This window comes from Panthera uncia, assembly GCF_023721935.1.
Source record: "Panthera uncia isolate 11264 chromosome A3 unlocalized genomic scaffold, Puncia_PCG_1.0 HiC_scaffold_11, whole genome shotgun sequence".
Lineage (NCBI taxonomy): Eukaryota > Metazoa > Chordata > Mammalia > Carnivora > Felidae > Panthera > Panthera uncia.
The window spans coordinates 48,771,211-48,915,389 of NW_026057578.1; the positions used below are offsets into that span (position 1 = coordinate 48,771,211).

General features: G+C 44.0%; 2 protein-coding genes across 4 annotated transcripts; both read right to left on the minus strand.

The window, feature by feature from the left end:
- Nucleotides 1–10,377: 10,377 nt before the first annotated feature.
- On the minus strand, nucleotides 10,378–75,039 carry ACSS1 (acyl-CoA synthetase short chain family member 1). 3 transcript variants are annotated; one of them, XM_049650113.1, is made up of 14 exons: nucleotides 74,650–75,039; nucleotides 64,284–64,380; nucleotides 45,693–45,892; nucleotides 38,532–38,707; nucleotides 37,984–38,136; nucleotides 33,334–33,481; nucleotides 31,922–32,059; nucleotides 27,848–27,940; nucleotides 26,579–26,691; nucleotides 26,068–26,194; nucleotides 25,193–25,320; nucleotides 25,014–25,077; nucleotides 22,541–22,659; nucleotides 10,378–15,504 (listed from the first exon to the last, which is right to left on the minus strand). In XM_049650113.1, the coding sequence occupies exons 1-14, from the start codon at nucleotides 74,939–74,941 to the stop codon at nucleotides 15,325–15,327; spliced, it is 2,028 nt and encodes a 675-aa protein (XP_049506070.1). In that variant the 5' UTR covers nucleotides 74,942–75,039; the 3' UTR covers nucleotides 10,378–15,324. The 3 variants fall into 3 exon arrangements, with proteins under 3 accessions (XP_049506070.1, XP_049506071.1, XP_049506072.1); XM_049650114.1 differs by lacking the exon at nucleotides 22,541–22,659; XM_049650115.1 differs by lacking the exons at nucleotides 26,579–26,691; nucleotides 31,922–32,059; nucleotides 33,334–33,481.
- Nucleotides 75,040–91,882: 16,843 nt separating this feature from the next.
- Nucleotides 91,883–98,035, minus strand: VSX1 (visual system homeobox 1). The gene is made up of 5 exons (XM_049650119.1): nucleotides 97,612–98,035; nucleotides 95,738–95,816; nucleotides 95,173–95,296; nucleotides 93,938–94,118; nucleotides 91,883–92,506 (listed from the first exon to the last, which is right to left on the minus strand). Exons 1-5 carry the CDS (start codon nucleotides 98,033–98,035, stop codon nucleotides 92,220–92,222), a joined length of 1,095 nt encoding a protein of 364 aa, XP_049506076.1. The 3' UTR covers nucleotides 91,883–92,219.
- Between the last annotated feature and the right edge of the window lie 46,144 nt (nucleotides 98,036–144,179).

Below are 144,179 nucleotides of genomic sequence, written 5' to 3' on the forward strand. Positions count from 1 at the left end.
GGCGCTGCTTGTGAAGTGACAAAGACCCTGGCTCATATAAGCGGGTTAAAAAAATAACAAGTTCGTATTTTGGGAGGGACACGAGTGCAAGTAACGCCCGCCTGAAATTTATATTACCTTTTACAAACACCCACTTGAGGGGAAAATTTGGGACAAATATGCCGCCCTTTGGATTAGGGACATTGAGTATTAAATCTTTTTGTTAACAGAACATTTGATAAAGTTTGTGAAAGAGTTACCCTTAGAAGTAAAAGTGGGGCTGACATAGTCATAAGTAGAATATATGCAACTAGAGACCTTATCCCAGGTCTATACTTAATAGAACCACTGGGTAGAATAGTCCATTGACGGAACGTGCAGGTGTTTTCACTTAATACACTGCAAAAATCACGTTAACTAATACATATTGTTTTGTCCATGCTGTAAGTATATGTATCTGAGGTAGCATACACTAAGTTGTGGATAATGATAGACAGAATGGGAAACCCATTAAGCTGTGTACACCTTGCATTTCTTTGATGAAGAGGGGGAAAGTAATTAAATGATTGGTCAGAGGATTTGCAGAACAGGCCAAGAAAGTGACATTACTGTTTTAAGAGTCCCTCAATATAGCAAGAGTAGAAGCAGAGTGACTTTAGAATGACAAAAGAAGAGGAATTTTGAAAATTATTGTTTTGTAAGTTTAGGCTTTTTCACGTGTGCATTACTCATAATGGGCATTGCTAAGCACAGCTATGCCTGTTTTTATTTTAGTCCCTTTAACATGATTTAATGTGAATAAAATCAGAATTTGTCTAAATAAAAAAGAAGTTAAAGTGGGGTATAAATAGAAGCTATCATTAATTGCAACAAATAAGGTTTAAGAAAGCAGGAAGCAATCTTCAGTTTGTTCGTTAGCAGTATTTTAGTCAACTAGGTATATTTCTAGGTGCTGGGAGGTGACGATGAGCAAACCATAGACAAGTCCCCTCACTGAAGGTAAACTAATGAGAGATGACTTTAATCAGGTCATCATAAAGATAAATGTAAAATGTGAAATGTAATAATTGAACTAGAAAAGAATAATATGATCTTGTGAGAGCATTTGACACATGAAGGAGCTGAGAAAGGATTGGATTTGGGGGAAAAACAGGATTTCCAATCAGAGGAAACCAAGTCCTGTTACTGTGCATCATCTCTAGAAAAGGCATGTTCAGGATGAAGTATTAAAGAATTAATTTCCAGGGTGCCTGGGTGGCTCAGTTAAGCATCTCACTTGATTTCAGCTCAGGCCATGATCTTGTGGGTTTGAGCCCCCTGTTGGGCTGTGTGCTGACACCAGGGAGCCTGCTTGGGATTCTCTCTCCCTCTCTCTCTCTGCCTCTCCTCCCCTCATGTGCTCTTGCTCTCTCTTACTCTCTCAAAATAAACTTAAAAAAAAAAAAAAAGGAATCTCCTTATTGCACTTGAAGGTTTCCCTGATCAAACATGCAATTATCTTTCTTAGGCACTAGAATCCCACATGGCTGTTTAATAAGAAACCAAGAGCCAGCATAAGGGAAATGAGTATATATAAATCCAGTTCAGGGATTCCAGGACTGCCAGGGATATAGTTAAGGCCTGGGAAGTATTTTATTTCATTCCCTCTCCAATACAACTGGCATAGCTGTTGTATCAAGGATAATTTAAACAGCACTGCATGACCTGGCCCCTTCCTGCCTGTCTGGACTATCCCTCTGGTTCTGAATCCTGTCTTTCAGATACTCAGCATTGCTTGCTATTTCTAATTCTCTGCTGAAAACCCTTCTCCTAATTTCTCAAGCAGAACATCTTTATGTCTAAGACACTTTGAACATGCCCAATTATAGTACTTAGCTCATTGCATTAGATTTATTTGTATTTCATGCCCAGCGGTAAGGACCACCAACAAAAAACAGCCAGGAACAGAATTGTAAAAAAAAAAAAGTAATAATAATAATAAGTTAAGTTTATTGAACTTGCTACAGCAAAGGAATTCACCAGAGGACCTGTGAGGCTTCTTAAAAGGGGAGAGTTATGGAAGCATCCATGTGAGGGTTAGGGCTGGTATTAGTAACAGATAGTCTTGGCAGAGATGGGTCAAAATTTATAAACTAGGAGAGTCATTGGAGGAGTCAGTGGTCTTATCTGGAACACATGAGTCCATGTGGAGTCCATGTGGAGTTATTGGGAGGTCAGCTTGTCTTGGAGCAAATGGTCTGAATGAGCTAAATTAGTTAAATGGTCTGAATTTAATGCTTGTTTTTGAGTGGGCAGCACAGTTTAGTACCGTTTTTCTGTTTGCAAGTCATGGTGAGGTCCACATTGCTGTTTGTGGCTTCAGTTCTCCCCCCAGGCTCCAGCCTAGCTGCCACCCAGTTATCAGCAGGGAGATGGGACCCCTATAATTGGTTAGACCAAGTTTCTCAACTTCAGCACCACTGACATTTTGGGCCAGATAATTCTTTGTTGGGGGTGGCAGGGAGAAGCTCTCCTGTGCATTGCAGGATGTTTTGCAGCATGCCTGGCCTCCACCCACCAGATGCCAATAGCATCCCACCTAGTGATGCTAATCAGTAATGTCTCCAGACATTTCCAAGTGTCCCCTGGGAGACAAAATAGCCCCTGGTTGAGAACCACTGGGTTAGACCAACCAGAAGCCACCCTCTTTGCACCCTGAGACTGGGGATGAGGCCCACTTCCATTGTAACTTTGGCCCACATGGAGGGCAATTGATTTCAATAAATCAGGGTTCTGCCAGCATGGAAGGAGAGGCAGTGATGCTGGGCAAGCAGCCAATTGTATGCCTCACAGCTTAAACTAGAAATACTCCCTATTTCCAGTCCAGTGCTTTTTCCGAATCCCATACTGTTTCCATTTCTTTCACAGATATCTGCTGAGAGCCTTCCAGGTGCTCAGCCAAGTGCTGTGACAAAACGAAGGTGAAATAAGGTGAGCCAACATGCAGACATGTTATAATCTCAGAGGGGAGATAAGCCTAATAACCAATATAAAACAGTGTCATGGAAGAACTGCATGATGCCTTGGGGGCCACAAGGAACAAGTGCCATCAGGTAGCAATGCCCAGAGAAGGTTTCATGGAGGAGGCGATGTGTGAACCAGGCCTTGGATAAGTAACATTATAATGGGTAGGTTGAGGGGATGGAAGAGGACAAGAAACAGGCCAAAAGTATGGAGTGCCCATGGATTGGTCAATAAGGGGATGACAATCAGGGCAGACTTCAAGGTTATGAGTAATCAAGGAAGACAAACCATCTCAAAGGGGTAAAGAAGAGCAGCAATAGACAGAGCCCTTCTCCCTGCCCTGAATCCAGGGGAGAGAAAGAATGGCCTGCCCTAAACAGGGCTTCAAGCTAACTTGTATTGTGATAGGAAGCTCTGGTGTCAGCTCGGGCAGGAAAGTGTAAAGTGTAAAGTTAGAGAATGTAGAATAACTTGTTCACTGTAGAAAAAGCATCTTAGAGATCATGCAGGTGCCAGGCACAGACATCCACAAAAGCCCACGTAAGATGAGGGAGGGATCTATTGGAAGGATATGGGGATATCTCACAGAATACCATCACAGAAAGTACAGCCAAACCTCACAGGGAATGGAACAAGGGCCTGGAAAAACAGGAACAATGTTCCTCTCATCTTCCCTGGGGCCTCGCCACATTTTGTCTCTTGGTCCCTGCATGTTTCTGGGGCAAGCCCTGTTATTTGACTGCCTCCCTTCTTTTTCCTGCCCTCTACTACAGCTGGATACATTGTTACTTTTCCAGCTCTTAAAGCTAAGGTGGTCCTAGGCTAGATTCTGAACTTGAGATAAAGAAATCTAGGGTTTCTTTTGACCTCTAGGAAAAGTTTTTGCTTTTCTGATAAAAGGGAGAGATAGGCCTTGCCCTTTCTTCTGCTCTGAACCCCAGAGTTGTGCTTAGAGTGACAGTAGTGTCTTGTGACCATGGGAAAACACCTTGAGGTCTAAACGACAGTCTGAGAACAGAAAACCTAGGCTGCTCGCCTCTGCCAGCAACCACCTACACCTGGGCTTTCAGATTACATGAGGAAAACAACCCCTCATGCATGTGAGCAGTTTGTGCTTGCACCTGAATGCGTTCCATCTGACACACATTCTCTGCAAGGACATGTCCATGGCAGAAAACTATTGCCTCAAGCCCAGTTCTCCATGACTTCCCATTTCAGGAATCCCACCAACTAACTACAGTCTCTTTGTCCCAAGTCCAGATTCCTGAATTGAGACTCTAATGTTCCCAACTTTGGTGAGGTGCCCAAGCCTGGTGCTGTGTTAGAGGACAAAATCCCACGTTCCACTGAACGTTCAGGAGGAACGAGAGAGGGAACTAGGCGGCAGGACTGTACGTGAGCAGGACAGGACAGCACATTGAGTGATGTCTGCTCCAATGAGAAGCAGGTAGGGGAAGAGGTAAGGATTATAAATAACTTGACTGGAGAAAACTCCCTTAATTACACTAATCTAATCTAATTACACTAATTAATCTAATCTTCCTCATTAGAGGAAGATTCTTCACTGGGTTATTTGTTTTTCGGGTGTGGAGTTTGATGAGCTCTTTATAGATTTTGGATACTAGCCCTTTGTCCGATGTGTCATTTGCAAATATCTTTTCCCATTCCGTTGGTTGCCTTTTAGTTTTGTTGGTTGTTTCCTTTGCTGTGCAGAAGCTTTTTATCTTCATAAGGTCCCAGTAATTCACTTTTGCTTTTAATTCCCTTGCCTTTGGGGATGTGTCGAGTAAGAGATTGCTACGGCTGAGGTCAGAGAGGTCTTTTCCTGCTTTCTCCTCTAAGGTTTTGATGGTTTCCTGTCTCACATTCAGGTCCTTTATCCATTTTGAGTTTATTTTTGTGAATGGTGTGAGAAAGTGGTCTAGTTTCAACCTTCTGCATGTTGCTGTCCAGCTCTCCCAGCACCATTTGTTAAAGAGACTGTCTTTTTTCCATTGGATGTTCTTTCCTGCTTTGTCAAAGATGAGTTGGCCATACGTTTGTGGGTCTAGTTCTGGGGTTTCTATTCTATTCCATTGGTCTATGTGTCTGTTTTTATGCCAATACCATGCTGTCTTGATGATGACAGCTTTGTAGTAGAGGCTAAAGTCTGGGATTGTGATGCCTCCTGCTTTGGTCTTCTTCTTCAAAATGACTTTGGCTATTCGGGGCCTTTTGTGGTTCCATATGAATTTTAGGATTGCTTGTTCTAGTTTCGAGAAGAATGCTGGTGCAATTTTGATTGGGATTGCATTGAATGTGTAGATAGCTTTGGGTAGTATTGACATTTTGACAATATTTATTCTTCCAATCCATGAGCATGGAATGTCTTTCCATTTCTTTATATCTTCTTCAATTACCTGCATAAGCTTTCTATAGTTTTCAGCATACAGATCTTTTACATCTTTGGTTAGATTTATTCCTAGGTATTTTATGCTTCTTGGTGCAATTGTGAATGGGATCAGTTTCTTCATTTGTCTTTCTGTTGCTTCATTGTTAGTGTATAAGAATGCAACTGATTTCTGCACATTGATTTTGTATCCTGCAACTTTGCTGAATTCATGTATCAGTTCTAGCAGACTTTTGGTGGAGTCTATCGGATTTTCCATGTATAATATCATGTCATCTGCAAAAAGCGAAAGCTTGACTTCATCTTTGCCAATTTTGATGCCTTTGATTTCCTTTTGTTGTCTGATTGCTGATGCTAGAACTTCCAGCACTATATTAAACAACAGCGGTGACAGTGGGCTCATTAGAGGAAGATTCTTAAGGTCGACCCAGACTTGATAGGAAATGGTGCTCAGTAGGAAAGACATTCACCAGTGTCTGCATGGACATGGACATTCATTGTTATTATTTCTGTTGACAAGTAGCTCATCTGTCCCATTGTTCTTTGGGAATCTTAACACTGACATTTCCTTTTTGGCACAGGTCACTTGTTAATCACGTTTCATTACACCCAGAAATCATTTCTTGAAAGCAACTAATTATTTCCCTTAGGCAATTTTTACTCTGCCTTTTTGAGCAAACATATGCATACTTGTAAGTGTATGGCTCCTGGGTGACTCAGTCGGTTAAGCATCCAACTCTTGGTTTCATCTCAAGTCATGATCTTAAGACCTGTGTCAAGCTCCACATGAGCCTGCTTGGGGACTCTGTCTGAGCCCCTCCCGACTCATGCTTGCTCTTTCTCAAAATAAATAAACTTTAAAAATATTCAAATAAAAGAGTTAAATGTTTCCTTGACTCTCAAGAATAAAGAGATCTATGATTGGCGGAGATGACGTCCTTCTTTGGGAAAGAAATCAGCCCAAAATATGTCTGTGCATCCAGAAGGCTGCTTGGCAGAAGTTTGGGTCTGCAAGAGCAAGGAGACTAGACAGAGTTACCCAGTTGGTGGCTCTTACTAAGAAAATCCCACCCTGCAGGCGCCTGGGTGGCTCAGTCAGTTAAGCGTTCAACTTGGGCGCAGGTCATGATCTTGCGGTTCGTGGGTTCAAGCCCTGTGTTGGGTTCTGTTCTGACTACTAACAGCTCAGAGCCTGGAGCCTGCCTTGGATTCTGTGTCTCCCTCTCTCTCTGCCCCTCTCCCACTCGCACTCTGTCTCTTTCTCTCTCTCAAAAATAAATAAACGTTAGAAAATCCCACCCTATTTGCAAGAGAAGTTGGCAGGCCAACTATTCCAACAGGTTTTCTAAACTCCTTGGTACTTAGCAGTTTGTTAATGTTCTAGGACAGGCAGCCATAGCTTTCTTCCCTTTTCTCTTTCTCAGTTTATTTAGAGTCGGATTTTTGCCTCTGGCTTGTCACCTCTTTGGCCATGGTTGGTACCCTATCGTGCAGATGTCAGGGGCACTAATCAGCTCCTGTGCTATTTGGAATAAAGGCTGGTGCAGGCAGGAATTCAGCTTCACGTTTAGCAAAGGCCATAGTGATGGAACCCTCAAAGTGGTACTCTTGGAGGGTCACAGTTTGCCTCTGGCATGACTGGCTGGGAACAAGTTTGGTGGTGTCCCCTACTTTCCCCATATCCTTATGATAAGGAGAAGAGGAATCCCAGCAACCAAGCAAAAGAGTGTTGAAATAGAGACTTCTTTTTTTTTTTCTTCCCACTCTTTTCCCTCCAGAGAGCAGGGTGAGAACAAAATGATTCCCATCTCCAATACTTGTAAACCAAGACAGCCGGCAGGAGGGGTTTTTTTTGTCCCATAGGCAGCCACACGGTTTGGTCAAAACAGGCTGTGTTCTTCACAGGCCTGTGCCATTCTTTCACAGTGGCACCTTCCCCTCATTCCACCAGAAAATTCCAGAGTGTGTGTCTTCACTCTGCAAGACAAAGAGCCATTCTTGACACATACCAGCTACCAGCTAGGCAAGTGTCATGTCTATTCATTCAACAGATACTAAGCACTTGCCATGTCATGTGTTAGGCAGTACTCTAGGCACTGGTAATTTACAGGTGGATCCTGCCCTCAGGGAGCTTACCTTCAAGAGAGGAAGGAGACTGTAGATGCACGTACACTGCACAGTGGGTAAGAGGGCAGGGAGTGGGGGTTACTGTTTGTGTGGGGGTGGTAGATGGAAGCAGTTGACACTAAACTGTGAATAAAGTCCACTAACTGAATGTGAGTGGGAGGATCGGGGTCTTGGTGTTTGGGTATTATTTGCATTGTTTATCAGGGTGTGGCTGCAAACATAGGCTGTGAACACGTTTGCTTTCATTCCCGTAAGTGTCACCAAGCTCCTAAAGTCCTTGCAGGGAAGTGAGCCCTGAACACAGGGCATTTACAAATTCACTGAGAAAAAGGATTCCTGAACTTACCCACTGATTTTAAGTAGTTACACTTTCTCAAGGGCATTTTCTTGTTCTACTCTTTGCCCAGGGTCCACACACCAGAGACAACACCAAGCAGATGACTGCTTCTTCTTCCCCTTTCTGCCCCATAGTACTGCTCTCTCAGCTTGCTTCCCCTTAAATCACCTGTGCCAGGAGGACCATCCTAGTAGTCAGATGCCATAATCAGAGTGTGTGGCCTTCACAGTGTCAACAGCTGGACTCAAAGGCATAAAATGAAGGTAAAAATAAAGCTGATTCTAGGCAGCAGTGGCTCAGTGCCTCAGTGGGTCCCCAGTGAATTATTTTGCCCCAGAGTGCTGAGCTTCAAGACAGTGGTTCTCAACTTTGGCTGCACATTAGAACCATCTGGGAAGCTTTAAAATATGGTGATGCCTGCATTGGTTGAGCATCCCACTCAACCAATTGATTTTGGCTCAGGTCATGATCCCAGGGTCGTGGGATCGAGGCCTGCATTGGGCTCCACACTGAACATGGAGCCTGCTTAGGATTCTCTCTCTCTCTCTCTCTCTCTCTCTCTCTCTCTCTCTCTCTCTCTCTCTCTCTCTCTCCCTCCCCCTCTCTCTCCCCCTCTCTCCCTCTCTCTCCCCTCTCTCCCCCTCTCTCCCCCTCTCTCCCTCTGCCCCTCTCCCACACTTGCACTCGCTCTCTAAAATAAAAAGTTAAAAAAACTCCAATACTTGTGCCCCACCCCAGAAGTTATGATTCAATTGGTCTAGGGTGTGGCTTGGGCATGGGGAGTTTTGAAAGCTCTCTAGGTACTTTTAAAAGTCAAGTTGAGCATCACTGCTTAGAGAGGAAATAAGAAATAGAGAAATATGTATAGTATTCCATTTTAGGGAGGTAGAGGGGACAGGGGTCTGAGTCCAGTGTCCCTATGATTAAGAGACAAAAAGAATCACCCCTTTTACCAATCTGCATTCAGATCCTGAAGAACTGCCTGCCTGCAGGAACATCTGAGAGGCAGCTCTGGGCTGAAAGAGGCTGCAGGGATTTGGCAAAACCCTGACAAAACACCCCTCCTCTTGTCTGGGACCCTGAGGGGCTGTGATTTATTGGTGGGAACACAGACTGTGGTCAGGAATGGGAGGACAGAGGCTCTGACATGCTGGCAGTGTTTCCTATCGTGACCTCAGTGGAAGTTACCTGGGTTTTGTTTCATGTCAGTTTGTTAAGCTGTACATGTTTTATACACCCTTCTATATATGTTATGTTTCATCCAAAAAAATTATTTAAAAAATAAAGCTATTGCCTAGGGGTGCCTGGGTGGCTCACTTGGTTAAGCATCTGACTCTTGATTTCGGCTCAGGTCATGATCTCATGGTTCATGAGATTGAGCCCCCGCACTGGGCTGACTATGCAGAGCCTGCTGGGGATTCTCTCCCTGCCCCATCCCCCAACTGTCTCCCTCTCTCTCAACAAGTAAACAAACAAACATGTTTTTTTAAAAAAGCTATTGCCTAGTTTGAAAGCTCTCTTTCTGCAGGTCACTTTCTTAAATGGAAACAGAAATACATTAAGTGTTGGGATTATTCAGTGGTCTCTGAAAGCTGGTCACTAGGGCATAGTTGACTATGCAGAATTATTAAAAGTCCAGATTCCCCAACCCCTGCCTCCTGAGATTCAGGCTTAACAATTCTGAGACAGGAATCTGTGTTGTCATCAAGCAGGCATCCAGGTGAGCCTGGTACCAGTCCCTGGAAACTTTCCCCGGGGACCACCGCATGCTCTACAGCCAGCAGCCCATCATGAACACAGACCCAAGTGGGGACCTGACTTTGAAAGCCCTCTGGACCCAAGAATCCACAACTTGGAGTAGCAATCAGCATGCAGCTGGCTTAGATCCACTTTTGAGAGAAAAGTGAATTTATTTTTATCAGTGTCTTAATTACTTGAACTCAAAAAAGCAAAAATGTCCATCCAACCCAACAGTTTAGAAAAATGTTAACACAAGAAGTTGCTTCCAAAACATATAATGGAAGAGAATTTCATCAAATGTCTTTCTTGTGCCTGGAGTATGAAAGTTATACAAAATATTTTCACATGACCAAATCATAAAAGCTACTTCTGAATCTAAGTCCCATACAGAGACAAATCTTAAAGGTTATATTAAGTAGTAACTGCAACCCTCTAGGGAAATGTTTTAGGAAAAAGGGAATGACTAGAAAAGTCATGGTCTGAAAATTATTGTATGGCATTTTATCACTGGCTACTACCTATCTCTACAGCTGTTGACTGATTGATAACACACCATATGAGTAATTTCCAGCTTTTTAAGCTTTGGGGTGAAGATAGCCTTTTGCCAGGTCTTATTTATTTATATTACATTGGTCCTTCTATTTGTGTACATTTCTCACCTACACTACATAAGATTCACCACATAAGATTCTCTGCACACTCTGTATTCGTGGACCATATTCACAAAAAAACCCAAATTTGTAGGTTGGCAGTTATCTGACTCTGTTCAGGCTGCTATAACAAAACACCATAGACTGGAGGGTTATAAACAACAGAAATTTATTTCTCACAGCTCTGGAGGCTGAAGTGAAAGATCGAGGTGCAAACAGATTTGGTGTCTGGCAAGAACTTTCCTCCTGGTTCAGAGGTCACCATCTTGTCATCGCTGTGTCCCCACATGATGGAAGGAGCAAAGGAGCTCTCTGTGTCCTCTTTTAGAAGTGCACTGATTCCATTCATGAAGGCTCTGCTCTTATAACCTCTTATAACCACCTACCAAAGGCCCCACCACCTCCTGTGATACCATCACCTTGGAGATGAGGATTTCAACATATGAATTTGAAGAGACACAAACATTCACACCATTGCGATAGCCAAACACATCTTTTGATTGATTACATGGTGTAAAGATATACATGGATTCCATTTAAGTCTTGTTTCTAATGTAGACAACTTGTAATCACCTTACATATCCATTCATAATGGTTAAATAAATGCTCAAATTCAGTGGTTTGCTACATGCACCCATTACAAAGAAGAAGATGGGTCACCGTCTACTGATGGGGAGATAGTCATGTGACACTGGAAGGGAGAAAAGAAGTACAGAGTAATATGGAAAGGCCTCACTAACTTATGTGAAACGTTTGGATGAAATGTATGTTGGAAACCAGAATCTGTCACATTTTAGGGACATTATGCAAGACTTCCTCCTCATGTGAAAACAGATTGAGTAATTGAGACTCACACTCTCCATGGGGATAATGATGAGCAAAACATTTACAACACTTGCATACCAACACCAGAGAGCCTGAGTGTGGTAAGGAATTACTGGGCCAGGGAAAACAGAGGCTCAGGGAGGTGAGGCCACTGCTGGGAGCCACTTTTTCCCAACAGCATCTGCAAGTTCTGGAGAAAGTTGGGAGGCCATGCCACGTTTCAGACAGCTGGTTCTCAGTTGGTTCAAAGACACACCAGTAAGAGTCCTACTGAGTCATGTGAGATGGAGCAGTGGTTCACAGCGCTGGCTGGCCCGACGTGAGTCTGCTTGCGTTGGTTTCCCTCCTTCCCTGTTTCACAACCTCATTCCTCACACATGTCCCTGGAATCACATTCCTAAGCAAATCACCTGCACGCAGGCCCTCATCTCAGTTTCTGCTTCAGGACCATGGAGATGAAGGCAGTAAGAGAACTAGAAAATAGAATGTGAGAGGTCCCAACATATGGGAAGTTAACGATCTTCAAAAACGGAGACCAAATAGGCAAAAACTACATATGAACAGATAATGATTGAAATATTTCTGGAACTGATTAAGATGGACAACAAGCCATTAAGATGGACCAAGAAGCCCTACAGAGCCCAAGCAGGACAAATAAAACAAGTCAACCAAAAAGTAATACTGCAAAAACTAAAGACTTGGTATTCACAGGTGGAGAAATTGTGTATTTACTTGGTTTAATCCTGTTATGCAGCAAAATTCCCAAACAGTGATGAAGGGAAACCTTACATAACTCCAGTTAAAGATCACTAAAACTCAAATTGGCATTACCACCCCTCCAAAAGCACTGTCTACTGGAAAGCTTCCTCTCGGTCTGGATTTAGGCTTCTCCCCGCTATCAAAGATAGAGCTACTCAGAGGTCAACAGTAAGGTGCCTTAAAAAAGTAATAAAATAATAAAACTAAAATGCCGTTGATATTCTTCAAAGCTCTCGCAAGAAGGGACCACACCACCTTTGGTTTGAACTTGGGGGTCAAGGGTGGAGTTAGACCAGCTCCATCCACACCCCAGCTCTGCCCCGAAGTGAAATGAGAGGAGGAGATGGGGTGACCTGCTTAGGGCCTCCTTGCACACAGTGCCCAACAGTATAAGCATTGCTGCTGTGCTCCTGACATTGGGTATCCTGAGGGCGGCTGGCGCAGTGGGTGCAAGTCAGCTCTGCAAGGATTGATGGCTCAGGTTCATTCCATGGCCAGATCTCTCTCAAGTCAGGCCAGGGAGACTGGGTGAGAATTCACATTCCCCTTGCTTTTCTATGAACTCACTGCTGTGGGTGAACCTGGAATGAGCATGAGCCTGAATCAGCTCAGGACTGATCTTTAGATAACTGCTGTCATGAACATTAGCTGTGATTTTTCTGTTTCTAGACTTAATAGGGACATTTTCCCTTTGGGAATTAATTATGTTGGAAAGCTGAATTTTCCCTTGAAGCACAACTTTTCATTTTGTTTTAGCTACTCTAAATGAGAATTATTCTTCAAAGGTACCGCATACTGCTTTTTTTCTGAATCTGAATAGAATTTCCCTTTGGGTTTATTGTTATTACCAATTTCATGCTGGCCTGGAGACACACGTAATGCCAAGATTAGCTGTCTCTGGATCCCAGTCCAACCCTGTCTCTGTTTCCACACCTACAGATGTCTCCTCTCTGCTTTCACTGTAGCTGCCTTCTCTACTCTCTGCTTCTTAGTGGTTCTGACTCGGTTTTTGCTAGGACATCTCAGTTCTGATAGAAAATCCAAAGCAAAAAGTGACATCTGGGGTCAGGGCAGATGTGGTACAGCTTGACCAGCCTCTGCACATCTATCTCCCGGGCTCCATTTTTCCTGTGCCCTTCTGTTCTCAGACAGGCCCTGCCTCAGGGCAGCCAAAATCCTACTGTAGCTCATCTCTGCATCCTGTCTGTGGCCATAGATTATTCCTGCAAAAGAGGGATCCTGCCGTGACTTCCCACTGCAACCTGGGGTGCAAAAATGTGTCTTTCCCCCGTGCATTCAGTGCCTGGCTGAGGCCCCTGGGAATACTCCCAGCCTCCCTGCCCCCCAACCTCCAGAGCACAAGAACAAGCACTGTTCCTAGGAACAGCCATTCCCAGTTCCTGCTTTGGTCCAGCTTTCTTAGGAGACAGTTGGGTCAGGGCCTTTCACCTCCCACCCCCCATGTCCCCAGTTCATAGAAACCTCATCCACCCACATCTAAAGAAAGGACAAACCTGAGTAATGGGACGTCTCTCTCAGGCAAGCCTGTGCTTTTCACAGAGGCAGTCTTTGACAATGAGATTCTTTTTGCTTCCCTGTCCTTATCTGTGCTCCAAATCAGTGCCCACCACCAGAACCTTGTGTGAAGATGGAAATGTTCTTGTCCATGCTGTCCAATCCAGTAGCTATTTACCACGTGGCTACTGAGCATGTGAACTGTGGCTACTGCCACTGAGGAACTGAATATTTTATTTTATTCTGCTCTATTCTGTATATATTTTTTACTTATGCCTAAATAGCTATGTATAACTAGTGTATTGGATAGCACAGCAATCTAGACACAGATAGGTTTACCAAATAAGAGTGGAAGATAGGTAAGCTCTTAGTGTGTATTTCCTCCCTGTAAAGGATTTCCTCCCCAATGGATTTTTTTTTAAGTGTTCTCTTTTGAATGACTAGGCCCTTTCAGTTTTGTCCTTGGGATTATATTCAGCAATAACAATAGCATTATTTGATCAAAAACATCACAACAGAAGGAAGAGAATGAACAAAATAAACTTTATGAACTATCCTGGTCACTGTCCAAGTTTATACCCAAGCCATTTCATAAATAGCACCATAACTACAGTCTGCCAAGTCTACCACACATGTGACAGGTCCAAGTACATGGTTCTCTGTTGCTAAGCACCGCTTGTTACTTAGCAACAGAGAACAGACCATCACTCTATTTCTGTGGGCCACAGCCAATGGCCACCCTGTTGGTGTCACAGGCATACTTGCCTAATCAGAGAGAAGCCAGCACAACTATGACCCACAGTAGGTGTTCAGTACCCCAGACACCCCTTGAACACCTACACAGCTGCAAGGCACATATAATGTGGGGTAAAGATAAGGACAACCTTTCCCTGTTCCCAAGGACCCAGCTCAGCAGGCTGCCTTCACCTGTGTTCCACGCCACTGGCCCTCTTGTGCTTGGCTAATAAACACTTTGCAAACCTAAAGGTTTATGTCATCTTGCTAATGTTCAGATGGCTTAAGGCATTCTTAAGAAAAAGAGAGAGACCTGATTCAGAGTTCTAAGTCTCATCCTTGGACCTCTGTGGTTCTTCCCACACCAACCACAGAATGAAGGATAGGCAGTTTTCAAGGATTCAGTCCTGGCCAAACAAGTCACCTGAGTTTTCATGGGCTTCCCCGAACATCCGTACATATTTGGAGCATGCTGACCTTATACCAAGAGGCATTTGAGGTGGAAAGGGGAATCTTTCCACATCACAGCTTGGAGAAACAGAATATATGAGTGGGTCTAGAACTAAAATTGGAGCACGTTCATACCATCACTTTTAGAAGTTAGGTTTCATTATACATAAGCCAGGGTAAATAGAAATATACAACAAAACAAGGATGCTACAAGCTTGAAAGTTCTCAAGATAGCTATATTTAGACAGAGGTACAAACATTTCAAATTCAGATTCCCAGCATGCCAACATTAAAAAGGCATCCTCTGACCCTCTCCACATTTCCCCATGAGCAAAGGCACAAAAGGATATTTTCATAACTCTAAATGTTACGAAGAATGTGTATAAGTAAATCTGCACACTACATGTGTATATCTGCTCATTCTTCCAAAATATAAAAGTATAAAAATAAAATTTCTGCCTTTTGTATCTAGTACATCTGGGGGAAAAAATATGATTGCTTCTGGTTCTCTGAGCAGGCACACCTCACCTTCCTGTGCTGTCTGGAGGTGACAGAGAAATGGAGATGACAATGACTTTTCATCCCAGGAAACCAAATTCAGGACAAGGGAAACAAATGCTAAGCATATCTAATAGTATCTCTTCATGGGTCCTCAGCAGAAAGAAGGCAGGCTTAGCACAGACTTCACATTTGGGCAGTGTGGATTACACTCTAGGAGAGGAATGCTTCTGGGACAGTAGGAAATGAGCCAATCTGAGAGCTACATTCTGGAAGGACAGTTAGGGGCATGGGCACTGGGTCTCAGCCAAAGCCCATCACTGAGCAGCAGTTTGTTTGTCTTTGTACTTCTGGTAGACCTTCAGGATTTCCATGATGACATGGGGGTCCTCCAAGGTGGTGGTATCTCCCAGATCCTGAGCTCTTCCTGTAATTATCTTCCTCAGGAGCCTCCGCATGACTTTTCCAGACCGAGTTTTTGGAAGACGCTTCACAACCTGGCAAGGAAAGGGTGTGGAATTCAAGTTCAGGTGGTGCGCATACTCCCAGCAGTGTCCAGCTGCACTGGGGTAACAGCAAGGGATGACACCCTTGCTGGGGGCTCAGGAATGAATGACTGAGATGCCAGGCCTGCCCCAAAGATATGGAGACCTGTGGTCTCTGGTTATATCTTCACACCATCTGGACCTAAAGCTGAAATCAACCTGAAGGGCAGAATCAACCACACATCAGGGGTTTGCTGAAGCCTTCCTCCAGGTCAGGTCTGTCCATACCTGGGTCTGCCTCACTGCTGATACCTCTGTCTCCTGTTCACTACATTAATGAGGGCTCCCAGATAGCAACAGAACCAAGTATATGCCATGGCACCTCGTCTCCACCCACTGGCCTGGCCCAAAGTGGCTTTTTGCTGACATAAGTGGTAAGAGCTACTTCAGACAAAAATGTTGTCTTGCTTAGTATTTGAAAATTCAGCATTTTCAAACAGCCATGGCCCCTTTAATGTCAACAGCAACATGCTAAGAGCTATGTTTGGGGCTTATTTAACAGTGACCTATCTTTTGAAAGGGGAGTTCAGGTCTCCCTAAAACTCTGGTCACCAAACAACTTGACTTCATATGACACCAGGGGAAGCTAGGGCCATTCCCATCTCAGAGGACCTCCTCTGAACCAAGGAAGACTGTGGGGGGAAATGTTAACAAAGGAAGGAGTGGAAACCTAATAAGGCTGGAGAATGGGCCCCCTTCTTCCCCAGACCTGACTCTAACACAGACCCTCTCAGACAGGGTCTGGCAGTGTCTCCTGCACTGACACCAGGAGATATGTTCAGAATCTAACTGGGGCTGGGGAACACTGGTACTTTCCCCATGTTTCTCTATTTAAAATCTCTTATGAATAAGGCAGAGACTTAGACAAAATGCAACAATGGAGGAATTTATCCAAAATGCAAGAATAAGGTAAGTCCATGGCCAGAGATCTAAGTGGAACATATATAAGTAACATGCCTTATAAGATATAAGTAACATGCCTGATGGAGAATGTAAAGCAACAATCCTAAGGATACTCACTGGGCTTGAGAAAGAATAGAAAACATCAGTGAGACCCTGACCACAGAGATAACAGACTTAAAAAGGAATCAACCAGAGATGAAGAACTCAATACTCAAGATTGGAAACAGGCTTAATGCAATGAACAGCAGACTGGAAGAGGCAGAGGAATGAATTGGTGACTTAGAAGACAAAATAATGGAAAATAATGAAGCTGAACAAAGGTGAGAAAGAATTATGAAACATAGCAATAGACTTAGGGAACTAAGTGTGACTCCATCAAATATAATAACATTAACATTTGTATTATAGGAGTCCCAGAAGAAGAGGAGAAAGAAAAGGGGGCAGACATTTTTTTTTGAAGAAATGGAAGCTGAAAACTTTCCTAATCTAGGGAAGGAAACAGACATCGAGATCAAGGAGGCACAGAGAACTCCCATCAAAATCAACAAAAGCAGGCCAACACCAAGACCTATTATAATTAAATTTGCAAAATATAGTGAGAAATTATAGTGCAAATTATAGTGAGAAAAATCCTAAAAGCAGCAAGAAAGAAAGTCCTCAACTTTTTTTTTTTAATTTTTTTTAACGTTTATTTATTTTTTGAGACAGAGAGAGAGCATGAATGGGGGAGGGGCAGAGAGAGAGGGAGACACAGAATCAGAAGCAGGCTCCAGGCTCTGAGCCATCAGCCCAGAGCCCGATGCGGGGCTCGAACTCACGGACCGCGAGATCGTGACCTGAGCTGAAGTCGGACGCTTAACCGACTGAGCCACCCAGGCACCCCAGAAAGTCCTCAACTTGTAAGGGAAGACCCATAAAGCTAGCTACAGATCTGTCCTCAGAAACTTGGCAGACCATGATATATTCAACATGCTTAATGGGAAAAATCTGTAGCCAACAACACTCCATCCAGCAAGGCTACCATTCAGAGCATAAAGAGAGATAAAGAGTTTCTCAGACAGACAAAAACTAAAGAAGTCTGTGACCACTAAACCAGCCCTGCAAGAAATATTAAAAGGGGACTCTGAGTGGAAAAGAAGGACCAAAAGTGACAAAGACAAGAAAGGATCAGAGAAAATCTCCAGATACAATGACAAAACAAGTAATAAAATGGCAATAAGTACATATCTATCAAAAATTACTTTGAGGGGCGCCTGGGTGGCTCAGTCAGTTGAGCGTCCAACTTCAGCTCAGTTTCATGATCTCACAGTCTGTGAGTTCAAGCCCCGCGTTGGGCTCTGTGCTGATAGTGACAGCTCAGAGCCTGGAGCCTGCTTAGGATTCTGTGTCTCCCTCTCTCTCTGACCCTCCCCCATTCATGCTCTGTCTCTCTCTGTCTCAAAAATAAATAAACATTTTTAAAAAATTAAAAAAATAAAAAAATTACTTTGAATTTAAATAGACTAAACACTCCAATCAAAAGACATAGAGTGACAGAATGGATTAAAAAAAAAAAAAAGACCCATCTATATGCTGCTTACAAGAGACCCATTTTAGATATAAAGCCACCCTGCATATTAAAAGTGAGGGGATGGAGAAATATTTACCATGCAAATGGATGTCAAAAGAAAGCCAGAGTAGCAATTCATATTTTGGACAAAACAGATTTTAAAACAAAGACTATAACAAGAGACAAGGATACTATATAATCATAAAGGGGATAATCCAACAAGAAGATATAATAATTGTAAGTATTTATTCTCCCAATATTGGGAGCACCCCAATATATAAGACAATAACAAAAATAAAGGAACTAATTAATAATAATACAATAATAATAGGGGACTTTAACACCCCACTTACATCAATGGACAGATCACCTAAACAGAAAATCAACAAGGAAACAATAGCTTTGAATGACACACTGGACCAGATGGACTTAACAGATATATTTAGAACATTTCATCCTAAAGCAGCAGAATACACATTTCTTTTTGAGTGCACATTGGACATTCTCCAGAATAGATCACATAATAAGTCATAAAACAGGTCTCAGCAAGTACAAATACACTAAGATCATACCATGCATGTTTTCTGATCACAACACTATGAAACTAGAGGTCAACCACAAGAAAAAAAATTGGAAAGACAACAAATACATGGAGATTAAACAACATGCTACTTAAAGAATGAATTGGTCAACCAGGAAATCAAAGAAGAAATAAAAAAATATATGGAAGCAAATGAAGATGAAAACACGTTGGTCTAAAACTTTTGTGATGCAGCAAAAGTGGTTCTAAGAGGGAAGTATGTAGCAATACAGGTCTACCTCAAGAAGCGAGAAAAATCTTAAATAAACAACCTAACCTTACACTCAAAGGACCTAGAAAAAGAACAATAAATGAAGCCTAAAGCCAGCATAAGAAGGGAAATAAGATTAGAGAAAAGATAAATGGTATAGAAACTAAAACAAAATAAGTAATAAAACAGGTTCATGAAACCAGGAGCTGACTCTTTGAAAGAATTAACAAAATTGATAAACCCCTGGCCAGACTTATCAAAAAGAAAAGAGAAAGGACCCAAATAAATAAAATCACAAATGAGAGAGGAAAGATAACAACCAACACCACAGAAATACAAACAGTACTATAAGAGAACATGAAAAATTATATGTCAAAAATCTGGATAATCTGGAAAAAAATGCACAAATTCTTAGAAACATAAAAACTACCAAAACTGAAACAGGAAGAAATAGAAAACTTGAACAGACCAATAACCATCAAAGAAAATAAATCAGTAATCAAAAACTCCCAACAAACAAAAAGTCCAGTGCCAGATGACTTCACAGATGAATTCTACTAAACATTTAAGGAAGACTTAATACCTATTCTTCTCAAACCATTCCAAAAAATAAAAAAGGAAAGAAAATTTCCAAATTCATTCTATGAGGCCAGCATTATCCTCTTACCAAAACCAGATAAAGATTCCACTAAAAAAGAGAACTACAGGCCAATATCCCTAATGAACATGGATGCAAAAATTCTCAATAAAATCCTAGTAAATTGAATCCAACAATACATTAAAAGAAATACTCACCATGATCAAGTGGGATATATTCCTGGGCTGCAAGGGTGGTTCAATACTTACAAATCAATCAATGTGATACACCATATTAATAAAAGAAAAGATAAAAACCATATGATCATTTCAATAGATCCAGAAAAAACATCTGACAAAATACAGCATCTATTCGTGATAAAAAACCATCAACAAAGTAGGTTGAGAGGGAACATACATCAACATAATAAAGGTCATATATGAAAAGCTAACATCATCCTCAAAGAGGAAAAACTCTCAGTTTTTCCTCTATGGTCAAGAACATGTCCACTCTCACTGCAGTTAATTAACATAGTACTGGAAATCCTAGCCACAGCAAGTAGACACCAAAAAGAAATAAAAGGCATCTAAATCAGCAAGGAAAAAAGTAAAATGTTCACTATTTACAGACAACATGATACTCTATATAGAAAACCTGAAATACTCCACCAAAACATTGCTAGAACTGATACACAAATTCAGTAAAGTCATGGGACACAAAATCAACATACAGAAATCTGTTGCATTTCTTTTTTTTTAAGTCTTTATGTATTTATTTTGAGAGAGAGAGAGAGAAAGAGCACCAGGGAGGGGCAGAAAGGAGGGAGAGAGAATTCCAAGCAGTCTCTGCACTGTCAGCGTGAAGCCGAACATGGGGCTCAAACCCATGAACTGTGAGATCATGATCTGAACTGAAATCAAGAGCTGGATGCTTAAACAACTGAGCCACCCAGGTGCCCCTGTTAAATTTCTTTAAACCAATAATGAAGCAGCAGAAAGGGAAACTAAGGAATCAATCCCATTTACAATTGCACCCAAAACCATAAGATACAGAGGAATAATCCTGACCAAAAAGGTGAAAAACCTGTACTCTGAAAACTAAAACACTGATGAAAGAAACTGAAGATGACATCAAGAAATAGAAAGACATTCCATGCTCATGAGTTGGAAGAACAAATACTGTTGAAATGTCTATACTACCCAAAGCAATCTGCACATTTAATGCATTCCCTATCAAAATACCAACAGCATTTTTTCACAAGAACTAGAACAAACAATCCTAAAATTTGTATGGAACCACAAAAGGCCCTGAAGAGCCAAAGCAACCTTGAAAAAGCAAAGCTAGAGGCATCACAGTTCCAGACTTAAGGAACATTACAAGGCTGTAGTAATCAAAACAGTATGGTACTAACACAAAAATAGACACACAGATCAATGGGACAGAACAGAAAACCCAGAATGAACCCACAACTACATAGTCAATTAACCATCAACAAAGCAGGAAAAAATATCCAATGGGAAAAAGACAGTCTCTTCAACAAATGGTGTTAGGAAAACTGGACAGTTACTTGCAAAGGAATGAAACTAGGCCATTTTCTTACACCAAACACAAAAATAAATTCAAAATGTATTAAAGGCCTAAATGTGAGACCTGAAATCATCAAAATCCTAGAGAACACAAACAGTAACCTCTTTGGCATCAGCCATAGCAACTTCTTTCTAGATCTGTCTCCTGAGGCAAGGGAAACAAAAACAAGAATAAACTATTGGGACTTCATCAAAATAAAAAGTTTCTGCACAGCAAGGAAACAATCAACAAAACTAAAAGGCAACCTATGGAATGGGAGAAGATATTTGCAGATGACATATCTGATAAAGAGTTAATATCAAATATGTATAAAGAAGTTTTACAACTCAACACCCAAAAAAAAAATCTAATTAAAAATGGGGAGAAGACATCAATAGACATTTTTGCAAAAAAGACATCCAGATGGCCAACAAACCCATGAAAACATCCTCAACATCACTCATCATCAGGCAAGTACAAATCAAAACTTCAATGAGACATCACCTCACACCTGTCAGAATGGCTAAAATCAACAACACACGAAACAGTATGTCATGGTGATGATGTGGAGAAAGGAGAGCCCTCTTGCACTGTTGGTGGGAATATAAATTGGTGCAGCCACTGCGAAAAACAGTATGGAGGTTCTTCAAAAAGTTAATAATAGAGCTACCCTATGATCCAGCAATTGTACTACTAGGTATTTACCCAAGGAATCCAAAAATACTAATTCAAGGGGATGCATGCACCCTGATATTTATAGCATTATCTACAATAGCCAAATTATGGAAACAGCCCAAGTATCCATCAACTGATGAATAAAGAAGACGTTGTGTGTGTGTGTGTGGGTGTGTGTGTGGGTGTGTGTGTGTATGTACATATATATATATATATATATAGTATATATAGTAGAGTGTGTGTATATATATATATATGTATATATATATATATAATAGAGAATATTATCTAAGCAAAATTAAGTCAGTCAGAGAAAGACAAATACCATTATGATTTCACTCATGTGTAATTTAAGAAAAAAAAAAAAAACAGATAAGGGGAAAAAAGAGAGATGGGCAAACCAAGAAACAGACTCTTAACTACAGAGGGGAGGTGGGCAGGGGGATGGGTGAAATATGTGGTGGGGATTAAGGAGTGCACTCATTGTGATGAACACAGAGTAATATATGGAATGGTTGAATCACTATATTGTACATCTAAAACTAATTATCACTCTGTATGTTAATTAACTGGAATTTAAATTAAAACTTTAAAAAAAAATAACTAAAATCTCTAATTTTCTTCACCACTCAGACCTGCTCCTATAAATAGCTTCCAAAGGCCAAAGTAAGAGAATGCCTAATCCTGCCCAGCACTGTACCCTGAACAGGTGAATTGTGTAAAGGTTTGCTGCGAGGTATTCTGACCTTCCCCTCTCTATGAGGATACAGCAACTCACCATCCTCACCTACCTCCCTGGAAACCAAACAGCTAATGTCCACTTTGCTGCTGATGAAAGGGATCACTTGTTGTTGTTAATTGTGGGAAGCAGAGAAGGAGGCTTACAACCAGTAGCGCCATCACACCTGAAGGGCAGGTGCCACTCACCAGAATCTGATCAGGCACCGCATACTTGGCAATCTTGTTGGCCACTGCTGACCTGACCTCCTTCACCACCAAATCTGGGTCACCTGCATTGTCCTTCAACACAATAAAGGCAAATGCAGCTGGAAGGAAGCAAAGATTTGGGGTGTATTAGACCACAAACCATCTCCTGAGGCAGAGCATTGTATATAGTCACTATAAATCCTAAAGATCTTAAAATCATACACTGGTGACCTTGTAGCAGCTGCTTTGTTTCATTGTAGCCCTGAAAATGTGTTCCCATTTCATCCAAAGGAGAAGCAATTCTCACAGCTCCTTTGAACATCCCAGTGAAGCCAACATGTAGTTGAGAGCTCTCTGGGGCTCTGGTGTTGATTGGCTGGGGGTGTGACCTTGGAGGCATAACTTAACCCCCTCCCACTGTCCTTGCACCTGTGAAGTAGACCATAATGTGGGCTGACAGGAGAATACCATCCACTCCTGTGAGATGGTACATGGGAACACAGCACATGGCACTAATCTTGTGGGTACATGTATAGCACGGTGGGAACTAGCCACAGTAGCTATTAAAATGTAAATGAAGTTAAGGTTAAGATGTAGTTCCTTGGTCTCATGATCCACTTATAGCTATGGCTACTCTCCTGGACAGCACAGATGAAAAGCAAGCTCCATCTTGGCAGGAAGTTCTGTTGGCCAGTGCTGACTAACCAATATTTTAACATAAACACTAAGTTTTGTCTGTCAGTATCCTGCCAGGTTCCAGAAAGGATTAACAGTGGTTCCCACAGGTCTCTACATTTCTTGTGAATCCACCTGGGATAATCTTGCATATGTGGTACCGAGGGATCCAATTCTATTGTTTCTCTATGTGAGCAATCCCACAACCAGTGGGGACAGTCTCTTTCCCCATGGATCTGCAATGCCCTTCATACATGGAGTTCCTATATATGTGTAGCCTGTGTATACCTGCACCATTCCACCCATCTTAATTAATTCTCCCCATGGCACATGCCATGGCACAACCTACTTGTAGCTTCTTCATTGATTGTGTTTATTGCATATTGTCCATCTCTCCCCTCTACTCCCTGACCCTCCAGCATGAAAGCTCAATGAAGCAGGGACTTATGTCCCTTGCCAGGTCTGGGTCCTAATCAGACAAGACCCAGGGCCTCCCCTCAATTAGACCAAGTGCACAGGGAGTAGGGACAAACAGGTACCCAACAGCTTTTGCTATTGTGTATTACAAATAGATGGCTGCTCAAATTTGTTAGAAATCAGAAAAATGTATATCACCATACCCATGATACACACGTCTTCCCCAGTACTAAAGTCCTGGTGATCCCAAAGTTATTTGTGTGCATCTGCTGATGGGATAATGAGGTGGCCCAAGGCTTCTGAGTGTCACAGGCAAGGACATGTTCCTATCTCCATCCCCCTCCTATCCCTGCCCCCTCTCCAGTGCTTCCCAGTCTCCTGCTAAGGAAGGGCGGGGGGGGGGGGGGGGAGGCAACCTCATGAACACATGCTTCTCACGGCAACTGAAAATGCTTTTTTTAAAGGAACTTCAGTAAATGTTAAATTTTACAATGAGTTGATTTAGATAAGGTGTTTGCGTAAATAATGGAATAGTGGCACATAAACATGGCAGGAAGGCAGGTAACAATGGGACATGCTGCGACAGAGGCTGTCCCTGACAGCAATAGGGAGAGTGTCCAATCCCAGGCTGCTTGGCCAGGCAGTGGAGGATGGTTTGCCCAGCAGGGCAGTGTAGGGTCGAAAGTGTCCAGCTAATGCCAACCCAAGTGAGTGTGGCCACTGTGCACCAAGCACTATGATACTCAAGTGATCCTGCCACTTCCCACACCCAACTGCTTAGAATCTGGCAGACTTTGGAACAATGTGTGTCTTCAGTAAGACCACCCTGACCATCATTTAGCACTCCCCTGGCATGTCACTTGCATGGGAACCACTGATCAAATTCCTCCAGAACAAGTCCCAGAGCAGCAGAAGAGTCCATTCCAGGGCACACTCCTGTCTGCCAGCTCCTATGTGGCTGCAGAGCTGGCACCAGGCGCTGTAACCCAGCATGTGCAAGGAGATGCTCTGAGCATGATAGGACATTTCATGTGAACCATCGGCAACTGGGCCACCACAGGCACACAGACAGAGGATGAAACTCCCAAGCTCAGTAGAGGCCAAATAGACTCCCAAGCTCAGTAGAGGCCAAATAGGTCCTGGCTGCTTGTGGATGTGTGTCCTCAAAGGACGGCAGAGTTAGGACATTTCAGAAATCTGACCCTCACCTAACATGCATGCCATCAAGTCTATTCACCCAAAATCCACGTAAGACTGAAGGAAGCAACAGCTTGACCCATAAAAATCCCCTGCCACCCATCTTCCAGAATCTGCTCCTTTTACAAAGTGCCCACAATGGGCGTAAGACCAGGAATGAGGAGCTCCTTTTGTGGGCACTCACCTTCTCCTTTGATGTCATGGGGGTAGCCAATGACAGCAGTCTCTGCCACAGTGGGGTGGCTAGCCTGTGCAGAACACAACAAGACAAAACATGCAAGAGGTGAACTGCCTGAGTCAGCACGCAAGTAAATCTGAGGCCTCAAAGAGGCATCCTACCCAAGGAGGCTGGGCCATTCTCACCATCGAGTCCTCGATCTCAGCAGTCCCCAGCCTGTGGCCGCTGATGTTGATGACGTCATCCATCCGCCCTGTGATCTGGTAGTAGCCGCCCTCGGTCCGGTAAGCCCCATCTCCAGTGAAGTAGTAGCCTGCACCACAATGGGAGAATTCAGCACCAATACCTCTGAACCAGGACCCAGCAGGGCTCCCGTCCCTCCAGGAAGGATACAGTAGTACCCACACCCCAACTCTCTCTATGGAAGAAAGCCCTGAAGCCCCAGCTCTGCTGACCTCCTGCCTGTTTGTACTCCTGGCAACCCCTTGTGGAGACACTTCTCTAGATAGTGCCATCTGGCTATGTGCTAGAGAGAGGGCAGTGGCTCTGAGTCAGCAGAATTCTGACCATGTCATAACCGCAAACGTTGGGGAGCAGAAGATGTACAAGGAGCCCACCCAAGCATCCCCAAAAGTGAGTCTCTTTCACAAGCTTGAGACTGAAGATGATGGGTTCCCACAGGCACACTGTGTATATAATCTTCCAACCCAACAACACAAAGCAAAGCAGGAAAAAAACAAAAAGTAAACTGGAAGAAAACTCACAGCCATCATGACAGTTTTCCAAAGTTGTTTCTTCATCCTTCTCTCTTAGTAGCCTAAGGCATGCACACCACAGGCCAGGCACTTTGGGCTCTGCATGCAGCCCCACTTAACCCCCAAGAATTCTTACCAGTCCAGAGACCAGGGGGCTTAGGGAAGTGAAGTGGATGGGAGGAGGATTCCAACTCCAAAGTATCACTGCTCTACACTCAGTCATCATTTCCTTAAAAATGTTTTCTGAGCTTATGATTTCCAGTGTGTGCAAAAATGCATGACATGATCCACTTTAGCCAGCTCACCTGGGTAAGGCTTGAAGTAGGCCTCCATGAATCTCTGGTGGTCTCCATAGATGGTCCTGGCCATGCCCGGCCAGGCCTGGGACAGGCATAGAGCCCCAGAGACATCACCGCCCTCCACAACGTTTCCCTACAGACCCAGAGACACACATGTGAGAGAACTGGCAGATTCTGCTTCAGAAGCAAAAAACTAACATTCTTCTGAAAAATGATAGAGGGAAGTGCCAGAAAAATGCATGAAAACAGAAACATGAAAAATGACAAGGAGGCCCCAAGAGGAACTGCCTTTCTCCTCCGTAAGGAAGCAGCATGGAGAGGGCTTCCCAGAAAACCTAGGGCTCACCCCATGTGGCAGTTTCAACTGTGTCCTTGAATGCTTGCCCTCTACCACCTAAAAGAGTCTGGCACACGTGATGTGGGACAGCGAGCAGAGGAGGCCATGAAGGCAGACAGGAGTGTCAGGAGCTTGGCAGGGCACCCGTGAAGGAAGGAGATGCCTCTGCAAGGCCCTTACCTTCTCATCCATGAGAATTGGGACAATGCCATAAAAGGGTCTCATAGCCATGCCAGGGAGGATTTCTGCTCCTTCTTCCGAGGGGCGTGGGGCGATGCAGATGCCACCCGTTTCTGCAGGGAGAATGGGGAAGAAATGCAGGATGGGCCTAGCAGCTAGTGGAATGTTTATTGAGACACTGCCATGAAAGTGTCCATTGCAGACACACAAGTGCTCTCCCAGGGTGGGAGATGGGTGCTTGCCCCTGTCTGCTCAAGGAAATGACACAGTGATCCCAGTGACACAAAGACCTCTTTCTGAGGCAAGCCCAGACTTGGGTTCTGGTCCTCTCATCTGCAGAAACGAGATGGGAACCCAAGGAGGAGAGGTCAGTCCAGCTATGGCTCTCCACAGGGATAGGGGCTTCCTCCCTTCATCCATGGCTCTGTGGGAAGGGGTAGAACCCACCTACTTGCACAGGAAGATGGAGGAAAAGAACTGCTTCTGGGCCAGTGCCCCATCCCCCACACCAAACAATGAAAAGTGGTGCTCACAATTCTGTTCTCACATCTCTGGCACTTCCCTCTATCAGCCTGCATGGAAATGCCTCACAAGACTCAGCTGTAGGGAGTCTCTGTCCTGAGCCTTCCCAAATGGAGGAGAACAGAGCTATTTGCAATACCTCACATTCTGGCTTCTTGGAGAATGAGAACACAGTTCACTACATTTATTACATCAGTGGTGATCTCTTACTCCGAACAATACTCCAGAGCAGAGAGGACAAAGCAAAACAAAATGACACAGAAAAAAATGTGTTTCCCACTAAAATCTAAATTTAAACTCTGGTCCCTTACAGCAGGGTCCATCTGCATCAGATGTATTTGTGTTGGACACATGGACCCTACAGGGAAAATGAACATTTAGCTAAGCACCTACTACCTGTCAGCAGTAGGCAACGTGCAGCACTTCTATCATCTCTTTCCATCCTCACCGGGGCCTGTAGTGGAGTGCCCCCATTTCACCAATGAGGAACCTAAGGCCCAGAGAAGTCATTACACATCTTACAGCTGCAAAAGGGTAGCCACACACTGTCTCTCACTCCAGACATCAGATTTTTCAACCACCTCATATGCTGAGGGGCTGAAGCATTAGTGGTGTTGGATGGCATTCACAGAGCCTCACTCACACTTGACCCTCCAAGACTCAGGCTCAGCCACATGTTCTCATGTGCTGTCACATGCAGTGAGTGAGCCCTGCATCAGGTCCCCTTCTCCTCAGGGGCATTCTCACCTGTTTGCCACCAGGTGTCCACCAGCGTGCATCTGCAGTCCCCCACCACCTTGTGGAGCCACTCCCAGGCCTCACAGTTGATTGGTTCTCCCACTGAAACCACACACAAAAGGAAAAAAATGATATAATACACCTCAACAAAACTGAAAACAAAAAGGATAGGTTTTTATAGGGGAAACTGTTCTATAATTTTTCTGAAGGACATAAAAGAAAATTTGAAAAAGCAATGAGATTCAGCATATTTACGGCCATCAAAAAAATACAAATTACAACAAGATATTTTAGCCATCATGTAAAAAATTTTTAAGTTGGATAAAATGTGGGGGAACCAATAGCACATACACTATAGGAGTGTAATTTGGTATGGAACTGGGGAACAACTTGGGTGGTTCTCTTAATATTTAAAAGTGGAGGGGCACCTGGGTGGCTCAGTCAGTTAACTGACTGAGTTTGGCTTAGGTCATGGTCTTGTCATTCGTGAGTTCGAGCCCCACATCAGGCTTTCTGCTGTCAGCGCGGAGACTGCTTTGGATCCTCTGTCCCTCTCTGTCTCTGCCCCTCCCCCACTAGCATGAGTGAGTGCACTCTCGCACTCTCTCACTCTCTCAAAAATAAATAATAAACATATTTTAAAAAATTGAAAAAAAAAACATGCATACACCTGATACAACTACTTAGGAAACTGGTAGAATCCACTAAAGCTAAACACGTATATACACACACATGCTACACACACACACACACACACACACACACACACAAATGTGCTTGCATCCTATGACTCTATAGCCTGACTTCTACAGCAATGTCTAGCTGCTAATGACCTCAATGTTTGTGTACCCCCAATATTTCATATGTTGAAATCTTAACCCCTAAAGATGATAGTATTAGGAGGTAAGGCCTTTGGGAGGTAATGAAGCCCTCAGGAATTGGATTAGTGCCCTTGTAAAACAGACCACCCAGCTCCCCCCTCCCTTGGACCATGTGAGGACACAGGGAGAAGGCACCATCTATGAACCAGTAAGAGGGCCCTCACCAGAAGACAATCGTGCTGGCACCTTGATTGTGAACTTCCCAGACTCCACAACTGTGAGAAATAAATCCCTGTTGTTTATAGTCATTGGTGTTTTGTTATAGCAGCCCAAATGACTAAGCTACCACCCTAATGAGATGCCCATACAAGGCTGGCACTCAGAACTTGCCAGATTAAACATACCACTGCTAAAATAGTGAAATCCTCTCATGCTGGCTGTCTCTTGCTCAGGACCACTCACGTGCAGCAAGTAACCAAGGCCTGACCTGGCCAGGGCCTCCCATGCTGGTCACACAGGTGCTGGATGTTGTGTGTTTTGCCCCTGCACTCACCCACACCCACAGGGAGGCCAGAGGATACCATGCAGCACTGGCCCATACACTGAGGAACAGCAAGAGACAGAACATGCAAACACTGGGGCGTGACTACTGGACCACACCCACAGTAGCCCCCACAGGAGGGTAAAATCAAGTTCTCAAAACATAGAACAGAGCCATATGGAAAACTGCATGTTGCTGAGTTATAATAAACATAGGATAATAGCAGTTTGATCTTGTTCAGGGAAAGAAGACATTTCAGAACCGAGCTATGTCTTTCACAGTAATATAACTGTGAAGAAGGCATCAGAAGGTGCACAGGCAATTGGGTTGCCTGGAGCAGCGCCATGGAGGACATCAGCTTTCATTACCATGTTCCAATTTTTTTTTTCCCAGCAAGAGTATAACTATGTGTCACTTGTGAAGCTGAAAGTTAAAAAAAAAAATTAATGCAAATCTTGGGGTTAAAGTCCTAAGTAAACTAGATTCTGCTGACCAGTCAGATTAAATGAAGTCAATGCACCCAAAGCCTGAGCTGTGGGGGCTAATCCAGCCACACGGAAGCAGCCTGAACTGTGGAACCACAGTGGAGATCAGCACCGCACTGGCTCTGGTCAAGGCATGAAGCTTCCTGGTCCATGGTGCTACTCTCTTTTGCCGGTGTGAGAAGATGCCAAGTGCTGTTTACCTGCCTGCCAGCACTGCTTATTGATAACCAGGTCCCAGGGAAACCCCTGCAGGGCTCCACTGGTGGTGCTCATTACATGGCAGGAATGTGCCCACGAGACCAGCAAAATACACAGAGCCTGGCCAATCCTCTGTGTGCTCCCTGGTACAGAGTTGTTCTGGGCCTGATCCAAGAGAGGAAGTGGAGAGAGGACTACAGAAGCCTGTCTGGCCTAGAGGATCCCTGGCTGAGGCAGCTTTTGGATGGGACATGCACCCCCACTCTAATGCGGCTACTGAGCATCTCCTTCTGAAATGCTCAGAGCAAATGCCTTATCACTGGGGGTCCTAGTGAGTCTTCCTTAGCAGTTGAATCCCATGAGTGCATCTAGAAAATCAAACCTCCCTTCATCACTAACCTAACTCCTGGTCCCACTCAGGTGGCCTACAAATGGCACCTGGAGGATCTGAGTTTCTGTGGCCCTCTGCTTGCCCTCGGTCCCCAAGCACTGCCCAGCCCAAAGTGCAGGGGCACATCATAGCCCTTGTGGTATGGAGGGCAGGTCTTCTGCATCCACACAGCCCCCAGTCAAGACACACAGGACTCACACTCCATAGCCTAAACATGCCAAGAGAGGCATCTCAGACTCACCACCATCTAGAAAGGAGCCCAAAACACTTCTGCTGACCCCACCTGGAAAATTCAAAGTACTTGGTCATCCAGACACCAACTGACCCTAATCACAAGGGAGGCTCTGAATAGAAGGGAGGCAGGCACATGAAAACAGGTCTCCCAGGCAAGGATCCAGGCCATCCTGGGTGGGAAGCAGCATTGCTGGGTAGCAACTGCCCTGGAGATGCCAGCATCTGGGTGTTGAGCCCTCAGCACAAATCTGAGCCTTCTGTTTCTGGCCCTGCAACTCAGCTTCACAAAGAGCAGTCAACCCTCACTGACCTGCTGTGTTTCTCTGTGTGTGGGCATTGGGATGCTGAGGATACTGATGGGTGTGACTTTTGGGAGCTCACTGCCCAGGGAAACAGTCAGCATGAGAATAGATATCCAAGTACAAAATATGGATTTGTCTGAGAAAAGAGAGCCCGAGGTCCAGAGCAGCCAGGTAACTCCACAGGGAGAAGGTGCACAGAGACGGACCTTGAGAGAAGGTTGGAACCCACACAGATGGAGAGGAGCACTATGGCATTTCAGGCAAGGGGAGTAGTATGAACCAGGGCCCTGAGACCTATAACAGCGCTACACACCTGTGCCACTGATGAGTGACATGCACATGCTGTCCTGAGCTCCCTTCCCCGTGGACACATTTGGCAGCAAGACACCTCCCTTGTGGTACCTGCCCTACATGCCTCCTCTGTGAAAAACCAAGAAGATCCAAGTATTCACCCAAGGAGCACAGAGGACCTCCCTGCCCTTGTTTTGCCTATGGACAACATGTGTAGGGGCAGAAATGAAATGAATCAGGAACAAGGAGAGAGAACGGGCGTGGGTACCTTCCACCCCACTGGTATCATCTGAACTAACCCCACATCACCTTTCCCAGATGTTTCCATGTGACTTGGCAACATATATAAAAATTATAAATGGAGATAACCTTTGATCTCATAACTCCTTGCCTTGGAAATATCTACAGCAAGAACAGCACACAAGCACAGAATGATGTTTATTATAGTCCTTGGGACTATCCGGTACTAAGCAACAGAGGAACACCTTAGTGACCCAGTCAGCTCCTGCACTGCAGTCCCATGTGGCCACTGAAGGAGGGCTTGGGCCACCTTACCAGGTTGGTAATTTTTCATAATAAAGATGAAGCACAGAACTCAGGCACAGAAACATCTAGAATATTGTATTCCAGACTGTTTGTTATCATCTGGGGGCTCCAGGAAGCTTATGGGCAGGGGCATCTGCTTTCTATTCAGTATGGCACTGTTTGAATTCACCACAGCCATAGCCACGCAGCTTTCATAATTAAAACCATCCTGAAGCCTGCACTGGCTCTGCCACATGGCACACACACCTCTCCAGTAGCACAGAAGACCACTCACCTGACCCCAGAGTCCGCAAGGAGGAGCGGTCGTACTTCTTCACCCAGGAGTCGCCATATTTCAACAATAGCCGGACAGCCGTCGGGGCCCCATAGAACTGATTGATCTTTAACCTCTGCACTGTCTCCCAATATCGACCTACAAAAAGGCCCAAGTTCACCGTCAGTCTGAGCCCACTAGATAGCATCTATTCTAACTTAGTTAGAAATCAGACAACAGTTACTGTGTGCTGGATACATGCAAACCCCTGTGTTCACAGAAAGGAATCCAACACCCATCATTGGGATAGAAAGGGAGCCCTGTGGCAATCATCACCCAGCACACCCCACATCCAGGGCTGGTGCATTTGGAAACAGCCTTCCCCTGGCTCTGGATGGCTGCATCCATGTGGTATATCCCAAAAGATACAGCAAAGATTGGTTCAAAGGGATATCACTGTGAATTTTAAAAATAACCCATGTAGCACTAACAAAGAACTTATGTTCACACTTAGATGTCTCTGAGGTTGTGACAGGTGCTTCCCCTGGAATAGCAGTGGCCACAACTGAGTGAGCCCTGGGGAGCAGGGCAATTGTCCAGCACACACACACACACACACATACCTGGTCTCCCACAATCCCCCTCAACTCACCACCATGGCTCTACACATGGAGTGGGCTGAGCTTCGAGGGGTTGAAGTGATGGGCCTGAGATCACACCTCAGGTGTGGCCCTTAATCCCTCACTATGCCCCCTACATAATCTTCCTAGGGTGCATCTAGTCCATCAGGAGGCTGAAGAGGAGCAGGGGAGGTGACAAAGTTCTACACACATCATTATTAGCACTGTGGAATGCTTGGCAGAGCCACCACAATTCAACTGAATTATAACAAATACTTGGGGTTTTGTGCTGCCTGAAAGAGAGATGCCAAGGTGAGCAAGATGTGGGTCCTCAAAGCAATCTCAATTCATGTAGGTGGCTCCAGGACACACACAATGCTCTCTGGCAGATGTCCCTGAAGGCACAGGCAGCAGAGCTGGAGAAAATCCCCCGTCTGTGGTAACAGGAGGCTGGCAGCTGGCCTGGGTGTTAAGGGCTGGATCTGGTCAGGTGGCCAGAGAGGGGAGAGGGACAGTGCTAAGGGGATGGCCCAAGGCACCCAGTTTGCTAGCGGGACAAGAACTCTGGAGTGGGTTGTCCTGAGACAGCTTCCAGTGACAAATCACACTCCCATCTACTGCTTATCTGATCTTACTGCAGACATGGCCCCTGGCCCCAGCCCACCTGGCAGAGCAAAAGGCCTGGCAGCTATGCCACGTGACCACAAGGACCACAGCCGGGACAGAGTGAGGGAATCTACTCCACCCTCCTGTGAACTTCTCCTCCTTCCTCAAGCTTCCTCCTGGGGACCCTATTTGGTCCCCAGTCCTCACCAGCATCAGGGTAAACTGGGGTGCTCTCAAAAAGGACAGTGGTCGCTCCATTGCACAGGGGTCCATACACCACATAGCTGTGTCCTGTGATCCAGCCAATGTCGGCCACACAGCCAAAAACGTCGCCTGGCCGGTAGTCAAACACAAGCTGCAGAAACAGGAAAAGAGGCTGTCAGGAGCCTGTCACCCCATGCTCCCATAAGTCACTAACAGTGTTCTATAAATGCAAGACACAGCTGCTCCCAGGCCACCAAGAGCAGGAAGAATAAGTGCACCGCCAGAGCTCCATGAAGCTACAGCAGTAACAAGACAGAGTTACTGCCACACACAACATGCGGATTCTCACAGATGACAGTGAAAGAAGCCAGACCCCAGGTGTACACTGTATGAGCCCCAACCCAGCAAAGCTGATTTGTATACTGGAGGTCATGCTAGTACTAGCCCTGCTGGGGGGCTGCTTGCCAGTGGCATGTCAGCGCCTCTGGGAGCTGGAGACGCCCCAAGTCCTGAGGCAGGTGGTGGCCAAGTGTGTATCCACAGGTCGAAGCTCATCTAGCCATATGTCCAAAATAAGGGCACCTTTCTGCATTAAGTTATACTCTAATTTTTTAAATCTCAAAAACTGCCAAAAAAAACAAAACAAAACAAAACAAAAAGCCAAAAAGACCAAGAAATGCCTCAAGCATCATCAGTTTCTGAGAGCCTGAGCAGGGAGACATGCGCCTCCTGCATTCTTGCCACAGGGTCCAACCTGAGCCTGACCTACCTCTGGATACAAATGCCCCTTTGCAGGAAACACGGAGATCAGAGGGACAAACCTCTGGGTGTTACAACAAAGTTGAAGGAAACGGAAGAGATGGAAGAGAACCAACAGGTTAAAAAGGCTTAAAAGATATATTAAAAAAAAAAAAAAACAGTAAGCCACAGTATCAGGGGATGCATGTTGGGTGACTAAGCTAGAAGAAGGGAAACACGGGGCAGTGACACTATCAAAGTCAGAATATGGGGGAGGGGCTGTGGTTGGACAGGCCAGGAAGGGCTTCTGTGAGGCTGACAGGACATTTCTCCACTCCTTTTTTTTAAATTAATTTATTTAAATTCAAGTTAGTTAACATACAGTGTAGTATTCGTTTCAGGAGGAGAAGCCAGTGATTCTTCACTTATATACAACATCCAGTACCCCAGTGACATTGCACTTCTTTACTGAAGTGGGTTGCCTTATAATAATTCAGTAAGCCACACATAGGATTTGAGTGGTTTTCTGGATTCTATTCTGTATTCTGATCTATTTTGCAATAAAAAGATTTCTTTTAAATCTTCGGGCGAGTGGGTCAGAGTAGCTAAAATGAACAAATCAGGAGACTATAGATGCTGGAGAGGATGTGGAGAAACGGGAACCGTCTTGCACTGTTGATGGGAATGCAAACTGGTGCAGCCGCTCTGGAAAACAGTGTGGAGGTTCCTCAAAAAATTAAAAATAGATCTACCCTATGATGCAGCAATAGCACTGCTAGGAATTTACCCAAGGATACAGGAGTGCTGATGCATAAGGGCAGTTGTACCCCAATGTTTATAGCAGCACTTTCAACAATAGCCAAATTATGGAAAGGGCCTAAATGTCCATCAAGTGATGAATGGATAAAGAAATTGTGGTTTATATACACAATGGAATACTACGTGGCAATGAGAAAGAATGAAATCTGGCCTTTTGTAGCAACATGGATAGAACTGGAGAGTGTTATGCTAAGTGAAATAAGTGATACAGAGAAAGACAGATACCATATGTTTTCACTCTTATGTGGATCTTGAGGAACTTAACAGAAGACCATGGGAGAGGGGAAGAAAAAAAAAAAAAAAGAAGAGGTTAGAGAGGGAGGGAGCCAAAACATAAGAGACTCTTAAAAACTGAGAACAAACTGAGGGTTGATGGGGGGTGGGAGGGAGGGAAGGGTGGGTGATGGGTATTGAGGAGAGCACCTGTTGGGATGAGCACTGGGTGTTGTATGGAAACCAATTTGACAATAAATTTCATATTAAAAAATAAAAATCAATCAATCAATCAATCTTTGGGCGAGTGGACCAGTTTCTTGCTGCCACAGATCAATGTGGAGAATCCCCAGGAGTCTCCAGACAGTATAGTGGTCTGGAGATGGGCAGGGCCCTGTGCAGCTGTGTCCCAAGGCAGGGGGCTGGGGGGATTATTTCAAGGAAGACTGTGGTTTCACAGCACTAGAGCATCAGGACGCCCACACCCAAAGCCCCACAGCATTTGGGACTGAAAGAATGTTTAATACAACTTGGACCAAATTGCCAAGTCTTTCATGGGGCTGAAGATTTCTCTCCCTGCAGTTCTGGGAAGGGTAGCAAGTGCCTGGGGCCAGCCATGCTCCAAAGGGCCTGACCCTACTGTATACCTCCAAAATCTCTTCACACCCTTCAGAGCCAACTGTCCTTATCCCCTAGAGAACCACATGTGTGCATACTTTCATCTATAGAAGGCTCAAAGTTTCTATTCCCAATTCTTAAAAAAAAATTCTTATTGAAGAGAAATTCAAAAGATGGTCCCATGCCTATACTCCGACTGCTTTTGCTCATGTAGACTGGGTCCTCCAACAATTTTGGTAATTATTATTACTAAAAACTAATCTCTCTCCACGTTTACAGCTTCCCTAATGTTAACTTCACTGTAAACTGGTGGAAAGAATTTGATCTACTCTGTGACTTTCTTGGTATTTGGTTTCATTAGCTATATTTTCCAAAGTATTTTTACTTACATGATGTGTCAATCCTTCAACCTTCCTCCCACCACTGAGAGCTGAAGAGGGGTGGGGTTTTCCAGTTGAGAACACTGAGGTCAAGAAAGGTTCTGTGGCATGCTCAAGGTCACCCAGCAGGCAGAAGACAACTGTTCTAATATGGATTTGAGTTCAGGTACTTGTCTGCTCAACATCTGTCTTTCTGTTTTTCAACATTGTTAGTCCTGGGTGTGAGTAGCCGCCAGTGGGACTGGTGCAGCACCACTCAGAGACTGTGTGATGCGCAGTGTGCATGCTTGCTACCTGCCTCCCAGCACCTGCTCCTCCCCATTCATTTCAGGAGATTCACCTCCCACATGACCAAGCCTGACCAATGAGCACATTCCACCCCCACCCCTAGCCACAGTGACTGAGGCAAATGGGGCCCTGACTGCAACCAGGCCAGTGATTTTGCTGGCACTATGAGGCTCTCTCCAGTCCCTGGGAAGGAATGTGGTCAGCACAGAGGAAGGGGGCCAAGGAAGGAGAGATGCCACCACGCGGGACCAAAATCGGAGCCCTTCTTGGATGGGCCTGGGCTTGCTGGTCACCTGGCTACTCAGTTCCCTTTGCAGCTGGCACCAGCAGTGCAGTTTTGCCTTTTGCAACAGAGAGGTCCATAAACACTATCTTGAAACCAAATCCTACCTGGGAAAAGTCAACTACTCCCCAAGTAACCAGGGATGCCACATTAAAACACAACTCCCACAACCCACCAATATTCAAATCAGTACCGATTTTTTTTCTTAAATGTTTATTTATTTATTTTGAGAGGTAGTGAGTGCAAGCAGGGGAGGGGCAGAGAGAGAGGGAGAGAGAAAATCCCAAGCCGGCTCCATACTCAGCATAGAGCCAGATACAGGGCTCAACCCCACAAACCATGAGATTATGATCTGAGCTGAAATCAAGAGTCAACACTTAACCAACTGAGCCACCCAGGTGCCCCCAAATCAGAACTGATTTTTTAAATGCACTTATTGGAATAAAAAAAATGACATACCATCTGCTTTATAGGCCCTAAAGGATGGCCCACTATAATATAATTGCCATATACTAAATTTAAGTTTCCTTACAAAAGTAAATCTTTTTCTAATTTTACTTTTAAAATGTGGCCCCAGGGGTGCCTGGATGGCTCAGTCGGTTAAGTGTGCAACTCTTGATTTTGGCTCAGGTCATGATCTCACGGTTTGTGAGATGGAACCCCATTAGGCTCTGCGCTGTCAGCATGGATTCTCTCTCTCCCTCTCTCTCTGCCCCTCCTCCCCCCAGTCTCAAAATAAATAATTTTTTTTAATAAAAAAAAAATGTTTTCCTTTCTTTTAACATCACAAGGAAAAAAAGACCTTTTAAGTAGAAGAGAACATTTTAACATGTAATAGTAACATATTCATCTCTATAACAACTCAGTTGTAAAACATGAGTTTTGACATTTTTTTTAGGGAGGGAGGGGCCCAGGATGGCCTCAGCACCTGGGCCCCTGAGCATCAGAACACAGCTGTGCCAGTGAACATGTCAGACCTGGGGAGGGCTCAACTCTTACAGAGCAGGCAGACAGCACAGACACAGGTGCAAAGGGGGCTAAAGACCTGCAATGAGTCTCAAATTTTCGATCCAGACTCTCCCAACAAGGACAGAACTCAGCCCCCATGCCTACCACTCGCTATGCCAGTGCTACAACTCACAACGGCCCTACTCCTGAGCACACAAGAAGAAACATTAGCACCTCATGCATTCAGGCACTATGTTACAGCAGGAGTTCTAGGTCTAAATTCAGCCTCTCCTGGCCCCCTGCTCAGAGCCCTGCCCAGGAGGTGGGACACCCCGCACTCTCAACCTTCCCCACCAAGGCCCGTACCCTGTGCGTCACAGCGGCATACAGCAGGTAGCCCGCCTGCGTGTGGACGAGTCCCTTGGGTGTTCCGGTGCTCCCCGAGGTGTAGAGCAGGAAGAGCATGTCCTCACTGCTCATGCTCTCTGGAGCACAAACAGTGTCCTCCTTGGCCATTTCCTAGAAGGGGGAAGACACAAACAGCCCCATCCAAGGCAGTTACCCTCTGCCCCACATTCACCCATCCTAAGAACACCTCTTGCCCAGCTGCTGCAGGCCTCAGCAGACCAGATTCAGTTCACGTGCTCTACTCTGCCCTAGTTCAACTCCAGATGCAGAGAACACAAAATAAAAGGATGAATCTGATCATTTCTATTCCATTAAGTGTTTCAGTATGTTTGTGGTATTTGAGCTCCATCTTCCCAACCAGGATGTAAGTCCATCAGATACCATCAGGGAACCCTGAATATTGCTGGGGGACCCAGGTTGAGAACCACGATCCGACAAGACTCAGACCCAGTTAACCCAATAGGAGTTAACCTCTCCTTAAACTGTACAATGTGAGACAAACCCACCTGCTCGAGTGGGATGTCCAGACGCCCCATGTGGACCTTGTTGTCCGTCCTGTGAGCCACCAGGACATGTTGGATGGTCGGGCAGTGCTTCACAGCTTCATCTACTATCTTCTTCAGCTCCACCACGCGTCCTCCCCGGAGTCCTTGGTTGAAGGTGATGACCACCTTGCACTTAGCTAATGGAGACAAACAGATATTTCTGGTCAGTTTCCTTCCCACTATGACTCTCACAGCCCAGACTGACAGCCACACAGTCCAGGCCTAAGAGTGTGATACACAAAGTCCATTCTTGAGTAAAAGAGTCAGCAAAATGTGGGGGGAGGGGGTCTGCCTGCTTTGTGATCTTTGTGCTCAATGCAGAAATGCCAGGCCTTTTCCCAGCTCTGAAGGGGAGACTTCCACCATTCCCTCCCACCTGCCCTGGGAGCTTTCCCAGGTGAGAGGCCATCACACTGCCCTCAGCCACAGCCACTATAGTGGCAAAGCAACATTAAGATGCAGAGACCAAGAAAGCTGGGCAGCCAGAGACCAAGCCCCAACATGTCCTGTGTGGCCCCAGCCCTGTCCAGGGTCAAGAGGCTTCACTGCCCAGAAAATAGAGGCCACACACCAGTGGGTGCCAGGAGCTGCCAGTCCCTACCCTTGCCTTTAACTGAAGGAGCTCCAAGATTCACACCTGCTCTTCAACAACCTGGTTAGGCTTGGCCAGGCCCAGGGCAATGCAGGGAAGACCCAAGCTTCCACAGCTGACCTAGGGTGGGCCCTGAGCAAGGTATCAGGTACAGACAAAAACTGGGCATCAGAACCACAGGCAAAGGAATGATCCCCCAACCACCAACATCGTGCCTCAACCTGGGATGACCCAGAGGGATCAAGGCTGCAGTGGGCTATTATATAGCTGGTCCCTAAGGAAGATCCCAGAACAAATACTCAGCTGTAGTACTAACTGCCAGGGTCCCACACACATCCCCAGACCTTTTATCACTGCACCAAGGGCTTCTTCCAAAGCCAAAGGAAGAAGCACTAGGGGATTACACAAACCCAGGAGCCCTCCACCAATGACTCAAGAGCTGGAATATACATACCCCAGGTCCCTCACATGTGGTGTCACATCCTGACACATGTGGTTCCATTGCCTCCCAGGGCTCCCTGAGGGACTGAGCTCCGGGCACCCACTATGGATGCTTGTCTGGTGGATTCCTCTTCCAGCTCCACTCCCCACTGCCCTACAGTGCTTCCCAGGACCACCTCCCAAATGAACTGGCTACCCTGAGCTCTTATCTCAGCATCTGCTTCTGCAGGAGCCTTGACTGAGGCACCAATCTCCTTCAGCTTTTCAGTGTGAAAAGTGCCTTCTAGCAACATACTCATTCTTTCCTCCTCCCAAGGGCGCTAGAGATGACATGACCTTGAGGACCACCTAAGAATTCTCTCAGTCCTTCTCTGGGTCACCCAGGGTCAGATAGATACAGAGTGCTTGCAGTGCCCAGGGCAGTGTCATCCAGCTCTGCACACCAGAGGCCCCCAGCTACACACTCTTTGCTCCTCAGGCCTTGGCCATCGGTCACCCTGGGACAACTAAATCAGTTGGGCAGAGTCTGTCAGAGACCACCCTGGCCTACATCCTGGAAGCTGGAATTGGTCCAGGTAAACACCTAGTGGGGCAGGAAGAGAGAAGATCCAGCAGGTAGAAAGAGACTATCCTCAAGGGGATGATAGACAAAGAAAGCTCAGGATCGCCCAGGAGAAAGTAGTGGCCCCAGCCCATCTCAGGTGTTAGAATCACATTATGTGGGTTATGGCCCCTCCGCAGCCTCCCATGGCACCTGCCTTGTTCCTGGCACTCACTTGTCCAAGGCTTCCTGCCCAAGCAGTTCTCCAGGGCAGGAACTTGCATGCACATGCCCAGTCCCTAGGAGGTGCTTGGAGAGCACAGCTCACTCTGTGGTTTCCCCCCACCGAGGCTGTGTGATGGGCACAGACCAGATCAGCGTGACACTTTATCTAGGAAGCTTCAATTTTACCTCCTTGGTTTTTGAGCAGGTATTGGCATCTATCTTCATTTCTTATTGCTCCCATAGCCAATTACCACAAACTTAGTGGTTTGGAAAACTCATAATTTAGTTCACAGTTCTCTAGTCTAGGTGAGCTTGATAGGGTTCTTTTCTTGGAATCTCATGCCCAAAATCAAGGTGTCAGCAGGCAGAGTTCTTATCTGGAGGCTCTGGAGGAAAGTCTACTTCCAGGTTATTCCAGGTGTTGGCAGAACTCAGCTCCATGTAATTGGAGGACTGAGGTCCCCATTTCCCCATTTTCCTTGCTGTCATCCAGGGATTGTTTTCAGATTTTAGAGCAACCTACATCCCCCGGCTTGTGACTCTCTTTATTTTCAAAGCCAGCAAAGGCAGGTCAAGTCCTTCTTATGCTCTGAACTCCCCTTCTGCTACATGTCCTCTGCCTCCAACAAGAGAAAGTTCTCTGCTTTCCAGGACTTATGTAATTAGATTGGGCCCACCTGGATAATCTCCACATTTTAGGGCCCATCCCATCTTCTAAGCCCTTTTGCTATGTAAGGTAACATATTTCAAAGTTTGGGGGGATTAGAGTGTGGACATCTGTGGTGGCCATTATTTGCCCCTACCTACAACCTCTCAGAATCATCCTCCTGTTGTCCTCTACCCTCCCCACCATACTGTCCTCTCTCTCTATTCCTCACACAGCCTAAAGCAACAGAGAACATAAAGGGAAAAGGAGTGGTCAGAGCCTGGATGCCAGGCCAGGAGAAAGAAACTTTAGACTAGAACACACTGACTGAGGTTGCCATGCCTAACTCATAATGAGACCCTGGTGGCCATGTCACACTCCCACCCTGCCCCTCACACTGATGGATTAAAGGTAGTGGCAAATTCCTTCACCTGGTCTCATAGTACTTCTCAAGTAGAAGTAGAGTCCTGGTCTCCTTCCCTTGAATTTGGAATGTCCAGACCGGTTGAACCAATGGAATATAGCAAAAATGATGCCAAGTGTATTCTGGACCTTGCCTTTAGGGCAACTGGCAGTTTCCACTTCCTTCCTCTTGGAACCATGAGCCATCATATAACATGTCTGACTGCCTGAGGTTGTCTAGGTTAGTCATACAAACAGGCCACATGAAAGAGATGCATGGCAGGCTCCAATCATGTAAACCAACCAGTTTATATACCAGATTACATGGAGCAAAAAAAAAAAAAAAAAAAAAGACATTCTCACTAAGCCCATTGCATTCCTGCCCCCACAGAATCATGAAATATAATAATAAAATTTACTGTTTTAAGCACTAAGATTTGGAGTAGTTTGTTACACAACAATAAATGACCAAAAACAAACAAACAAAAAAAAAAAGCCCTCATTGACACAAACAACTGTCCCAGTAGAGTCTTGTCCCTGGAAATGGACACCTGAACAGACGTACATGGAGGCTGTAGGTGTTGGGTAAGAGCCTCTTAATGGTAAAGTTCCAGAAAGAAGTTACAGGAGTTTCCCCTGCTGAGGGCTTCAGATATGACCTGGCCCCTACCCTTCCATGGCCTGTTGTTTAGGATTTCTGAGGTTCTTGGATCTGCTCCAGCACCCAGCTACTGAATCTCCAGGGCCCACTGCTTTTGCTTGTTTTAAAGAATCTTAGGGCACTTGGGTGGCTCAGTCAGTTAAGCATCTGACTTCAGCTCAGGTCCTGATCTCACAGTTCATGAGTTGAAGTCCCACATTGGGTGAGCTTGAACCCTGCTTCAGGTGAGCACAAGCCCTGCTTCAGGTGAGCCCTGCTTCTCTCTTTCTCCTTCTCTGTCTGTCTCTCTCTCTGCCCCTCACTCACTTGTGCCCTCTCTCTGTCTTTCAAAAAAATAAAAAAACAGGAGTGCCTGGGTTGCTCAGTTGGTTAAGCATCCAACTTTTGGTTTCACCACAGGTCATGATCTCATGGTTCATGAGTTTGAGCCCCACATTAGACTCCACACTGATGGTGTGGAGCTTGCTTGGGATTCCATCTCCCTCTTTCTCTGTCCCTCCCCTGCTCATGCTCTCTCTCAAAATAAATAAAAACTTAAATAAATAAATAAATAAATAAATAAATAAATAAAACATCTAAAAAAAAAAAGAATCTTAACAGAAACACTTGACAACCATGACCATGTCAACAAGAGAGAAAAAGAGCAGCCTAGTATAATGCTAAAAGCATGAACTCTGGTGGCCCAATGCCTGGGTTCAAATCCTAGTTCTGTCATTAACTAGCAATGTAACCTTGAGCAAGTCAATTAACCTCTCTGTGCCTCAGTCTCCTCACCTTCAAAAACAGTAGCCTCCCAACAAAGAAAAGCCCAGGACCAGATGGTATTATTGGTGAATTCTACCAAACATTTAAAGACAAATTAACATCAGTCTTCCTCAAACTCTTCCCAAAAACTGCAGAGGAGGAAACACTTTCTAACTAATTCTATGTGGCCAGCATTACCCTGATACCAAAGTCAGATAAACACATCACAAGAAAAAAAAAAAAAAAAAAAAAAAAAACTACAAGCCAATACCCCTTATGAACACTGATGCAGCAATCCTCAACAAAATGACAACAAATTATATCCAGCAGCATATTAGCAGGATTACACATCATGACCAAGGGGGAATTTATTCCTGGAATGCAAGGGTGGTTTGACACATGAAAATCAAGGATGATATACAGATCATTGGAATAGAATAGAGAACTCAGAAATAAGCCCTCACATATAGGACAAATTAGTTTTGACAAAGTGCCAAGGCCATCCAATGAGGGGGAAAAAAACAGTCTCTTCAGTAAATGGTGCTGGTACCACTGGATACCCAGAGGCAAAAGAATGAAATTGGATCTCACACCATACCCCCAAAAAATGAGCTCAAATTGGATCAAAGACCTAAATATAAAAGCTAAGACCATAAAACTTTTAGAAGAAAACATAGGAACAAATCTTCATGACATTGGAGCTGGTAATGGATTCTTGAATAATACACCAAAACAACACACAACAGAAGAAAAAATAGGTGATCCAGACTTCATCATGATTAAAAACTTTTGTGCATCAAAAGACACTATGGAGAGAATGAAAACATAACCCACAGAATGGGAGAAAATCATTGCAAATTATAAATCTGATAAAGGTCTGGCATCCAGAATACATACAGAGAACTCTTACAACTCAACAACAAAAAGCAAATAGCCAATTAAAAAATGGACAAAGGGCTTAAGTAGACATTTCTCCAAAGAAGACATACTAACGGACAAGATGCTCAGTGATATTAGTCATTAGGAATGTAAACCAAACAAGATGCATGAAAAGATGCTCAGTGATATTAGTCATTAGGAATGTAAACCAAACCCACAGTGAAAAACCACTTCATACCCACTAGGATGACTATAATTTTTTTTAAGTAGGCTTCACACCCAGGACAGAGCCCAATGTGGGGCTTGAGCTCATGACCCTGAAATCAAGACCTGAGCTAAGATCAAGAGTCAGATGCTTGACAAACTGAGCCACCCAGGTGCCTCTATAATTTTTTTTTAAAGTAAAATAACAAGTGTTGATGAAGATTCAGAGAAATTAGAACTTTCATACATTGTTAGTGGGAAGGTACAACAGAGCAGCAACTTTGGAAAACAGTTTTGCAGTTCCTCAATAAGTTAAATATAGATTTACCATATGCGCCAGCAATTCTACTCCTAGGTATATACACAAAAAATTGAAAACAGATGTTCTCATGAATGTTCACAGCAACTCTATTCACAATAACCAAGAAGTGTTAACAAGTCAAATGTCCATCAACAGATGAATAAATCAACAAAACATGGTACATCCATACAGTCAAATTTTATTTATGGAAAAAAGAAATGAAGCAATAATACATGCTACAACATGGATGAACCTTGAAAACATTGTGAGTAGTGAAAGAAGTCATAAACAAAAGGCCACATGTTATATGAGTTCATTTATATGAAATACCCAGAATAGGCAAATCATTGGCACAGAAAGCAGATTAGTGGTTGCCAGAAGCTGGGTGGAGGGGCAAATGGGGAATTCCTGATTAATGGGTATGAGGTGTCCATTGAGGGTGATGAAAAAGTTCTGGAATAGACCGTGATGGTGTTTGCACAACATTATGAATGTGCTCAATGCCACTGAATTGTATACTCTAGGATGGCAATAACAGTAATAAAAAATGAAGAAAAGGAGAAATAGAGTATTATCTCATACCATATTTACAAATACAAAGTTAGTCAAATTTAAGGAGATGACCTTTGCAAAGTATTTAGAACAGTGCCTGGCACATAGTCGGTGCTACAGAGTTTAAAGAGAGAAAGAGAAATGAATGACAGCACCAACCCTTGAAAGTGGAGGGAGAGACACAGAATGAAAGTAGAAAGGCTTCCCAGCCCTTCCTAAAGGTAGTCAGCAGGGTTCTGAGAATTCTGCCCTTTAGCTCTGTTCACTACCCAAAGGCAAGTCTTCAGTGAGACACAAAGAACTCTCAGTGACCCCCATAATTTGGCAATCTTCTTAGGGAACCAGCTCAGGGGACTCTCTAGGATCTTACTAGAACAGCGGTCAGACTTTGCAGACATGGGGTCACCATCCATACATTCAGCTCTCCCACCAGAAAAAGAAGGGAGACATTATTGTTCTGCACACTGTTCAAAAGACTCTGACCTACCTGTAGACAGAAAGCCTTAAAGATGCAACATAAGCCCCTACCTGACTCCAGGCCTCCAGAAGTGGTCCACCCACCCTCTCTCATGATGAAAGTCTTCTAGTTGTTGACCTGTGAGACCTTCCCCATACATCTCCAGCCTTATCTCACCCTACATGTTTTTTCCCTCCTCCACCACAGCCACGCCAACCTCCTTCAAGCCCTCACAAGCTGTGCTCCTCCAACCAGTCAGCTGGTACCTAGCTGTTCCCTCCACCTGGAATCTTCTTTCCCTTCTTCACCTCATTGCCCTCAGATCTCAGCTCGCAGAACTGAGAACTAAATGCACATTCAGCCATGTCCCTGTCCCTGGTGGTATCTGTCATTTGTGTGACTTTTATTAATATCTGTCTAAGTCCCTGATGGCCAGGCCCCAAGGAACAAAGACCAGGGTCCTTCCCATATGCTCACCATCATTGATCCTCCCAGCCAGGGACTCTGCACTGAAGCCAGCAAAGACAACCGTGTGGACAGCTCCAACCCTGGCACAGGCCAGCATTGCAGCCACAGCCAGTGGTGAAACAGGCATGTAGATTGCCACACGGTCCCCTCGACGGATTCCATGTCTCTTCAGCGTGTTGGCCAAGCGGCACGTGGTCTCCAGCAGTTCCCTGCAGCACAAGGGAGAGAAGGGCATCAGAGATAGGAAAGGGCCAAAACACAGAGTAATTTGGGGTGGAATAATTCTGTAAACAGCAAGTACTGTACACCCAGCAGGCATTCAAGTGCTTATTGCATGGCAAGATCTTTTCCAGAAAATAATGTTTTCAATTTTGTAGGCTGTTACAGAGATTCACACCCATATTACTGTGGTAAAATGGCTGTCCTTGTGTCCATTTACAGTAGGGCTTCTCAACACAGGGTCCAAAGCCTAAAATCATCATATCCCTGAGACTTCTGGAAATGTTCATCCTCAAAAGAGATCTTCTAAGGCCTTTAGTGGGGAAAGTAAGGCCCCAGTTTTCTGAATCAATGCAGGCCATCAAGTAAGGCTCTAGCCAGGAGGGCCCAGGCTCATGCAAAAGACTCCTGTTCTGCGTAGCCACAGCAAATAGGGAGGGAAAGCAGGTCGCAGGACAACCAACCATCCTGTAGTCCCAAGGAATGGTTGTGGGGTAGTGACAGCACCGCCTTTTCCTCTGGGCCAGGCACTGAATGGGCTTGGCGTGATGGAAATAGGCAGAGCATATGCAGAGGCAGCCTGACACCCACCACCTGGCACCTCTCCTATCCATGAGACCCTTCCCTCCACTCCCAGGCTAATCTTGAGGTTCTGCCCGCCAGTCAGAGCACAGCATCTCCCCGGAGAAATGGATTGGTTTAGGGATTGACATGTGACCCAATCCAGCCCAATCAGAGTCAATGAGAGTCAACTCTGGAAACAGGGAGCACACGCAGGCACCGCCCACTTGACTGTGGGGCAGGAAGTGGAGAAAAGGCAACCCTGAGAACTAGGCACTCCCTTCCATCTTGTTCCACCAGCTGACCCAGCTGACCCTGGACTTAGCAAATAGCCAGTCATTTTGCCATTTTTGTGTACACAATTTGATTTTGTTATTTAATCACGGAACTAACACGGAAAGACAGAATGAGGGCAACCACCTGAACCACACACCAGCCTCTGCATCACTTCAGCAGGCCCTAGTGCGGCAGCACCGACTTCCGCAGGCTCTGGAAGCCAGAGGCCAGACCCTCCAAGCTTCACAAAGCTCCTTAAAAGTTTGTGTGTCTAGTTCCCCTCTGTTCGTCAAGGAGAGGGCTCCAGAGAAAGGCCAAGTTCAACAAGAGGCCGCCTAGAAACACCAAAGGAATGAAAATGAACACTCCCCATTTCAGGCAGAGACTTCATGGGGGCCTTTGTTTCTTCCCAAAGCCATCCTACAAGGAGACCTAATGAGAACAAGATCACAAGCCCAGCCTGCACTTTGCCCCCCAACCAGTGGTTCCTGCCCAGGCTGGCACCAGCCTGCCTCTTCTGCAGGATTTCATCTTTTCTCCTTAAAGCTTTCAGGACAAAGGCTCCATTCACTCGTGCCTCACCCACCCCTTGCCTAAGTTTATGATGAAGGAAAGAGCAGTTCCTGACAGTCCCCAACACCAAACTCCCCAGAATCCAGAGCTCAGAAGCACTCCTACTACTCCAGGGAAGGAGGATGACAGCCTGTGACAGTACTGAGGAGGTAGCTATGGTCAGTGATGCAGGAATAATTCAAGTCCAGTGCAGGCACCATTTTCATAGCTAAGGATTTAAGCTTCTGAGCAGCGCTCAGGGAGATGGAGGCTTGAATGTGTGTTAGGCATATGGTGATGAAATTCGGTCCTTATCCTGCAGACCAAAGGGAGCAGTCAGAAGTCAAGGAACAAGTATGAACTGTCTAGACAGAGTGGCCTGGGTTAGCTTTCTATAGTAGCTGTATTAACATGGCAGTTTACCTTTCTCAGCTGCCATGTGATCATGTGAGAAACAACAGGTGACATGCACCTTGTGTAACTGTCACAAGTGTTAATGACAAGCGTCATCCACCCAGGACCCTGCCAAACATTCAGTAAGCATTACCTTTCCCATCAGATGTCTGTGTTTAAAATATTTTCTAAAACCACTAAAATCAACTTACTACTTTGGTTAAATCCTAAGATGTTAAAAATTCCATTCCAAACACCACAGGGTTAGAGAGAAAGTATCCTCCAGGACCACAGCTCTGACTAGAGAAATGCAGACACATGCATGACAGTGTGAAGGGCATTTATCACCTCAACTTCATGCTACAGTCGCTGAGAGCAGCAGGGAGAACTTTCTGGAAAAGTCTGTGGTAAGGAGGAGCAAGGCAGCAAAGAGGAAAGGAATGGTGGATTTTCCCTACAGGGGCAAGAGTCACCTGGCTGTTGTAGGGCAGTTGAGCTATGGCCCTGGAAGATGGTCTGAAGACCAAGCTGAGGCAACCTACATGTTCCCTGGAGGATCAAGGGGTATCAACATGTGCTGGACCCAGAGCTGCATCCAGTGGGTCCCATACTCTTGCTTCTGCATCAGAAGGAGCAGTTTCTAATAAAGAATTTGATCTGGGTAAATCTCCAAGCACACTCCCCTTCCTATGCACTCTGCCAAAGCCACAAACCTCAAAATCAAAGGGCTCCTTGAAGGTCAGATGGTGCAGCCTCCCTGGGGTCCAGAAATCTCGTTGCCATACTTTTGTCCACAGTGGCCCAGCCTCTGTTTCAGCATCATACTGCTGGAGGTCACCATCTCACCAGGCTGCTTCTTGCTTTGTCATTTTAGTAGAGAAAGAGTCTTCCTAAAATTGGACTAAGTTTTGTAGCCATTCAAATTCCAACCATCAGTCTTGGCTCAGCCCTTTAAAGCTACCCAGAATAAATCTAATTTGTCATTCAATAACACCCCTTCAAATTCTTCAATACCCCCACCCCAAGAAGCCTTTCTTCTCCCAGTTCTTTTATTCAGCCATCCATGACCCCACTTACTCTCTGTAGATATACCTCCAGGTTACCAAATGGACCCCTACATTCCCATGGTGTCTGTTCAGTGAAGAATATGGGTACCCAGACCCTTAACCTCAACAACTCTACATTTAATAATATAAATTAAGAGCACATTAATTTCCTCCACACTTGTACCATTGGAAAATATGATCAGCAAACCTGGGTCTTCAAATCATTGAAAAATCAATGTCATTTGAGTGATCATTCTACGTACTCAAAACCTGTTCAAAAGCATGTTCTTGGACATTTGTGACTTCTCAAAGACTCCCACAAACTAAAATGCTACTATTTCTGTACCAAAAAGATAAAGCAGCCACTCAGAGGCTGGTGCTTTGGGATGTCACTGCAGGAAATACTGGCTTCCTTGTGCCTACAGGGTCTTTCCAAGGGAGGGCAACATACAGCTTTCTGAGAAATGATCTCACTGAAGTGAGTTAGTTATATTTTCAAGTGCAAAGGGAAAAAGTAACATTTGTTTGTCAGGTACTGAGCAAGATATCTAAGTTTATCTGCAATGTAGACTCCTCAAGGCCAAACCTTCAATGTGGACATATGGAAATAATGTGCACAAATACATACATTTGGCATGGTTTTCATGGTGCTTACTACCAGCAAAACGCTGACTGACCTTGGGAAATGGGAGGAGACATTCTATAGCCAACTGTTAAACATCAGCAGAGAGTAATGTTTATATAATGCTAAAGACATAATCTGGCCTCAAGTATTTGTAAACAACATGACACTTGTCAGCAGGGATAAAGGCTCCCTGGCCCAACTCAGTCCAAAACAGGACACAGCTGGAAACAGAGTTCAGAAGAAACCAAGGAAGAAATACACTGATATTTATTTATTTATCTATATTCTAATTAAAGCTGTTTTTTCATGGCTACTATTTGAAAGTATCTTTCCCTCCTAGCCATTTCCCAATCCAGGGAAGTAAGAAAAGCTGTGTGTGTGTGTGTGTGTGTGTGTGTGTGTGTGTGTGTGTCTTGTATTTAAGAAATAAACAAATTAGGAATGCATGATTTGCTCACTTCCTATAATTACTCTGGCTCTTAGTGTTCATGAACTAGATACTTACCCCCTTCATTGTCCATCTGCCCCACTAAGTACAAGCTCTACTTGGGTAAGGATTTAGGGGATATTGCCTTCTTCCCCGTGCCTAGAGCTGAGCCTAGTTCATAGAAGGCGCTCAATAAATATTTGTTGAATCAGTAAGAACAGCAGATAAGTGAGAAATGATGAGAACTCTGGCATATGTAGGACAACTTGGGCCTGTGGTCTTATCATGAGCACCTGTCCACTCTGCAGACGCCTTCTGTCTCTCTGTGCTAGAAAAGGTGAGGCTGGCCATCACATCAGTGTCACACTGGCAGGATGTCCTATCCCTTTGACAGCAAATGGGAAGGACTACTCCCACTGATAAACTACCCACAGCTACTTTTCTCTTCATTTTCTTATGCCAATAAGGGAAATAAACCCAGGCAATTAATGTCAATATTGTGAATGTAAGGCTTGTGACAGACACAAAGTACTTCATAGTCCCTGCTCCCCAGCAAGCCTGGTACTGACAGAGGAGGGGCCAACTCCAGGGTCTAGATGCAGAACTTGAAAGGACATTCATCTTGCTTCTCTGCAGTTCGATATTCTCTTCAGCAAGCCATTTCAGGAAGATGGGATAGTAAGAGAAGAAAGGGAATGAGAAGAAAGCATGAGGATCCCTTCCTCATACAGGGTTTGCCTGGAGGGCCAGATGGGGCATGGAGATGGCTCATGAATCTCAGAACCAGCTCTAGGAACAAACTCCTTCCTGTGCGCAGACCCCTACTGTAGCCACTAAATCTGATTTACTGGTGATAAAATTTGCTCACTCTGCCACTCACTACCACTGGGAGAATAGACACCCAGGAAATGGGCTAAATACGTTCATAAACCAAGATTGATATTTCTTATACATAATCATTTGTTTTCATGACCATGACCTTTAGCAAAGAAAAACTGCAGTGGAATATAAAATAGTAGCCACACTTAAAGATGAAAAATTTGCCAAGGAAGGCCCCAGACACAGGGTTTTCAAGAAATAATAGCTGAATTGCCACTGGTAACACTAGGTCAACCAGTGAACCTGGGGTCACTACAGCTGCATGTTTTCTACCTTTCTACAGAAACAAGTGTTTGGCAAACAAGTGTATTTTTCTCGAGGCTATGCTGTAGTTTATGGAAAGTACTGGATTTGGGGAGCTAATATCTCAGGACAGTGTCTCATCAGAAGTCAAACTACATCTGATCAGAAACGGGTTCCCATCCCAGCTCCCTATACACTTGGGGCCTTGACTGTCTCATCTAGACAACAGCCTAATAACAGGACTCATTACCAAGGTATCTGTGAGGACTGCTGTGGTCTGATGTGTGTGTCCCCAGATTCATACATGGAAATCCTAACCCCAAAGATGACAGTTTACGAGCTGGGGCATGGGGTCATGAGGTGATTGGATCATGAGGATGCCCTCAGGAGTGGGGTCAATGCTCTCACAGAAGAGATTCCACAGAGCTCCCTTGCCCTTTCCCACAGGAACAATGTGAGAGGACAATGGCTATTACCCAGGAAGAGGGCCCTCTGCAGAATGCAACCATGCTGGTGCCTTGATCTTGGACTTCCAGGCTCCACACTGTGAGAAATAAGTTTCTGTTGTTTATAAGACACCCAAGATGTGGTGTTTTGTTACAGCAGCCCCAAAAGATGAAGAGAAGGACCAAATATGAAGTCCCATGCACATTTAAAGGGATTCTATAAACAGTAGCTATAATTATGGCAGAAAAAGAAACTCAGTGTAAATCAGTGATTCCTTAATAGAAGTGGGTACGCCCCCATGCTTCTTCTCAGGAGAAAGAATAAAAATCCCAGTTTGGTTTTGTGTCAGTCATGGTGTCATTAGCTCAGGATGAAAGAGACTCAAGGATATTTGAATGCCTTGTGTTGAAGCCCTCATCTGCATAGCCCACCTGTTCTGTACCCTCACAGCAGGTGGCAACAGGAAGGCTTCACCTTGAGGGGGTCAGTGGATTTGAGAAGCATGTGTCATGCACAGTTGGAACTGCCTATGTCCTGCAGGTCACAGGCACTCAGCCCTTGGCCTTGGTTCTGAGAGGTTGGAGGTGCCATGCTCTGAGCACCCCACCTGTCTGTCACCTACTGTGTCTCCACCATCTCCACTAGCTGCCCCACCTTCTCCAGCAACACCTGTCGCCTATTGTGAATACAAGGAACCTCCTCTCCAGGCCAACCATGACTACCTTCTAGTTCCCTCCCCAACCCCCACATGTTGGCATCCAGAATACCTCCCTCCTGCCTATCGATCCCCCCATTCACATTTTCTTCCCATGGAACAACGGTAACAGCTATTCAGTGAATGTCCAGTGCCTAGGACTGCTCTGACTGCACACACCCATTTACCCCTCACAACAGCTCATGGGTATGAGCTGCCATCACCACCACCCCCCTTCCATCTCTTGGATAAAGAAGCTGAAGCAAACAGAACTTAACTGACTTCCTGAAGGGGTCAGGGCTGGATTTGAACCTGGAGTGGTTCCGAGGGTCCTGCTCTTAAGCAGTTTCCCCCCACCCCACCATAGGCTTCAGCATCAGGACAGCTTGTTTTCCATGGCAAAGCTTCCCAAATTTCATAATTTCTGCTATCTGCCAACTCTATTGTTATTTATGTAACATTTGGGGGAGGGTAGTTTATTTTTTAACATAAATTATTTTTAAGAATAAGCTAAAAACTCTAAACTTGAGGCTGACCTTGTTCAAAAGGAAAATTAATAAGAGCAGTGTTCAAAGCCAGCTTACTGTAGTTACATGGAGGCTTTCTTGTAATTAGGATGGAGGAGAACAAGAGAGAGGATGGGGATGGGGGTGGGGTGTACTTTTCCTTCATGAGTCTGTGTTTGGCTTTGCATTCAGGACCACCTGGCCAAGGGTATTCCTTGCTAGGCATATCTAGGTTGAAGCGTTCACCCTAAGTCTTTCTCTCCTGCTCTGACACAACCCGACATGCAGTCGGCCTCTAGACAAACCCCTGTGGAATGGAGGTAACAGTCACACTTGAAAAAAATCTCTGTCCTAATTAACGCCTGATTTCCCCTCAGACCTCAATGCTTGGCCTCCAGACAAGTCTTGTCTCCGGAAAAGAGTTCTTTCCTTTCCAGACCCAAAGCCTAGTTCACAAAACTGAGAGAGCCAGATGCCAGGCTAGGCTAGCGGCCCTGGTCAAGAGTGCGCTGGTGGACTCCAGTCCTGGCCACCAGCCCAGAAAACAGCTGGTGCCCTGGCAGGACATTCACCCACTGGCCGGCCAGGCGTGTTTACTCCCAGGGAAAGTCACAGAAGTATGTCCTTTCCCTGGTGGAATCTGAACAGAATGAAGTTTTAACTTTCTAAAAACATTCCCTTTTCCCTGGTTTAAAAAGAACAAAAGCCACAGGATGTTTTTCAGGTCCCACTCCAGGTTCACATGTCCCACATGTGGTGTGGCAGCTCTTTCCACATTGCTGCCTGGACAGCAATGGCAACAGGACACAGGGCAGCAGAGCTCACGCCAACACTTCCAGACCAGACAGGACCCAGGGGTTCCTCTATTTCCAGGCATTCCTGTGAGTCCGCAGAACATTCCAAGTTAGCATGCAGAGTAAAGTACGCAAGAAGACACAGCCGCACCGGTGGCAATCTGGAGGCTACAAGAATTTGGTACGACTGCCTCAGGTCCAGGGTGCCTTCCTGGCCTCTTGGTAGCAGCTTGGAGAAACTGCTAAAAAGAACAGGGGGTCTGGGACACCAACTTCAGCTCAGGTCATGATCTCATGCTCTGTCTCTCTGTCTTTGTCTCTCTCAAAAAATAAATGAACATTAAAAAAAAAAAAGAATAAGGGGTCCATGAAACACACTATTGTGCTGCCAAATGTTTAATAACAAATTATCTCGGTGGGGTGGGGGGAAGCCCTGATTTATAATAGCATTTGCCAATTATTGTGGTGTGAATATTCCCCCCATGAAAGATTTCCAGCTACCAACACGATTTACTGACCAACTGAGCAAGGGGCCAGGAGGGGGAGCCCCTGTGACACCATAACTCACCTCATGAGCCCCCAACACCCCAAAAGCTGCCTGTGACCCCCATGGAGGCTGTCCGTAAAGGTTACTTCAACTGTTTCTTTCATAAAAACAGTAGTTGTTGTTTGCTTATTTAACTCATTAATAATCATGCATTTAATAATAAACAAATAATTGCTAATAGAAATTTAAATATTCATTTGGAAGGAAAGGGAGGAGCAAAATGCACACTCTTTCTTCCACTCAAGCCAGCTCCTTTTTCAGGCCATAGTCTCTCTGACCCTGAGTTTAAGGCACTGCATTCTGTGTAAGTTCAGAAATTGGGCTTTCTGAGGCTTTCCCCCTACTGTGCACATATACTCCACAGCAACCCTGTCACCAGGGCCCCTGCAGATGGCTGCTCAGCTCAGCCCTGTTCAAAGGTACCTGCCCCAGGATGCTGGCTGCACACCCCTTCTGAGGGGCACCCTTTTGGAGAACCACAAAAGTGCCCCCATTTGCACCAGCTGGTAACATGCCAAAGACCTCCTCAAGTAGAACACTAGACTGGAAAACTGTCCCACAGTTTAGTCATAAAGCCCAGAAAACTAACAGGTTTATAATGTGAGGATAGAAGACTGCCCTTTTGGAAAATGGCCTATCCTGCAATGAATCCATATCTAGCCGGGCCTACCTTGGTGAAAGGATTAAGTGAGTGACAGGGTTAAGATCAGAACCTATTTGAGCAGACCTTGAACTGCTGTGGCACACACAGGAGTGACTCAGAGGGTTTGTTCACCTGCACCAGGAGAAGGACCACCAGGCCCCACCTGAGTGGCCTGGGATCTGGGCGGTTATAGGCCCGGTCCTCATACTGTTACATTCAACTGCACAGGAATCGAACAGAATCAGGGTCCAAAAACCCATGCTGGACTAGACCTGCCTGCAGTCACCATGCCTTTCTCTCACTCGGCATCTGTTCCAGCCTCCTCAGGACGCACCTGCCACCTCAGACACCTCTCATCTGGAATTCTGTGTAGGACTCAGGCTGCACCTGGTAGCTGCACATGGGGAGCAATTGCAGTGTGGGCTGCTGTTTTGCTGCAGTTTGGGAGATGCTGGGGTTTTCCTGGAGAGATTCCACTAGCTACAAAGATGTCAAGAGAAAACTGAGCAGCTGAGCCATCAAAATCGTGGTTTCCTGGCCCCGGACCAGAGCCACAGTGGTGTGTTTTGAGGACTCAGCAGTGCCTGCGGGGTCTCCTGAGTCCATTCTGATTGTGCCAGAGGGTGAGGCCTAGAGTCAGCCCAAAGGCTTTGTAAGCACTCTGTGTAAGCTCCCTCTCTGCTTAAAAGAGTGGCACTGACTTCCCTTTTCTACAGCTGAATCCTAACAGATATGTTCCCTATGATGGGTGCCAGCAGCTGTATAACCAGAGATGTATTTTCAAATAAAGCTCCCAGGCACCCCCAGGAGATCCTGACTCGGCAGGGCCCAAGCAAGTCTGGGTCTTTATTGTTGGAAACCTCCTCAGGGGAGTCAGGCACACCCTGAGCTGGAAATCACTGCTTTAGATGATACCAGAATGACACATCACTGAGGTGTGGAGACCACACGGAATTTCTGAAGATGTCTGCATCTGATAGGACCCTACATGCCCTCTTCCAAATTCCATGTCCTTGTTGCCACATTAACTCAGTCAAAACTTGTCTTGTCCCCAAGACTTCATCCAAACAAAACCAGCAGGGAGAATGGGGATATGCTAGCCCAAATGAGTCACCTTATCTGCCAAAGGCTCAGAAACCTCACTCCAGCCCTCTCAGAGGAAGTTTACATGGATTTGTTGATGGAAAATTGTCAAGCCTCTCATTCAAACCTGACCCGCTGCTGTTACCACATTCAGATGAGGTGCATGACAGTCTTGGGCAGGGCCAGGAGGAAGAATAGGTCCAAGACAGCCACGGGAGGCCCAGGACAAAGAGTGAAGGGTAAGAGAGTGCCAGGCCAGGCAGCCCCTGTTCTGACAGCACCCATCTGTCATCCCTCCCCCGGCACCCATGGCATCCCCCACCCTTGCCTCTAAGGTGTTCCAAGGCCCAGAGCACCCCTCACACACTTTGCTTCCTGCCCCTCACTGTCCCACAGTCACGGCAGGACTCCACAGCCCTTAGCCCCGCCTTCTTCTGTAGCTGACCCTTGTCCCTCTTCAAGGCCACCCAGAGCATGCTGGCACTGACAAGCCTCCTCCTCTCCAGCTGATGTTAGCACTTAATGAACGTGTGCTTAAGCAGGGGGTGGGGGCAGATGCTGGGAACACAGGGTCCTGGTCAGTAAAAGGCTATTGTCAGCAGAGCTCACCCTCTCTGCACATACCACCAGGAACCACCAGAAACCACCAGGAGTCCAGCCTGTCACCAAGTTAGTATCGCAGAGCAGCCAGAGGCCCCTTTACACTGTCACCTCCTCTCTCAGGATGGAGAAAGAAGACTCAGATTCCTCAGTACGTCAGCTAGAGCCAGACAAAGCTGAACTCAAACCCCATTTCTGACCTTTCCAGGTGGGTAAGCTTGAGGATCCTGGAAGCTCACTGGGACCTCAGGTCCTGGACTTTAAAACCAAGGATGACCATGAATGTGAGCTAAGATCATCAGTGTGAGCTCCTGTCCAATCAGCCAGGGGCTACCCCGAGACATCAGGGTCAGACGTGACTTTTGGAGGATGGAGGCCTGGACACCCCATTCCCAGTCACCAGGAATATTCCCAGGAGTTGTTCTTGGTGCCCTTTGTTCCAGGCAGGCCATGGACAGAAGGATCCAGCCTGGCAGGCACTGGAGACTGGACACTGGGCTGAGCATGGGAAGGGACCCCCCGCCCAGGGCACACCCACGTGCCACCTACCCACTTTGCCCTCTTCTCAGCCCAGCCCCAGACTGGGTGCCCAGAAGCCAGCACTGCAGGGGCCACACTGCTGGGGACTGGGCCAAGTGCAGTGCCATATGTGCCCCCCAGCAGTGAGGGCCATGCTTCGTCACCCTTCCCAGGGGCCCAGCCAGCCAGGGGCCCACTCCCTTCTAGCTGTGCGTCGATTTTCAACTCTACATTGGACAGTATGTCTAACCTCATTGTGACCCCTTCCTTCTGTATCCACCTAGCATGAGAGGAAATGGGCACTGGGAGGGAGAGGGGGCAGAAATGAAGATGCAGCCCCCTCGATGTGCACTTCTGGACAGGTGAGGAGGTTCAACCACTGCCCTCTGTGCCCACAGTGCTGCCCTGATGGAAACCAACATGGGGAAGGGCCATGTGACACCACACGGCCACCCACAGTGAAGCTGTAAGTCAGGCTCATCCCACTGTCTTGAGACTCCAGAAGCAGAAAGGAAAAAAGTCACAAACGACAACACCCAGTCTTAGAAGACGCCTCCCCAAACTGTCCCCACTCCTCAGGAACATGCATCAAGCCCCTTCCCCACCCCAGAGCTTGACTCCCACCCACCCTTCAGGTGTGTGCTCCCCCGTCCACTCCCACCCCAGGGCCTGCACCATGCCCTCACCAGGTTGTGCCCCTCCACCTCCCACAACCCAACCATCCCCCAATAGTCCCTGCATGGCAGAAGAGGAATCCAGCTCCAAGGGAGGCATTTGCTTAAGTGTGCTCCCAGAAGTAAACCTCTGCCACTGTTTGCCCCAGAGAATTCTCAGAAGGGTCCCCATCAAGGAGGTTTCCCTAGCCATGAAGATAGACACTCTCAGGGTACAATATTCCTGCTGTAGTCCCAAGATTTGGCATTCTAAAATATGAAATTCCAAGAGACTTAGCTGGTTCAAAAGAAGAAGAAGAACAATAAGTGATCATGTATAGAAAGATTCAAAACCCTTCTCAGTTTCAACATCTGGAGCCAAAGTCTTAAGGAAAGATAAGTACACAATCCAAGTGACCCAGGGTTTCTACCAGATCCTGGAAGTCAGCATGCGGATTCCCGACCAAGTTTTGCAATCAGAGTTACTCAGAGGTCAGCAGGGGAAAGAGTGTGCCCAGGGCACCTCCCTCCTCTTAGTCAGGGAAGCCAGGACACAGCACATGAGCCCAGGGCCTCTGGCCTCTCCTCCCCATATCCAGGGGAGCCCACTGAGCAAACTGACTTTGCTCTGTGTGACAGATGGCCCGTGCCATGGGAAACTTCACTAATCACAGGGCTGTTTTACCCCAAAGCACCTAACCCATCAACCTCATTATGCCCATTAAGGATCCTCCTCTTCAACTGCCCTAATATTTTAACAAAGGAGTCTGCTCATTTAAGTAATTAATTTGGGGGCAAGGAGAAGAGCAAGGAGCAAGGGTTGGGACCACAAGAAGGAGAAGGGGCTGCCTTTTAGCTGACTAGAGATTGTTCTCCCGAGGTGAAGTCCTCACTCTGAAAACGCCACCCCACAGGGCCACTCCATGCCTTTCCATCATCAAATCTGAAATCCTCATCATCCCAGACACTGTTCTGGGCTTTTGTTCCCCATGCCCACACTCAGACACCCAGCAGAGGAGAAGGATGTTTCCATTTTGCAGATGAGGAGACAGAGGGTCAGAATGGTAGAATGACTTGCTCAAGGTCATACACAGCCAGAGGACAGAGCAGGCACGGAGCACAGGGTCCATCCACCTCCACCCTCCCTGGCCACTTCACCCTACAGTGCCCTCACCTGCCATTGTTTCTCTGTCTTCATCATCACACTTCCCCCTCTTGTGCCTCTCAAAACCCAGCCCTCCTCAGAACTTCCCCAAAGCCTTCTCCAACCTGGTGTCCATGCTGGAGTCCTACTTCCTACTGCTGGAATCCAGAGGGACCCTCCTTTCTGTCACAAACAGGGCCAAGGAAACAAAGAAGCCTGTGTAGGAGGTGCCTCCAAACTGCAGACCTGCCCCACAGCTCTATGTGTGTTGGTCTAGCTGCCCCAGAAAGAGTATTCCCTGTGGGCCCCATCTTGTATTCTCTGTGGGCCCTCCACATTAGGCACAAGGCTGTGTAGTCTCAGTAACACCCAGTGTCTGCCCACCATGTCTGGGAAGAAAGCCGTCTCCTCAGTGTCCATCCAGGGGTTCTGAGGCAGGGAGGGTAGAAGGAGGCCTGACATCCCCTTCACTCCTCTGGACAGGGGTTCCTCACTGTGTACACCTGCTACCAGTAAGAAGATGGAACAGCCACAGAAATCACCCCTTCCAGGGCCCTGACCCATAGTGAAAACTATACTCAGTTCATGTTGTGGGCACACCCAAGACAACACCTACCCTTTTTGGTGAAGCCTGTGGACGTCCAGCTCTATTGAACTATGTTGGTCGTGACCACCACACTGAACCACACCTGCCGGTGTTGGAATAGTGCAGGTCTTATCTGGTCCCTCATTTTATAGCTGGGCCCACTGAGGCCCAAAGTGACAGGCTTCAAGGGCACAGAACTGGCCAGGGCTAAAATTCTTAAGCTCTGGGCTCGAGTTCAAGTTCAGACCTCTTTTTGGAGAACTCAGACAAAAGATGAGCTAAGCCTTGGTAAATACTCTACGTAAGACACCCACATCCTGCTGTCACTCTGTTTCAGGGCACCCACGTATACCCCACAGGCTGGGACCAGCCACCAGACCTCAGTTTGCTCCACTCTATGCCCTCGTCCATCCCCAGCTTCAGAAATCCCTAGCCCAGACCTCCAGGCTCCAGGCAGACAGTAATCTTGAAGCCTCATAATCTACCTCACCACCAACTTCCTGAGGAGTTTGTGTTTCTCCACATCCTCATCCCCAGGGACCTCTAGAATCTGTCACTTGAACTACAGGTGAAAGACAATCTTCTAAAAAGGCACTATGCTAGAAAAGGACACATGGACAGTTGAAAGGGGCAGTGCCTAGAGTGCTATTTGGCTACACAGCCTCAAGGAGCCACCCAGCTTATCTGTGTCCCAGCTGGCCTCTGAAGTCCCTGCCCTCGGAGGCCTCAAGCCCACAGGCCCAGCCTCAGGGGATGCAGAAGGGGCCCAGGATCTGAAGTCTGCTGGTTCACTAGGATAGAACAGCTTCTTCCAACTGGCTCTGAACACACCTCTCTGGGCAGAGAGGCAGGCTAGAAGGTGGGCTGGGGCAGCCCTCCGGCTCTGGTTCCAGCCTAAAGTCACAGTCTGCCTTCTTCTCTGGAAGATGTGCACAGACCATCCCAGGCTGATCCCTGCCAAGCAAAGCATTCCTGCTCCCTCACTTCCCTGAGGGAAAAAAGTGTCACACCTCTAAAGAAGGGAGCTCAACAGAACCATGCTGATTATCTCGCCTCCTCCCAGAGCCCCATTGCCATCCCAGGGCCCACCTGCACTGCTGAGCACATTCCTGCAGCTTTTCCTGGTCAATCTGGCAGGGTACGCCTTGGAACCGGTGCCAGCTGGTGTCGCAGAGGGAAGGAACTGATGGGGCAGGCGAGGACACAGGGCCTCCCCAAGATTCCCAAAGCCAATCCTGCCAGGCCTTCCCTACCCGATGGAGGTGAGATTACAAATACGTGCCAGTATTCAGAATAGCAGAGTCCACACACAGACAACTCTGGGCACAGCTCCCAGAACAGGTGGCAGGACCCTACCTGCCACCCAAGAGAACGTTCCAGGACAGATCCCAAGCACAAAGAGAAAGCAGGTTGTAGAAACGCACCTGGAGAATAAGCACACTCAAAATGTATGTGTGTAAGTGTACCACATGTGTGTCTGCCCAGACATGTGATGAATAGTGGAGATTCTGGTAAGCAGGGTGGAGGTGTCACTTGCACCCATTACAAGCTCTACAATGATTCTCCAGGAACATGCTTCCTCAAAAAACTTTAGCAGTCACAGAAGGGAGAGATTCTGGGCTCCCAAGGAATGAGACAAGTTAGTGACCATTCCCTGTGAGCTAAACCCCAGGCAGAGGCCCCGCATCAGCCCATTTGAGAGACTCCATCATCGGGCCCCAGTGAGACTGCTGATCATGGCTGAGGTAGGTGATGGATGGGACATGGCTTCACCACTCTGACCTTGCTGCCCCAGGACAGATCAACTCCTCTCTCTGAGTCTCCTCCTTATCTGTAAGATAAAGCTTTGACAACCTATTTGGGAAAAAAAATCAGAACAGCGGTTGCTTCAGGAGGGTAGGGATGGTGACTGAGAAAGGCCATGGGACTCCTCTGGGACAGTGCTCATTGTTATGTATCTCATAGGGGTTTGGGTTATACAGGTATATACATTGATCAAAACTCAGCAAATGCACACTTGTGCATTTTGTTGTATATAAACCTCACAGCAAAAAATAGAAAATAAACACACAATTAACTGTAGTTAATATCATGCCATCAAATTGCTCAGGGGATGTATGTTAATGTCTTCAACTTACTATGAAATGTATCCAAAAAATAAGATGGACTGACCCATGGAGGGATGGATATATAAATCACATGTGATAAAAACAAGGATTGTAAAATGTTAAGGGTAGAATCTAGGTGGTAGGGAGACAGTAGATGCACTACTTGAAAATTTTCAAATTATGGAATTTTCCATAATAAAATGTTGGAAGTAACAATAAGAACAATAATAATTCCTATGTAATCAGGTGGTGGTACTTAAACAAAATAACTTAGCTACAATGCTTAAAACAGTTCTGGAACGCAGGAAGTACTTGATAAATAGTAGCGGCTACCATAATCATCACCATGTTCATTTAATAAGTACTACTTTAACCTCCAACACATTTTGTCACTTCCCCATGCCTACAATCACTTTGGTTATCACAATTAACCCATCCTACAGATGGGAGATTACAGAGCTTCACAAGATCACCCAGCCAGTAGGAGGTAGCTGCAGAATGGCAGATTGCAAATTCCTCCATGTCCAGAGCAAAGGCCACAGTGCTTCTCCCAGGGGTGAGTCCTGGACTCATCAACCTGCTACCTTCTGTGTCTGAGGTCACAGTGGGGGAAGAGTTTGGAGTGGCCACCCACAACTTCCAAACAGACAAGGTGGGTGTGGTCCCCAGCACACAGCCTCTGAGAACCCCAGCCCCACAGAGTTTCTTGAAAGAGCTAGGGCTCCAAGTCTGGAACTTGGTCTTCATGCCGACAAAGTCACCTTAGCTGCCACTGCATGAGACACTGGGCAGGAGAGCACTTTATTTTAGTGGCAGTTTATATGTTGGCAGGACATCCAGCACCAATGTCTAGGTGGCTTTCCTCTGAACAGGGAGAAAGAAAACCTCATGTCAAAAACCTAAAATGACCAGGAGAATAATTAACCCATATCTCTCAAAAACTAGCTGGAATTATAAACAACCTGTACACACACTTACTCAAACACTTACTCAAACACACACTTACTCAAACAGCAACTAGAAACAGTCATCTGGTACTAAGTCCAGGTAAGGTTTATAAAACCATTTCAAGCTAAGTCTGCTTATTTTCAGAAAGAGAATAATAAATACTTTGCCTGTACTCATAAGCATGTCCCTTGCCTGGGACTGCTTTGGTGCAACTGAACTGAGATTTAACACACTGGCTGCAGTCCTGAAAATTCCCCCATGGCTTACATTTAACCACACATCTCAGCAGGCCAGACCAAGCCCAGCTCTCGGATCACTTAACACTGCTGACCATTAACTCAGTGTGGATGGGGGGTGTCCAGTTAAGGGGGTATCCTTGGAGTCCAGGCACACCTGAGGTAGTGACAAAGGGAAAATGGTTCATCACTGGGTCAGCTTATCTCCAACAACCAGTTGGTAAGCCCTTCTACCCCCACCCACAGTCTTAATCTTTTACTAAAGAATCACACATTAATCAAGCTGGGCCAATAATAGTAATGAACAGTGAAGCCAGTTTGTTTGTTAGAGCAGTGTTCCTCAAACTCAAGTGTGCATAGGGGCCTGGGGCTCTGCCTCAGTTGTCAGCATGGGGCCCAAGGCTCCCAGGGGGCAATGCTGCTGGCTGGTGGGCTGCATGGAGGCAAGAGGTTTATCTGTACAGGCTCATGGAGAGACAGGTCAGCAAACAATGCAGGCACTGGTAAAGGCTGGGACAGCCGAGGGTTGTTGAGGTTGGGGAATGGTAAGGTGGTGCCCACCAGGAGCTGCAGCAGATTAACAAACATCACTTTGCTGCAACCAAAAGTCAATGAGTACACTCTTACCAGGTTTGATGAATTTGGTCTGTGATAAAACCTGAGTCTGAGAAACAAACAGAAAACTAGGGGTGCCCAGTAGTCCCCAAGTCACCGAAGTGGCAGGGGAGTTATTGCCGCTCTCAGGCCCCCTCCTTCCCTGAACACTCCTTCTACCATGCCCCCCTCGCTCCTACTGCCCCAGCCACAGGTGTTTCCTGGACACCTGTGCTTATTCAGAGTCCCAGGTGGGCCTGAGAATTCTCCCCCCAATCTTGGCTACTCCTTCTTGGCAACAAGACCTCAGCTCCAATGTCACCTTCTCAGACTATTCAGTCTAAAGTGGCCATCCAGCCACATGCTACCATGTATTTGGGAATTGTTTGTTACTACAATATACCCCAGCCTGTCCTGACAGATACAATGGCACTCAATGAAACTTGTTGAATTGGATGAGAAAAGCCACAAGCTGCCCACAAGGAGAGTGATCACTAGTTGATGGTGAAGGGTGCGTAGTGATAAAGGACATATGACTTAGATTCACAGTGGGTCTGAGATAGCATTGTAAAGGTAACTTTAGGCTTAAGCAGAGGGGGGCTTACCCCTTGGAAGGGGAAACCAATGTCCTGCAGTGACTGACCACAGAGATCCCTGAGCAAGGCAGTTCCAGAAGGAGGCAGTGCTTTAGGAAGCCAGGTTACTATTCCTGGACACGGGGTTCCTTCAAACCCTCAACATGCATACAACATCCCAAAAGGTGCTTGACACATGGAACGTGTGGAACACTTATCTAAAGATGTCGGGAGGACCCCTCTTGAAATGGCTTGATCTTATTTATGGTGCCACTCTCAGAGCACTGGGAGAAAGATGCTAATTAGACTCATTTGTTAATTCCAGCATGTATTTTATTCAGTTTGCATTCATGTTTACTTTCCTGGGACCAGAGAACATTTCCAAAGCTGAAACATGCCCCTTGATACTCAGATGACCTCCTGCTCAGAACCAGACAGAAGCACACAGCACTGTGGCAAAAGCCTCTCCATGCCTTGAACATTTGTCATATTTGTGTCCAAAGACCCAGTTCTTTTTGTGGGAACCTAACAGCACCAAGTATTGCTGAGGTGAACAAGGGCAGCCCTCCCCCAGGCTGGGCAATCTTGCTCCTATAAACAGCCCATCAAAAGTGTTTGGGGCTGGTGTGTACCACAGACACAGATGTAAAGGCCCAGGAGACCCTGCTGGGCACTGAGATGCTGTCAGGGGATACACAATACCTGTAGGTGATCCTCACTTCAGTTCCAGGCTCGTCCCGCTCCCAGATCAAAGCGACGCTCTCTGGGGACTTCCGAACATGCTGATCCAAGCAGTTGACTGCACAAAAACAGGTTTTACGGATGTTACACTTGGTGCTTTTAAAGTTGGATAAGGGGAGGGTTTGGTTTGCTGTGGCTTGGGCTACTCTCCACTGAGGTGGACCGTACCATCCTCAAAAGCAAGTATTCTACCTCCTTGCAGGAAAGGTGATTTGTCAGAGCCTGCAAAATGAAACTACCAGTACACAAATAGGATTTCACATGTGCAGGGCGATCTCTTGTGAATACTCTGAAGCAGGCACTTCATCTCTGCGGGCCCAACCCTGGCCACACATGGGCGTTACCCAGGTCACCCCCAGGGACCCTGACCCAATTAGCTCCATGGTTTTCAAGGCTCCCTGGGTAGTTCTAACATGCAGTTGGGGCTGAGCACTGTAACCTGAGATGCTGGAAAGAATGCTTAATGCAAACAGGCCGCCCGATTCAGTATACAGTTCATGCAGAAAGCTCTGGAGTCTGCTGGAGGTGCGACCCAAGACAAGGATCCATATCCCTTCTCATGTCCAGCCAGTACCCTACAAACAAGCCTCTACTCCATGTGATGAAATGATGGAGAAATGTCATGCTCATTTTCCGGAAGGTTCTGCTTCCCACCCCCTCTGTTACCCAAGCTCAGATCACATGACTGCCCGCAAAAACAGAAAATCAGTTCTGATGATTTACTGTAAACCTGAAGATTAGTAAGATCAGGTTCATTTGCTAACATCCTGTTCAGTACTCTTGATTTCAAGGTGAGCTTCGATCTGCCTGGTTCATGCCGGCACCCTTTCCTATCAGCCCTCACAGCCAGATTTTCCTTACTCACTTCTCCTTCAGCAGGAAAAACAAAAACCACAAACAGCTTTTGGGGCCAGCAGGCCTCTGCCAACCTGGTCTTCAGGGTCACCCCAGTGTTCAGGTATATATATATATATATATTTTTTTTTTTTTCTTTTGAGTGCAGTTACTTATCTTCTTCAATTCAAAATCATCCCATATAAATGGGATATGCATTATCTACCATGTTTAACTCAACAAGACTATAATTGGGATCAAATACAAAGACTGAATGTTGAAGTGCTATTATATGAATGCAAGGTACTGTTATCAACTGATAATACCATGCAGTGAGCTACAGGGACTTTAATAAATATTTCTTGCTGAAATAACTGTTCTGACAAAAGTTATGGGAGCCGATGCTCATAAAAGATCATGTGATTCCCATAATTCTTGACAGGGTGAACCCACATGAAAATATTTACATACTTTAGCTGCATGTGCATCTGAATTACATTTTATCCTTCTTGGGTTATTTTATCTATCATTTACTCTTATAATAAAAAAAATTTCAGGGCTACCTGGGTGGCTCAGTCAGTTAACTCTTGATTTCAGCTTAGGTCATGATCTCAACAGTTCATGGGTTTGAGCCCCACATGGGGTTCTGCACTGACAGTACAGAGCTTGCTTGGGATTCTCTGTCTCCCTCTCTTTCTGCCCCTCCCTTGCACCCACATGTGTGCATGCTCTATCTCTCTCCCTCTCTCTTTCAAAAATGAATAAACATTAAACAAATTTTCATTTGAACTTTCTGACTCCTAACAGGTATACAAGTTATACCTCAAAAAATTTAATAAACAAAGATAGAGGTCATCTGGAAAAATTATTAATACTATTAGTACTTACTGATGCAGGAAAGTTCTTTAAATTACTAGAAAAACAAAAGAGAAGAAGTGTCATAAAAATAGCAGATAGAGGGGTGCCTGGGTGGCTCAGTCGGTTAAGTGTCCAACTTCGGCTCAGGTCATGATCTCACAGTTCATCAGTTCGAGTGCCACGTCAGGCTTTGTGCTGACAGCTCAGAGCCTGGAACCTGCTTCAGATTCTGTGTCTCCCTCTCTCTCTGCCCCTCTCCCTCTCTTCCTCTCTCTCTCTCTCTCTCTCTCTCCCCCTCTCTCAAAAATAAATAAACATTAAAAAAAAAGAGAGAAGAAAAAAACAGCAGATAGAAAATGCAAAAAGAAGTCAAACTGAGGAGATTGGTGGCAAAATCTGGGTTTGCACAAGAAACCTGACGTCAGTGTGTGTATGTGGGTGTGGGGGGGGGGAGGGGTCAATTAGTCCAAAATTTAGAAATCAAGAGTTTTCACACAAAACCACAGATTTCTGGCTTCTCTTGAACAATCAGCAGATGAGGCCACATCCTCACCTAGGAACTAAAGCAGTGACTGCCCCCTCCCCAGGAGGGACTTACCCTTTCTCACTCATACCCACCACTTCCCCACCCCCCAACACCAGCCCACCACCCCACCCTCCACCCATGCTTCCGGGCCCTGAAGGATTTAAGTGATGAATCAGGAAGAAATGACCCTGGGAAGGTCACAACAAACCTGAAAGTGCCCAGCTGAGAATCCACAAACTGGGTTACAGCTGTGCACTGTGTGGGGATGGGTGGTCCAGCGGGAGGAGGGGGCTGCTCCCATGTGCACATGAGTGCTCACTGGCCCCTGGCTGTTCCAGGCATCACAGGGGAGCTAGTTATAAGAGCAAACTCTAAGCCTCACACCAAACCTGCCCCACAGAAGACCCCCTGAGATGTGTGCACACCGAACCAAGAAGCCTGCTCTAAAATACCTTCTCCCACTCTGAGTTTGACCCTTTGTGTCACCCTGAAAAGTGGGCAGCTCAGGTGTAGCCTAGAAAACAGTTACCAGGTGCTCTGGGTGGTCTAGTGACCTGCCCAAGGCCACAGTGGAAAAGGCCACAAACCACTCATGATGCCTCACCCAGGATTCATCTCCCAGCATTGCTTGTTCCCACAGCAGCCAGGGAACCAGGATATACGTCTCATCCCATGAGTGATGGCCCAGCTTCAAGCCAAGACCCTCACAGCCTCAGACCCCAGCAGGGCATCCTGCACCTGGTTTATACCAAGCAAAAAGGAAGAGCTGCAAAAAGTAGAGGAGAAATATCTGCCACAGGATGGACACTGGGAATCCAGGGTGTGGATGAGTGGCCAGTGAGAGCAGCCATGTATCCCCATCTTCCTGGGGCTTATGGATGGCAGGAATCCAGGCAGGTAAGCACTGAACCCCAGGTGCAGTATCCCCTACGTGCCTTCCCTGCACACAGGGAGTGTTCAACAAGCATCCGCCAAGGCTGCGCATGATCTACCTCTCACTGCTGGCCATGTTGAGTCTGGTGAGCTCCTTCCTGCTTCTGGGCCTTTGTGCTGTTTCTCCTTGCCTGGGGGACACTGTCCCATTGTCCCCACGGCTTCCTTTCACCTGGTGCCCACACTCGCGCAGGTCTTGGCCTACATGTTCCCACTCTCACTAAGCACTTCACATCCTGTGGACCTCATGCCTCCCTCTAACTTTTCCTGAGATGTTTACACTTGCTGCCCCTCTGTAGGCTGGGACCCAATGTCCTGTCAATATTTGTACCTGTGCAGCCTAACCCATAGCACAGAGCAAAGAAGTACCATAGCTCGGAATGATGGACAGACCATTCAAGTCCTCAGGCTGGAGGGTAACACTGGAGTCTAAAGGACACCAGGTTAGCTCCATGCCTAGGGAAAGAACAGACCTCTTGTCTTTGTGGCCTTATCCCTCAGAGTCTCTTTCTAATCTAAACTAGCACTTCTGAATCCTCCAGAACCCCCAGAGGGCTTGTTAGCACAGAGATGGTAAGGCCTCACCCTGAGTCTCTGAATGAGCAGGTCTGGGTGGGCATGAACATCTTCACCTCTAGGAAGATCCCACTTGCTGCTGCTGCTGCTGCTGCTGCTGCTGCTGCTGCTGCTGGTTCAGGACCCTGCCCCAGCAGATAGATGTGAATGCATACATCTACACACAATCTATTCTAGATTTGGGATGGGTGGGCGGGGGGGCCTTTCTTTTCCCTTTGGGGACAGGAGTAATTAAAGATTCAGGGCACCTGGGTGGCTCATTCGGTTAAGTGTCCAACTTCAGCTCAGGTCATGATGTTACAGTTCATGAGATCAAGCCCCACATCGGGCTCTGTGCTAACAGCACGGAGCCTAGAGCCTGCTTCATATTCTATGTCTCCTGCTCTCTGCCCCTCCCCCACTCACATTCTGTGTCTCTCTCTAAAAAATAAATAAACATTAATTTTTTTTAAAAAAATAAGACTCTCTGTAAGACATCTGGCCAGACCTTTGCTGGATGGCAGCCTGGAGTCATGTGAAAAACACATGCTCTGGTATCTGGACCCTGTCCAACCACTCACTAACCACAGACGGTGCTTTGCTTATCTAATTTAAATCTTGCTTTCCTAATCCATCATGGGGGTAATGGCTCCTGATTCAGAGAGAAGGTAGGAATTAAAGGCCATTTGAGGGTTTCCTGCATGGGGTCAGATGGTTCTGCTGTGTCCCCAAGAGAAGCACCCTCCACTGCTGCCCTGGATGATGCTCAGATGACACAAACACATACACAAAGCACAGCTCAGGGTCTGAGTTGATAGTGGTCCTAAAATGCCATGTATGTGTTGGCTTTTAACACACGTGTATGGTTCCTGCTATTGCCTTCATTGCAGGAAGGAAAAGAAAGAAGGGGGATGGGAGTGAAAGAAAGGAAATTCTTCACATTTAATTTTTTTATCTGAGGCAGGGGAAGGGGCAGAGAAAGAGAGGGAGGGAAGGAGGGAAGGGAGGGAAGGGAGGGAGGGAGAGAGAGAGAGAGAGAGAGAGAGAGAGAGAATCTTAAGCCGACTCCACGCTGAGTGTGAAGTCCAATATGGGGCTTGATCCCACACCCCTACGATCATGACCTGAGCAAAAATCAAGAGTCAAATGCCAACTGAGCCACCCAAGCACTCCCCCCTTCTCCACATTTAAAAACAAAGCTTCTACCAAAAGAACTGGGCAGTGGGACAAGAAAATTCCATCTCCAAGAACAAGTGGGCAAGGACTTAGGTCGATTTAAGGCTCAGCTCAAACACCACCTCCTACTAAAAGCCTTTTCCAATATCCTAGCACACAGTGACCTCTCCCTCCCTGTCACTCCATGGCTGACACCATTTAATGCTTACTTACCTGCCCGGTGGTCTCCACTCTGGGACATAATGCTAACTCTGCAAAATCCTCCCCCATCTGGGTCACAAGTCCCTGAGGACAGGGACCATGTGCCTAAGATTCATTTATCATGGGGTTGGGGTGGAGGGGCGCTATCATAATTCTCTCCTTAGCAGCTAGAAAAATCTTGAGCAAGTTACCCCAGTGTGGATTTTCTCACTTATTGATTTGTGGTTCGTCTCCTGGGCAGAATGTATGCCCTGTGGTATTGGCGTGTTTTCTGTACTGTTCATCACTATGCTTAAGTTGCAGCCTTCATTTCCACATCTGTACAATGGGAAGACCAACCACCTCACACTGGTGTCATGAGGATGAGATGAGAAGAGGTTCCACCATGTTCCTAAGTACAGATCTACAACCCAGGCCTGACACTACTCTGCAAACAGATAAGCAAATGCCTGCTGGTGGTTCATGGGTTTTGAGTTGTGTTTTTTTTTTTATTTTTTTTTTATGTTTATTTATTTTTGAGAGAGAGAGAGAGAGATGGAGCACGAGCAGGGGAGGGACAGAGAGAGAGAGACACAGAATTGGAAGCAGGCTCCAGGCTCTGAGCTGTCAGCACAGAGCCCAACTCAGGGCTCGAACCCATGAGCCTTCAAGCTATAAGATCATGACCTGAGCCTAAGCCAGCTGCTTAACTGACTGAGCCACCCAGGTGTCCCTTGAGCTGTGTTTTTTAAAAAAGATTACAATAGGATTATCATTTCCATTATAAAGATGGCACACACTTATGTAGGGATTTTCAAGAACTCTTGTCAGATGTTTAAGTACATCCCTCCCCCTCCCCAACTTTAAGTGAACCCACATGCAGAAATTCAATTTTTTAATCAAAAGAAATGAGGGAGTTAATATTCACAAAGGGATTCACAATGGGTTTTCTTTAAATAGAAAATCTCCCTGGCATATTTTAAGAGATTACATCAGTCATAAATTATATTTGCCAATTTTCCAGAAGCATCTGCTATTTAAAGTAAGTTGTGCGTCTGACAACTGGGAAGGATTCAGTGTCTTCAGGAGGACATTCCTCCTAAGACCTGGGGTTAGACTTTCATTTAGACTTCCTTGAAAGACGTTAGAAAAGTTACTTTAACCATTGACAGAAAAGTGGACCACAGAAGTGCAGCATCTTCTATTCTCAGTGTGTCTGTCTTCTGAATTAGGGGAGGTGCAATTGTAAGAGGAGAAAAGTATAGCAAAATGGTTTCCACAGATGCAACTCATGCTCCAAAAAGCATACAGAAATCTCTGGATTAAAAATAGTTTTTCTACACCCTTGCTTAAAAGTAAGGAAACTCATATTTAAAAAAAAAAAATCTGATTCATTGGGGCACCTGGGTGGCTCAGTCAGTTAAGCGTCCAACTTCGTCTCAGGTCATAATCCCACGGTTCGTGGGTTCGAGTCCCTCATCAGACTCTGTGCTGACAGCTCAGAGCCTGGAGCCTGCTTCCGACTCTGTGTCTCCCTCTCTCTCTCTCTGTCTTTCCCCTGCTCGCACTCGTCTCTCTCTCTTAAAAGTAAATAAACATTTCAAAAAATGTTCAATAAAAAAGTTTTTAAAAATCTGATGCAGAATTTGGTGTTCAGAAAACAGAATTTAGTTGTGTGTTTTGCAACCAACACACATCATTACCTTTCAGTTCTGCATTTGCAATTTCCTGACATCCTGACTTTATACGCCACAGAGCAAAAACCTTAATCTGTTGAGCCCTGCAAAAGACAGAGACTGGTAAGAATCCTTTTTAGATACTAACCCTTTATCGGCTATGTCATTTGCAAATATCAGAGGGTAAGTGGGTATGGGGATGGGTGAAATAGGTGATAGGGATTAAAGAGTACACTTATCATGATGAGCACTGAGTAATACATAGAATTGTTGAATCACCATATTGTACACCTGAAACTAATATAACACTGTATGTTAACTATATAGGAATTAAAATAAAAAACTTAATTAAAAAAAGAATCTTTTTTAGAATCAGTTTTAGGTCTTGGCTTACCACAGAAACTTGAAAAGCAGTTTTATGTAAATGTAATAGAAGCAAATCAGTGAAGGCTGGAGACTCTATCTGCTCTGCTCAGGGGTCCTCTGACACCATGACCCCACCTGACACTCTAGCTATCCCAGAGCCCCAGGATGGACTTTGAGAGCCATGTCGGCCACCAGCATGTCTTCCAAAGCCTGCTTCCCGCTTATCCAAGAGACTGATCCAATGCAAACTCCTATGGTCTTGTTAACAGAAAACGTCATTCCCAGTAACACTGCTGAAGGCCAAGTTCAAGGTCACAGGCTTCCCCATGATTCATTAATAAATAACAAAAGCCAGTGATTGGGTACAAGGTCTCTCACTTCTCACTTGCTGCTAACCACGGCCCCATGTGTCCCCAGGTTTTTCCCTCCTGGTCAAAAGAAGCCTAGCAGCTACTGCTTTGGTCTCTGAGACCACTGGTCATCAGCATTCCCCGGGCCCAGCAACATGCTGTGACAAGCCCTGTGTAGGTGCTTTGGGCCACAGTTCCAGCTGAGCCCAGCCTGCAGTCATCCCAGCCTAAGCCCCAGACCTGGGACTGAGAAGCAAGGCAGATGCAACAGCCCAGACAGCCTTCAGGAGCAGAAACAAGTCATCCCCAACAGGCCTTGTCCAAAGCCCTGAGCCACAGAATCTGCAAGAGTAATAAAATGGTTGCTACCTTACGCCAGTAAACGTGGGGTGGTGGATATGCAACAATAGTAATTAGAACAGAGTTTGGTTATACGCTATCTGTACTTTACAGAGGAGGAGATGCATACAAAGAACAGTAAGGGGAAAGTAAGGACTCAAACCTAGGTGTGATTCTAGACACACCCAGGACCACTAAACTGTACTGCATCACTCATATACCATTTTTGTTTGTTCACCAGAGTCATCTCCAGGACACTAATCCCAATCCTGCCCATTTCAAAAGTGCCTTCATCTGCCCTGGTTTGGGGTTGATAGGTCAGTGGTTCTCCACCTTGAATGTGCATGGAGGGCTTGTTATGGCAGGGCCCCACTCACTGGGGTTCTGATTCTGACAGTCTAGCATGGAGTCTGAGAACTTGTGTTTCTAAACAGTTCCCAGGTGATGCTGATACTGCTGGTCTGGGGACCACACTTTGAGAACTGCTAGTACAGTTGCTAGTACCCTGAAGGGGTAATGGCAGTTTTGAGAGCAATGCACCTTTGGAACAAGCCATCATTGTGCTATCACACAGACAGATCAGGCCAAAACACCCCCACCCCTTCCACAACTCTCTAGGTGGTACTCAGGGCAGCTATGGCCTGGCCTGATCCTCTTCCATAGTGTCACCTCTGTGATTTACAGACACTGGCAAAGGACAGAGATATCCCAGGCAGATGAATGGGTGGGCATACACACTGGAGGAAGGAAGCTGCAAAAAGCTGTCTCTCTCCATAACAGTTTCCTGAAGCTCAGCTGCTGGCTAGGCAGCCATAAAGGAGAAATAAGTGAAGGAAAAAGAGGCAGAAGAATTCTTGCTGACCACACCCTGCCGTGACTGACTGAGGTTCACCAGGCCCTAGGTACCTGCCCCACAAGGTCCATCCTCACTCTCTTATCAAAGAGTAAGAGGCTGCAAGTGCGCACAAGCTAACCATGAATGTTCACAGCCACTTCAGGCCTTCCACGTCCAAAAGCAGCCTCAAGGAGCTGCACTTTATGCACCTTCCTTCTGTAAGTCATGTCCTCCCCTTCAAAGGCACATTCCACCAACTCTGCAAACCTAAGGGTTGGTTCCCCCTGCTTAGTTCAAGGACACTTGTTGCTGACTCAATTTTAGAGAAAACACTTAGCTAGTAAGTGACTCATTTTGATTAAACCAGCAAAGTAATGTACAGTATGAAAAAATATATATATGGTCCAAAGTTCCCTTAAGTTTCTTTGCTGGAAAAATAATTGCCAGGCACTACCTATAATTTTAAGACCACTTCAGAATGTAATAAGTTAAAATCATTACTACCTATTGATCACCAATAAATGCTGGACTGGTCCATACTTTCTGGCACTCTGTCCTGACAACCAGAGTAGCAGGTGGGCATTACCACCCCCAGTTTGCACAGGAGGAGACTGAGGCTCTGAGTAGAAAAACTTGGTGGAGCTGTGCCAGACAGCAGATCCAACCTCCAAGTTAGACCCTGGCATGGCCCTGCGGTGAAGACCTGAAGGCCCTTTTCTTAAACAACTCCCAGAGCCCATCTAACTCCATATTCCCAGACAGGAGGCAGCCCCTCTGACCACCGCACCTGCCTGCAAGTCCCATCCTGCCCCAGCAGACCAACACCAGGCCTACCCTGCCTGGCCACTACTGCCTCCAGTTCCTGGACCTTCTCCCCTTGTGGTATGGGAACACTGTGTTCCCAATCCCAAATCTTAATGAAACTATAACGGATTCAATCTCAGCAGATATGAAACTGGTTAATGGGGTCTCAATCACCACCAGGTCTGAAGCAAGTCGTGGGTCTTCCGGGTGCAGCTGAAACTGTCAGTTAGGAGACACCCATTCCATCCTTCCCACCCACAGTCCCAGGAGCAAGGAAATAACCGATTCCTACTGTTGGCTCAGGATTTGTTCCTACCCGAATGCCTTCCACTCCTATGTTTGTTTACATGGGTAGTTTCTCCCCAGGCAAGTCGCTGGGCCCCGCAACTGGCGATGACAAGTCAGACACTTATCGTTTTTTGCCTCCCCCAGGGATAGGAGCGGGCAAGTCCTGACGGACACCTCTGCGCCCCATACCCTACACCCCAGCCTGGCACATAGTTCGCCCGCAACTCCGCAGGCGCGCGCTCCGCAGTGCGGTGGAACCAAGTAGTTAACTCTGGAGGCAGTGGAGAGAGGAGCCGCGCTGTGACAAGGCCAGCTTTTGGGCGACTCAAGCTCATGCCCGGAGGTCTCCACAGGCGCGTGCGGAAGCCGGGAAGGTGGAGTCGGGGCGCGGGGTTGCAGTGGCAGTTGGAGCCTGCCGGGCTGGGTTGGATGGGGGCGGGGATGGCGAGGCGCCACAGTTGAGAGCTCGACTAGCAGAAGACTGGAAAAAGGGCCTCCCGTGGGGCCTGACCCGCCGGGCCGGGGACGGCTGGGCCCGCCAGTTTCTGTTACGTCCCCTCGAGACGCGTGAGCTGAAGGCGTCCTGGGTCCCCGGCAACCCACTCACCAGACACGTTTAATTGGCCTCCCAGGAACCAGCCGATCTTGCCGCTGCTGAAGTCACAATCCCAGACGGTATGATAGGGGGTGTCCCACACGAGCATGTCCCGCGCCAGCTGCCCCCAGAAAGCGGCGGGCTCTCGGGCCGCCTGTGCGATCTGCGCCTGGTATGAGCCGGGCTGCGCTGCGGCTGCGGCGGGGGCGCTCACCCCGCGAAGCGGCCTCGCGGGCTGACCGGAGCGCCAGCTCAGGCTGCCCAGGAGTCTCCCCAAGCTGCGACCCAACCCGCGCGCAGCCATCTTGCCCGACGCCCGGAGGCACTCTTGAACCAGGATCTGAGGCGGAGAGCCGGAGGCGCCCTTTGGTGTCTCCGCGAGCCCCGCCCCGTCTCCGCCCTCCGGCCACCACCCACATCTCGGGGCCCGGGTCCTGTAGCGACCTGCCTCTCTCCCGGACCTGCCCGGGTCCTACCCTGTCTTCTCCCGCCTTTGAGAAGGGGTCAGCGGAGGAAGAAGCGCTGGGGCATGCATACCAGAGGGAGGGCCGCGGCTCTCGCGGGACTGCGGTGCCACAGCCCGCCTCCCGTCTCTTCGCTCCCGTCCAGACTCTGGGCATCAGGCCAGGATGTTTTGGTTTCAGTTTGTGGGTCTTAAGGATCTGAGAGCTGCGCCACGAAAAAACAAAACAGAACAAAACAGCGACCTGTTTGCGTTGGGGGACGCAGGCTCCCAGGCAGTGGCTCCCGGAACCGTCTGCAATAGGAAGGAGCCAGCGCAGAATGTGACTGGTGGAGAGAAGCGCGCAGGTGGGTCCGAGGACCACCAAAGTTAGGTCGTTTCAGCATCTCATAGGTTGAAGTCAAAGTATTAATCCCTTTGTGTACCCTTGAGAGTGAGCCAGTCACCCTGCCAGGCTGGCCCATGCCCCACCCCCCAACACACACACAAGCGGCTCCCGTGGGCCAAATGGGCTGGTTAGTGGTCCTTGGGCCAGGACGTTGGTCCGGAGTCTGATGTTCTTATCAGCCAGCTGCTGGCCTCAGCCCTCGCGGAGGTCACCTGCTAAGGGGAGGTGAGCGAGAGTGTAACAGGGAAGCAAATGGCCTACTAACCTTGGCTGATTTGGAAACATGAAGGTTTCTCCCATTGCTCCAGCGTCTGTGGCCTGGGTTCAAACGTTGACTTTTCGAGCTCTGTGACCCTGAGCAAGTTTCTTAACCTCTCTGCGCCTCATTTTCCTTTTCTTCAAAACAAGAGTAACATCTCTTTCCCCAGGGCCTCAGTCAAGACTAAATGCAGTAGTATCTGAAAAGTCTAGCCTGGAATGGGCACACAGGAAGCCCAGTGGTGGAGGCTGTGTTCTTGTTGTCAAGCTAAGAAGGAAACTCATAGAATCTTGTCTCAACCAGATACTTAAATATTTCAACACCCAAGGAGTAAACACATACTAAAGAAGACAAACAGAGGGGAAAGGGAATTTGGAAAACTGGTTGGTTGAGTTCTTTGGGTTTGGGAAAGATTACTTCCTGTTAGCTGTAAGGTCTGGAAAGGGAAATACGCTGCAGAAGAGGGTCTTTTGGAGGAGCTTCCACTGGAAGTCAACCCCAGGCCGTGTGTGTGTGTGTGTGTGTGTGTGTGTGTGTGTGTGTGTGTGTGTAATGCCTGTCTTCTGCCAGAGAATAAAGGATTTTAAGGCTGGTAAGCCAGTGACAACAGCTAGCACTAGACATGTGCCTTGCTCTATGCCAGATGCATCTTTTACTTAGCTTAAAAATTAGGGCTATCAATTTCTGTTAATTATCAACCCCCTGGTGGAACAAATGAGGAAACTGAGCCCAAAGAAATAAACAGTGGAGGAGCAGCAGTAACATCCAGCACCCCCACTCCTTCCTTATTATCTGCTTCACCATTTGGCCTGGATCTTCATTTTAATAGAACATATAGAATTGTGAATGAAGATTATAACTGTGGCAGGGGATCCCAAAGATGGCTAACAACATTTCATCCCCTGTAAGTGATGGTGTACACTCCAGCAAGATGAGGAGCCTGTCCCCCACCTCTTGAATGCAGGCTGGTGGACTGCTTTGATGCTGGAACACAGGGAGCACCCCTCTCTGATGGACCTAGGTCTAGGCCCTGTGAGACCCCAGCCACAGCCCTGTCTTTCTTGGAACCCAGCTGTGATGCTGTAAGGGAGCCCATATAGCCTTCCAGAGGAAGAGACCCCACAATGAGAACAATGAGGAAAGTACATAGAATTGACTCAACTTTAAAATAGGAGCACCTGGGTGGCTCAGTCGGTTAAGCAGCCGACTTCGGCTCAGGTCATGATCTCGCAGTCTGTGAGTTCGAGCCCCGCGTTGGGCTCTGTGCTGACAGCTCAGAGCCTAGAGCCTGTTTCAGATTCTGTGTCTCCCTCTCTCTGACCCTCCCCCATTCATGCTCTGTTTCTCTCTGTCTCAAAAATAAATAAACGTTAAAAAAGATTTTAATAAGAGAAAGAAGTACATAGTTCTTGTTTCCTTCAGGTTGCATAAAGAAAAGTGATTATGTGTACATAAAATATTTCAGAATTCAGGTGGTACAGAATTGCACTTCCTGCAGCCCATTACCCAAGAGGTGACTTGGAGGACCTTCCTCCTGAGTGTCACAGCCCTTGGGGCCCCTGAGGCCAAGGCCATCCCTGCTACCTCCAGGAAGCCTATCTCCCAGAACAAGGTGGAACCACTCTATCCATCTGCCCCTGCCATATCCACAAGACTGCTTCTGTGGAGCCTCAGTGGTGCTGAGAGAGAGCAGCAGGACATCCAGGAAGTGCTAGTCACATTTTCTTCCCAAGAGGCCCCTGGGCCAAGCCCTTACAGCTGAAAGATGTACGTTGGCAGGTGCAGAAGTAGGGAGGCCTGAGAGATTTTTCCATAGGAACCTGGGGCTTACTTTGTATCTACCCTGTGGGGTTAACCCAACATGCACAGCAACCACAGAGCAAGAGGTTTCATCACCAAAGAACAAAACAGAGAGGAAGTGAAAACCAGGACCACCTCCAGATGGTACTGGGTTGACAGCGAGTGTCCTCCTGGATCTGGGGGCTTCTGAAGGCAGTGCTGCATATACAGCAGCCAGACATTGTGGCGGGTGTGTTCTCTGTCAATTCTAGTAATATGCTAACTCAATTTCATCAACACCAAGCCCTGGAAGTTATCTAGCCCTACATGAGCATGAAAGGCTAGGGTGTCATTTATCCACAAACCCACAGAAACGATTTACACTCTTGGGTTCACCTCCATGAGACCCCCTCCCCCTCACACACAAAAGCCCACATAGTCAAAAGCATCGTCAGTAAAGACAATGGCATCTCTGTGTCTAGTAGTCATTGATAGCTGGAAGAACCAATCTTCTAACTGCTAGGGTCCACAGGGCCAAGGGGAGAGAGCAAGGCTCCCTGCACCCATGTATACTCTCCTCAGTCTCAGAGCTGCCTCTCCTGCAGACACCCTTTCTGTGGCAATAGCACTGCCTGCTCTCACCCAATGGCAGGCTGACATTTTTAGTGGTGATCATACAGACACAATGAGGGTCCCTCCAAGCACCAAGTGGTAAGAACTTTGAGCCATTGGCAACCATCACCCATGGGTCAAACCCTTGCTTCCTCATTCAGCAGCCCTTGGGGAAGCTGAGTAGACAGACAGCGTTGGACAGGGTGCCAAGAGACTGGATTAGGCCTTCAATCCTTCCCCCAGCCCACCATGTGGCAAGCCCCTTGATGTCTCTAGGCCTCAGGTTTCTTATCTACAAAATGAGCAAATGTAGCAAGTTCTAAATCCTTTAGCTCTAAAATTCCAAGCAGTGTATTCTTCCTCATGAGAAGATGCCAGATTTAATATCCAAAGGGTTTTTTTGTTCTGTTTCAATAAAATCATAGCTTCTGTTAGTATGGGAAACTTAATGATAGATTTAAAGACTGTTGCACTTCAGGTTTATGGATCTCATGCCCTATCCCCTCCCCATTCCTTATCTTTCTTTGGCTTCCAACTCAGTAGACTGCCCCCAGCCCAGCTCGATGGGCACTGTCCCCATCAGATCAGGACAGCCACTGTGCCTCACACTCCTTTAGGGCTGAGTGATGCAGTCAGGAGCACTGTTTGTAGTTTCCTTTAAAGTTGGCACAACTAGAATTGGCTTTATTCTAGACAGAAGTGCAATCAGAGTTTACGTCTAATGGGTTTCTGATCCAGCAGCTTCTAAGAATGGCAGCCAGTTCTGCCTGGGAAGGTTTTTATTTCAACTTGCATAAAACAAAAAATTGAGGGGGTGGACAGCTAGAGAAAGTGCTCTCAGCTCACTCTTAGAGTTTTCTTTGAATTCAAATGGTGACTAGTGGAGAGGTAACAGGAGGAGGAGGAGGTTTATTTATACTCCAGAGGGCAAAGCAGATGAGACAGCCAAGAGCAACACTGCTCAGAAAAGCCAACTCTTAAACCAGGACAGTCATCCTGAACAGTGTGTGGATTTCCCCGTGTGCCAGGAAGGCCCAGTGGCCATTTGTCCTCATGGTTCATCCTATGGGTTCGTCATCTGGCAGAAGTCTGTAGAGTCCACTCACTCCTAATGCCCACCCTGTCCCATTCATGGTTTCAGTCCAACAGATATCTTTGCTCAGAAGCTTGTCTGGCAGTGATCACCCTTGATGCTTGGCTTCTCTGATTCAAGAGTCTATAAGAGAGGAAGGCAAACCAGGAAGAACTCTTTGGGCAGGTCTGAGGAGTTGGGCCCCTTTTCCTGCCCCAAGAGGGCAATGGCAGCTGAAACCGCTCTTGCCATCTCTGTTGTGGCCTTGGGAATGTCTCCAGGGGCTCTCCAGCCTCTTAGCTCAATCAACCCAAGTGTGAGGGTTTACATACACGCACAGCTTTGAGACAAAGACTGTGGCAGGAAAGGGGTCAGCCAGCAAACATGTGCTGACTGCCTGGAATGGACACTGCTTTCTCTGGGGCCAATCCCTGTGGGTCCCAAAGAGAGATTAAACAGTGTCCCAACCCTGAAAGCACCCACTGAGTGTCCAGGAGGATGTGTATTGATTGCTATATTGATTGATTGGATGGAAAAATCAGTGATAGAAAATACAAAACTAGTATCAATCAAATTTCGGACAGCAAGGACTTTGAGAAAGTTCAAGCTGGCCAACACTGCCACCTGGTGATAGATTCTATGTTTAACTTTTTTTCATCATAAGTGTACTCTTTAATCCCTATCACCTATTTCACACAACCTTCAACCTCCCTCCCCCCTGGTAACCATCAGTTTGTTCTCTATAGTTAAGAGTCTGTTTCTTGGTTTGCTTCTCTCTCTCTTTTCCCTTTGCTCATTTGTTTTGTTTCTTAAATTCCGCATATGAGTGAAACCATATGGTATTTGTCTTTCTGACTGACTGATGTTATTCACTTAGTATAATACACTCTAGATCCATCTATGTTGTTGCAAATGGCAAGATTTCATTCTTTTTTATGGGGAGTCTACATGTAACTTTAAAGTTACTTCCTATCCTGACTGGGAAACCTAATGATTATAATTTACAGGACAGATCAACCAGAAGAACACAACACATTCCTTGAAATCATGTCATCATCAGAGAAAGTCCAGAAATATTTCCTGAATAATGACACCCCTTGAAATAGTCTTTGTCTCTTTAGTGAGTTCATGAACAAAGACTGACTATGTACAAAGCAGTGTGGCAGTCCTGAGCTCAAGGGACAGACACTCTGGTTAAGGAGATGAGACATCTGTTATATATGACCGGGGGAAGGGGGGGGCGGTGGCGGTGGGGGATATCAAGGTGGTAGACAGGGTATATGAAATAACTGAAATAATTTATTTAAAATTCTGATAAAATAGGAAAAGATAGACTTCATGTCTTAGTCCATTTTAGCTGCTATAACAAGTACCACCAACTGGTTGACTTCAACACAAAAGTAAATTTCTCATTGTTCTGGAGACTGGGAAATCCAAGACAAGGTGCCGGCAGATTCAGTGTCTGGTGGGGAGAACCCTCTTCCTGGTTCATGGACAGCCATCATTTCACTGTGTCCTCACATGGTGGAAGGGGTGAGTGAGCTCTCTGGGGTCTCTTTCACAAGAGCACTAAACCTGATCAGGGGGGCTTCACCTTCATGACCTCAGCATCTCCTAAAGGCCCTGCTTCCTAATGCCATCACCCTGGGGGTAGGATCTCAACACATGAGTTTTGGGGGTACACAAACATTTGGTCCATAACAACTGGTTGAAAAGAAATCCTGAGGGAGGAGCCCTTGGAAGATAGGAGACAAATGGTGGAATTTTGGGAAGAAACTACAGCCCAAAACACACATAGAGTATGTTCTTAGAAATTAGAAACAATTCTAGAAAACTAAAAATAGGCAATGTAGTTACAAACCATTGGTGAAGGAAATGGAACAGAATTTGGTCAATCAAAAAATAAAAAGCAGAAATGGGTAAGATGGGAAAGGAACAAGCAAGAATGATAAATTAGAAAATATAAAACAAGATCAAGGGGTATATGTCCAAACATCATATCAGTAATAGCTATGAATTAATTAATCAAATTTCCCCCCACTAAATAGACATTGTATCACAGAGTCAAAAGGATAAAGAGTTTGGAAAAGAGGATGCAAGACATGGAGTGTGGAAGACACACACACAAACATACCCACCCACACACACACCCTTGGAGTTTTAGAGGAGAGAGTGAGAAGAGGCAATACTCAGTGACTTAAAAGCTTCAAATTTTATAGAATTAATGAAAGACAATACTCAACTTCTAAAGTGCACAAATTCTGAGCCGGTTAAACAAAATGAAATCAACACCTACACACATCATTGTAAAACTGTCAGAAATCAAAGACAAGACAAATAGCAGGTCATAAAAACAGAAAGAAAAGGGTAGTGCCTGGGTGGCTCAGTTGGTTAAACGTCCGACTTGAGCTCAGGTCATGATCTCACAGTTTGTTAGTTCAAGCCCCGTGTTGGGCTCTGTGCTAACAGCTCAGAGCCTGGAACCTGCTTCAGATTCTGTGTCTCCCTCTCTCTGTGCCCCTACCCCGCTTTCACTCGCTCTTTCTCAAAAATAAATAAAACGTTTAAAAAACTTTTTTTAAACATAAAAGAAAGGTGGATCACCTGCACAGGAATGATAATTAGGTTGACAGCTGGCAAAGGAGGAATATCTTTAAAGTATTACAGGATCCATGCTGACAATGTGAAACCAACTTGGGATTATTCTCTGTCTCCCTCTCTCTCTGCCCTTCCCCCACTCATGCTGTTTCTGTCTCTCTCAAAATAAATATTTTTTTAAAAAAAATAAAGTATTACAGGAAAATAATTGTCAACTATAGTGTAGTTAGTGAAATCATTTTTCAACAAAACAAAACAAAACAAAAACTAATAGAGCTCTCCACTCTATTCCTTTACTAATGAATTACTTCAGAAGGAAGAGAATTTAGCCCCAAATAAAGATCTGAAATTCAAAAGGATAAGCAAGGAAATCATTGCACTTGTGGGTAAATCAAAACAAACATTATCTATATGAAATTGTAACAATGTCTACATGGTGGAGTTAATGAATGAGATGGAAACAAAATCCTGAACAACAGGAGTGTTGAAGTTGATGGGAGTAGCATTCTATAATTCTTCCCACGGTTAGGAGAGTTTTAAACTTAAATAAATATGCCTGTTACAATTTCTAGATTAACCATAGATAGAAACAGAATCTATAACTTCTAATCTAGTAGCAGGGAAAATGGAGTAAGAAAGTCTGAGCAATCTGAGAAATGGAAAGAAAGAAACAAATTTAAAATAAAAAAAAAAGAAAAGGTGGAAAATGTTTTTAAATACACATAAAAATAAATTAGTGAAAATAAATTCAAAAAGGTCAATAATTATATTCTATGCATATGGAATAAATTCTCTTATTAAAAACAAAGATTGTTGGAATGGATAAAAAAATCCCAACTAGATACTTTTTCAAGAAATTTACCTCAATCTAAAATGTAAATATGTGGGAAAAAATAAAATGTAAATATATGGAAATATTGATAATGAAGCATGGAAAATATTTACCAAATGAATATGAATTAAATATCAGACAAAATGGACAGTAATTCAAAATAAGAGGGAAATTACATATGATAAATGGTCACCAGTAATTCTTAACTTGTGTACACTTAAAAATACAACTCCAAGGGGCGCCTGGGTGGCTCAGTCGGTTGGGCGGCCAACTTCGGCTCAGGTCACGATCTCGCGGTCCGTGGGTTCGAGCCCCGCGTCAGGCTCTGTGCTGACAGCTCACAGCCTGGAGCCTGTTTCAGATTCTGTGTCTCCCTCTCTCTGACCCTCCCCCGTTCATGCTCTGTCTCTCTCTGTCTCAAAAATAAATAAACATTAAAAAAAATTTTAAAAAAATACAACTCCAAAAGCATTAAGTAAAAATTGACAGAAATACAAGGAGAAACCAACAAATTAACTCTCATAATTTTCAGGTCATGTATACACAATCCCAAAACCATCTTATAAAAATCGGGACAGTGACTGGATTTAGATTTACAAAAATGGCTGTTTGATTGGATTCAAGCTTTGTTTACAAAATTGAATTCAGTAAAGCCAGTTTGTGTGTGCAGGTGGAATTTCAGATCATAAGAGTTCTTTCAGTTTCCACTACACTTTGTCGTGGTTAGGATGTTGTTCTACCACACCCGCCTGAGACCCTTGAGGGCTTGTGACAGGTGGTTTGGCTTGAGAAGACATCCAGGGAGAAAGAGGAGGGGTGATAGAGGAGTGCAAGACAGAACAAGAAAGAGGGAATGCCACAGCAAGAGTCCATTCTCCTGTCTGTCACTCCTGTGGACCATGAGAGATGGATCCACCAAGGCTTTCAAGGTGCTTTGTAGAACGCAGGGTAGAGTTGTCCATCACAGAGGTGGAAAGGAGAGCATTCATCCACAAGGATTCCACCACCTGCTTGTCATGAGTTATGACTTTTTGCACTTCCAGGTCTCACAGGTGGAAGTACCAGGTGGACTCCCAGAAGGATCCATGCTTCAGTGTTCCAGAATCTCAGGCAGAAAGCAGGAGACATTCAATGCAAAGCCAGTGGATACAGCCAAAGTTAAGAGATGTTCGAGAAGATGTAATGTGGGGCACAACAGTATCTCAATCAGAAATTTCTTGAAGGACTCTTCACTGTATTGCTTGGTAAAAGAAATGGATTTCTGCCCCCCCCCCCCCCCCCACACACACACATGAACACATACTTCTTTGCAATATTGGACTTACACTGGTTATTTTTATGGAATTCCAGCCCGGCCATGGGCTCCCTACACATGAAATTTAAAGAGATCCCAGAATATCCCCTACCTCCCATCCTCGGCTGCATCCCCATTCCCTTCGCTCAGGATTTAATGCAATTTCAGTCATTGTACAAAACTGACAGTGTGTTGAAGAGAGAAAGAGAAAAGAGATAGTGCAGGTGGCCTTGGGTGGAAGGGAGTGAAAGAGAAATCCTAAGGCTGTGAAGCTGAACCACCAAGGTGGCTAATGAGTTAGAAAGATGAAGGTAGAAAAACATAGAAAGCGCTTCACATAAAAATGTTCAAGCTGTGTTGGGGCGCCTGGGTGGCGCAGTCGGTTAAGCGTCCGACTTCAGCCAGGTCACGATCTCGCGGTCCGTGAGTTCGAGCCCCGCGTCAGGCTCTGGGCTGATGGCTCGGAGCCTGGAGCCTGTTTCCGATTCTGTGTCTCCCTCTCTCTCTGCCCCTCCCCCGTTCATGCTCTGTCTCTCTCTGTCCCAAAAATAAAATAAAAAACGTTGGAAAAAAAAATTAAAAAAAAAAAATGTTCAAGCTGTGAATTTAGATGGATATTAAGCTACAAGCAAGGCAAAAGCATATCAGTGTGCTTGCCAACAGGTGGCACCAGTGGGTAAACTTGTGATGCTTATGTGAGTTTTGGGTTTGGGGGTTTTTGCCTGCCTTCCTTCTTTCTCTCCTTCCTTCTTTCCTTCCTTCCTTCCTTCCTTCCTTCCTTCCTCCCTTCCTTCCTTCCTTCCCTATCTCCTTTCCTTCCTTTCCTTTTTCACTCCCTCCTTTCTTTCCTTCCTTTTTTCATTCCCTCCTTTGCTCCTTCTTTCCCGCCCTCTTTCTTTCTCTTTCTTTCTTTCTTTCTCTCTTTTTCTCTTTCTTTTTCTCTTTCTCTCTCTCTCTTTCTCTCTTTCTCTCTTTTTCTCTTTATTTCTTTTATAGAAGAAAGAGAGAAAATAACCAGCCTTGGGTGAACTTTTAACGAAAGGAGGTATCCAAAAAAGTGAGAATAGTGCCATGGGTATCTATAGTTCCTTCCTGACAGATAAGTGCTGTAGAAGTACTTGAGAGGATGAGCAAAGCCCTTTAATATGGAGAGGTGTTTCCAAAAGAACAGATTCCTGCATCTGTATGTTGGACCTAGATGTCACAAATAAGATTTTACTCTCATCAGCCAGGTACCAGATGTGGGAAAGAATACAACCACCTGGGAAATTTTTGCATTTCTAGGAGGCCTGCAAGTGGGGAGTCTGGAAAGGGGATCATAAGTGATGACAAAGGGAAATCGGCATGTTTATTTAGGCAGAACAAAACTTCATAAGAAGTTTCCCAGAGGAGCAAAATTCAACAGCAGTAGAGGGTGTAGCTAAAGGTGATCATGAACCAAAACAAAGTTTGAAGCAGCTTGCTTGCTATCTGATAAAATCCTATAAATAGGGGCCTAGATGAACTGAAGTTAAAATTGTGAGAGTATTTCACAACAGTTCTTGGAGAGGCAGATCTTAGAACTGCTAGGGAAATCACTACACCCATTACAAACCCATGGTCCCATTCCCAGAATTCTTAAAAACTTTTCAGCCCTTACTCAGCATCCAAAGTGAGGCCAAAGAATCTCAAAAGCAATATCTGAACCAATGGCCCAGAGTTCATGAGCTGCCATTATATGCCCAGCATGAGTTCAGCAATATGGAAAGGGAGAGCAGAAAGTCTAGGTCTCTCAACCTTCAAAGCACTTATGATTTGAATTTCTAGGACACCACCTCCAAGAGTTGCGAAATGTCTAAGTAGATGGAAACTGATTTACTCTCCTCAACAGAAAAGATTCTTCCTTAGATCATGTATTTCCTTGCCCACTTCTTTAACCTCCTCAAAGGATTTGAAAAACAACTACCATGCCCATCTATCTCCAAAATATGTGCCCTCCAATATAAGTTTCCCTTAGTTTGAAAAAATTGTTGGGGTGCTTGGCTGGCTCAGTCAGTAGGGTATGCGACTCTTGATCTCAGGGCTGTGAGTTCAAGCACCATGTTGAGTGTAGAGATTACTTAAAAATACAGTCTTAAAAAAAGTTATCAAATAGTTATATGTTAAGAGCTCAAATAATGCAAGTGGATGTATAGCAGGTAACAGGAGCCCCTGCTCTCCTATCTCCCACCTGCAGCCTTTCTACTCAGCCACCTTTCTAATCCTGTCAGCTGTTCACATCAGGGATAGTCCCACCAAACCTGAAATCTACTCATGAAGATACATTAAACATACCCAAACTGAAGGGGCATCTTATAATTGATCCATGTGCTTAAAAAATATCAATGTCATGAAAGACAACGAAAGGCTGAGGAATGTTCCAGATTGAAGGGACATGACAACTAAATGTAATACATGATTCTCAACTGGATTCTGTATGGAAAAAGGAAATTGTGGTAACATTATGGACATTATGGAACCAATGGACATTATGGAACCAATTGGCAAAATTGAAATGTGACTGTGGGGTTAGATAAGAGGCTTGCATCCACATTTAGAAATCTGTATTTTTTTTCAGATTTAGAATATTGTAATCATACAGAGTTGTATTAAATAAAATGTCATGTTCAGATTAGAATACTGTATTTAATTCAGTATTAGGTATGTATCTAATTGATACTGTATTGTATCAGATAAAAATGTAAGATTCAGATTGAGAAATACTGTATTCTGTTCAATTCTAGAGTATTGTGTTCATATTCAAAATATTGATTCAGATTTTCTGAAGTTTATAACTACTCAGGTTATATAAAAGAATGTCCTGGGGCACCTGGGTGGCTCAGCTGGTTAAGCATCTGACTTCGGCTCAGGTCATAATCTTGCGGTTTGTGAGTTTGAGCCCAACGTTGGGCTCTGTGCTGACAGCTAGGAGTCTGGAGCCTGCTTCAGATTCTGTGTCTTCTTCTCTCTCTGCCCCTCCCCCACTTGTGCTATGTCTGTCTCTATCAAAAATAAGTAAAAAACATTTAAAAAAAAAGTCCTTATTCTTAGGAAATACACACAGTGTTAAGAGATAAAGAGGCACAGCCACAATGGAAAAGAGAATGGAAGTTGTTTTAAAAATTAAAAATAAAACTACCATATGATCCAGCAATCCCACTTCTGGGGATAGATCCAAAGGAGATGAAATCAGTAACTTGAAGAGGTAACTTCACCCTCATGTTCATAGCAGTATTATTTATAATAGCTGACACATGGAAACAACCTAAGTGTCCACTGACAGATGAACAGATAAAGAAAGTGATATATGGGGTACCTGGTGGCTCAGTCTGTTAAGCACCGACTTCAGCTCAGGTCATGATATAGCGGTTTATGAGTTCAAGCCCTGTGTCGGGCTCTATGCTGACAGTACAGCCTGCTTCAGATTCTGTGTCTCTCTCTCTGCCCCTCCCCTGCTCATGCTCTGTTTCTCTCTCTCAAAAATAAAATAAAAACATTTAAAAAAAATTTTAAAGAAAGTGATGTATATATAATATATAATATTATAATATATAATAACAATAATGGATTATTATTCAGCCACGAAAAAGAAGGAAATCCTTCCTTTTGCAACAACATGGATGGACCTGGCGGGGGTGGTTATGCTAAGTGAAATAAGTCAGACAGATTTTTGAGGGATGTGACTTGATTGTTGGTTCACCTATGAACTGGACCCTGGCAATCTGGTTCCTCACCCCCTCCCCTGTTCTTAGAATATGTATTCTACTTGCTTTTCCCCACTCCAGAGGTTTCCCCAAGGACACAACCTTGAGAAAGTGAATGTGGTCCTGAGACCATCTGGGCAGTATATATGACTAAACCCAGTAAAGGCCTCTGTAAAAACTTTTAAGATCTGGCAGGTGGGTGCAGAAATCTATTTGTCTTGCTGCCACCCAAGACAAGTCTCATACGTGAGTTTTCTTTGTTTATTAGAATGCCCACCTACCAACCTTGAGTGGCCGCCTCTTTATTTCTCTCTGCCTTCTGTGTACAGTTGCAGGTTTCAGATTTTACCTAGGATGCTCCCAAGGGGCTTACAAACCAACACAGAGAAAGACAAATACTATATCATCTCATTTATATGTAGAATCTGAAAAAACCAAACCCATAGAAACAGAGAGTAGAATGGTGACTTCCAGGGCAGAGGAGTGAAGGAAATAGATAGATATGGTCAAAAGGTACAAACTTTCAGTTATAGGATAAATAAATTTGGGAGATCTAAGGTACAGCATGGTGACTATATTTATCAGTACTGTATTGCATACTTGAAAGTAGCTATGGGAGTAGTATTTTAATGTTCTCACCATAACAACAACAAATGATAATTCTGTGAGGTGAAGCATGTGTTAACTAACCTATTTCAGCAAACATTTTGCAATATATACATGTATCAAATCATTATATTGTACATCTTACATTTACAAAATGGCCTATGTCAATAATACCTCAATAAACCCATACAAAAATAAAGGGGCAGATTTTGTATGCAACTTCCTCTCAAATGGTTCAGATATGTATGTATGTATATACATAGTGTGTGGATAGTTTATTGTATTTATACTGCTAAACCAAAGGAAACAATATTGATTTCTATCTCTTGTTCTTCTGTCATTTCTGAAAATATCTCCTGAAATCATGAATGTTTCTCATGCACTGATATGCTGCCTCCTGATACTCTCAGCCAGCTGGGAGTATGACTCTGGGAGTGTGACATATTAGGAATCTTTCCAAATTGGCCTTGCTAAAATTGTAATTTTTAAAAATCTGCTTTGGGGCTTTTACAGCCACATTTCAGCCAGAAAACAATTTTGAAAGCTGGAAATTATTCAGTCCTGCTGTCAGTCTGTGGTCAGGCTTCAATTTGACCTGCTGCATGATTTTAGTAAGGATTTTAAAACACTTGTATAAAATGCCTGCTTGTTTCCTCATTATCAAATTGGCACTTTCGAGAACCAGACAGGAGACATGGCCAAAGTGCAGATTTCTCATCAAAAAAAGTTTTCACACTGTGTTTTTAAAAGTTTTGGTTTTGTTTTTTAATTTGAGAGACAAAGAGCATGAGAAAGGGGGTAAGGGGCAGAGGGAGAGAGAATCTCAAGGTGGCTCCACACCCAAGCCATGTGGGTGGGGGTGGAGTGGGGGGTGGAAGAGGGCCCATCACAGGTCTCATTCCCAAGACCCTGGGATCATCACTTGAGCCTAAATCAAGAGTCAGATGATTAACTGACTAAGCCACCCAGGCACCCCTAAAAGAGTTCTTGTCCAGTGTGAACTTAGCCTTAAATTGAAAAAGAGGTATTACTATTTTAATAATATTAATATTAACAACAAATTTATTTTATTTTTACATACCAACTTTACAGAACTTAGAAAACATGAAAAAAGACCAAAAGTCTGTCCTACTTTGTTCCTGGAGCTCTTCCTAAATGTTATTTACACAAAGCATTCCAACAGGTTACTACTACTCCATCCTGTACTTAGTTGTTACCATGTTGTTAAATAATGGTGGCAAGTATTCTCATTTGAGTCTTGATATTAATAGGAATGCCATTAATAGTCATAATGATAGCTAATATTTATTTTGCTTTCTCTGCATGCCAGGAACCAAGCTAAGTACATTACTCATGTTCTCTCATCTAATCTTCCAGGAAAATGAGTGTTCTATTATTATCCCCATTTTATGACTGAAAAAAGTGAGAGATCAAAAAGGTTATGTAATGCATCCACAGTTACAAAGTGAGAAGGTAACAAAGCTACCTCAAAGACTGTGTTTTTATATATATGTATATGTGCATTATAAAATATTGAGATGCTGTTTTTGAAATAAGCATCCTTCTATTCCTATCTTTAAGGTTTTTTTTTTTTTAAAGAAATAGGTATTTGTTGAATGAATCTGTTAAGATAGCTTTTTGTTTATCTGGGTTGTTAATAAAATGTTTAAATAATTTTCTTTCACAATATTAAATTCTCTTTGGATTCCTGGGCTAGACCTTCTGTCGTCCAAGATTGTTTCCAGCATACTATTAAATTCCAGACACTGACACTTTATTTAGGAATTTCACATTCCCATTAGTGGTGCTAACTAGAGAGTTTTGAGGAGAGCTACACTATCTTCGTTGGGTTTTGGAATCCAGGTTATGTTAGGGTTAGAAACCCTTTCACCTCTTTCTATGCTCAGCAGCAACTTATATACCATGAAAATGATCTCTTCCTTCAAAAATGTCAAGAATTCACACGTAACCCCATCTAGATCTAGAGCCACTTTATAGTACAATTGACTTTCTTGGTTAGTGATTTTTCAAATCCCATGCTTATTCTAGAGTTAATGTTAGTAATACGTATTTTTCCAGAAAATGTGCCCATTTGTGGGGGAGTTTTAAAACATATCAGTATACTTGCCAGTCGTGAATAGTATTTTCTTATGTATTTAAAATTGTCTACATTACTCATTCTGGTTCCTTTCTCTTTTGCCTCTTCCTGTTTGTTCTTTCTTTATAATATTTCATAGAAATTTGTCCACTATTTGTATATTTTTATGTAAAACTAATTGTTTATTTCATTCTGCTTTACATATTTGTTTACTTCTACTTATATCTTTCCATTTATTTAGAGTTAGTTTTTAATCACCAATATTTAATTAATGTGAAATATGAAACAATATGCCCGATTGTTACCATTTTTAGAGGTTGCGCAATATTTTATTCTATGAGTGTGATGTGTATTAGTTAAACAGGTTACTAGCTCAAATTCAACCCTGGATAAACTAAGGATGAGAGATGGAAGCAAGAATCTTATGACCAGCTGGAAGGCAGAAGATGGTCCAGAGCAAGTATGGCCACTTGGCTTAGAGCCTGGCATGCTGCCTCTAGACAGGAAAGATAGAACATAACTTCTAGAGTTCTTCACCAACACCTGCTCTTTCGCTGTGCAGTGTCAGGATTCAGCAATAATTTCTATGAGCCAGAATGAATAAGAGAAGGTAGTGCTCATGGTTTTCTGCTTCTGCAGTAAGGATAGGTGATATTTAATTCTCACAGAGTATGGAATTAACAAGGATGAGAAAAATAGGCCAAAGGAAGGGATCCTTTGTGTTCTCATGGAGAGATGAGAGAAGCAGGCCCAGCCTGACTGCACTGATTTCCAGAGGAAACCTCTCAAGCTCCCCACTTTCCTTCCCCATTCTGCCTTCTTCATGAAGCTTCACATTTCCCCCTCAAACCTAAGTCTCTCTGAACTTGAACTCTAAAAGGTGAATTAGACCCAGCCACCACCCTATGGGAGTTTACAAAGCTACACATGACACGTGCTGCAGCCTGAAAAATGAAATCCTTCAATCCTTCAATCCTGAGATTGAAAAGGGCCGATAGGAATGGGGGGTGGGGGGAGAGCTTCATTAGGGGATCAGTGATCTTGGAGATGTACATATGTGTAACAGAAATAGTGCCTTGAGAAGCAAACACACCACACAATGTTTATTCTTAAATAATAAATAAATTGCAAAGGAAATACAGGAAACAAAACATTCATGAAATCCAAGTTGCTAAAGTGCTTTCAAACATAAATTTTAAAAGACCAAGAAGCTTTGTCTGACCTTAAAACACTGTTTATAGATATTAAACACAGTCCCATGCTATTTCAGAAGGGAAGGGAAAGTATGGGTTGCTTTCTTGTTTATGAGTTCTGATATGCACAGCCTATCAAATGACACTCAGGATAATACAAAGTATTGCTTAATGAGAAAATTGAAATGTCCAAAGCCAAGTTCAAGGTAAAGATACTATAATTCATTCATATGTCTGTATGGGGTCTTTGCTATTTATAAAGACATCTGATTCTCTGGAGATTAAATAAATTTATATTTTCAAATTCAGACGGAGGACATCAGACCACCTATTAATTTACACAGTATATTGAACCAAATCTCAAATGAGGCCCAGCAGTGAATACACTTTTTGAACTTTAAATCCTCCCTTCTCAAGTTCTACAAAAAAGAAGTAAAATTTTACATAAAATTAACTGCCTTTAAGGAATGGTTTCCATTCTAGGGTGAAATGGGCTTTCCCTAAGGTATCCATTTGTCTTCTTAAAGCAAGTGGCATTACATTTTATCCTGACACTGGAAGAAGAAAATCCAGCTGAGAGTCCTTGTCTTAGACAACTGTTATCTTGTGGAAAATGCCATAAGGGATGAACTTGCCAGCCTTTGAGGGTAGGGCCTGTGGGCCTCATCAGGCTCCCACCTTCCCTGGCTGGAGCCCCTCCAGCCCTGAGGAGTCTGAGCATCCTCTAGCATTGGTGCCCTGGTGTACTTTCTTGGTCTCCTGCCGGGCAGAGCTGGAGAGATCAATGGCCATATCTTCCAAGCCATTCTCAGGGCTGGCTTCATCTGAGCTTCTCTGGGATCCTGTCTGCCTTGGGCTAGAACCTTCCTGGAGTTGGTCTGAGTCCCAGAGTCCTGTCAGCTTTTCTTCACTTCCTGGTTTCCTTATCATCCCTGTGGATTTTTTATGCATCCCTTGCAAAAAAGAAGAGAAAAAATAAAAATAGGTATCTCCAAATTCAGCAATTTTGTAAATTCTTCCTTGTCTAGCTTCTCTAAATCCCATTAGAAATGTCCTCATCATAAGGGCACCTGGGTGGCTCAGTTGGTTAAGCATCCAACTTCTGCTCAGGTCATGATCTCACAGTTTGTGGGTTGGAGCCCTATGTGGGGGTCTGTGCTGACAGCTCAGAGCCTGGAGCTTGCTTCGGATTCTGTGTGTCCCCCTCTCTCTGCCCCTCCCATGCTGATGCTCTGTCTCTCTCTGTCTCCCAATAATAATTAAACGTTTAAAAAAATGCCTTCATCAGCATCTGTCTCCAGGGCCTCTAGGGGAACCAGCTAGGTATCTACCCCCATTAAGGGTTAAATCTAATATCTGTCTGTGGGGTGCACCCAACAAAGGTGCCTTATTTGGATATCACAGTAATTGTTCAAATTTAATTGTTGCCAATATTTTAAAATCAGGAGATTTTACATCAAAAGCCAGATTTCCAGCTTCTCTGGAAGTAAGAGTGTCTGGCAGCACTGAGCCCACTTTCTTACAAGGCCACAGATATGCAGATGCCAGTGAGCATCACTGCCCCACATCTGACCTGCTTGTGGAAGTTCAGAAGGGTGAACTTGGTTCCCTGCCCCAAATTCTGTCTCTTCAGTCTTTGAGGGCAAAGTCAGGACCATATTTACTATTGGTATCTCTAGTCTCAGCATAGTGTCTTGGGGTAGGGGCTAAAAAAAAAAAAAATGTTTGCTAAACAAAAAACCTCCTCCCCCTACCAGCCTAGAATTCCTCATACATATACCTAACTCTAATCTCCCACCCTGCCCTAGGTGCTATCTTGTGACTCATTCCTCTAAGGTGTGATCTCTGCCTATTGGCCTCTGGTAACAACAGAAAACACCAGAATGCCTAGCCTCAAAACTTGGACCTTACCAGTGTAGGCTGTTCTAGCACCAAAAGTCTAAGAGACAGAAAAGCAGGTTGTTAGTGGCAGACTGCCAGGACCCAGACCCAGACCTTCTGGCTCTGATTTGTAGGGCGTTAATCACCTGCAGGTTTCACTGCTTAGCACTGCCCTCATTACTATTACCACGAGCTCTAAGTTGTATGATTTCCAAAAATTCTAACATTTTGGAATGTATTTCACATATTACATCATTCCACTCTTAAAACCAAGGCTTAATGTGACCTTTCCACACACTGTGTACACAGTTCCCATGCAAAATAAATCAATTGACCACAGTTCAAGCCTTTGAATTAATTAAAAATTGGATGTGATATTCTGGGCCCAAATCTGAGTAAATTTACATTGATTGGCTTTGCAAATGGCTGCCTTTTGTGGGAACCCCACTCTCTCCCCCAGTATCTCTGGGCCTCTTGCTAGCTGCAGGGCCCTTCTTCCTTACCCAGAAGCCATGGTGCACAGGAACCAACCAGGCCACCCTCGGTGGAGTTGAGGACAGAGTCTGGCAGCGGGATGCAATGTCTCACCATGGCCCCATAGAGACCATACTCCGCCATCACGCTGCTACCACCCCAGCGCTTCTCCCGCTTCCGCCACTTGGCCCTCCGGTTTTGAAACCAGACCTAATATGAGGCAGGACAGGAAGCAGAAGAGCATACAGGAGGAGACACAGTAAAGAGGATGCTTCTAGGTGCCCCTGAGCAGGGAGTTCTAAAAGGGCCAACTATCCACTCAAGTCCCAGACCTTTGAGGAGCTGTACCTACTGCTCACCCAGAACTCAAAAGGACTCATCATTGTGGGGCTAATGTGCAGTTTCCACTGAGGCTTTCCAGAAAATGAGAAACGACAAAAATAAAATCAAAGTGTTCTTTCACAGATTGTGTAAAGAAGTAGACTATTATGTTTCCTGATTTTTTTCATTGATTAGAAAGAGTTCACGCTGGCAATGGTCCTTTCTAACCCCCAGGTTTTGGGTTGTTGGTGATAATTCTCCTGGAAAATATTATCTTAATAAAGGAATAATATGGAATATTGTTTAGCTGTTAAAAAAAAAAAGAGTGAGTTAGTGGCAAATCTTCTTTCCTAGAGAAATGTTCAAGGTGCATTGTCAAACAAAAGACTAAGAAGTATAACTCAATACCTTACACACAAAATCCTGTGTGTGTAAGTATAGCTATAGATGATAGAGATAGAGATAGAGATAGAGATAGAGATAGATAGAGAGATAGAGATATATAAACATATTCATAGCCAGATATAAACACAGAGATGGTGTGAAGGAAGATTACAGCAGGATATTTACATTGTTTTCTCTCAAGGAGTGATAGTCAAAGATTAGACAGACAGACAGATAGATAGATAGATAGATAGATAATAGATAGAGTTATAGATATATATAGCTATATATGTAGTTTTTAGTTGCAGCACACATTATTGTGTAATTTTAAAGAATTAATAAAAGGAAAAAAAGACATGCAGATTACAGGAAATATCTTCTTGGAATAAAAATACAGAAAGTCTCTAGCATTGTGGTACCTGCAGCCAGTGAGCCTTAGTTTGTGTGTCAATGGGAATGTGTTAGGCTCTCTAGAGGTGGCTGTGGGTTGACCCACTGTGTGTGAGAAAAACATGTTCTCTGTGATGTCTCTGGGAAAGAGAAAAGGGACCCTAGACACCTGTATTCTGTCTTCAGGGAGCTCAGTTTTCACAGCCAGCATTTCCCGGGCATACACATCAGGGTAGTGGGCCTCGCTGAATGCCTTCTCCAGCTCTTCCAGTTGGTGGGCGGTGAAAACAGTCCTGTAGGGAAGCCCAAAGCACATATGTGGGCACATGTCTGCAGGAGGCTACCAGGCTTCCCAGACTTAGAAGACCCCATGCCTGCCTTTCCACACCCTAAAAGCCCTCCTCATGATAACTGGACATATCACCTCTGAATGATTAGCCTCTGGAAAGTCCAGAAGTTTCGTTCAAAAACAACAACAAAGTTCTTTGACATTTTTTTCTCCTCAATGAATTCTATCAACTCATTCTAAGAATATCTATTTTAAAGGTCCACAAATTTGTCTTTAAAATGCCACAAAGATTGTCCTGTAGCCTCCTATGAATAGCAGAATTATGTTCCCAAATGCCTACTATGTGCCAACCAGGAGGTCACTGGGCCTGCCATAATGCAGCATCATATATTCTCAGATACTGTGTCCTGAGGAAGTAGCCAGGGAGGACAGCCTGGCTGTATACCTGTGTCGCCGTTTCTTTCTCTTGCCAAGGGTGGGGGACACCTTCAGGTCACTCCTATCTTCAGATGGGCTGTCCTCATCTGTTAGCACCGGAGAAAAGAGAGGACTTTAAAGGTGAGCATATTATCTTTTATAAGAAAGAAAGAAAGAAAGAAAGAAAGAAAGAAAGAAAGAGAAAGAAAGAAGAAAAGAAAAAAGAAAAAAGAAAAAGAAAGAAAGAAAGAAAGAAAGAGGGAGGGAGGGAGGGAAGGAGGAGGGAGGAAGGAAGGAAGGAAGGAAGGAAGGAAAGAAAACTTTTTAAAGGTGAGCACATTTTTCACTTTCTTCTCTGGATTTTAATATGAGGATTGAAGTTATTATTCTGCTGGGGAATGTGAGTATTTAACAATATTCGCTAGCATTTTTAGCACTCACTATATTCCAGTCACTGTGCTTAGCATTGTCCATGCATTATCTTCATAAAAGTTATTCTTCATAAAAGAACTCCAAGATAGCTACTAGTATTATTCTATTTTTACAGATGAGGAAACTGAAGTGCAGAGAGATTAAGTAACTTGCCCAAGATCACACAGGTAGTACATGATGAAGTTGGGAGTGAAACCCCAGACTGCGTGAAGCTACTTGGCCATTAATGACACTCTCTATTCCCACTTAGCTCCCAAATTCATCCACTTCTTTCTGCCTCCAACTCCTCATCTTAACCAATAAACCAACATTTAAGTGGGGCGGCTAAGGTTTGACATCAAAACCCTTGTCAGACGTGCACTCCCTGCCCTCCTGTACCAATTCCAAATCTCTGGAAGCAGATCCAGGAAACTCACTCTTGACAAGATCTAGTGGTATTTTGCCTTTCATTTTCTCACAGAAAGAATTCATCCTATGAAGGTTGTTTTTGCATTTTTAATGAAACCACTAATAGAAGGCGTCATTTTATCTTACACAGAGACTCGTGAAGTGTTGTTTTTTTTTTTTTAAACTGAGTGAAAACTTGCTTGTCTGCTAAATTGGCATGCTTACTTTTATTATATTATTACTTTTAGTTTCAGTGGAGAGACTCAACGTACTTTTTTGCCTTATCTGCCTACTAGACGCTTAGCTCTAGGTTTTACTACATAGTTTCTCTCAGTCTGCGTTTTCTTGTATAATTCTCCATTTTATTTCCCCCACACCCCAAGCCTCTCAATTTCTTGGCCTTTGCTCTTTATAGACATTCATTGCCTTCTCTTTCCCCGTAATGCACCTCAACTTCTTTGAGGAAATAGCTGGGCTTGGAACAAAATGTTGAGCATAGCTGCAATGAAATTGGCAAGGTTGCTTCCTTTCTCACGTGTGCGGGAGGACGGAAGGCAACGCAAGGAAAAAAGCGCGGTACCTAGGCTCTTATTTCAGCACCCCGGGAGGCGGACAGTTCCAGGCCTCCAGGCCCTGCGCTCTTCACTCTTTGAATCCAGCAAACCTTTGAGCCCCCGCGGGGTAGTGGGTTCTGTGCTGGTGATGAACAAGCACGCCCTGGCCTCCCCGACCTATGCCGTTCGCAGAGACCGAGGCTCAGGCGGGGGGCTAGGGAAAAACCCTCAGAGACCGCTGCTTAGTCGCCAAGACCCCCGGGGTAGGTCCGGAACAGAGTGGTGGCAGTATCTGCTGTGCTGCGGGACCAGGTCCCGGACAAGAGGCAGGGACTTAGGGAAAGACAAGGGGCAGGGAGCGAGGCTGCTAGAATACGCCTCCCCCGACGGGGCCGCGCTCAGGGGTCCCGAGTTCCCTTAGATCCGGGATGCTGGGAGTAGGGGCTCAATGAGACGATGGTGAGTTACCCCTGTACGGCCCCAAGCCTGAGGAAACAGGGGCAAGACCCCGATGCGTTGGCCTGATTACCGGACGTCGAGACGCTCTCGCTGCTCTTCTGGCTGCCGAGAGGGGGCGGCGGGCGACCAGGGGCTTGCGGGGCAGCGGGTTCAGGCGCCCCGGGTGGCAGGAACGGCACGTCGGCCATGAGCAGGCAAGGCGCCCGAGGGGCCGCGGGGGGCTGTGCGCCGAAGCCGCATAGAAGGCCGAGCCCCAATGGGAGGGCCCCGCGCGCCATGCAGGAGCCCGCGAGACCCGAACCCGTACAGGGTGCGGCCACGGAGGACTCGCAGCCAGATCCTGGCCCGGGGCCGGCAGGCGCGGGCACCTCAGCTTCCAGGCCCAGAAGATCCGTGATGGCGAACCCGCGGGGGCGCAAGCCGCTGGGGGAGCTGCCTGGCACCAGCACCCTGCTCCTGGAGCGCCCGTCGCAAAGTGCGTCCCGGCATGTCATGGCTTCTCAGTCGGTGAGGCTTGACTTTCTCTAGGTCACGTTTGCGGAGAGGGCACAGCTCGGAGGATGCTTTATACTCCCTGACAGCCTGTCGGGCGCGGAAGGCCAGGAGGGCTCCAATCAGTGGGGCGCGGACGCGTCATCGCCCAGGACCCTGCGAGATGGGGACGCCACCAGTTTCCCTCCCCTCGGTCGCCGCCCTCCCAGCTGCAGTCCCCTCAATTACCTCCTTCTCTCTCCTCTCCAGCTGTCCCCCTGCCCAGTCCCCACCCGACAGCCCCCTCCCCCGTTCTCCGTGAAAGGAAAGTAGGGAGGGCACGACCCTGCTATCTGCTGGTTCCTCTAAAAAGCTGCAGTTTCCACTCCACCGGAGTGGTCTTCCTTTCCTTCCAGATTCTCTAAGTGGAGGTCCCCCTCACAGCTACCTCAAAGGCTCCCTCCCAAGACACAGTTGCTCATTAAGACCTAGGGCCTCATTCCTAGCCACACTACCACCAGTATGACACTCACCAGCCCTCCAACTCCACCGCCAGAGCCAAGACCTTCCACGAAAATCTCTGAAGGGAGAGGAGTGGAAAACGTTTATTTAATCCACGCCCACTGCACCTCCAGCCAAATTCACCCCCAGAGCCCTAATGGCTGAGCTGCAGCGGGCCGCAAAACTCACAAGAGCTGAGAGAAGGGGGAGTAGGGAGAAACAGATATAGAGTGGACTAAGGAACGGTGCCGGTTTAGCAAACAAAAATACTGCAGATCCAGTGAAATTTGAATTTCAGATATACAATGAACTTTTTTTTTTTTAGTATGAGTATGTATCAGTATTTTATCTGACAGTTCTAAATTGGGTGTGTGTGGGGGGGGGGCGTAAGTTGGAACATAGGACCTGTCTACTGGGACACACCCCTCTTCACGGAGGCAAACAAATTACTGTCAGATTTTACAATTATTCAAAGAAAGATTTTTCTGTGAAACTCCCTGGTTTGTTGAAGTTGGCGCCAAAGCACGTGAGTAAATCACTCCTGGCTCACAAGTGAAATTTGTGAAAATTTGAGTCTACTCAACCCGAATCGCTCGAAACCCTGAGCCCACCCTTCCCAAACATAGAACCATGGACACAGAATCTCCTCAGTCCCACCTCCTAAGGGCCCAGCGGTCTGAGGTCGCCCAGCGAGCAGGCTGCAACTCTCTGAGACCACCCGTACGCGACGTTGTCTCCCTGCGCGCGCCAGAGAGGACCCCGAGTCAGGGAAAGTGGGTTTCCCGCTCCCTGCGCCTTCGAGTGGGGCCACTGTTAAACATGCAGATTAAACGAGGGGTTTCAGATAAAGATAATTACAAGAGGCTGCGCATTAGCTTTCCATTATTAAAGGAAGACCCAAATCTCCCCCTCGCAAGCTGTTCCTGGGATTAGCAAAACAATAACTTTCCTCTGAGATAATTGTCATTTGAATCGTTCAGGGGCGGGGGCGGCTTTAGACGCCAGCGTCGTTTTCGGCTCCGCCAGGAATTTTCCCCAAATTTATCTCTGGGTTTAAAGTAGGGTGTTGGTGGTAAAGGACCAAACCAAAGTGCTCTAGCTCTTTGCCCTGCAGAATAGTCGTTTTGTAATTCAGAATTTGGCGCCGCAGTTTAGGAAGACACCTAACGATCCACACATTTTGCAGACAAACTCCTGGGCCAACAGGCTGAACCACTGGCCCTAGGGTGGCCCAACCCGGGTCACTCGTAAGGGGAGGGTCTAAGAGGCGGCTCCCCTGCTAGCCCGGATGCTCTCGCAGCTCTAGCAGCTTGGAGTGCCGACAGCTTCCCCTCGCCTCCACTAGGGTCTTGAAATCTCCCTCCCCTCCCCTCTGCAGAAGAGGCAGGTGATCACTGAGAGGACAGACCTCAAGTGGATGGCTAGGAATCCAAAAGTACCAAAAGGTAGGGTGGGAGGAGCCCAACTTCGGCCACCCCACACGGTGGGGTGAGCCAAGAGCACACCGGTTAAACCCATTCTGAAGGATCTTACAAAACCTCTTTCGCAGATGAAAACTACTGAGGCTTATTAACCCGGTCACACCGGTCACAGATAGAGAAATCGGGAAAGCGAAGCTGAAAGAGAGAAAGCCGAGAGAAGGAGCCGGAATCAGAGCTCTAAGGGAACCTTGCAATTCCTGTACAGGAGCATCCCTACGGCCTCCTCCTGCTCCACCTGCAGGAAGGGGTCCGCCAGACCAGGTTGGAGAGACCGCTGAACCCCGGGTGTCTTCCTTTTTGAATCGTGGCGGCGACTGGAACGCAGCGCCTGAGGTCACCCTCATGGTCTCCTCCCCAGTGAGAAGTGCCTCCCCTTCTCTCTCGCAGCGCTAATCCAGGTCCACACTCCCATCCCCAGCAGCCTGAGGCGGAAGGTCGCCTACCGCGCAGGACTCTGCGGGATCTGCTCAGAGGCCCGGCGCCCAAGGATGGGAACGCAGCCACCGGAGCAGGACCCAGCGCCTGGCTCCACGACCACCACGGTGCGGGGAGCGCTTCCAGTCGTTTAGGAGACTGGGAAAGGAGAGTGCGAGTTGGTCCCCGAGCCTACCCACACTCCGCGAGTCCCCTTGCGCCCCTTGCAGTTAGAGAGTCTATGGGCGGGAGCAAGAATTTGGGGAACTTCGACCCTGAAGGGGTGAAGGGTAGGCTCCTCCCAGCCCCCTCTCTTCACAAACAAATCTGCAGCCAGAGGCAGAGCCCTCTCGAGCCTCTCTGCCCTGGGTCACTCTCGGAGTCGTTTTGGAACCCCAAATCTGTTAAGGGGTCCGGATCTGTCTTCCTCAACTGGGATTATCCGGGATTTAACTAATCAGTAAAGGTTCCTCTGCTCATTATTTTCCAAAGAATGTTTCCATCTCCTCTCTGGGGCTAACCCAGGAATGTGCGCTCTGTTTCCCCTGGTCTCCCACGGATCCCGGCTCTTCTCAGCAGATCAGGTGTGAGTGGCTCAACAGAGATGCCTCCTCAGCTTTTCCGAAACGGCCCTGGCCAGGCTGGCAGCATTAGAGATACAATCGGAGTAGGATAGACACGGCTGAATAAAATGTATTGCCATGTGAGTGCACAAACAAGCCCATTCATTCATTCCTCTTCTGATTTACTTCCTGCCTCTCTGGCTGCTCCTTCTTTCATATCGCCCCTCAAAGGCTGTGTAGACACTGCTCTGCCCTGTCCACCATCTTATGCCCTGACCATTCTGCCTACAGGCAGCCCAGCCTCCAGTGCCAACCCAACCACGTCTTTGCCTGGGGTCTTTGGTCTCCAGAGGCCACTTTGCCTCCTAGCCAGAAGTGCCAAGGCTTAACAGGCCCTGAGAAGCCCTGGACCACCAGCCCCAGGCCTAGGGTAGAATAACTCACACTTGCATTCTATTCTGCTTCCCAGAGGTCCCCAAAAGGGTGTGCCCCAGTTACTTGCTAATTATTACATTTCAATTTGCTTTTTTCCTAGGTGCTGTAGGTGCCCCACCCAGACTCCCATTCTTGGGCTCTGACACCTCCCTTCAGCTGCCTTGACTGTAGGCCGCTAACAGCTCACCACTGCCCCTAATGAGAATTGCCCTCTGCTGACAAAAGCCCTTAACCTAGACCCTTCTATCCCCACATCCACAATGTCTGACTGACATATTAGACTGATACAAGGCTACCGCTTGCCTGCAGAGGGACAACTCTGCAGAGCCCTTTTTGCTCCAAACTTCTTTCTGCTCATAGATCAGGCCAAGGCTCAGCTGGACCTATGAGCACACCCTTGCCTAATTCCTCCCTCTTTTCTGACCTCCCTCACCCCTGAGACGTCTTCAGACCCCTCCCCAATAAAGCTCATACATCCTACTCTCTGTTCAGCTCTACTTCTAGGGACCTGTTCCCACCTTGCTTCCCCACTCCCCTACTGGTGTTGTCCCAAAGCATCTCCCAGATAAATGACTTATGCTGGAGTGCTTGACTCAGAGCCCGCCTCTAGGAAAACCCAGACTCACACATTGTATTTCTCAATCTCCCTTGGGCATTCTTCTCTCTCCCCCATGTGAGATCCCATGATTCAGTCATCATCTGCTTGCCAAGAACTGCCAAATCTGTCTCCAGCCTGAGTACATGCTCCTTCATGCACATCTATGGCCTTCTGGACCTCTGTCCCAGTCTCACAGAAGCACCAAAGCACAGCCCACCGGTGCTGAATGCAACATCTGCACCCTCCAGTGTACATCTCCCCAAGACTTCTTCACCTTCACCCCACAAGCCCAAACAGCACGCTGCCCACAAGTCTACCTCCAGTTGCCAAAAATAACATAAGTAACAACAAGGGCTAATACCTCTTAGGTTCTTACTATGGGCAGCTACTATTGCATATGCTTATCAAAAGGATCATGTTTCATCCTGACCACAGCTCTAAGGGTGGATGCTATTATTGTCCTATATCTTTCAGGTAAAGAAGCAAAGATTTAGGGGGACAAATAATCACATAAATTACCCACATTCACCCCGCTGCCAAGTGGCAGAGCCAGGATTTGAACCAAACAACTGTGAGACTAATGCCTGGTTCTGTTCCACTAGCTAGCCTGCATCTGTCTTCAAGTTCTCCTCCCTGCCCATCACCACACTGTGGGTCAGGAGAAGTTTGCACTTTCTGAAGGGAAATGTATTTGTCAGTCTAGGGCTACTCAGTATCCAAACAAGTCTTGAGGTGCCCACAAAGACAGCACCTCAAGGTGGGGTAGATGCTTTCTCTTCCCACTCTCTGGCAGTTCAGTTACCTGGGACCTCCCCCCAAAGACTGAGGAAGAGGTGGTGATTTTTGTACAATGGCAGCATTGAGTGTCCAACAGCCACTCTGCATATCATTGTCACTGTCCTTTGGCACAATTTGGCCTTGTTCACAGATGTCTGGCTGCCAATCCCTGCCCTTTTTCTCCAGGCTTCCATCAATTGGAGTGGGAGAGGAAGAAGGTGTCCTTTAGTAAACTTTTTTGCTGCATAAATTAGCTGGATGTGGTTTCTGAGGTCTGAATCCAAGAACCCTGTCTTAGGCATTGGGCCTCTCCTCTGGTATCTCCCCTACCTTCCTTATACCCCTTCCCATATACCTCCCCTACTGATCTTTATTCCTCAGCCACAGTGATCCCTCTAAAGCGCAACCTTGTTGCTCAGGACCTCAAATTCCCCAACAGCGAAGATCCCACTGCCAATTCCCCTAATTCCACTGACTGAAGAAGAGATTCCATCCCATGCAGGGCTCCTCAATGAATTAGTGGACTATAGGGAGTCAGCAACCTAGTTTCTTATAAAACTGACCCAAAACTGTGGGAAGTGCTGGGATCAGGAACTACCTATCCTTCATCACCCCCATGAGGCCCCCAACTTCTGAGGTCCCTTCCTTGGCTGAATATTCTGCAGACTATTTCAGCATAATAAATTGTCCTAAAATTTAGCTGCTTCAAATGAAACATTTTATTGTGGTCATGGTTTTGTGGATCAGATATTTTGGGAGAGTTTGACTGCACAGATCTGGCTTGGAGCCTGTCATGTTATTGCTATGTGGGGCTGCAGTCTTCTGGGGAGGCTAGTGTCCAAGGTGGCTCACTCACTCAGCCCAAGGCTGATGGGGCCATGGCCTCTCCAGCATGGTTGAGTTAGGGGAGTTGGGAGCCTCCCAAGAGAACCAGATAGAGTTGCATGTCTTTGCTGACATTGCCTCAAAAGTCACAGAATAGCACCTCCAGCACTCTCAACTAGCAGAGCCACATTATGACACTTTAGGGACCTTGGAACTTTTGCCATAATGGCCCCCTCCTCCATAAAAAATATTCAAATTTTATTTTATGACTGTGTTGCTATAAAAGTAAGTGTAATCCAGTCTGGATTCATTATTATTTGTTCATTATAATTATATTATTTCTGATTTTAAAATAAATTAAAATATATTCGTGGGACCTAAAGTATAAGCCATTGGGCACCATACCTGCTGTGTCTAATCAATAAATTGTTTCTGTTGTGATTTGAGCAGGCACAGGTCCAGCCAGAGTCAAGGATAGAACATAGACCCTACCTCTCCATAGCAGAAGTACATGTTTTAATTTTTTTTAACATTTATTTATTTTTGAGAGACAGAGTGTGAGCAGGTGAGGGGCAGAGAGAGAGGGAGACACAGAATCTGAAGCAGACTCCAGGATCTCAGCTGCCAGCACAGAGCCGACCCGGGGCTGGAACTCACGAACTGCGAGATCATGACCTGAGCTGAAGGCAGACACTCATCCGACTGAGCCACCCAGGTGCCCCAGAAGCACATGTTTTAAGACCTCCACACTGCAGTTGAAAGGCAGGTGCTGAACAGTAGTCACCCAGCCATAGAAGGCCAGTGCAAAGGGCTCCTCACCATAAGTCCTTCCCAGATTCCCCAATGGAAAAAATCTCTTCCACATTCTTGCAGTACTTGATGTTCCTTATGCATCTTGTCCTGCCCTTCAGTCTTTTCTGTCTTTATCCTTCCATTGTCTTCAGGTGCCCAAGACCAAGTCTTACTCACAATCATATTCCCAGAAAAATGTTCTTTATCATCCAAAACAATGCATTTTTTCATGTGGCTTCTGGATTTATCTTCTCACTCTAGACCAGTGGTTCTCAAAGTGTGGTTCCTGGGCCAGCAGAATCAGTTATCACCTGGGAACTGGCTAGAAAAACAAACTCTGGACCCCACCCACCTACTAAATTGAAACTCAGGGTGGGACCCACTAATCTCTCCAGGGGACTCCGCTGCCTGTTCAAGTTTGAGAAACAGGGTCTTCTAGCAGTGCTTCATGAACCTTGTGTTCTTTGTTTAACAAATATGGTCTGAGCACACAAACTCCCAGTTATTCCCCAATGCTCTGAGGAGCTCACAGCAGACAGATGTGAGCTAAAAGAACCTGTAAATCAAGGGCATAAAAAAAATGAAGAGAGAAACTTTTATTTTAAAATGTTGTATGTCAAAAAATATATTAATAATAAAACTAATATCCCCCAGCAGTGGAGCACTGGCTGTGTGCCATGTGCTGTGCAAGTGCTTTATATGTATCAATTTATTTAATACTTGCAACAACTGTAATGAGAGAAGTCTTATTATTATCCCCATTTTGTGGATGAGAAAACCACGGCACAGAACTGTAACTTGCCTGGATGGAAGTGAAGTCAGGATCCAAACCCTGACTGTCAGCCTTGAAGCAGCAAAGTCATGATGGGGGAAATGACAATGTTCCTCACACTTGTCTGTGGTTTGGCATTGGATTTGGCCTGATTTCTATATGCTTGGATCCTGTAAAGGACTTAATCTGGCACATCTCTAACTGCTGTCAGTCGATGGTACAGTGGGCTTGAGGCAGATTTCTGTGAGAGACTCACATACCCATCATTGGTCTTTTCTCCTTAGGTTCTGAGATAATAGGGAAATCCCAGGTAGGAATGTAGGTAACACTTTGGCCCCAAGGAATGTACTTTCCTTCCTCCTTCTGAGACCCTGTATCTGTCTCTCTCCTCCTTCTTCTTCCTTCTCCCCTCCTGCTCAGCGCCTCCCTCAATATAGGTCATCAAAAGGACTTATGGCCATGAATCATGATTGCCATCTGTGAGTCAACTGAACCCCAGGGCAGACAGAAGGTGTGCATTGCCTCACCAAATGGGAGGAAGAGACACCAACAGGTATGTTGCTTGGGCATGGAATGGAGTGAAGGGGTAATGGCACAGGTCATGTCAACCAAAAGGTCATGGGAAGGGGACACTAAGGGCAGACAGGAGCTGTTGATGAGTTTCATTTCCAGTGTTAAACATGCATTAGGTCATCTACTGGTGGAGACAACTATCTGGCAGCAAATGATAATGAGTTTGTAACCAATTTGTAGAAGAGGTGAATATGTGATCACCATCCAGGTCCATACCTAGGCACTGAGGCTCTGGGTGACGGTAAGAACAGTTCCACCAGGGAGGGGTGACTACAGTTTCCTCCAGCTCAAGGAGCACCCCCCAAGGACACAGACACCTCCCATTTGAAGAAGGTCCTTGTTCCTGCCAAGCACTTTTCTCTGTCAGCTCTCTCAGAAATACCTGCCACATTTGTAATTATTCATTTGCCTAGAGGATTATTGTGCTTTGCCTATCCCCCTTACAAGATGGTATAGCTGGCACTGTCTGAGGACTGTCCACCAGCCCCTAGGTCACCTGCAGCATCTGTGGACAGTTCCCAAACACACCAACGGCTTCCTCCACAGCACCTTCAACGCTGCCTAAAGACATTCTCAAGCCCCAGGAATGCAGTGGTCAGGTCTGGTGTCTGGAGAGGCAACGGCCTCAGCAGCAACCTTCTGAGCATGACTGGGAGTTGGTGGGTAATACCAAAGCATCCTTGCCAATTGGGGCAAAGAGACTGCGGGCATTCTACACAGTCATTCCAAAGATCCCATCAGGATTGAGCCCCAGCAAACACCACTCATTACCACACACTTCCTCCACTTCTCCCTTACCAGAGCTGCCTTGTTTCACTTTCCAGGTGAACTATTTTACCCCAGTCCCTGTCTCAGGGTCTTTGGGGCGGGGGAAAGGGACTGAAACCTTAACAGTGGATAAGCTCCACAAAAGCAGGGCTAAGCCAGCATGGCAGCACTGTGTGTTCAGTGTCCAGCACATGGTTGGCACAGAATGAGTGCTTTTGGAAGGTTTGCTGAGTGAAAGAATCCAAGGGTGTGACACATATGGACCACATGCCTGTTACCAAAACTTCAGTTCCTCCCCATTTACTCAGCACTCTTTCTCAAGAGTTCCCACCCCAGAAGCTCAAGGCCTGGTCCACAAAGATGAGCTGAGAGCACATCTCCTCCATAGCAACCCTGGCACTCGGGGCAGAAAGGAGACCAACATTGGAACTCACAACCCAACCCTGGGACTAGTCATCCTGCCTAGTACTTCTTTTCACAGAGCTGTTGTGTTCACTGCTGCCAACCAAGGTTTTGAAATGCATGGCACCAAGCAGCCACTCTGAAACTGTATTTTCATTTGTGCTGGGTTTTTGCCTGTGAGGCTAAAGGAGGTGGCATTAGAGGCTGGAGTGGGTATGGGACTTGTGGTGACCCAGGCCTTCGGCAGGATGGGGCTAGAACAAGCCATCTGTGCTCCATCAGCCTGGGCAAGGACTGCAGCGTGTCTATCTGGTGGTTGAATCTTACTTGTTCTACCTCACTACCCTCAAACATGCTAACTAACCAGACATCTTCAAGTTGACTAAAGAAATCCTCATTAAAGAGGAGAGGAGGAAGCAGAAAAGAAGAAGGTATGACAGTGAAGCCTCCCGCCGCCCGCCCCGCCACCACAGGCTGCCATATGCTTTAAATCAGCCCTTCCTGAACACAACAAAGATGCCTCTATTCAAAGGGCAGCTCCCCAGAGAGAGAGGAAGTGGCAAACACTGAGATATTTCATTCTTTACGGGGCTATTACAGGCGAGGCTTTCACCCACCAAAAGGGGAATGTATTTAGAAGTGATTTGTGTTCTTGGTCCTCTCACACTTGGAGGGACTTTCATTGCATACTCCTCACATGCTGGGAGGTCACTGGTGATTCCCCAGCCTGGGGTCGCCTTTGTTTCATTTGTTCTGGAAATTATCAGATTTTATCCTTTTTAATATGGTCCTTCCTCCATTCCTTCTAGGCTGTCCCTTTTGAGTTCCAGTTATTCTTTGGTCAGACTTTCTTATTCTCTCCTCCATGACTCTTTTTTAAAAAAATTTTTTTTTCAACGTTTTTTATTTATTTTTGGGACAGAGAGAGACAGAGCATGAACGGGGGAGGGGCAGAGAGAGAGGGAGACACAGAATCGGAAACAGGCTCCAGGCTCCGAGCCATCAGCCCAGAGCCTGACGCGGGGCTCGAACTCACTCACGGACCGCGAGATCGTGACCTGGCTGAAGTCGGACGCTTAACCGACTGCGCCACCCAGGCGCCCCGACTCCTCCATGACTCTTAAGCCTCTGTTTCATATTTTTGTTTTGCTACAGCTTTAACTTGATATTCCCTAATCTCTCTTAAATTGTGCCCAATCTGCTAAAGTAGTCTATTGTGCTTTAAATTCAGTGGCTATATTTTTCATTACTGTCTGATTTAAACTCACTCATTTTAGAATCTACCTCAAACAGTACTTGGCATCTGAAGAACTTAAAGGTTAAATTCTGTTATTTGTTGTTTCTGCTGACTCCTGCTCAGAGTAGTTTTGTTTTGATTTTTGTTTTTTATTAAGACTTTTTTTAGAGCAGTTTTAAATTCACAGAAAAATTGAGCATAGGTACACAGATTTCCCATATACCTCCTACCCACACACATGCACACCCTCCCCAACTGTTAACATCCCCCACCAGATTGTACATTTGTTACATTTGATGAACCTACATCAACACATCATTATCACCCAAAGTCCATAGGTTACATTTGGCTCAGTCTTTGTGTTGTACATTTTATAGGTTTGGACAAATGTATAATGACATGTATCTACCATTACAGTATCATACAGAGTGGTTCACTATCCTAAGAATCCCCTGCACTCCACCTGTTCATTCCTCCCTCCCTCTAAATCTTGGCAACCACTCATTTTACCATTTCCATAGTTTTGCCTTTTCAAGAATATCATATAGTTGGAATTGTATGCTATGTAGCCTTTTCAGATTGATTTCTTTCACTTAGTAATATGCACTTAAGGTGTTTCTATGCCTTTTCATTGCTTGATAGTTCATTTCTTTTTTGTGCTATATAATATTCCATTGTCTGCAGGTACCATAGTTTACTTACCCATTCACCTCCTGAATGACAGCTTAGTTGCATCCAAGTTTTGGCAATTATGTATAAAGCTGCTATAAACATCTGTGTGAAGGTTTTTGTATGGACATAAGTGTTCAATCCCTTTGAATAAATATCAACAAGTGCAACTGCTGGATCTTATGGTAAAAGTATTTTCAGTTTTGTGAGAAACCACTAAACTGTCTTCCAAAATGGCTGAACCATTTTGCATTCCCAGTAGCAATGAATGACAGTCCCTGTGGCCCCACATCCTCACCAGCATTTGGTGTTGTCAGTGTTCTGGATTTTAGCCATTCTTTTTTTTTTTTTTTTTTTTTTTGGATTTTAGCCATTCTAATAGCAGTGGTATCTCACTGTTGATTTAATTTACATTTCCTTGATGACATATAATGTGGAACATCTTTTCACATGCTTATTTTCCACCTATATATCTACTTCGGTAAAGTGTCTGCTATGGTCTTTGGCTTATTTCTTAATCAGATTGTTTGTTTTCTTACCGTTGAGATTTAAAAGTTTTTTGTACATTTTAGGGGCACCTGAGTGACTCGGTTAAGGGTCCAACTTTTGATTTCAGCTCAGGTCATGATCTCATAGTTTGTGGGTTCAAGCCCTGTGTTGGGCTCTGTGCTGTCAGCAGGGAACCTGCTTTGAATTCTCTCTCTCCCTTTCTCTTCCCCTCCCCTACTTTATCTCTCTCTCTCAAAATAAATAAATAAACATTTTTTTAAAAAAGAGTTCTTTATAAGGGGAGCCAGGCCTGGGTGCGGTTGTAACTCAGGGGCTCACTCCGAAGCTGGAGAAAGTGGTTCCCTCCCTCCCTGGAGGGCTGCACCTTACTACAGAATCTGCCTGCATTAGCCACACCCAGGTGCAGTGGCTGGGCCAAGAGCGCAATCTGCAGGGAAAAAAAACACCAGCGTTTCCCTAGAGTGCTGGGGGGGAAAAGACAAATGCCGCCTGCATCCCCCCACCCCAGGGGCTTGGAGGCGGCAAGGGCAGTGGCTCAGTTCGCAGTAGAAGGCGGTCCTCCCTGAAATGCTGTGGCACAAAGCCAGCCAGGACCACATATCACCACACTGAGAGGTGCTTCCCCAGGGTCAGAGCACACAGAGCAGGACTTTGAATCCTAGCCAAGCATGCAGGGTGAGGGGAGTTGGCGGAGAGAGAAGGACCACCCCATCTGCACCCATGGCACAGTCAGGGCGACTCAAACTGAGTCCACGGGTCCAGCTCCGTGGAGAAGAGACCACCATTTCCCCCGCCCCTACCACCACCAAGGCGGGCCTCAGAGATCAGTTCTGGGCCCACAGTAGAGATGGGTTCAGATTATGCCAAACCACACCGCTTTGCACTGGGTAACTGCAAATCCACCAGAGCAGCACAGACCCAATGGACAGCTACTCCCAACAAGTGATGCAGCATTGCCTAGATTAACTCTAGGTCAATTCTGGATATATAGCTATATTCTCCACCTCGCCCCCATTTCTCCTCCTTATCTCTTCCCTCACCTAGGCTGGTTACTCTTGTTATTGGTCTGTCTAAACATATTTAGACATATTTAATCCATTGTCTTGATACATGTTCTACACCTCCCTCTTTACACTCCTTTCTCTCTCTCTGGAATAATCAAGCCATATAGTTTTTCTGTCTGGGTAACTTTATCTTTGTTTCGTTTTCCCTGCCTCCTTCTTTATTTTCTTTTCTCTCTCTCTGGATTAAGTTAGTCTCTCTGCCTAATCAATGGTTATCCCCCCTCCCCCCACTCCTGTCATTTCTCTCTTTGTATGCGCTCTTCCATCACACCACCTCCACCCTCTTCTTTACTTGTACTAGGTGTTTTGGGTTTTTTTGTTTTTAGTCTTTAGGTTTTTGCTTTTGTTTTTTGTTTGTGTTGTTTGTGTGTTTGCATGTTTTTGTCTCCTGTTTGTTTTCCTTTACAAGGCTACTCCAAGGAACAAATCAAAGCACACCTGGTGGAGGGTCCAAAATATTACTACAAGTAGGGTAATAAAATAAGCAAAGTCTCAACAACAGAAATCAAGTAACAATCTCTGAAAAAACACCTCCTGAAGGGCCAGGCCCTGAACAGTGTATGACCCTCCTTTCATATAGCAGTGCTGGCAGGTGCAGATCACACAACCTTTTAAATCCATAAGGGACAGAAAACTAGCCAAAATGATGAAATGGAAGAGTTCTCCTCAAAAGAAATTCCAGGAAGTAGCGACAGCTAATGAATTGAACAAAACCAATTTAAGCAATATGATGGAACAATAATTTAGAATAATAGTAATGAAATTAATAACTGGGCTTGAAAAAAGCATACAGGACAGCAGAGAATCTATTGCTACAGAGGTCAAGGGACTAAAAAATAGTCATGATGAATTAAAAAATATTATAAATGAGGTGCAAAATAAAATGGAAGCAGACACAGTGCGGATTGAAGAGGCAGAGGAGACAATAGGTGAATTAGAAGATAAAATTATGGAAAAAGAGGAAGCTGAGGAAAAGAGAGATAAAAAAAAAATCCCAGAGTACGAGGGGAGAATTAGAGAACTAGGTGATGCAAACTGAACAATATCAGTATCATAGGAGCCCAGAAGAAAAAGAAGAGAGAGAAGGGGCTGAAGGTGTACTTGAACAAATCATAGCTGAGAACTTCCCTGATCTGGGTAACAAAACAAGCTTTGAAATCCAACAGGCACGGAGAACTCCCTTCCGACATAACTTGAATCAATCTTCTGCATGACATATGTGAAACTGGCAAAATGCAAGAATAAAGAGCGAATTTTGAAAGTAGCGAGGGAGAAACAGGCCTTAATATACAAAGGTAGACACATGAGTGTAGTAAAGGCCTATCTACTGAAAATTGGCAGGCCAGAAAGGAATGGCAGGAAATCTTTAATGTGAGGAAAAGAAAAAAATATTCAGCCAAGAATCCTTTACCCAGCAAATCTGTCATTCAGAATACAAGGATGGATAAAGGTTTTCCCAAACAAAACCTGAAGGAATTTATCACTACTATACCAGCCCTACAAGAGATCCTAAGGGGGATTCTGTGAGTGAAATGTTGCAAGGACCACAAAGTACCAGACACCACTAAAAATATGAAACTACAGATAGCAATGACACTAAACCCATATCTTTTAATAATAACACTGAATGTAAATGGACTAAATGCTCCAGCCAAAAGACATAGGGTATCAGAATGGATTAAAAAAAAAGACCCATCTCTTTTTTGTCTACAAAAGACTCATTTTAGACTTGAGGACACCTTCAGATTGAAAGTGAGGGGATGGAGAACTGTCATGCTACTGGAAGTCAGAAGAAAGCTGGAGTACCCATACTTATATCAGACAAACTAGACATTAAATTAAAGGTTGTAACAAGAGATGAAGAAGGGCATTATATAATAATTACGGGGTCTATCCATCAGGAAGAGCTAACAGTTATAAATGTCTATGAACCTAATTCAACCTCACCCAAATATATAAAACAATTAATCACAAACATAAGCAACCTTATTGATAAGACTGTGGTAATTGCAGGGGACTTTAACACTCCACTTACAACACTGGATAGATCATCTAGACACATGGTCAATAAAGAAACAAGGGCCCTGAATGATACATTGGATCAGATGGACTTGATAGATATATTTAGGACTCTGCATCCCAAAGCAACAGAATATACTTTCTTCTTGAGTGCACATGGAACATTCTCCAAGACAGACCAAATACTGGGGCACAAAACAGCCCTTCATAAGTATACAAGAATTGAGATCATACCATGCACACTTTCAGATCACAATGCTATGAAACTTGAAATCAACCACAGGAAAAAGTCTAGAAAACCTCCAAAAGCATGGAGGTTAAAGAACACCCTACTAAAGAATGAATGGGTCAACCAGACAATTAGAGAATAAATTTAAAAATATATGGAAACAAATAAAAATGAAAATACAACAATCCAAATGCTTTGGGATGCAGCAAAGGCAGTCCCAACAGGAAAATGCATTGCAATCCAGGCCTATCTCAAGAAACAAGAAAAATCCCAAATACAAAATCTAACAGCACACCTAAAGGAAATAGAAGCAGAACAGCAAAGACACCCCAAATCCAACAGAAGAAGAGAAATAATAAAGATCAGAGCAGAAATAAACAATATTGAATCTAAAAAACTGTAGAGCAGATCAACGAAACCAAGAGTTGGTTTTTTGAAAAAATAAACAAAATTGAGAAACTTCTAGCCAGGCTTCTCAAAAAGAAAAAGAAGGGGCGCCTGGGTGGCGCAGTCGGTTAAGCGTCCGACTTCAGCCAGGTCACGATCTCGCGGTCCGTGAGTTCGAGCCCCGCGTCAGGCTCTGGGCTGATGGCTCGGAGCCTGGAGCCTGTTTCTGATTCTGTGTCTCCCTCTCTCTCTGCCCCTCCCCCGTTCATGCTCTGTCTCTCTCTGTCCCAAAAATAAATTAAAAAAAAAAAAAAAGAAAAAGAAGATGACCCAAATAGATAAAATCATGAATGAAATTGGAATTATTACAACCAATCCCTCAGAGATACAAGCAATTATAAGGGAATACTGTGAAAAATTATATGCCAACAAACTGGACAACCTGGAAGAAATGGACAAATTCCTAAACACCCACACACTTCCAAAACTCAAACAGGAAGAAATAGAAAGCTTGAACAGACCCATAACCAGCGAAGAAATTGAATCAGTCATCAAAAATCTCCCAAAAAATAAGAGTCCAGGACCAGATGGCTTCCCAGGGGAGTTCTACCAGACATTTAAAGCAGAGATAATAACTATCCTTCTCAAGCTGTCCCAAAAAATAGAATGGGAAGGAAAACTTCCAGACTCATTGTATGAAGCCAGCATTACTTTGATTCCTAAACCAGACAGAGACCCAGTAAAAAAAAAAAAAAAAAGAGAACTACAGGCCAATATCTCTGCTGAATATGGATGCAAAAATTCTCAATAAGATACTAGCAAATCGAATCCAACAGCATATAAACAGAATTATTCACCACAATCAAGTGGGATTCATTCCTGGGATGCAGGGCTGGTTCAACATTCTCAAATCAATCACTGTGATACATCACATTAATAAAAAGAAAAGATAAGAACCATATGATCCTGTCAATCGATTTAGAAAAAGCATTTGCAAAATTCAGCATCCTTTCTTAATAAAAACCCTCGAGAAAGTCGGGATAGAAGGAACATACTTAAACATCATAAAAGCCATTTATGAAAATCCCACAGCTAATATCATCCTCAATGGGGAAAAACTGAGAACTTTTTCCCTGAGATCAGGAACACGACAGGGATGTCCACTCTCACTGCTGTTGTTGAACATAGTGTTGGAAGTTCTAGCGTCAGCAATCAGACAACAAAAGGAAATCAAAGGCATCAAAATTGGCAAAGATGAAGTCAAGCTTTCACTTTTTGCAGATGACATGATATTATACATGGAAACCCAATAGACTCCACCAAAAGTCTGCTAGAACTGATACATGAATTCAGCAAAGTCGCAAGATACAAAATCAATGTACAGAAATCAGTTGCATTCTTATACACTAATAATGAAGGAACAGAAAGACAGATAAAGAAACTGATTCCATTCACAATTGCACCAAGAATCATAAAATACCTAGGAATAAACCTGACCAAAGATGTAAAAGATCTGTATGCTGAAAACTATAGAAAGCTTATGAAGGAAATTGAAGAAGACATAAAGAAATGGAAAAACATTCTGTGCTCATGGATTGGAAGAATAAATATTGTCAAAATGTCAATACTACCCAAAGCTATCTACACATTCAATGCAATCCCAATCAAAATTGCACCAGCATTCTTCTCGAAGGTAGAACAAGTAATCCTAAGATTTGTGTGGAACCACAAAAGGCCCTGAATAGCCAAAGTAATTTTGAAGAAGACCAAAGCAGGAGGCATCACAATCCCAGACTTCAGCCTCTACTACAAAGCTGTAACCATCAAGACAGCATGGTATTGGCACAAAAACAGACACATAGACCAGTGGAATAGAATAGAGACTCCAGAATTGGACGCACAAAAGTATGGTCAACTAATCCTTGACAAAGCAGGAAAGGATATCCAATGGAATAAAGACAGTTTCTTTAACAAATGGTGCTGGGAGAACTGGACAGCAATACGCAGAATAATGAAACTAGACCACTTTATTACACCATTCACAAAAATAAACTCAAAATGGATAAAGGACCTGAATGTGAGACAGGAAACCATCAAAACCCTAGAGGAGAAAGCAGGGAAAAACCTCTCTGGCCTCAGCCGCAGCAATTTCTTACTTGACACATCCCCAAAGGCAAGGGAGTTAAAAGCAAAAGTGAACTATTGGGACCTCATGAAGATAAAAAGCTTCTGCACTGCAAAGGAAACAATCAACAAAACTAAAAGGCAACCAACGGAATGGGAAAAGATATTTGCAAATGACATATCAGACAAATGGCTGGTATCCAGAATCTATAAAGAACTCACCAAACTCCACACCAAAAGTCAAATAATCCAGTAAAGAAATGGGCTAAAAACATGAATAGACACCTTTCCAAAGAAGAGACCAGATGGGCAACAGGTGCATGAAAAGATGCTCAATGTCGCTCCTTATCAGGGAAATACAAATCAAAACCACACTTAGATATCACCTCACGGTAGTCAGAGTGGCTAAAATGAGTAACTCAGGGAACCGTCTTGCACTGTTGGTGCAAATGCAAATTGGTGCAGTTGCTCTGGAAAACCAGCAATAGCACTGCTAGGAATTTACCCAAGGGATACAGGAGTGCTGATGCATAGGGGCACATGTACCCCAATATTTATAGCAGCACTTTCAATAATAGCCAAATTATGGAAAGAGTCTAAATGCCCATCAACTGCCAAATGGATAAAGAAGATGTGGTTTATATATACAATGGATTACTACTTGGCAATGAGAAAGAATGAAACCTGGCCATTTGCAGCAATGTGGATGGAACTGGAGGGTTATGCTAAGTGAAATAAGTCAGGCAGAGAAAGACAGATACCATATGTTTTCACTCATATGTGGATCCTGAGAAACTTAACAGAAGACTATGGGGGAGTGGGAGGGGAAAAAAAGTTACAGATAGGGAGGGAGGCAAACTATAAGAGACCCTTAAATACTGAGAACAAACTGAGGGTTGATGGGGATTAGAGGAGAGGGTAAAGTGGGTGATGGGCATTGAGAAGGGCACCTGTTGGATTGAACACTGTGTGTTGTATGGAAACCAATTTGACAATAAATTATATTTAATAAAAGAAAAAGAAAGAAAGAAAATTACAGGCCAATTCCTGGTGAACACAAATGCAAAAATCCTTAACAAAATATAGCAAATTGAATTCAACAATATATGAAAATAATCATACAACATGGTCAAATGGGATTCATTCCAGGAACGCTAGGAAGGTTTAACATCCACAAGCCAATCAAGGTGATACGCCACATTAACAAAACAAAGCAGAAAAATTATATGATCATCTCAACAGGTGCAGAAAAGTCATTTGATGGAATTTCCCATCCACCTATGGTAAAAACTTACAACAGTTAGTATAGAGGGAATGAATCTCAACATAATAAAGGCTGTATATACAAACCACCAGGTAACATATTCAGGGGTAAAAAGCTGAAAGGTTTTCCTTTAAGATCAGAAAAAAAAAAAAAGGTTGCCAATGCTCACCACTTTTATTCAACATAGTATCAGAAGTCCTAGCCACAGCAATTAAGCAGGAAATAGAAATAAAGGTCATGCAAATTGGAAAAGGAGAAGTAAAACTGTCAGTATTTGCAGACAGCATTATACAATATATAGAAAACCCTAAAGACACCACCAAAAAAGCTATCAGAGTAAATGAATTTATTAGTTTTGGGATACAAAGTTAATGTAAAGAAACCTGTTACATTTCTATCCACTAATAATGAATCATTAAAAAGAGAAATTCAGAAAAAAATCTCTTATAACTTCATCAAAAAGAATAAAATAACTAGGAATAAAGTTAACCAAGGAGGTGAAAGACCTGTACACTGAAAACTACAAAACATCGGTGAAAGAAATTGAAGATGATACAAACAAAAAGAAATATATACCATGCTCATGAATTGGAAGAATCAGTATTGTTAAAATGTCCATACTATCCAAAGCAATCTACAGATTCAATGCAATCCTTATCTAATTTTCAATGTCATTTTTCACAGAAGTAGAACAAATAATCCTAAAATTTGTGTGGAACCACAAAGACCCAAAATAACCACAGCAATCTTGAGTAAGAACAAAGCTGGAGGTATCATAATCCCAGATTTCACACTAAGCTACAAAGCTATAGTAATCAAAATAATATGGTACTGGCACAAAAACAGATTCATAGATCAACAGAACAAAATAGAGAGCCCAGAAATAAACCCACGCTTATATGGTCAATTAATCTATGACAAAATAGGCAAGAATATACAGTGGGGGAAAAGAAACCCTCTCCAATAAATGATGTTGGGAACACTGGACAGCTATATGCAAAAGAATAAAACAAAAAATAAAAATAAACAAATAATAATATCAAACTAATAAAACTTTTGCATGGCAAAGGAAACCATTAACAGAATGAAAAGATAAACTACTGAATGGCAGAAGATACTTGCAAACAATATATGTGACAAAGGGGTTGATATCCAAAATATGCAAAGAACACATACAACTCCATAACAAAAAGAATCCAATTTAAAAATGGGCAGAGGATCCGAATAGACGTTTTTCCAAAGAAGACATACAGATGACCAACAGGCACATGAAAAGTCATTCAACATCAGTAATCATCAGGAAAATACAAATCAACACCACAATAAGATAATACCTGACAACTGTTAGAATGGCTATGATCAAAGACACAAGGAATAACAAGTGTGGGCAAGGATGTAGAGAAAAGAGAAACCTCATGCACTGTTAGTGGAAATGGTAATTTGTGCAGCCACTATGGAAAATGGTATGAAGATTCCTCAAAATTTTTTTAAAAAGAGCTACCATATGATCCAGCACTTATTAATACCACTTTTGGGTATCTATATAAAGAAAACAAAAACACTAATTTGAAAAAATATATGTACTTCTCTGTTCATTGCAGTACTATTTACAATAGACAATTGTCCATCAATAGATAAATGGATAAAGGAGATAATATATATGTAGTATACATACATACATATATATTGCAACAACATGGATAGAGCTTGGGGTATTATGCTAAGTGAAATAAGTCAGACAGAGAAAGACATACAATATGATTTCATTTATATGTGGAATCTAAAAACAATCTAAAAAACATCTAAAAAACAAAACAAACAAAACAGAAACAGACCCATAGATACATAGAAAAAAACAGTGGTTGCCAATGGTGGGGGGTGGTGGGGTAAGGCAAAACAGGTGAAGGGGATTAAGATGTACAAACTTTCAGTTATAAAATAAATAAATAATGGGAGTGTAATATACAGCATAGAGAATATAGTCAACAATAATATTAAAATAATTTTGTGTGGGGTCACCTGGGTGGCTCAGTCAGTTAAGGGGCCAACTTCGGGTCAGGTCATGATTCACAGTTCATGAGGTCAAGCCCCACATTGGGCTCTGTGCTGACAGGTCAGAGCCCAGAGCCTGCTTCAGATTCTGTGCCTCCTTCTCTCTCTGCCCTTTCCCTGCTTGTGCTCTGTCTCTCTCTCTCTCAAAAATAAATAAACATTAAAAAAATTTTTTAAATAATAATTTTGTGTGGTAATCATTTTGTAATGTAAAAAAAATATCAAATCACTATGTTGTACCCTTGAAACTAATATATTCCATATCAATTAATTAGAATTAAATTAAAAAGTACGATGTTAGCTGTAGGTTTTATAGGTATTCTGTTTTTTAAAATTCGTTAGTTAACCTACATACAGTGTAATATATTGGTTTGAGCAGTAGAACCCAGTGATTTATCACTTACGTATAACAGCCAGTGCTCATCCCAACAAGTGCTCTCCTTAATGCCCATCACCCATTTAGCCCATCCCCACACCCACTTCCCCTCCAACAACCCTCAGTTTGTTCTCTGCATTTAAGAGTCTCTTATGGTTTGAATCCCTTTTTGTTTTTATCTTATTTTTCCTTCACTTCCCCTGTGTTTCACCTGTTTTGTTTCTTAAATTCCACATATGAGTAAAATCATATGATATTTGTCTTTCTCTGACTGACCTATTTCACTTAGCATAATGCACTCTAGTTCCATCTACATTGTTGCAAATGGCAAGATTTCATTCTTTTTGATTTGCAAGTAATATTCCATTGTATATATGTACCACATCTTCTTTATCCATTGATCAGTTGATAGACATTTGGGCTCTTTCCATAATTTGGCTATTGTTGATATAGTTATGCTTTATTAAGTTGACAGAATTCCCCTCTATTCCTAGTTTTGGTCATAAATGGATGTTGTGTTCTGTCATAAGCTTTTTCAGCATCTATTGATACCATCATGTGATTTTTCTTTTTTAGACTGTTGGTGTGATGGATCATGTTAGTTGATTTTCAAACGTTGAGCCAGCCTTACATTTCTGGGATAAATCCCACTTGGTCATGATCTAACTGTTTTTATAAATTAATGGACTTTGGATTTGCTAATATTTTGATAAGGATTTTTGCATCTATGTTCATGAGAGATACTGTAGTTTTCCTTTCTTGTAATGTCTTTATCTACTTATAGTATTAAAATAATGCTGGCCTTACAGAATGAGTTAGGAAGTATTTTCTCTGCTTCTGTACCTTCTAAAAGAAATTGCAGGGAATTGGTATAATCTCTTCCTTAAATGTTTGGTTGAATTCACCAGTGAACCCATCTGGGCATGGTGCTTTTTTACTTAAAAGGTTATTAATTATCGGGGTACCTGGGTGGCTCAGTTGAGCATCTGACGTCGGCTCAGGTTATGATTTCTTCGTGTCTCTCTCTCTGCCCCCACCCCTCGCTTGTGCTTTCTCTCTTAAAAATTAAATAAATAAATAAACATTTTTAAATAAGTAAATAAGTTATTAATTAGTGATAGGAGTCCTAGTCAGATTGTCTATTTCTTCTTGTATGTGTTTTGGCAGATTTTGTATATAGGAATCCTCTGTACTTTCTGCTCAACTTTTAAAACTAAAAGAAAAAAAAATGAAGTCTTATCATTGATGTTGGCAAGACCCACAAGGGAAAGTTTGCTCTCAGTACTTCACACTCCTGATTTTTGTACACATTTATAGTCCCTGGAAATTCCCCTTGAATGATGAGAGATAAGCTTTGACTCTAAAAGGACACTTATTATATTTTATTCAGCATTTCTAGGTAAGGCTGTTAGTGTAATCAGTTCACAATTATGGCCCCAAATGGAAATCAGATACTTTCCCTCAGAAACATTTTCAAGGCTCTTCTGGGTGCAGGCGTCAAAAACAACTTGAATCAAGAGGTTGGGAAGGTGGCAGAGTAGAAGGACCCAGAGCTCACTCCATCCCACATTTTTGATTAGATATTATTTACACCCAAGTCAACAAACTGGAGACCAGTCCAAAGATGGAAAAACAAACTCTTTAACTAAATATAGGGAAGAATCTATAGCTCAAAGGTTAGAAAGGTCAGAAAGGTGAAGGGAGGCTGCCCACAGGAGGGAGGCATGTGTGTGTGCAGAGAGAGCAGAGAAGCAAGCTCTTGTACCAGGGTGTTCACACAGGAAATACTAATCCCCATAACTTTTGGCTTTAAAAGCCAGAGGGACTGAATTCCATGAATTTATAAAATCACTGGACCTGAAGGTTTAAAAGTCTCCTTACTCAGCTTTGGGCAGGCCAGAAGGGTGAGTGATAGCTGGGTTGTTGCCTTTAAGAGACAGCAGTCTGCACACACAGGCATCTAAAAAATGGCAGTTTGCACAATGCCAGGGACAAATGGGAGACAGCTCTGCTCATAATGATTTTGAAGCATGTTGGGGGACTTCTCTGAAAATGAGGAAGCTGACAGGTGCCATTTTCCTCCCCTGCCCCACCCCCAGCATAAACACAGAGCAATCTGCAAGAGGTGAGGCTGCACACACACTTGCTGCCTGACCCGCTGGCAGTGCATCACATTCCTGAGTTCTCCTGAATATTAGTCCACTTCCCACCTGCTGGCCTTGGTCCTGGCCATGCATGCACCCTGACCAGCCTCTGTGTGCACAGCTGCTACATGCACCATATCCATCCACCCTGAATCCCTGTCACATGCCTCCAGCCATCATTGCACACCCTTGGCAGCCCTGGCACACAGCCCCCAGCCACCATAGTGCTTTGGGGGTACTGCATAGGACTAGTGGTCCAATGCAGATTTTGCTATTACTTCCACTCTACTCCCAAGTTCCCCTGTGGGCATCCTCCACAAAGCTGGACTGCCTGGGTCCCACTAATACCACAGAGAAAGCACAGCCCAGAACAGAAAGAGAGTCACTGCAGATGACTGCACTGAAAAGAAAAGTGACTCAGATACAATGGCAGGGCATAAGCAGCACACATAGGATATTATCTTGAAATGTCAAGTTCTGGTGAACAGGAGACACTGCACTGCAGGACACCTCAGGACCCCTTCTTCATAAAGTCACTACTTTCAAAAGCAGAAGACACAGCTGACTTTCTTGATAGAGAAACAGACACAGAGAGGCAGACTAAATGAGGAGACAGAGAAATTTATCCCAAATAAAAGAACAGGAAAAAGACACAGCCAGAGAGCTAAGTGAAAGAGATATAAGTAATATGTCTGATAGATAATTTAGAGCAATGATCATAAGGATAGATGCTGGATTTGAGAAAAGAGTGGAAGACATGTGTGAGACACTTAACACAGAGACAAAGAATAATAGAGTAAAGGGCTCAGTAAACAAAATGAGAAACACACTTGAAGAAATGAATAGCTGGTGGAAGAAGCAGAGGAATGATTAGTGACCTGGGAGAAAGAGTAATGGAAAATAATAAAGCTGAACAAAAAGAAAGAAAAAAGAATTACACAAAATGAGAATAGTTTTAGGGACTTGGTGACTACATCAAACATAATAATATTCATATTACAGGAGTCCCAGGAGAAGAGGAGGAGGAGGAGGAGAAGGAGGAGGAGGACGACGAGGAGGAGGACCAGGAGGAGGAGAAGGAGAAGGAGTAGAAGAAGAGAAAGAAGGAGGAGGAGGAGGAGGGGGAGGGGGAGGAAGTGAGGGGGGGAAAGAGAGGGAAGAAGGGGAGGAGAAAGGAGAAAAGAAGGCAGAAAATTATTTTGAAGAAATAAGACATGAAAATGTCCTTAGACTAGAAAAGGAAACAGATATCCAGGAGGCACAGAGAACTTCCAACAAAATCAACAAAAGGAGACCAGCAGTGATACTCGAGCAGGGAAAGATGGCGGTGTAGGAGGACGCTGGGCTCAATGCGTCCTGCTGGTCACTTAGATTCCACCTACACCTGCCTAAATAAATGAGAAAACCTCCAGAAGACTAGCAGAATGGAGTCTCCCGAGCCAAGCGCAGACAAGAGGCCCACGGAAGAGGGTAGGAAGGGCAGAGAGGCAGTGCACGCTACACGGACTGGCGGGAGGGAGCCAGGGTGGAGGGGCAGCCCGACGGCCAAGCAGAGCCCCCGAGTCTGGCTTGCAAAACCGGAGGGGCCGGACGGAGTGTGTTCCGACAGCAAGCGGGACTTGACATCTGGAAGGTTATAAGTTAACAGCTCTACTCAGAGAGCGGGAAGGCTGGAGGACAACAGGAGGGAGAGTTGCTGAGCCCCGGGATGACAGAGCTCAGTTTGGCAGGGAACAAAGGTGCTCGCCAGAGCCATCTCCATCGCCCATCCCCCAGCCAAAATCCCAAAGGGAGCCAGTTCCTGCCAGAGAACTTGCTTGCACCACGCAAACACCAAATGCTGTGCTTCTGCGGATCCATCCCTCCGGGGGCGTGGGTCTGACTCCCTCCTGCTGTCACAGGGCCCCTCCCGAGAGGATCAGGAAGAAGCTAGCTAAGCCTGCCCCTCCCACCCTCATGCACCTTGCTGATCCACCCCAGCTAATACACCAGATCCCCAGCACCACAAGCCTGGCAGTGTGCAAGTAGCCCTGCAGTGTGCAAGTAGCCCAGACAGGCCACACCACCCCACAGTGAATCCTGCCCCTAGGAGAGGGAACAGAAGGTACACACCAGTCTGACTGTGGCCCCAGTGGTGGGCTGGGGGCAGACATCATGTCTGACTGTGGCCCCGCCCATCAACTTCAGTTATTCAAGTCAGCACAGGGGAAGTGCCCTGCAGGTCCGCATCACTCCAGGGACTATCCAAAATGACCAAATGGAAGAATTTCCCTCAAAAGAATCTCCAGGAAATAACAGCTAATGAACATATCAAAAAGGATTTAAACAATATAACAGAAAGTGAATTTAGAATAATAGTCATAAAATTAATCGCTGGGCTTGAAAACAGTATAGAGGACAGCAGAGAATCTATTGCTACAGAGATCAAGGGACTAAGGAATAGTCAGGAGGAGCTAAAAAATTCTATAACCGAGCTGCAAAATAAAATGGAAACGACCACGGCTCAGATTGAAGAGGCAGAGGAGAGAATAGGTGAACCAGATGATAAAATTATGGAAAAAGAGGAAGCTGAGAAAAAGAGAGATAAAAAAATCCAGGAGTATGAGGGCAAAATTAGAGAACTAAGTGATGCACTAAAGAGAAATAATCTACGCATAATTGGTATTCCAGAGGAGGAAGAGAGAGGGAAAGGTGCTGAAGGGGTACTTGAAGAAATAATAGCTAAGAACTTCCCTGAACTGGGGAAGGAAAAAGGCATTGAAATCCAAGAGGCACAGAAAACTCCCTTCAGATGTAACTAGAATCGATCTTCTGCACGACATATCATAGTGAAACTGGCAAAATATAAGGATAAAGAGAAAATTCTGAAATCAGCGAGGGATAAACGTGCCCTAACATATAAAGGGAGACCTACAAGACTCATAACTGATCTCTCTTCTGAAACTTGGCAGGCCAGAAAGGAATGTCAGGAGATCTTCAATGTGATGAACAGAAAAAAAAAATATGCAGCCGAGAATCCTTTATCCAGAAAGTCGGTCATTTAGAATAGAAGGAGACATAAAGGTCTTCCCAAACAAACAAAAACTGAAGGAATTCGTCACCACTAAACCAGCCCTACAAGAGATCCTAAAGGGGATCCTGTGAGACAAAGTACCAGAGACATCGCTACAAGCATAAAACATACAGACATCACAAGGACGCTAAACCCATATCTTTCTATAATAATACTGAATGTAAATGGACTAAATGTGCCAACCAAAAGACATAGAGTATCAGAATGGATAAAAAAACAAGACCCATCTATTTGCTGTTTACAAGAGACTCATTTTAGACCTGAGGGCAACTTCAGATTGAGAGTGAGGGGATGGAGAACTATTTATCATGCTACTGGAAGCCAAAAGAAAGCTGGAGTAGCCATACTTATATCACACAAACCAGACTTCAAATTAAAGGCTGTAACAAGAGATGAAGAAGGGCGCTATATAATAATTACAGGGTCTATCCATCAGGAAGAGCTAACAACTATAAATGTCTATGCGCCAAATACGGGAGCCCCCAAATATATAAAACAATTAATCAAAAACATACGCAACCTTATTGATAAGAATGTGGCAATTGCAGGGGATATTAACACTCCATTTACAGAAATGGATAGATCATCTAGACACAGGATCAATAAAGAAACAAGGGCTCTGAATGATACATTGGATCAGATGGACTTGACAGATATATTTAGGACTCTGCATCCCAAAGCAACAGAATATACTTTCTTCTCGAGTGCACATGGAACCTTCTCCAAGATAGATCACATACTGGGGCACAAAACAGCCCTTCATAAGTATACAAGAATTGAAATTATACCATGCATACTTTCAGACCACAATGCTATGAAGCTTGAAATCAACCACAGGAAAAAGTCTGGAAAACCTCCAAAAGCATGGAGGTTAAAGAACACCCTACTAAAGAATGAGTGGGTCAATCAGACAATTAGAGAATAAATTTAAAAATATATGGAAAAAACGAAAATGAAAATACAACAATCCAAACGCTTTGGAATGCAGCAAAGGCAGTCCTGAGAAGAAAATGCATTGCAATCCAAGCCTATCTCAAGAAACAAGAAAAATCCCAAATACAAAATCTAACAGCACACCTAAGGGAAATAGAAGCAGAACAGCAAAGACACCCCAAATCCAACAGAAGAAGAGAAATAATAAAGATCAGAGCAGAAATAAACAATATAGAGTCTAAAAAAAACTGTAGAACAGATCAACGAAACCAAGAGTTCGTTTTTTGAAAAAATAAACAACATTGAGAAACCTCTAGCCAGGCTTCTCAAAAAGAAAAGGGAGATGACCCAAATGGATAAAATCATGAATGAAAATGGAATTATTACAACCAATCCCTCAGAGATACAAGCAATTATCAGGGAATACTATGAAACATTATATGCCAACAAACTGGACAACCTGGAAGAAATGGACAAATTCCTAAACACCCACACACTTCCAAAACTCAATCAGAAGGAAATAGAAAGCTTGAACAGACCCATAACCAGCGAAGAAATTGAATCAGTTATCAAAAATCTCCCAACAAATAAGAGTCCAGGACCAGATGGCTTCCCAGGGGAGTTCTACCAGACGTTTAAAGCAGAGATAATACCTATCCTTCTCAAGCTGTTCCAAAAAATAGAATGGGAAGGAAAACTTCCAGACTCATTCTATGAAGCCAGTATTACTTTGATTCCTAAACCAGACAGAGACCCAGTAAAAAAAGAGAACTACAGGCCAATATCTCTGATGAATATGGATGCAAAAATTCTCAATAAGATACTAGCAAATCGAATTCAACAGCATGTAAAAAGAATTATTGACCATGATCAAGTGGGATTCATTCCTGGGATGCAGGGCTGGTTCAACATTTGCAAAACAATCAACGTGATACATCACATTAATAAAAGAAAAGATAAGAACCATATGATCCTGTCAATTGATGCAGAAAAGGCCTTTGACAAAATTCAGCAACTTTCTTAATAAAAACCCTTCAGAAAGTCGGGATAGAAGGAACATACTTAAACATCATAAAAGCCATTTATGAAAATCCCACAGCTAACATCATCCTCAATGGGGAAAAACTGAGAACTTTTTCCCTGAGATCAGGAACACGACAGGGATGTCCACTCTCACTGCTGTTGTTTAACATAGTGTTGGAAGTTCTAGCATCAGCAATCAGGCAACGAAAGGAAATCAAAGGCATCCAAATTGGCAAAGATGAAGTCAAGCTTTCACTTTTTGCAGATGACACGATATTATACATTGAAAATCCGATAGATTCCACCAAAAGTCTACTAGAACTGATACATGAATTCAGCAAAGTTGCAGGATACAAAGTCAATGTACGGAAATCAGTCGCATTCTTATACACTAATAATGAAGCAACAGAAAGACAAATAAAGAAACTGATCCCATTCATAATTGCGCCAAGAAGCATAAAATACCTAGGGATAAATCTAACCAAAGATGTAAAAGATCTGTATGCTGAAAACTATAGAAAGCTTATGAAGGAAATTGAAGAAGATATAAAGAAATGGAAAAAACATTCCGTGCTCATGGACTGGAAGAGTAAATATTGTCAAAATGTCAATACTACCCAAAGCTATCTACACATTCAATGCAATCCCAATCAAAATTGCACCACCATTCTTCTTGAAACTAGAACAAGCAATCCTAAAATTCATATGGAACCACAAAAGGCCCCGAATAGCCAAAGTAATTTTGAAGAAGACCAAAGCAGGAAGCATCACAATCCCAGACTTTAGCCTCTACTACAAAGCTGTAACCATCAAGACAGCATGGTATTGGCACAAAAACAGACACATAGACAAATGAAATAGAATAGAAACCCCAGAACTAGACCCACAAACGTATGGCCAACTCATCTTTGACAAAGCAGGAAAGAACATCCAATGGAAAAAAGACAGTCTCTTTAACAAATGGTGCTGGGAGAACTGGACAGCAACATGCAGAAGGTTGAAACTAGACCACTTTCTCACACCATTCACAAAAAGAAACTCAAAATGGATAAAGGACCTGAATGTGAGACAGGAAACCATCAAAACCCTAGAGGAGAAAGCAGGAAAAGACCTCTCTGACCTCAGCCGTAGCACTCTCTTACTTGACACATCCCCAAAGGCAAGGGAGTTAAAAGCAAAAATGAACTACTGGGACCTTATGAAGATAAAAAGCTTCTGCACAGCAAAGGAAACAACAAACAAAACTAAAAGGCAACCAACGGAATGGGAAAAGATATTTGCAAATGACATATCTGACAAAGGGCTAGTATCCAAAATCTATAAAGAGCTCACCAAACTCCACACCCGAAAAACAAATAATCCAGTGAAGAAATGGGCAGAAAACATGAGTAGACACTTCTCTAAAGAAGACATCCAGATGGCCAACAGGCACATGAAAAGATGCTCAATGTCACTCCTCTTCAGGGAAATACAAATCAAAACCACACTCAGATACCACCTCACACTAGTCAGAGTGGCCAAAATGAACAAATCAGGAGACTATAGATGCTGGAGAGGATGTGGAGAAACGGGGACCCTCTTGCACTGTTGGTGGGAATGCAAATTGGTGAAGCCGCTCTGGAAAACAGTGTGGAGGTTCCTCAGAAAATTAAAAACAGACTTACCCTATGACCCAACAATAGCACTGCTAGGAATTTACCCAAGGGATACAGGAGTACTGATGCATAGGGGCACTTGTACCCCAATGTTTATAGCAGCACTCTCAACAATAGCCAAATTGTGGAAAGAGCCTAAATGTCCATCAACTGATGAATGGATAAAGAAATTGTGGTTTATATACACGATGGAGTAGTACGTGGCAATGAGAAAGAATGAAATATGGCCCTTTGTAGCAACGTGGATGGAACTGGAGAGTGTTATGCTAAGTGAAATAAGCCATACAGAGAAAGACAGATACCATATGTTTTCACTCTTATGTGGATTCTGAGAAACTTAACAGAAACCCATGGGGGAGGGGAAGGAAAAAAAAAAAAGAGGTTAGAGTGGGAGAGAGCCAAAGCATAAGAGACTCTTAAAAACTGAGAACAAACTGAGGGTTGATGGGGGGTGGGAGGGAGGGGAGGGTGGGTAATGGGTGTTGACGAGGGCACCTTTTGGGATGATCACTGGGTGTTGTATGGAAACCAATTTGACAATAAATTTCATATATTGAAAAAATAAATAAATAAATAATATATAATAAAAAAAAGGAGACCAGCAGCAAGTTATATTATAATTAAACTTGCAAAATATAGCAATAAAGAAAAAAAGCTTAAAATCAGCAAGAAGTCATTCACTTAAAAGAGAAGACCACGAGGTTAGCAGATTTTTCCACAAAACTTTGAAAGCTAGAAGGGAGAGGGATGATATATTCAAAGTACTGAGGGAGAAAAATCTGCAGCCAAAAAAAAACTTTATCCAGCAAGGATATCTTCAGCATAGGAGAAGGGATAGAGAGTTTCCTGAGAAACAAAAACTAAAGGAGTTTGTGACCACTAAAGCAGCCCTACAAAAAATATTAAAGGTAAGTCTTTGAGTTTAAAGGAGAGACCAAAAGTGACAGTAAAAAGGTAGGATACACAAAGCAGTGAAAATGAATACTTCTATAAAAAATGAAGGAACTCAATAAAAAAGGATATAAAATATAATAACATATACATAAAAATGAGGAGAGGAGAAAAAATGCATTCAAACTTAAATGACCATCAACTTAATATACACTGTTATATTCAGAAGATGTTATATGCAAACCTAACAATAACAATATATCAAATGCCACTAATAAACATGTAAAGAACAAAGAGAAATAAATGTAAATATATCACTAAAGGAAATCAGCAAACTATGAAAGAGAAAAAGACAAGAAAGGATCACAGAAAATCATAAGAACAATCACAGAACAAGTAATAAAATGGCAAGAAATACATATCAAAATCAATCAAAAGACATAGGGTGGCAGAGTGGATAAAAAAGAAGACCCATCTATATGCTGCCTATAAAAAGAGACTCATTTTAGTCCTAAAGACACCCGCAGATTGAAAGTGAGGGGATGGAGAAACACCTATCACGCAAATGGATGTCAAAAGAAAGCTGGAATAACAATACTTATTTTGGAAAAAATAGATTTTCAAACAAAGACTGTAACAAGAGACAAAGAAGGACACTATATAGTAATAAATGGGACAATCCAACAAGAAAATCTAATAATTATAAATATTTATGCACCCAACATAGAACACCCAAATACATAAAACAGTTAATAACAAACATAAAGGAACTAACTGATAATAATACAATAATACTAGGGGACTTTAACACCCATTTATATCAATGGACAGATCATCTAAATAGAAAATAAAACAAGGAAACAATGGCATTGAATGACACACTGGAACAGGTGGACTTAACAGATATGTATTCAAGACATTCCATCATAAAACAGCAGAATACACATTCTTTTCAAATGCAGATGGAAATTGATTACATATTAACTCATAAAACCAGTCTCAACAAATTCAAGAAGATTGAAGTCATACCATGCATCTTTTCTGAGCACAACACCATGAAACTAAAAGTCGACCACAAGAAAAAATCTGGAAAGAGCACAAATACATGGATGTTAAATAATATGCTACTAAACAATGAATAGGTCAACCAGGAAATCAAAGAAGAAATTAAAAAGTACATGGAAAGAAATGAAAATGAAAATACAATGGTCCAAAACCTCTGGAATGCAGCAAAAGAGATTCTAAGAGGGAAGTATATAGCAATACAGGCCTACCCCAAGAAGCAAGAAAAATCTCAAATAAACAACCTAACCTTGCACCTAAAAGATAAAGAAGGACAACAAACAAAACCTCAAATCAGCAGAAGGAAGGAAATAATAAAGATTAGAGAATAAATAAATGATACAGATACTAAAAATACAATAGAACAAATCAATAAAACCAGGATCTGACTCTTTGAAAAAATTAATAAGATTGATAAACCTCTAGCCAGAGTTATCAAAAACAAAAGAGAAAGAACCCAAATAAATAAAATCACAAATGAGAGAGGAGAAATAACAGCCAACACCACAGAAATACAATTAGAATATTATGTAAAGCTATATGCCAATAAGGACAACTTAGAAGAAATGAATAAATTCCTAGAAATATATAAATTACCAAAACTGAAACAAGAAAAAATAGAAAACGTGAACAGATGAATTAATGAACAAAGAAACTGAATCAGTAATAAAAAAAATCTCCCAAAAAACAAAAGCCTAGGGATAGTTGGCTTCACGGGGAAATTCTACCAAACAGTTAAAGAGAAATTACTATCTAGTCTTTCCAACTATTCCAAAAAATAGAAAATGAAGGAAAACTTGCAAATTCATTCCATGAGGCCAGAATTACCCTGATACCAAAACAGATAAAGACTCCATTTAAACAGAAAGCTACAGGCCAATATCCTTGGATGAACATAGATGCAAAAATTCTCAATAAAATACTAACAAACTTAATCCAACAATTCATTTAAAAAAATCATTCTGAGCACCTGGGTGGCTCAGTCAGTTAAGCATCCAACTTCAGCTCAGGTCATGATTTCACAGTTCGTGGGTTCAAGCCCTGTGTCAGGCTCTGTGCTGACAGTTCAGAGCCTGGATCCTGCTTCAGATTCTGTGTCTCCCTCTCTCTCTGACCCTCCCCAACTCACAGTCTGTCTCTTTCTCTCTCACAAATAAATAAACATTTAAAAAAAATTTAAATCACTCTCCAGAATCAAGGGGGATTTATTCCTGCGTTCAAAGTGTGGTTCAATACTTGCAAATCAATCAATGTGATAACACCATATTAATCAAAGAAAGAATAAGAACCATATGATCCTGTCAATAGATGCAGAAAAAGCATCTGACAAGTACAGCATCCATTCATGATAAAAACCCTCAACAAAGTAGGTTTACAGGCAACATACTTCAACATATTAAAGTCCATATATAAAAAGCCCACAGCTAATATCATCCTCAATGGGGAAAAACTGAGAGTTTTTCCTCTGCAGCCAAGAACAAGACAGGGATGTCCACTCTCACCATCATTATTTAAGATGGCACTGGAAGTCCCAGCCTCAGAAATAAGACAAAAAGAAACAAAAGGCATCCAAATTTGACAAGGAAGAAGTCAAAGTTTCACTATTTGCAGATGACATGATGCTGGATGTAGAAAACCAAAAGACTCCACCAAAAAACTGCTAGAAATGACAAATGAATTCAGGAAAGTCACAGGATGAAAAATCAATGTACAGAAATCAGTTTAATTTCTATACACCAATAATGAAGCAGCAGAAAGAGAAATTAAAGAACCAATCCCATTTATAATTACACCAAACCCATAAGATATTTAGGAATAAACCTGGCCAATGAGACGAAAGATATGTACTCTGAAAACTATAAAACACTGATGAAAGAAATTGAAGATGACTCAAAGAAATGGAAAGACATTCCATGCTCATGGATTGGAAGAACAAATATTACAATGTCCATACTACCCAAAACAACTACACTTTTAATGCAATCCCTATCAAAATACCAATAGCATTTTTTCAAAGAACTAGAACAAATAATCCTAAATTTTGTATGGAACCACAGAAGACCTTAAAAGTTTGCAAAGCAACCTTGAAAAAGAAAAGCAAAACTGGAGGCATCACAATTCCACACTTCAAGCTATATTACAAAGCTGTAGTAATCAAAACAGTATGGTACTGGCACAAAAACAGACACATAACTCAGTAGAACAGAATAGAAAACCCAGAAATGAGCCCACAACTATATGGTCAATTAATCTTAAACAAAGCAGGAAAGAATATCCAATGGGAAAAAGACAGTCTCTTCAACAAATGGTGTTGGGAAAACTGGACAGTTACATGCAAAAGAATGAAACTGGACCGTTTTCTTACGTCATACACAAACATAAGTTCAATATGTATTAAAGCCCTAACTGTGAGACCCAAAGCCATAAAACTCCTAAATGAGAACACAGGCAGTAACCTCTTTGACATAGGCCATAGCAACTTCTTTCTAGATATGTCTCCTGAGGCAAAGGAAACAAAAGCAAAAATAAACTATTAAGACCACATCAAAATAAAAACTTCGGCACAGCAAAGGATACGATCAACAAAACTAAATGGCTACCTCTGGAATGGGAAAAGATATTTGCAAATGACATATCCAATAGAGGATTAGTATCCAAAATACATAAACAACTTATAAAAGCAAATAATCCAATTAAAAATGGGCAGAAGACAACATGAGCAGACATTTCTCCAAAGAAGACATATAGATGGCCAAAAGACACATGAAAAGATGCTCACCATTGCTTATCATAGGGAAATTCAAATCAGAACCACAATGAGATATCACCTCACATTTGTCAGGATGGCTAAAATCAACAACATAGGAAACAACAGATGTTGGTAAGGATGTAAAAAAAGGGGAACCCTTTTACAGTGTTGATAGGAATGCAAACTGGTGCAGCCACTGTGGAAACTAGTATGGAGGTTCCTCAAAAAGTTAAAAATAAAACTACTGTATGATGCAGTAATCAAAATACTAGGTATTTACTCAAGATACAAGAACACTAATTCAAAGGGATTCGTGCATCCCTATGTTTACAGCAGGATTATTTACAATAGTCAAGATATGGAAACAGCCCGTGTCTTTCAACTGGTGAATAAATAAAGAAGATGTGGTATATGTATAAAATGGAATATTACTCAACCATTAAAAATGGAATCTTGCCATTTGCAATAACATGGATGGAGCTAGAGAGTATTGTGCTAAGCAAGATTAAGTCAGTCAGAGAAAGACAAATACTATATGATTTCACACATATGTGGAATTTAAGAAACAAAACAAACAAGCAAAGGGAAAAAAGACAAAAAAACCAAGAAACAGACTCTTAGCTATAGAGAACAAACTGATGGTTACCAGATGGGAGGTAAGGGGGGAAATAGGTGATGGGAATTAAGGAGTGCACTTGTGATGAGCACCAACTGTTGAATGGAATTGTGGAATCACTGTATTGTACACCTGAAATACATATTACACTGTATGTTAGCTAACTGGAATTTAAATAAAAACTAAAAAAAAGTCACCTGAGTTGAATTATAACAATTATTATTAATGCACAATTGAACAGTACACAATAAACATACTTCAGTTTTAAACAACCATTGAATACTGCAACTTCAGTTTTATTGGAAATGTATCTTTTATTAAAATAGAACTTTTGTCAATTACTTCATGTATGCATGGGTGAATACTCCTTGTTGCTAACCTGGGACAGCTTACACCATCCATTTTGTCTTAATTCTCATTTTTTATGTACAGAGTATTGCAGAGCATTGGATTGCCTGTTTATGTAAAGAAGAGGATGGAGCTCGAAGCAGTTTCTTCAGAGCAACCTCACTCAATTATTTGAACCCTTTCTTATCCCACACCCCAAGTCCCATTTTTCAATTATCTATTAACTAACAACTTAATCAGGTAGTCTTTCAAATTGTTAAAACAAAGAATAAGAAAACTGCCAAAATTATTTCTTATCCAGCCATTGGAGTCTTTCACTTTTTCCTTTTCAAAAAAGCATAACCCAAAAGGTTTTATTTAGATCTATCAAATGACTGTCAATTATACCTACTACTCTTTTGCTTTACAGGCACCTTGATTAGTACCATCTCCTAGGATCTGTTAGAGATAACTTGTTTAAGGAACAAAACCATGAAATTGAGGTAAGATTCAAAAATGTGCATTTTAGAAATGTTCCAGCAATGCTAAGCAAAAACTAATACATTCAATCAATTTCCATTTTATATGTTATCTTAAAGTGCTTAAAAATAAAATGCCTGACAGAGAGACAGATATATGTATAATACACACAGAGGAGTTGACTTCACACTAATGTTTCTGAGAGAATTAGCACAGCCTCTCCACATTTGAGAGGGAGGAATTAATCCTACTCAAATGAAGCCGGTTTTCTCAAATTCAGGGAATTGATTCCTAGATTATGTTGTAGGAAGATGTTTATCCTGTACATGTGTGCAGTATATGTTCTGCTGGTAGGAGAGCATCATAATCCAGGCTTACAGCAGGGGCATGAATGACTGCTTCTAAGTGCGTTATTTACAGAGCATTCCACAACGCACTCCCCAACCAGTGAAAGAGAAGAGAAATGTCTCATGAGTGACAGCAAGAGACTTGTGCCAACGTAAAATATATTTTTATTTTTATTTTCTATTTCATGGATTTCCAGTACCCAAAAGTGTTTTTTTTTTTTGACAAAAGTCAATGACGATATTTTTCCTACAAATTTAGATGAATGTTTTTTAAAAATATAAATTCAGAACTTATTTCCAACATATTTTTACATGCAAATAGAATATTTATCAGTCAGAAGTAAAGGTGAAAATTTTCACCTCTTTTGCCTTGACATTAATATATGCAGCAGTGAGATGCCTGGATGGTGTGGTCGGTTAAGCGTCGGACTCTTGATCTTGGCTCAGGTCGTGATCTCCTGGTTTGTGACTTTGAGTCCTGCATCAGGCTCTGTGCTGACAGCAGGGAGCCTGCTTGGGATTCTGTCTCCCCTTCTCTCTGCCCCTCCCCTACTTGTGCGCTCTCTCTCTCTTTCTCTCTCAAAATAAATAAATAAATAATATATATATTTATATACACATATATATATATTTATATATAATATATAAATATTATACACACACACACACACGCATACACACATAGAGCAGAGACACAGGCCTCACCACCCATAAGCTTTTCCCCATAACTGAGAAGTCAGGGGATGCAGAACTGGCATGCTTCTAGGACACTGGTATTTCCCAGGATGGTTTTTGTGAATGTTAAATATTCTGCTTCTAAGGAAGTGTAGTTGGAAGGTCAGTGCCCACCCAAATGCTTTTGCTGGGCCAGTGCCACCAATCCCCTGTTGCTGTGGGAGTTGTTGATTATGGGCTCACTGGACATCCTTCCCTGGGGATCTTCCTAAGGCTGACAGAACTGCCATGCCCTCAAGTGCCTGAGGACTCAACTTCCCCTCAGTAGCAGACACTGACTGACTGAGCAAGTCCTCAGGCATAGCCCCAGCCTCAAGATGGGATTCACTGTGGTACAATTGCTGCTCCATGTCCTTGCTCAACTCCTTGTCCTGGCCCATCCCACCTCCTCACTCCCTGAGAGCCCTCCCTCAACAAATCACAGGCACAAATTCCATCTCAGACACTGATTCCAGGAAACCCACCTAAGCCAAGTGGTTACAGAAGAATGGGCCTCCAAGTGGTGGGTACATGGGTGTAACTCATAGAACTGTGCATCAAACAGGATGAATCCCACTGCCTTTCCATTTAACCTTAATAAACATGCCCTTTAAAAGGAAGATGAACTTCCATGGAAAAATAGTTATTATTGCAAGAACAAAAGATCTCTGTTTATAACATGTTAACCAAGGGAAGATTTCAGAAAAGCAAGAAGGGAAGCATGACAAAGGATCCCTTCCTGCATTTAAAATATTCTCTAGGCTTCCTAATGTGCAGCATCTCACAGGTGAGAGAATGAGCTAAGGGTTGGATCATTCCATGGTGTCCCAAGTACTGACCGAGGGATGAGTACAATTAAAATCTCCCTTGTGGGAGGCAGATATAGGCCTTCAGTTATGGAATGAGTAAGTCATAGGAATAAAAAGCAGAGTATAAGGAATACATATAATGATATTGTAGCAACAATGTAATAGGACAGACACTGCACTTGTGGTGAACATATCATAATGTATAAACTAGTCAATTGCTAAGTCAATTATTACTAGTGTAACAGTGTGTATCAACTATACTCAATTCAAAATAGAAAATAAAGAAGAATAAATGTCATGCTCACAATGGCTAGTAACAGTAACAACAACAACAACAAAAATGATCTCCCTTTTGGGAAAAAAGGAGGAAGCAAGAGATGGAAAGGAAAAGAGAGGAGGCAGGAAAGTCTGGACCTAGGGCCACATTCCCCACCCACAGAAGAGGTCTTCCAAGCTCCTTTGGTAATCTATGACAAAGTCTGGGCTGGGATTCCTGCTCTGCCTTTCAAAAGAGCACTGCTCAAAGCTCTAAAGGCTTTCCTCTGCCTAACTGTGCTGTGTTCACAGGATCAGTGTGATTATTCAGGGTGTGGCATAGTTTTCTTCTTGTTTATTTTTCACTTAACAGCTGCATGTTAATAGAAAGTCCCCTTTGATGAAGGATTTGCCTCGGATTTCTGTAATAAAATAGAAGGATTTACAACAAACGTTGGAAGAACCCTCTGCAAAAGTGGTATTTTTCAAGTGATTATGAGGCCCAGAACATATTGCCATACCAAGGCTGCAAGCCTGCCCTCCCTGTTGAGGGCAGTGACAGATGTCCTCTGTTAATGTCCAGTGATTAAATGAAACTGCAGAGGCACCTCCTCCTCTGTGAGGCTCCCTCATTCCCCCTTCATCCACAGCCTGTTCTTTTCTTCTTAAAGCCAGTGCCACCACTTGTCAAAAAAACCTACATTTCCCTGTAAGTTGTGGGCCTTCTCCAGAGGTGAACCCATGTGCTCCCCCTTGTTCCCAAGTGAACACAGAGGACACTTTGGGACAAATAGCACCATTGCTGCCAACTGAAAATAAAAGCCAACGTGGACACATCCTCAGGTGGGAGTGGCTACAGGTGAGAAAACAATAGGTACAAAAGTTCATGAGGATGGTCACCAGTGCCCTCCCAGGAATTTATCCTAAGGAGATCATTTAACAAAGGAAAACATGCTCAACATCATTTGTTGTCAGGGAAATCAAAACCACGATGAGATATCACATCATACCTGTTAGGATAGCTTTTGTCAAAAAAGACAAGAGATAACAAATGTTGGTGAGGATGTAGAGAAAAGGGAACCCTTATACACTGTAGGTAGGGATGTAAATTGGTGCAACTGTTATGGAAAATAATAAGGCAGTTCCTCAGAAAACTAAAAATTGAACTCTCATATGATCCAGCAATCCCACTCCTGGGTATATACCCAAAGGAATTGAAGTCAGGGTCTCAAAGAGATACCTGCACTCCCATGTTCATTGCAGCATTATTCACAATAGCCAAGATATGAAAACAATCTAAATGTCATTCAGTGGATAAATGGATAAACAAGGCGTGGAGTATATATACATGGAATTTTTTCAGTCATGAGAAAGAAAAAAATCCTGCCATTTGTGATAACATGGATACAACTGTGGGGTGGGCTTTATGCTAAGTGAGGAAAGTCAAAGAAAGAAAGACAAATACATACAATCTCATATGTTCAATCTGAAAAAACTAAATTTGTAAAAAGAGAGTAGAATGGTGGTAACCTGGGGCTGGGGGAACTGGGGAAATATTTAAGGGTACGAACTTTACAACTAGTAGATAAATTAGTTCTGAAGACTTAATGCACAACATAGTAATTATAGTAAATAATGCTGTGCTATAAACTCAAAGTTGTTAAGAGGCTAGACCTTAACTATTCTCAAAACAAAAAAGAAATGACAATTATGTGGCATGATAAAGGTATTAGTTAACACCACTATAGTTAGTAATCATATTGCAATACATACATGTATCACACCAACACACTGTACATCTCAAACACCTACAATGTTAAATGTCAATTGTATCTCAATTTTTTAATGAAAAAAATTTTAACAGAAATAAAGGGCTCAATTTACATGGATGTCCATTGAAGTATTTGCTAAATAGCAAAAAAACTGAGAAGAGCTTAAAATATCCCTTTAAGGCAGATAATAAATAATTATAAGTTCATTTGACTGGTTATGATATGACCATTAACACAGGAGTCTGACACTTGGTTAACAGTGATAAATTGAGCAGCAGATTTTGTCCTCATTACTTTCCCAAATTCTGCCAAATGAAAGTAAAGGGAGAAGATGTATAAACCTACAAAGGCAAATGGAATAGGAGATAACAGTAGACAGGAAAGTCAACAAAACTTCAAACAGAGGCAGTAAACAGAGGACTGGTGCTCGGGGCAGAGCAAGAAAGGCCTGAGGGCTGGTGCAAGAACACCGATGAAATGTAGGTTATCATGTGCCACAGAGACCCAGGAAGCCTCCGGTATTGAAAACCCACGTACCACTGCAGGCAGGACAAGGTCTGGGGCTAAAAGTGGGAGCAATCTGTATGAAGAAGGAGACTCCCACAGAGCCATCCCTTTTCACCACAGGACCACTCCTCTCCCTGCACTTCAGAAGCCAGGGCTTTTTCTCTAGAGAAGTTGACCCAGAAAGGCTCCAGATGTGGGGACATTGATCACAGTGGAGGGAAAGGCTTGGCACAAGACAGAAAGTGGCAACTTTGAGAAGAAATTGTGAGACCTCCCTGGCCAGGACACTAGGTTGGTGCCTAATTACCTACAGGGAAAGCCAGCAGTCAACAAGCGCCCCCATCACACACTAACACAAACACAATGACATACACACTCTCTTCTCATTCTCACACGTTCACGCTCACACATATGTGCACCCACACTCACACACACACACACACTCTCACACATCCACACACTCCACCACACCTATGTACAAAACTTCCATCTGCTTTGGGGTTACTCATTCTTAAATGTGAGGGGCTAGCTGAGGAAAGTCCTTAATATTGGACACAGAGATGAAAACAAATAACCAAGAGCTAGGGAAACCCAATGGAAATAGAGAAAGTGTGGAACAGAAAACATTAAAAGAACTATAACTAACATATTCAAAGAGATGATATTTTTATCTATGAAACTAGAACATACTTTTTTTTTAAAAGGAACAGTTGGAAATTAAGAATGATTTCCTGAAAATTAAAAATGTGATAGCCAAAACAAAAATAGTTCAGTAGCAGGAGTTTAAGATAAAGTTGAAGACATCCCCCAGAAGGCAAGTGGAGAAAGGCAAGGAGGTGAACAGTATGAGAAAATGTAAGAAAATTAGGGAATCAGGGGTGGCTGGGTGGCTCAGTCTGTTAAGCATCTGACTTCGGCTCAGGTCATGATCTCACAGCTCATGAGTTTGAGCCCCACGTTGGGTTCTGTGCTGATAGCTCAGATCCTGGAGCCTGCTTCAGATTCTGTGTCTCCCTCTCTGCCTCTGCAACCTCCCCCACTAACTCTGTCTCTCCTCTGTCTCTCAAAAACAAATAAACATTAAAAAATTTTAAGGAAAATTATGGAATCACTTCAGGGATACAATACTTGGCTGACCAGAGTTCTACAAAGGGAGTCAAGGGGGGAAAATGGAGAGAATCACTAAACAAAGCACACAAGAAAATGTCCCAGAACAGAATTTTTCTCTTGATCAAAAGGCCTACCAGACACCCAGAAATAGAAATAATGGAGGGCCCAACATTGAGGCACATCACGAAGAGATTATAGGGTACTAGGGACAAATAAAAGATCCCAGAAGTCCCTAGAGAGGAAAAAACAATTCAAACACCTAGGGTGAGAAACTGAAAAAGATTCCCCAACACAATGATGGAAGCCAAGGGGGACTTGCTTTCACAATTCTGAAGGAAAATTGCTTCCAACCTAGAACTTTATCCACAACTAAACTGTCAATCAATTGGGAAGTGATCTCTAATGTGAAAATTAGGCTTTTTTCAGATCTATAAGACTTGAAATATTATTTTTGTGAGGGTTGAATTGTAGTGTAGGGCTAACCTGTAGCTTTAAGAAATAACAGCTTTGTTTTAACACTTTAGATTAAGAGATAACAGCCTTGACCTATCAATCAAGGGAACAAAAGTTCAAGGAAAATCAACTGGATTTGTGTTTGATTGGATTGGGGCAAGGGCATGTCTGAATTGTTTCCACCCCCATCTGGGAACTATTTCTTTGTTTTGTTCCCAGGTGATGATAAGACGATGTGGTCAGCTATAAAAACTCTGTATCCTGGCTGTTCAGGACCACACTCTGGTCAAGAGTGTTGGTCCCGATAGATCAGTTGGCCTTGCCTCTCATTGCAATAAACTTTGCTGTGACTGTCACTGGTGCCCATATCATTCTGTTTCAGGAGTCATGTGGATGCAACAATTTTGACTCATCTTCCCAGATGAAGCCACTGGAAAAAGCACTCCACTAAAATGAAGGCCACAAACCGAGAAAGAGGAAAATATGGGATCCAGGAAAAAAGGTCACATAAGGGAAAAGCCAAAGAAACTCCTGGGAGTTTGAAGAAATTCCAAGATGATATCTGTGCAACTCCCTGGCTGGAGAGGAGATTGGAGAGCTCCAGGAGATATGTTTGTAGGGAAAATGGATCAGTAGATCAGTAATGTTATCTGACATACTTGGCAGCATAAAAAAAATGTTGTGATAGCAGGCTGTCAGAGGGTGGGGAAAGAATTAGTGGTATTCTCAGAAAACAAAGCAAATTTTTTAAACTTATTTACTGTTTAATCTACATCCAAGTTAGCATATGGTGCAACAATGATTTCAGGAGTAGATTCCTTAATGCCCCTTACCCACTTAGCTCATCCTCCCCCTCCCACAACCCCTCCGGCAACCCTCTGTTTGTTCTCTATATTAAAGCGTCTTCTATGTTTTGTTCCCCTCCCTCTTTTTATATTATTTTTGCTTCCCTTCCTTTATCTTCATCTGTTTTGTATCTTAAAGTCCCCTTATGAGTGAAGTCATAGGATATTTGTCTTTCTCTGACTGACTAATTTCACTTAGTATAGTACCCTCTAGTTCCATCCACATAGTTTAAAATGGCAAGATTTCATTCTTTTTGATTGCCGAGGAATACTCCATTGTATATATATATACCACATCTTCTTTATCCATTCATCCGTCAAAAGACATTTGGTCTCTTTCCATACAACAAAGCAAATTTTAAATGAGACGATCATTAACTCCAGGGAAACAAGAAGTTCTACAAGAAATCAACTGTAATTATAACACACTACATAGTTCTAATAATACAAACATAATCAGTTTAACAAAAATTATAAGGAGGATGTGAGAAAAAGAAGAAAGCAGAGAAGATAGCAAAGTCCTAATACACTATAATCTCTAAAATGCTTGTACCAAGAAATGGCTAGATAAACATGTTATTTAGTAATAAGCAGATAAATTCTAGAAATAGCTAAAAGGATTGGAATTTGTTGCCTCTGTACAGTGGGAAGGGAGGGTGAGAAGTAGTAGGATATTTTAGCCCAGTTTCTCCCCAAAGCAGATCCTAAAACAGGCAATTAGTACAAGAAGTTTATTTGGAAGATGATTCCAGGAAACACTGGTAGACAAAGTGGAGAGTGGGACAGGGAAAGGAAGGAAGCCAATACCGAATGAATTAATGATCAGGTTGCCACTGTAGACAGCTGGAGCTCAATCCTCCTGGAAATCTCTGAGAGACTGTGTAGAACATACCTCAGAATTATCACTACTCATCCCTTACTGACTGAGGGCTGCTCCTGGAGGCACTAACTCACTGGAATTTTGTGCCTGCTCCATGCATGCACCAAGCACACTCCTATGGCCAAATTGTACCTTCAAGCAGGTAGATGCAGGTGCTCAAGGTAGGAATTAATGAGCATGTCCGCTGAGACTACAGATAACATCTGAGATGGACAAAGTGGGTAGCAATGGGGCACCAGAAATGCTACTTGGACCAAGGTATTATTGTACTTTATAAGCTACCAGTAGTCTTAAGTTAAAAAAAAAATTTTTTTAGTGTTTATTTATTTTTGAAGGAAAGAGACAGAGTGTGAGCAGGGGAGGGGAAGAGAGAGAGGGAGACACAGAATCTGAAGTGGGGTCCGGGCTCCGGGCTGTCAGCACAGAGCCTGATGTGGGGCTCAAACTCACAAGCTGTGATATCATGACCTGAGCTGAAGTTGGATGCTCAACTGACTGAGCCACCCAGGCACCCCTAAGTTTTTAAACTACATTTAGGGTCTCTAAAATAATCTCTACTAAGCCAAAAGACATCCTCTATTTCCTCTGCAGTAATCCAAATGCACACTGAATGCTTATAGTTACTTTCAAAAATGACTTCATACTTCCATTCCTACTAATCAAGTAGTGTGCTTATAGGGGTTGTTACCAAAGCTATCTATGCCAGTTGTACTTGTCTGCATTATGCAAGTTAGTTAAATAACTCGTAAACAAAGAATTAGAAGTAATATGTAAACCAATAAGATATGAATAATATGTAAACCAACAAGATATAAATGCAAAAAAAAAAAAAAAAACCTTTCAAATTAGATTCGGAGAGTATACCTGTACAACATTAGGGAGAAATTGTAAAGAAATTGTAAAACTCTGGAAAAGCTACCTTGATTTCTGCTTCTGGAGGTATGGTGTCATAAGTATCCTGAAAAGCCCTCCTCTCTGCCCTGATCTGGATAGAAAAATTAGACTCCCCTGATAATTGAACATGTGGATCTGGTAATCTTACACTGCCCAAGCAGTAAGAGTAACCTGGCCAAGCCCAAGAGATTAAAACAAAATAATTGCAGTAAAATTAAATTAAATTATTTCAAGGCTGGTTGTACTCTCTGGTACCTAATCATCTGGGTACCAGATGGAAAGCACCAATTAGAAATGCCACTAGAAAGTGCTAATCAACTCTAAAGAAAAAAACACAATGTTCTAAGAATTCTCACGGTTCATACTCAGCTAATGACTCAAAATGAAGACAGAAAGTAAGCATCAGATTTAGATACTCACTCCAAGACTTTAAGTATTAGAATTATCAAATATAGTCTATAAAATTGTTACATATGAAAAGCTTGAGGATATAAACAGTGATGTTAAAAAATGAGCAAGGCTGAAAATACTATCAAAACTGAACAATCAAGAAATTTTTTAAATTAACATAGTTTGAAAACGAAATTTCTGAAAAAAATATTTCATTGTGAGCATTTATTTAGTGAATATTTCATATTCACTAAAGTAATAATTTCATTGCCTCGCTGAAAACAGAAATAGTGAACAGGACAAAGCTGAAGAAAATGCCCAGATTTCAGCAAGGGAAGAAAATGACATGGATAATATGAAAGAGAGATAACAAGAAAGAAGAAAACCTAACTTGTGTCTAATCAGAATCTCTGAAGGAGAGAATAAGGGAGAGGGAGTTATTTGTCCTAATGATTCCTAAGTATTTTTCAGGATTAAGGAAAGACTTGAATCCTGCAGATACAAAAATGCAATATTTACCAAGAAGGATAAAACAAAAATACAAAAAGAAGATCTTAAAAAGCAAGTAGAGATAAAACAGAGTTACCTGCAAAGAAGCCACAGTTAGACTTCTCTAGCAACAATGGACACCTGAAGACAGTGGTTGATACCTTCAAAAACTGAGAGAAAATAACTTTCACAGAAGAATCTAGATTGAAGCTCTTTCCCAGGATAAGCGTTATTAGTGGAGATAAGTTTAATCTGGGTGACCCATCTGTATCATAGGGTAAACATTCACCTGTCAAACATCTACTCCTCTTATCACCCTGTGAAGTGCATTCCTTTCCTCTGAAATCCCTGCCCCCTGCCTCCTTCTTCTTAGTTCAGGGTTCATTTTGTCGGACTAACTTTGGAATTTCCATGCCTTTACGGGTTCCCCTTATGTACACCTATTAAATTTGATTTTCTCCTGTTAAAAAAAATAACTTGAATCCTAGCATTCTACCCATCTGATATAATCTTTCAATAATGAGGGCCAGTTCACAGATGACATGATCTTATATGTAGAAAACCCTTAAGATTACACACACACACACACACACACACACACAGCAGGATACAAAATCCACACACAAAAATATGTTATGTTTCTATATACTAAAGATGAACATCTGAAAAGGAAGCTAAGAAAAAAATCCATTTACAATAGCTTCTAAAACAATAAAATACTTAGGGATAAACTTAACCAAGGTGGCGAAAACTTATAAATTGAAAACTACAAAACATTACTGAGAGAAATTCAAGAAGACACCAATAAATGAAAAGACATCCTGTGTTCGTGGACTGGAAGACTTAATATTATTAAGATGTTCATACCACCCAGAGGGATCTTACAGACTCCATGCAATCCCCATCAATATCCCAAT

Coding starts and splice junctions, on each gene's coding strand:
- ACSS1 (XM_049650113.1), bottom strand. CDS start 74,941: ATGGCTGCGCGCGGGTTGGGTCGCAGCTTGGGGAGACTCCTGGGCAGC. Junction 38,137..38,531: donor TGGACATCCCACTCGAGCAG/GTGGGTTTGTCT, acceptor TCCCCCTTCTAG/GAAATGGCCAAGGAGGACAC. Junction 27,941..31,921: donor CTTGCGGACTCTGGGGTCAG/GTGAGTGGTCTT, acceptor GTGTGGTTTCAG/TGGGAGAACCAATCAACTGT.
- VSX1 (XM_049650119.1), bottom strand. CDS start 98,035: ATGACATGCCGGGACGCACTTTGCGACGGGCGCTCCAGGAGCAGGGTG. Junction 94,119..95,172: donor TCCCTGAAGACAGAATACAG/GTGTCTAGGGTC, acceptor GCCTCATATTAG/GTCTGGTTTCAAAACCGGAG. Junction 92,507..93,937: donor CTGTGCACCATGGCTTCTGG/GTAAGGAAGAAG, acceptor CTTTTTTGCAAG/GGATGCATAAAAAATCCACA.